General features: G+C 45.4%; 3 protein-coding genes across 11 annotated transcripts; 1 reads left to right on the forward strand and 2 right to left on the reverse strand.

Annotated features, from left to right (window-relative positions):
* Positions 1-527: 527 nt before the first annotated feature.
* On the reverse strand, positions 528-80,707 carry GLB1 (galactosidase beta 1). Of its 3 annotated transcripts, none has more exons than XM_059162189.1 (16): positions 80,573-80,707; positions 60,278-60,447; positions 58,896-59,046; positions 58,279-58,339; positions 56,403-56,497; positions 50,235-50,415; positions 46,679-46,737; positions 45,849-45,970; positions 45,723-45,763; positions 41,132-41,244; positions 27,050-27,124; positions 24,614-24,703; positions 21,260-21,373; positions 19,679-19,810; positions 17,733-17,987; positions 528-1,119 (listed from the first exon to the last, which is right to left on the reverse strand). In XM_059162189.1, exons 1-16 carry the CDS (start codon positions 80,648-80,650, stop codon positions 874-876), a joined length of 1,983 nt encoding a protein of 660 aa, XP_059018172.1. In that variant the 5' UTR covers positions 80,651-80,707; the 3' UTR covers positions 528-873. The 3 variants fall into 3 exon arrangements, with proteins under 3 accessions (XP_059018172.1, XP_059018173.1, XP_059018174.1); XM_059162190.1 differs by lacking the exon at positions 80,573-80,707 and adding an exon at positions 80,277-80,294; XM_059162191.1 differs by lacking the exon at positions 17,733-17,987.
* TMPPE (transmembrane protein with metallophosphoesterase domain) lies at positions 73,541-80,689 on the reverse strand. Of its 4 annotated transcripts, none has more exons than XM_059162193.1 (2): positions 79,914-80,266; positions 73,541-77,911 (listed from the first exon to the last, which is right to left on the reverse strand). In XM_059162193.1, exon 2 carries the CDS (start codon positions 77,800-77,802, stop codon positions 76,459-76,461), a length of 1,344 nt encoding a protein of 447 aa, XP_059018176.1. In that variant the 5' UTR covers positions 77,803-77,911; positions 79,914-80,266; the 3' UTR covers positions 73,541-76,458. The 4 variants fall into 4 exon arrangements, with proteins under 4 accessions (XP_059018176.1, XP_059018178.1, XP_059018175.1 ...); XM_059162195.1 differs by having other exon boundaries at positions 79,910-80,266; XM_059162192.1 differs by lacking the exon at positions 79,914-80,266 and adding an exon at positions 80,573-80,689 and having other exon boundaries at positions 73,554-77,911.
* A 10,756-nt stretch (positions 80,708-91,463) lies between the features above and the next one.
* On the forward strand, positions 91,464-115,915 carry CRTAP (cartilage associated protein). 4 transcript variants are annotated; one of them, XM_059162199.1, is made up of 8 exons: positions 91,473-92,064; positions 94,706-94,855; positions 98,023-98,194; positions 103,159-103,287; positions 106,633-106,778; positions 108,013-108,096; positions 110,906-110,958; positions 114,988-115,915. In XM_059162199.1, exons 1-8 carry the CDS (start codon positions 91,594-91,596, stop codon positions 115,106-115,108), a joined length of 1,326 nt encoding a protein of 441 aa, XP_059018182.1. In that variant the 5' UTR covers positions 91,473-91,593; the 3' UTR covers positions 115,109-115,915. The 4 variants fall into 4 exon arrangements, with proteins under 4 accessions (XP_059018184.1, XP_059018185.1, XP_059018182.1 ...); XM_059162201.1 differs by lacking the exon at positions 103,159-103,287 and having other exon boundaries at positions 91,464-92,064; XM_059162200.1 differs by lacking the exon at positions 110,906-110,958 and having other exon boundaries at positions 91,484-92,064.
* Positions 115,916-120,798: the final 4,883 nt, after the last annotated feature.

Consider the following 120,798-nt stretch of genomic DNA (forward strand, 5'->3'; position numbering starts at 1 on the left):
CGGGGCAGGATGCACATACTCTGAGATGCCACATCCCCCCATGTCTGTGTATGCACATGTGTGTGCGTGTCTGTGTCTGCTGACATGAGTTCGGGCCCGAGTTGTGCAGGTATGTACCGTTCTCATGTCTAAACACACTAAATGCAACTATTTTTAAGGTAATCAGCTTTTTGAACACAGCAGGTCATGAAAGGGTTCGCACTTACAGATCTACGTCAGCATTTTTGGGGCTCCCTGGCATCCCAGCGAGCAGACGCCACATTACATACACTCTCCGTGGCTGACCATTTCAGTGGTTCACAGGATGGTTTTGAGTTGTATGATGGGCCCCCTCGTAGACATCACAGAAACAAAAAAGGAAGTCAGATGAGGATCAGAGAAGCAGCAGTCCACTAGATCAAACCAAGACGATTTTCCATTCCTTTGAACCACAAGTTAGTGAAGTGGCTTATTCAACCTACTCAAGTCTAGTTATGATTTAAATCAGAACTTATAATTTAATAGCCGTTCAACATGAGAAACAGTAACAGCATTTGAATACAAATTTTATTTCATAAAAAGACAACATGATTCCTTCAAGATAAAAATCAGGAACATCTTTAAAGCTTTCATTCCGACTGGGCAGACGCATCACGCCTTCCTGTGCCGCCCAGCTCCTCCTGCATTCGTGGTGCACCCCCCAACTCCGGTGGAGGCTTGGGCACCACGGGGCTGCCTGGAAACCTCTGGAGAAAATGCACATGCTGACCCTACTTTCTAATCGCACTTTCCAGTGAGTGCTGGCGTTGCATGGGAAAATAGGTGAGGTATGTGCAAGCCCAAACTCCAAAGGGTCACAGTGCTTAGCCTTCAGATGTAGTCCAGTCCCGAGGGTTAGTCAGGCAGGCCTGAAGGGTGAGGACCGGAGGTCGAGGTGGCACTGATAACCGGCCTGTCCACAAACTCCACGGTGCACAGCTTTGGGCCATTGTCACCGCAGGGTGCGCGCTCTAGTTCCAGCACCACGATGGTGTTGGGGGCCGATGTTACCAGGATGTGCCGTGGCACAAACAGAGTCACCTGGGGTCCCCGCGCAGGCCAGTATCGCCCGAGGTTAAAGCCATTAATCCACACCTGACCCTGGAGAAAGAGAGAGAGAGAGAGAGAACCGTCAGGCCCACCTGTACCCTCAGCCCTGGGGAGTCTGGCTCAAGGGGCCAGCAGCGGCAGAGGCAGGAAGCGCCCTCACAAAGGTGCTCTCCAGCCACAGAGACCCAGGCTGAGACCCAGGCCCACACCAGCCTTGGCTCCCGCACCCTGCTAAGATGACCAGCCAAGTGGCAGGGGCTGGAGGGCAGAAAAAAACAAAACGTTGCCCCAAACACCTGTTCCTGCCTCAGGACGGCATACATTTGGTTCCTCTGCCTGGGCAGTATTGGATGGTACTGGACAGCACCGTGGCAGTTTCACTGGGTTTTGGAATGTTGTCCTGGGTCCCGGGGGACCGCTGCCTCCATAGGTCAAGCCTTCCCTAACTTCTCTGTCCGCAGAGGAGAACTGCTGAGCTGTCCCCCAAGGAGACGCGCTCTAGTTGTTCGCTCCCCCTCCCAGAGGCAGGGCTCGGCCACGCTGTCTCTGTGCATGGGATGAGCATGGTCTGCAGCAGCTCAGGAATCCGGGTCACCAAAGAGCTACCCTCAAACACGAGGAAGGCCACACCTGCTCCCAGCTTGCTCTGTATGCTACAAAGACCATTTCTGTGAGTAGAAGCTCCCTCCCCTATAAAACTGAGAGAACAAAAATGCCTGAAGAATGGGGACCACGTTTGGGTGTATCTACACAGCCCTTGGACACCTGCATGGGCTCGGGTTTGCTCACAGGGGAGGACTTAACAGACGGCTGAATAAGTGGAACATTCTATTACAGAGAAAGGGGGGGAGGGGAGATCACACAGACACAGACACACACAGAACGAATATATGGGAGAGGAAGGAAGGAAGGAAGGAATAGAGAAGGGAAGGAGAAAGAAGTGAAGAAATTTCTATCCACAGTGGTGCAAATATACTGGGGCCTCGGAGAAGGCTCAGCCACGCTGTCACCCGCTGAGCCCCGGTCCCTGCAGGCTTCACGACCCAGCTGCAGCCTCTCCCCTAGAGCAACTCAGCTGCTCACTTTAGGTATTTTTCAGTCTCCAGGTGTTCCCTTTAGCCTCACTCCCTCTGTATTTCCTCCCCTGGTTCCAGTCTTAGTCCTGCTGCTTCCCGGCTGCCGGGCAGTAGGGCAGGTGACTGGGGACAGAGGGAGGAAGCATCGCTGTCCGGGGGCTGGCACCAGGGGCAGAGCCCAGGGAGCAACAGAGCTCCTCAAACTACCATAAAACAGATCACATGCCTACATAGGAGGCCAGTGATTGAAAACCATCTGTCTGTTGAATTAAGTCATTTAGAGAAAGGATGACAGTGTCACAGTTCTCAGAACTGTTTTACCCTTGTTTTTACCGCGGGATATGCTATCTCTAGCCTTCCTACCAGGCATGGGCCATGACAGCCTTACCAGCTTCTTATCAGATGAGGATCTGCTGGTGCCTTGTTTTTGCAGTGCAGAGGAGAGCAGCACTTGACTTTCGAGGCTGAGGGGGAGACAGGTTCAGACGGAGAGCAGCAGGTGGGCTATGAGCAGCATGTGGGCTTCACAGTGTCCTAACGAAAGCCAAGCCCACCCCTAACCCAGTGATGAGGTAGACAATGAGGAGGTCTGATGCCTCCTCTCACCTGAAATTCCCTTTTGTAAGGATCCAAGGGACTGTCTCTCACATCCCTTGTGCTAAATCGGGCAGGTCCATCTGGAAAGCTGAAAAGCATTTTCCTGAATCCCCTTTGCCAGAGGGTTTTGGGTTAAAGTTGGTCAAAAGAGGACCCTGTTTGAGACTGGCCCCGTGGAAGGCAAGCTGAGGCCATTGCTTTTGTGGGAGGTGGTCATCTCAGACACAGGGCTGACAGAACCAGGGACATCCACAGGTTCAGCCTGTCCTCGGTCCTCTGCTGCATGTCTGGCTCATCTCCCTAAATGCTGCTCTGCCGACCAACTGTGCACTAGCCTCACAGGGCAACAGTCCCAAAGACCTCCATATGAGCTCCTCAAAGTACTACTCTGGCAGCTAGACTTGCTTTGGAAAGCCCCTGGGGCCGGCCTGACAGCCTGGCAGGGATCTTAGTACATCTGCCTTTGATTCCTGGCCCCTCTCCAGCTTTCACTCTTCTGGCTCATTCCACATTTGTGTGAGGTCTTACTCCTACTAGGGAATACTCATACTCATACTCATACTCACTGTGACAGACAAACAAGTTCCCAAACTGTGGCTCCTAGTTGCTGATCACAGTTGATACAATTTTTCTCCAACTGATTCCTTAATTCTGGACATAGCCACCCAGCTGCCCCCATTTTCTCCCCCAAATGATCACCTGAGGCCCACTGTGGGCCATCCACTCTCATATGAACTCTACCTCCTGGCCCACCCAGATGACGCCCCAGTATGTAGAGATCGTGCCTTGCACATCCCCTCTAACATTTCCCGAACTCAGGGTTATACCTTCCATGGCCTTGGTTAATTCTGGAAAGCTACGAATTTCTTCAGGACAAAATGACCCTCCACTCTGCTCCTAACAGAATGGGCATTAAATGAAGTTTAGGGTGGCCTGGTTGCCCTGCTAGGACAGGAATAAAGCATTTGGAAAGAACAAACAAGGAATCTGGGAAGAACGGGTCACCGGCCCATAGCTCTGAAGCACCGGGTTGAACAGAACCATCTGCAATGACGGAATGTTCCGCACCGCCCCACACAGCAGCCACACGCACTCGGCATGGCTACTGAGGGCTCAAAATGTGGCTACTGTGAGGAGCCGAATTTTCACTTTTCATTAATTCACATTTAAACCTAAACAGCCACATGTGGCCAGCACGGTGGAGGAACGGTGAGGTGCCTGGCATTACACTGTCAGACCACAACGTCTGCACTTCTCTCCGCCCTCACGTCCGTCTTCTAGAGAAAGTCGTATTCGATGTTGTCTCAGACTCCTGCAGCCTCCTCACAGGTCCCCTGACTGCTTCATTAGCAGCAGCATAATGAACATCAGATGATTTTTGCTCATTCTCGCTTCTGACCTCCTCCCAAGGGCCCCAGAAGACCCAGTGCCTGCTTCCTCCCCGCCATTCTTCCCACACCTGCCCACTCAGAACCCCACTGGACTTTCCCCCCACCGTCACCTGGACACACCAAGCTCCTTCCCCTGTGCAGTAACTGTTCCCGCCACCCGGAGGGCTATTCTCCTAGCTCTTAAGCCTTCCGAGGGCGCAGAGATCTCATCCGCACCAGCGCCTCAGGGCGGGAGCTGCGGTCATCCTCAACTCCCGGCCTTCCAGTCCAGGTCACACACTACCCCCTCAGGCTCTTCTTTTTCTTCTAGTTATTGTCATGGTTTCCTATCTGTATCATTTGTTTGATTATTGGCTTATCTGCTATTTCCAGCACAGATTCTACGAAGGAATAATCTTGGTTCACTTGCTCACAGTGAGACTCTCAGTGCTCAGCAAAGTGGGAGACAGTCTATACCTGGCAGCCCCTGTTAAAGAAGACTGGCTGATGATTCTGTCTGAGAACAGATTCTGGGAACGGGTGACATGATGTCCTACTGAAAGAATATTCCAGGTTCCTCTGCTCCCAGCTTAACAGTTTTAGAGAATCCTGTTCACTGGAAGAAAAGTAAAATATTTGCATTGCTCCTTGATTAGCACTGTGATTTTTAGTTGTAAAAAATTACTTTAAAAGACTCAAATTTGGGGGGGCAACTGGGTGGCTCAGGTCATGATCCCAGGGTCCTGGGATTAAAGCCCGTGTTGGGTTCCCTGCTCAGTGGGGTGCTTACTTCTCCTTCAGCCTCTGCAGCTCCCCTTGCTTGTGCTCTCTTTGTCAAATAATTAAAATCTTAAAAAAAAAAGTCAAATTAAAAAAAATTCAATTTAAAAATATACATACTCTAATTATTTTTCTCTTTAAAAAGTTATGCTGAAATTTGGGGCGCCTGGGTGGCTCAGTGGGTTAAGCCTCTGCCTTCAGCTCGGGTCATGATCTCAGGGTCCTGGGATTGATCTCTGCAGTGGGCTCTCTGCTCAGCAGGGAGCCTGCATCCCCCAGCGCACTGCCTGCCTCTCTGCCTACTTGTGATCTCTGTCTGTCAAAAAAAAAAAAAAAAAAAAAGTTATGCTGAAATTATTGGCGGCAGGCGGAGAGTATGCTCATGTTAGTAAAAGTAGACTGTTAATGACAGAGAGCCCCACTGGGGCCAAGCATTCCTAGAGTGAATACCAATGACTTCTGGGGCTTCGTGGGGGCTGTCCCAGCTAAAATAGTTCCTGACAAAGTCTGACTTTCTCTGACCATGACTTGACCCCTGGCAGACTCCCCACTCTGCTATTATCACCAAGGTGATAATAGTTCAATAAATGTTAGCTTCCCAGAAATGTGTGACCTGCTTCTTTGTTAATCAGACAAATTGTGTGTCTGTTTTAGATTCTCCAGATAAACACAATTGTCTTCTAAGAACTTAAAAGCAAAAATTTCGATGCTGTTTTAAGTCACAATTGAAAAATTTCAAATGTGTTCTGGTGTTCCTTCAAAAACAAGAAACTGGTTGAATGCTGACTCTGTCAAACTGAAAGAAGTCACGGAGACAGCTGGAGGACTTACAGTGGAACAGACCAAGGTCCATTTCTCAAGGTGAAAAGGCTCTCACCACACACAATTAATGAGTAATTGTGATGTTAATTTGGGAAAACAAAAGAAAAAGAATTTTTTTTTAAAAAAGGTAAAATAGTGAGGGGGTTGCTTAGATAAGATGGTAAAGAGATCTCACTGTGCAGATCTCAGTGCCAGGGAGAAAATGAATTTTCCGCAGCTGATGCAGCCCACATTCCTTGCTTCCTCCTTGGTCTTGGAGCAATAAATAAACCTATGATCTCCCTGGATTTTATGACAGACGCAACTAGAATTAAAGCCATGAAAACATAAAATGTTACATAAAAGATAAATCATTTCTTCCTTTTTTTCAAACCCCACACATAAATTCCTTTCTTCTCAGTCCCCAAAGTTCCAGAACTGCTTGACCTTTTTAAGAGCACCTCACCTAACAGTGGGCAACATGATGCCTCGAGTTTCTGGAACAAAGCTACAACCACTGAGTGAAAACTGCTGTGTATTTGCTACAAAATAACACATATTCAAAATTGCAGGAGACCCCCCCACACACACACCTCGCTTCAACTCAGAGCCTCTTTGCTCCTGTTTACGCATAATTCTTACAAGGTTGTTACTAAATTTTTAAAACATTTTTACATTGTATTGATTTTTTAAAAGTAAGCTCTATGCCCAATGTGGGGCTTGAACTCATGACCCCGAGATCAAGAGTTGTATGTTCTATGGAGTGAGCCAGCCAGCACCCAGTTTTGGTCCCAAATTAATATATATCATTGAAAAGAGATTTGATTGTCTAATTTCCTAGCTTATAGGGCTTGTGACTAGGAAACAATGAGTTAGATGTAAATAGTAGACTTTGTCAGGGGTAAAAATAACCATAAATCAGGACCCAAAAGTTTAAAAAGCATCTCAGATTCAGAATGAAAGTAGAGTCAACAGGGCTAAGACTCGTGGGGCAGGCTACAGAAATGGCCTCAGTTCTCGGCAGCTGTCCCCCATCAAGGGACAGAATCTGTTCCTCCCTCCTGTGAATCTGGCTGGTCTAGTGCCTTGCTCTGGCCAAAGGATATGGAAGAAGCGACTTGTGATTTCTGACTTTGGCCTTAAGAAGTCTTCCAAGTTGGCAGTCTTCCCCTGAACATGGCCGGTCACCACACGAACGAGTCTGGGACAGCTAGCTGAATGATGAGAGAGACATGGCCCAATCTCCTCGGTCACCTCAGTGGACAGACAGCTAACTTCCGTGAGAACAGCCTCCTTGCTGACTAGAAAGGCATGCCCAGCTGAGACCAGCAGAAGAGCAGCCCAGTTTGCCAACACCCCAAATGAATGAATTATTGTTTCTTTAAACCAGGAAGGTCTGATGGTTTGTTATACGGCAAAAGCTAACCAATATACCTCAAGACACATTAGCGTGCCACTTTTCAGTAAAGGAAATTAGGTTTATAAACCCGATTTAAAAACAGTAGAGGCGCCTGGGTGGCTCAGTGGGTTAAGCCACTGCCTTTGGCTCAGGTCATGATCTCAGAGTCCTGGGATCGAGTCCCGCATTGGGCTCTCTGCTCAGCTGGGAGCCTACTTCCTCCTCTCTCCTGTCTGCCTCTCTGCCTACTTGTGATCTCCATCTGTCAAATAAATAAATAAAATATTTTTAAAAAACCAGTAGAGTAATTTTCTAGTATTCAGTTCCTCTTTTCCTAAACAGTCACCAGATCCTGTCAGGGCTGCCTGGTGGCACGTGTGCCCTTCTTGGGGTTGTTGTAAATGACTAAGTGGGAGGACACACATGAGCATGCAGCCTGGCGACATGCAGCGAGCATCCTACTCAATGCAGCTGCTGGCGTAATTTCCCATGGTAGGACCCTCGCCCCCACTCCGGAGTTCTACTGATTGAGTCCTTTCCCAGCAGCTCCAAACTGGGACAGTTACCCCACTTCTGCATTCCCATTACAAGCACTGAATATATGAATAGATACTTTTTTTTTTTTTCGAGATTGTATTTATTTCGAGCATGAGCTGGGAGGGAGGAAAGAGGAGGGGTAGAGGGAGAGAGAGAATCTCAAGCAGACTCTGTGCTGAGTACAGGGCTCAATCTCATGACTCTGGATCACGACCTGAGCCAAAATCAAGATGCTTAACCGAATGAGTTTCCCAGGTGCCCCTGAATATATACCTTTAACTTGCATTGCAGCCCATCTCCTGATTTGTAGAGCCATCTCTCTATAGACCCAAGACTCCCAGGTCTTCTATAGGCTATCAGGCCTCGCAACATAGAGAACATTATGTCATTGTATTGAATGTAGCTTTACTTACTTATTCTTGCTATGTTCCAGACTTGCTGGCTACTTCCTCTTGGAGATTAGATGATTAGTAAGTACTTGAGGCTGAACATATTTAAAACAGAGCTTCTGATCGCCGCCAGCACCCCACCTGCCCTCCTCCAGCCTTCGCCCCTCAGAAACTAACCACACCCTCCCCTCCCATTACCCGGGCCCCAAACTCCTTGACTACTTTCTCTTGAACACCATACAGGATCCCTCAGCAAACCCTGCCTTTTCTTTTCAGTACGAATCTTGCACTTGTCTTCCCCAGCACCCAAGCCCACAGTTCCTTGTAGGATTGCCATACTAGCTTCCCATCAGGAATTCGTGCATCAAGCCTCGCTCTCCTATAATCCATTCCCACTGAGATTCGAGCTTTAATAGCCAGTCAGCTCTTTGACTCTCTACTTAATGCTACCACCAGAATGAGGAGAAGCCAAAATCTCCACCTCCTGAGCCAATCCCTCGTATCCCACACTCTCCCCCTTGCTCACAGGATCTTTCTCTCTGGGCCTCTGCACGCACGGCTTCCTGGCTCTGGAACGTTCCTCCTCTGGCTCCTCATGTGGATGATTTGGTCTCATCCTTCAGGCCTCAACGGCCACCTTCTCCGAGAGGCGCCCCTGACCACTCCTTATGCAGTGGCTTCAAAAGAAATCCATACATTCTTAACACTTCTCCCTTCAAAAGGCAGAACCCAATTTCTATCCCAAGAACAGGGACTGGACTCAATGCTCTCTTTTGACTAACTGGATGTGATAAAGGCTACATGACTTCCTAGGCTAGTTTCGGCCTGTCTCTCTCCTTCCTAGATCACTCCCTCTGGGGAAAGCCAGTTGTCATGTCAGGAGGACACTCAAGCAACCTATGGTGAGGCCTGCTGGGGAAGAAGTGAAACCCCTGCCAACAGCCAGCCCCAGCCAGGCAGCGGCTATAACTTCATGACAGACCCTGATCCAAAACCACTAGGCCAAGCTGGTCCCAAGTTCCAGACCCAGAGAAACTGTGAGCTTAATAAATGCTTATCATAGTTTTAAGCCACTAAATTTAAGGGTAAAATTTGTTACACAGCAATAGGTAACTATTATGCCACATAAGATAGCAACAGCTTAACCCCATTCCTAACTTTAGGTCACACTGTCACATTTAATTTCTTCCTAATTGTCACCACTATGTGAGATCATAACATTTACTTATGATGTCTTCCCCAGTAGCAGTGTCCTGCCTAGCCTGCTCACATGCTGAATACCAGTCCCCAAGTACTTCATAGTTTCTGGTACTTTCTACACACTGTTGCCATATTTGATCATATCACTTTGATGCTTAAAATTGCCCCGAGTTCTACAAAGGTCTCAAGGTAATACCAAATTCCTTGATACATGAGGCCATAAAGCCACCTTTCCCACTGCACTTGCTACCACTCCCTTCCTGGCTCCTTCTAGGGTGTTTTCTGTGACATTGACCGATTCTCCAATTCTCTGGACACCAGCTGCATGTCCAACAATTCAACGATGACATCATCTATCTGGAGCTGGGGTCAGATCCCACAGTTTAAAAGGGCTCTGACCCACACTTCTGAACTACCAGCTACAAATTGGGGGTTCCCATAACCTCCTCCTCAGGTTCAATAATTTGCTAGAATGGTGCACAGAATGCAAGAAAACATTTTACTTACATTTGCCCTCTCCAGGTGTACCTGCCAGCACCTGGATGTGTTCACCCACCCAGAAGTTCTAGAGTTTTTACAGAACTCCATCTCCAGCCCCCAATCCCTACCCCAAGAAGTCAGAGGTTGAGGAGTAGAGCCAAAAGTTCCAATCCTTTGATCACTTGGTGTTTCTGGTGATCAGGCCCCACTGGCACCAGAAAGTCAAATGATGAGGGTATTGGAACTTTTAAAAGCAAGATGCAGAAATAATTTAAATAGATGAAGGGATCTTTGTCAGTGCTTTTTTATTTTTATTTTTTAAATTTATTTGACAGCGAGCGAGCGAGCGAGCGACCAAGCATATGCAGGGTGAGTGGCAGTGGGAGGAGGAGACCAGGCTCCCCACTAAGCAGGGACGTGGACCTGGGGCTTGATCCCTGGGCTCCAGATCATGACCTGAGCTGAAGGTAGATGTTTAACTGACTGAGCCACCCAGGGGCCCTGTCAGCCCTTTGTTAGAAATTCTTTTATCTTGTGACTTTTTACATCTTGAGAGAGGGAATACTTGCCTTTAAATAACAAAATTACTTTTAGTCAGTATTCTATTTGCAACTTTAGCTTTCAAAGTATAATAATTCGGGTTGAGGAAAGGAGGGTGTGACTCCACGCTCTCGTCTCCACCGGAACCCACCCTGAGAGGCTAATAAATGCAAGAAGCCTGCGGCAGATGCTGCTCTGGGACCACGCACATCACATGGAGGAGACAGAAAGTGTGGACGCATGGCGTTGGCGGAACACCTCGCTTGAGCGATAGATAGCACACGTGACACAGCGAGCACACCACCCATCTCAGGGAACTTGTGGTCAGATAAGAGTTCTGTGCAGGGGGCGCCTGGGTGGCTCAGTGGGTTAAGCCGCTGCCTTCAGCTCAGGTCATGATCTCAGGGTCCTGGGATCGAGTCCCACATCGGGCTCTCTGCTTAGCGGGGAGCCTGCTTCCTCCTCTCTCTCTCTCTGCCTGCCTCTCTGCCTACTTGTGATCTCTCTCTGTCAAATAAATAAAATCTTTTAAAAAAAAAAAAAAGAGTTCTGTGCAGACCAGACGCAGGCCTGTGTCTCCTGGAAAGGGCAAAACATGCCTGACCACTTCCCGCTGTAATCCCAGTTTGATGGTTGGGCATTTAACCAGAAAGCCACATCCAAATCAGAAGGGATTTTTTAAAAAAATCTTGTGAATCACCCTTATCAGTGACTTTGTTCACTAAATCAAGGCAGTCTCTTTGTATCAACTGAACAGCACAAGCCCAGAGGCTGGGACAGGACCTCCCTGATGGAGGGTGGAGGAGGGTTGGTGTGTCCAGAGGCAGGGTCCAAGGAATGGCTCTGGCTTCAAGTGTCATTTGGTCCCCCCGACCCCACATCTGCTGAAGTGTTCATGCTCTCAAAAGTCAGAACTCAGTGGTCTGTGGAGGGGTGGGTTCTGTTCTCCATCTGCTAATCTTTCAAAACCTCAGGAGCTGGCCTGGGACTTTCCTCAGTAAGAGGGACCACAGAGGGGCACCTGGGTGTCTCAGTTGGTAAGCGGCTGCCTTCGGCTCAGGCCATGATCCTAGGGTCCTGGGATGGAGCCCGGTGTGATGTTTCTCTCTCTCCCTATGCCCTCCCTCCCCCTCTGGCTCGTGTCCTCTCTCTCTCTCAAATAAATAAATAAAATCATAAAAAAAAAAAAAAAAGAACAGAAAACAGTATGCATTGTCTTACGTGTAAGTCCTCTGACCTTTGGACTCCCCTAACCCAGGTCCACGAATCCCACAGATGGGCCTTCCCATCTGCTTTACTGAGATGTACGTCACACTCCATGTAATTCACTCATCTCAAGTGTACAATTCAGTTAGCTGTGAGAACACTACAGAGCTATGCGGTCGATTTTAGAATATGTACATCACTCCAAGTGGAAACTCTGCACCTGTTAGTATTCACTCTCCATCCTCCCTCCCAATACCCCTCTTTCCCTGCTCCAGGTAACCACTGATATTTCTGTGTCTGTAGATTTGCCTATTCTGACATTTCTTATTTATTTATTTATTTATTTATTTGTTTATTTATTTGGCAGAGAGAGATGACAAGCAGGCAGAGAGAGGGGAGGAAGCAGGCTCCCTGCTGAGCAGAGAGCCCGATGCGGGGCTCGATCCCAGGACCCTGGGATCATGACCTGAGCCAAAGGCAGCGGCTTAACTCACTGAGCCACCCAGGTGCCCCCTGACATTTCATATAAATGGAACTTTCACATATATGGCTTGTGATTGGTTCCCTTCACCTAACATGCTTTCAAGGTTCATCCATCCATGTTGTAACATATAGGATTACTTCATTTTATGGCAAATTTATTTTCCATTACTACACATCTAATAGACTGTTTATTCACTCATCAGTAGGTGGATATTTGAGCTTTTTCACCTGTTGGCTGATTCTGGATAATGCTACTGTGACCATTTGTGTCCTAGATTTTGAGGAGACATACACATTTGGTGGGCTTCTAGGGTTCCAAACTTTCTGACACATTTGTAAATATCACATGTCCATGTGCCTTCCAAACAGGAAGTGAAAAAGCCATGGGACTGACAAGATGAGCGCGGAGCCCTGGTCTACGCACTTAGCCCAGCTCCTCATTGGCCTTTCAGGCTCTGTACATTGCTTCCTGCCTTTCCATGTGGGCCTGCAGGTCGGACGGACCTGGGGCTCAGGGAGCTGTGTTACCACCTACTTCTGCTCCTCATGCAAGTTCCCTGGCTCTCTCGAGCTGCTCCTCTGCAAACTGGAGGTAACAACAGGGCATCATACTACGCCTGCTCTCTTGGCCATGATGCAGCTCATGTCTCCAAAGTGTGGAACACAATGTCTGGGTCAGGCACTCTCAGGTGGGATGCCTTTAGGACCTGATGAGGCCCCTCTGACTTCCAGAGATGTTCATGCTTTTCCATGTCTGCACCTTGGCCTTTACCGTTCTTCCACTTAAAATGCCCTCCCTTACAAAACTCCCTCTGACTCTGGTGAGGGGTGGTCCGCCTGTCAGGTCTGCTTCCACCCGAGCCACCTTGCTCTTCTCATGGGTCCTGTAGTGCACAGTTTCTCTCTGCTTCACATCTCCTCAAAGTTCTCTCTCTTAAAGCACAAAACTGGCACCACCTGGGGAGCAGTGTTCGTCTTCTCGTCTGCCTTGGCCCTGCAAAGCCCCTCATCACCAACAGGGCTGCCTGAGGGCCTCCACTCCTCCCACCTGCTTTCTTCTCCCGGGGGAGAAGGGGGTAGCCAGGGATGGGGGAGCTCAGCAGCACAGCCACCTGGGCTCCCTCCACCTAGAGCATTTACAGAGCAGCCAGGCCCCAGGAGGCGAGCAGGATGATGAAGAAGCCGAGCACTTTGAAAAAATGCCCCTTGTGAAGCTTATGGCCTAGTGGGTGAAACTGAGGGGCTCGCCAAAGTATGGAGTCTGGGTAGGGCACAGACGGGGTGGTGGGCCTGTCCTTTCCCGGACTAAGGGTCTAGGAAGGTTTCTTAGAGGAGTTAAGGCTGGTGGTGACAGATAAATAGAGACGGCAGGGTGGGCAGGGTGAGGGAGTGAACAAGCATGAACAAAGGAGATCTATGACACAGCAGGCCACCAAGAGGGAAAAGGGGACAAGGAAGGAGGGGAGGAGAGCAAGGAGCAGGGGAAGAAGAACAAGCCTGCGGCTGAAATGGGAAGATCCAGTGAGGGTTTTAGTTTGTTTTGGGGTCTTAGAGATCCTAGGTGTCACTTCTTGGCTGCAGCCTGGAAGCTGACAGAGACGGAAAGGCTGACAAAATGCAGGACAGGAGGCATGAGAGCAGGATCCTGGCCTGGAGGAGGAAGGTGGGGAGGAGATTCAGAGCTTAGACTTCCTCCTAGGGCCACCAGGCAGGAAGTGAGGGTAGAGGCAGAGATAAGTCTGACAGGAAGCTGAGGGAACAAAGGAGTTACACTTGATAGCAGTCAAGGAGGGTGAGGGGGTGGGGGAGAAGTACGGTGGCTTCGGGGAGAGGTGAAGGTTAGAAAGACCAGCTGGGGAAGGGGGAAGACACCAAAGGCTGCTGGCAACTTGGGGGCCTCCAGAGGCTGGAGAGAGTGAGGGGATTGGAGCCCTGATGAACACGCTGGAGAGGCCCCCAGCAGTGCTCAGTCACTTGTGGAGGAGTAAAGGCCAATGGTGGATCCACTCAAAAATGGAGGATGAACAAGGAGACAGACTGGAAGACTGGAAGGTCAAGGGGACCAGCGGACTGATGGCTTTTCACAAAGAATAGTGGTGGTATCTAGACTGGATAGGGAAGAACTATGGCCTTAATGGTGGAGATTTTCAGATCATCAGTAAGATCTAAGAGCAGGCTGGGGAGACAGCGTTTGGGGGATAGAGACATGTAGCAAGAGAGGGGATATCACAGCTTCAAACTCTGGAGGTGTGTTCACCAAGATACAGCATATGCTCAGTCATGAAACAAGTTTCAATAAATTTAAGATCGTGGAACAATCACCATGATTCAATTTTGGGACATTTCCATCACTCCAAAAACAACCTCGTATCAACCTGCAGGCCCCCTCCATTCCCACCATCAGCCCCAGACAACCATCAGTCTCCTTTTGGTTCTCTACAGATTTGCCTTTTCTGAACACTCCATATAAATGCAATCCTGCAGCAAATGGTCTTTTATCTGGCTTCTTTTACTTAGCATGTTTTTCAGATTCATCAACTTGTAGCTTGTACCAGTAGTCTGTTCCGTTTTACTCAGGACACTATCCCTTTGTACGAATATGCCACATTTTATTGACCCATTCATCAATTGCTGGACATCTGAATTATATCCAGTTTGGGGTTGTTATGAATTATGCTGCTCTGAATATTTGCATATACATCTTTGGGTAGACATAGGTTTTCATTTCTTTTGGGTATACACCCAGAAATGGAACTCCTCAGTCCTATGGTAATTCTGTGTTTAAGCTTTGAAGAAACCTCCAAACTGCGTTCCAAAGTGTTTGTACCATTTTATGTTCCCACAAGAGACACAGGAAAGTTCTCATTTCTCTATATCCTCACCAACATTTGTTATTGTCCATCTTTTATTGGTATAGCCATTCCAGTGGGTGTCAAGTCACCCACTGTGGTTTTGATTCGTACTTTTCTAATGATTAATGCCATTGAGAGCATTACACATGTATGTATCAGCCATTTGTAATCTCCTTTGATGAAATTTGCACATTTTTTTGGACTGGGTTGTGCATCTTCCTATTATTGAGTTGTAAGAATTCTTGATGTATTCTAAAAACAAATCCTTTGCTAGATATATGATTTGAAAATACTTTCTCCCAGGTCTGTGGCTTGGATTTCCATTTTCTTAATGATTTCCTTTGAAGAGCAAACATTTTTAATTTTGGTGAAATTCAATTTATCACTTTTTTCTTTAAGGATCATGCTTTGGGTGTGCAATGTAAAAAGTCTTTACCTAGCGATGCCTGGATGGCTCAGTTGTTAGGTGTCATTTAAGTTTAAATGATAGAATGGGGGGGCACCTGGGAGGCTCATTCATTAAGCATCTGCCTTCCACTCAGGTCATGATCCCAGGGTCCTGGGATCAAACCCCGTATCAGGCTCCCTGCTCAGCAGGAAGCTTGCTTCTCCCTCTCTCACTCCCCCTGTTTGTGTTCCCTCTCTCACTGTCTCTCTCTCTGTCAAATAAATAAATAAACAACTAAAAAAAAAAAAAGTCTTTGCCTAATTGAAGGTCATAAAGACTTTCTTCCTTCTCTTAGAAGAGTTTTATAGAGGAATTAAATTAGAAATCAATAAAAATAAGATACGCTAAAAAAACAAACTCATAAATAAATGGGAACTATATAACACATTTCTAAATAATCTATGAGCTTATTTTTTTGGAGAGAGAGAGAGAGGATGGGGAAAGGGGAGGGAGAGGTGGGGAGGGAGAGAATCTTAGACAGGCTCCATGCCCAGTGCAGACCCTGAGATATGACCTGAGCCAAAATCAAGAGCTGATGCTTAACTGACTGAACTCCCCAAAAGCCCCCCAAAGGCATTCCTGAAACAAAGGTGCATATCTTTTACCCTCTTCTCTTCTAGCGATTTACTTATTTTTTTCCTCTTCTCCTTCAGAGTCAAAATTCTCACAAAGAATGTTTATACTCAAGTCTCACATTTATGTTCACATGGTTGTCTCTTTACCTGACATTCCTCAGCAGCAGGTAATGCAGCCTGTGGATGCTTTGCTTCCTGAGGGGCCTTGTTACTAAATCCAAAAGAAGGGCTTTGGTCTTCCTCTTACACATCCCCTCAGCAGCACAGATGCCAGTTTTCTTCCTCACTCTCTGCCCACCACATATGTGCCTCTTTTCTTCCTTCTGCATCCTTTCTCCTTAGAGGATCTCCTCTGTCCCATGCCTTCAATGACCATCCACACACAGATGACCTGATACATATATTCCCAGCCCAGAGCTCTCCTCCGACTTCTCCATCCACAGAACCCAGAGCCCTCCTCCAGTATCTTCTCTCCACTGTTCTCAAAGGCCTCTCAAACTCAATCTGTCCAAATCCAACTCACAATATCCCCTCTCCTAGTCCATGTTTTCTTCTGAAATTTCTTTCAGTAAATGGTACCATCTCCTTAGTCACCACCCTGGGACCTAAGAGTCATCCAGGATATGTCCTTCTCTTTAAACTCCAATATCCTGTCCATCATTACATCTCATTGATTAAACTTCACACGTCTCTTAGATAGTTTACGTCATCCCCATCTTGGCTCCACCATCCTAGTCTCTCACTGAGACTATGGTCCAGCCACCTAGATAGCCTCCCCAGATCCATAGGTACCCTCACCCAACCCTCTCTGCACCCTGGGATCAGAGAGGTTTGCCCATCATAATCATGTCACGGCACCGTTGCACCCTCCTGCTTCAAAGGCTCTCAACGTAGACAAAACTTTAATGTGGTTTAATTGGCCTATTCCAATCTCATCTCTACCCACTTTCTAGTCTCTTCTCTGAAATACACTCCACACCCAAACCCTATATCTGGGTCCTTTACCAGTTCTTCATGTTCCTCATTTCCCCTCTAACCACACGGCCTTTGCACATGCTATCTCCTCTGCCTAGAACATGTTTCCCTCCCCCTTTTGCCACATTAACTTTTTCTTATCCTTCATATCTCTGTCAAGCTTCACTCCCACAGGGAAGCCTTCATGGACCTCCCCGACAAGGTCAAATGCCCCAGTTATTATCAACTCCCATATTCCTTTTTAGCAATCATTACAGGCGTAGTCTTCCCATTTAATCTGGGTGATCATGTGATTTGGGTCTGTCTCCCCAACCAGTGTGTAAGTTCCATGAGGGCAAAACTCATAGTTGGTTTTGTTCATCATTGTCTCCTTAGTGCCTGGCACAAAGCTTGGACCCATAGTGGCCACTGGAAAATACTTGCTGAATGAATAACTAAGGCATGGTAATGTCACCCAGCATGAAAATAGGACGGAAGGAAGTCATGTGAACATTTTCAGAGAATAAAATGAGGGAGGGTGACCAGGAAGTAAAATGGCCAAGGAAGAGCTGAGGATCATGGAGATGCCCCCAGGGTGGATGCCCCCAAGGGGCAGGGCTGTATGAAGGTGGGGTGTTGCGGGGGTACAGAAGCAGACATGGACAAAAGAAAAAACAAGTTCTTCCAATGATCCACCCCTTTGCCTGGACCAACTTTTCTTCAAGAGAAAGAGAAAGTGTCCCTCATAAGCAGTATCCCAAGGAGCTACAGCTTTTCTTAGAGGAAGCAGGGAAGCCATCATTTGCTCAAGGAAGTTGTCAGTCAGTGAGAATGGGGCACATTCAAGCTGGCCATTGAGTCTCTGAAGATTGGCCAACGTCCCCCTACTGAGGAATCGGTAAACACAGAAATCTGTGACACAGCATCTCATTAGCAGCTCTTTTGGACTCTTTATTGCTTTCCACGAAGACACGTACCTTGGTCCATCCAGGAAACTGGATAAAGGTGTCCTGGGGCAAGTCTGGGATTCCACTGGGAATGGAAAAGTTCCCCATATAAAAGGCCGGCAGACTGTAGTTAGATGAGGTGTGGGCCAAGGCTTTCTTATGGTGGCGCTTGTTATAGCCATTCCAGTCTTGCAGGGGTCTGTGCACCGCATTCTCGGTGTCTAGTGGGAAGATCATCCAGTCCGTGAGGATTTTGGCACCGAGGGTCAGGTTAGAAACAAGACCCTGTAAAGCAGAGACAGAGCAAGGAGCTGGGGTGGGAAGCAAAAGGCTTCAAGTGTTTCTGTGTCCCTGCCCTGAATCCTTGGGGAGAGCACACTGGGATATGAAACACCAACAGTAAGTGAGACTCAAACCATGTGTACATCAAAGTGATGCTGGGCTGGAGGCCAGAGCTCCTGACCCCACACCCCCAGTCTTCAGAGTCACTGCTGAATGGACAGGATGGTGGAATCTGAGGCATGGGAGAATGAACGCAGTTGGGAATGAAGAAGAACATTTAGTCGCCGTAACGGGGGTTGGAGGGACAGACACTGTCCCTTCATATAACCAGGAGCAAGTCCTGGCATTGAGCCCCTCAGCAGCCCTCATGGGATGATCATACCTGAGTCCATGTACCCACTGCAGGACTCAGGGAGGTGACATAAACGAGGACACTGATATCTGTGAAAGAGTAGAAAGGGAGTGATGATGATGGCGAACAGCTGTGCCACTCGTCCAGTGGGGTCAGCAGGCCAGGTGTCCACGGAACCAGCCACCTCATCGAAGCCTATGCTCATGGCTCAGCTAGCTTCCTCTTCCCCCCGTCTCATGTGGCAAACTTCTCCACTCCCCGTAGGATCCCAAATCTGTCCCAGGACAACTCTCAGTACCGAGCCTCAATTGCCCACTTAGTAACTCAATAAACGTGAACCAGGCAGACGTGTGCCGGGCTCTTTGCTGGGCACTGGGGACCCAGCGACTACACAAGAATGCCTGTCACAGCATGTGTCAACATGGGCTGTGACAGCCAAGCAGGAAGGCCACTAATTACAGCCCGAGCACAAGGACTTTAATAGGGACATCTCTCTTGGAGGTAAAGGTTGCCCTGCGTGGCCATTCTCTAAGAGAGTAACTGCCTTGCTACTGTGCTGCCAACAAGAGGGTCAGGAAAAAGCCCCATACACTGATTCTGTCCTAGAGCGGGTGGTACCATCAGTCCTCGGATGCTGGCCTTCTCTCTTCTAGCAGACGGAGAGCCACCTGCCGGGAAGCCTGCATCTCGACATCTCCGCAGCACCCCCGCCCTGAGCACCTTGTGGAGCCTCTTACAGAGTACGAGCTTAACAAATGTCGGCTGAACGACGCTCCTGAAGATGTTGTCCAAGGAACAACATCTGGGCTACACACCTGGACATAGGGTAACCAGCAGGGGTGAGAGGCCATGCACTGAGGAAAAAGGCTTTCTACGATTCAAGGCTTTGTCATGGATCATCCACACCCAGAACACAGAGCAGACCAAATGCTGGGCTGGCTTTGTCAGCGCCCGAGTGCCTTTCGAAAGCGAGCTGGGTTTGTTCAGCAAAGGAGCAGCGAGGTGGAGTAGCTTCCTCCGTCTGTTTCCCTTTACCGGGTGACTGAACCTGAACACCAGGGAAGGGTTCTCTCTGCAGAGCACAACGTTCTCATCACCTGCAGAGGAAAACAGGTCTTCAAACTAACCCAATTCTGAAGCTGCAAAAGAAATCACAGTAGGTTCACTCGCCGAACTTGGCCGAGAGTGCAAGCTTTCAAAAACCGCCTCTATGTGAAGGGGGCTAGAGGAAAAGAATGCATATGTGAGAGTTTTTAAATGGCCTTCCGGAACCTTCTTGGGTAGCACAGGCACGGTCCTGTCAACCTCTGAACATCACTCCCGACAGTGAGGCCGGTCCTACCTTAAAATCATTGATATATCTGCCATAGTTCACACGCCCCATGTTTTCCACCAGAAGGTCCAGAGTCGCTCCAGCTTTCCCGGTGATGTTCAGAGAGGTCACAGAACTTCGCTCCAGGACTCCCTGTGGCACCTGCAGGGTCAGAGTCCAGTGGGAATTAACTGGAGTGAGAAGGTCAGCAGAGAACAGCTCACTCAGTTGTCACACTCATTTTCCTGTCTTGAAGGGTCACTGGACTCGAGAGGCCATGCTCTGCTGGCCCCTTTGCCCAAGTCACCGGCTGGGAGGTCAAGTTCCCCCAAACACTGCTTCCTAACCAGGCAACTCTCCAGATGTGGCTCAGGGCAAGGGGAGGTAGAGGCTGGCTTCCTTGGCTCTGGGATGTTTTGCTGCATGTCTATTTTTAATAGGAAGGGATTCCTGCCACAGGAGCTGCTTTGTGTTTCACAGCACAAAAGGCAGTCATAAAAAGTGGCTTCTAAACAACGTGGAGAAATGAGGCAAAATCAGATAAATGAGATAAAATCAGAGTTAGGTGGAGCAGTCTCACCTCAAGATACCTGATGGGGAGCATTAACCACGTAAATTATGTAACAGAGTGAGGAAAAACAACAGACACTTAAGCAGCAACATACTCCTAACTTTTTAAAAGGGGAGGTTTTTTAAAAATTGAAGTTACACTAACTATAATTCGCTAAAACAACCCCTAAGACGGAATTCAAGAGACTGCCATCAAGGTACATGTGGGCAATATACACGTATGTCCTAGAAACTTCTCCCACTGAAATGAAAGTCCTCGATCACAACAGAACGGAAACTTTTTAATTTTAATTTATGTTTTTTTGAGAGAGAGCAGGAGTGGAGAGAGGGGCACAGGGAGAGAAAGACAGAGAAGCAGGCCCCCCGCTGAGCAGGGAGCCCAGTGAGGGGCTCAATCCCAGGACCCTGAGATCATGATCTGAGCCCAAGGCAGAGGCTTAAAAGACTGAGCTACCCAGGTGCCCCCAGAATGGAAACACTTTAATTTAAAATTTTCTGAGCAAATTTCCACCGTTAGAAAAAAAAATCTCTTCACATGTTCTTTTACATGATTATTTCAGTGGAAGGAGTGGAAACCCTCCAGTGTTTCTCTGCTGTGTTATGAGACAAAGGTCTGTGTGGACTGTAGCTACCGTTACCAGGAACAGTCCTTTAAAACAGGCTTTCTCACGTGGGATGAAGGCACAGGGTTAAATGAATCACTGCTCTGGCATGTACAACTCGGACCCCGTCCTCAAGGAGCAAAGGAGACATGAGTGACATTCTGCCGCTGGCAGAGAGGATGGCATGGACTGGGGAGAGCAGCCTGGAGAGAGCACTCCCCTCCAGGTTCAGATGGGTGAGGGGGTGTACTCCAGGCAGAGAGGGAGCATGGGGGAGACCACATCAGCAAGCAAGGGGAAACAGCCAAGGGACATCAATAGGAGACGCACCGCCTGAGTCTGGAAAGGTGGGCAATGGCCCTGAACGCCGTGCTACCAAGTGCAGACCACAGGTGGTCTGTCGGGGCAGACAGGCACACAGCTCAGAGGTGGTTCTTACCCCATCCACGGCAACATAGGCCCGGTCATGGACTCCGCTGAGGGGCGACGACAGGGGAGTGGGGTCACTGCAGTCTTGAGGAAGTGTCGTTCGGTACAGCACAAACCCAAAATACTGGTTAGTAAAAGATGCAAGAAAAACACATCAGTCTTTGAAAGATAACGAGGTCACCTCGACCTGTGTGAAGCCATGTCTAAAATCATACGGAGTAAGAGGTTTCCCCAGCCTCCCACCAAAGTTCAGTCTGGATGAAGGGAACTGGCTGGCATCTTTAGATCACACACTAGCAGAGCAGTAACAGCAAGGAACCCACATTTTATCGGAGAGCCCTTTCCCACACGAGGAGACTGGACTCTGGGACATGTTCAGTGATGTGCCCAGAACCACGCAGGGGATCCTATCATACACATCGAGAGGTCATCGATGTTATCTCAAAAACATGACACAACACATTACAACAACAAAAAAGACAATGGGGGCGCCTGGCTGGCTCGGCGGGTAGAGCATGTGACTCTTGATCTCGGGGTGGTGAGGTCGGGTATAGAGATTGTTTAAAAATAAAATCTTAAAACAATAACAACAACAAAGCCAAGAATGTTCAGTAAAACATTTTCCAGGTTCTTGGGTTACATGTGCTCTAACATACAAAACAAGAGTCAATCAGAAACCGTTTAAAGTGCAGGGCCGGGGGTGGTGGGGACAGAGATAGTGAGAGGTGGGGGTGTAGCCTGTCGCTAAGTCAGAAAACAGTGGTAGAGAGGCTGGTGTCCCTGGTCCGAAAGGAAGAGGCCAGACTACCAGCCCCGCCCGCAACAGCACCTCGGCCTCAGCTGGCGCCCTTCTTGCTGTGGACACTGGCCAGGGTGAGCCAGGTCGAACCCCGCCACAGAAGAGCATCCAATGGATGTCCAAGATGTGGCAGAGGAAAAGTTCCTCCCGTCTCGGGCCCAGAAAGCAAGGGAGTGAATCTCGGCAAATGGAAAGGTGATTTGGAGGAGCTGGGAAAAAAAAAAAAAAAAAACAACCCACATTAACCCACGTTCCTGTGTTGCAGGAAAGGGTCGAACTCAAGAAATGTCACTGGGGCCACCACTCAAGGCTTCAGGCACAAGGACACCTCCCCGCCAGACCCCAAATCTCCATCTCTTGGCTTTTTTTCCTTTTCAAAGTAACCAGAGTGGGAAGTCCTAACTCAGAGGCTGAGGAACACTTCGTGATGGGGTTCGACAAGGCGGGCGGAAGCCACAGTCCTCCCGGAGAAGGTGACTAAAGTCACCGGAGTGGGGGGCGGGGGCGGGGGGAGCAGGGCTACACCTCCTCCCTGCACCTGTGCCCTCCATGGGTTTCACTGGAAATGAACATTCAGCAGGCTTGCCCCAGACCTGAAACAGCCAGGGCCCAGGGAGCCCCCAGTCAGAGAGCACTGCCTCGGCCAGAGATCACAAAGCACAAGGGGCTGCCAAGAACAACGAATGCAGTGTCTATACATTGACCTGGAACTCACTTCCCAGGTTTCAGCTGCTCTAGTGACCACATCTGGCCTGAGGTGCTCCCCCGCTAGGTGAAGGTGGGTTGCATTTTCTAGACAAAGATAAGGACACATGGCTGGCGCCGGCCAGAGCTAGAGCAAGAATTCTACCCAGTGTTAATGAGAGGGGGTTCGCTACTCCTTTCACTGATCACAGAGTTGTTGGAATTGAAATCACAAGTGTAAAAAGAGTCACCAGGGCAAAATACACCAAACTAAGATCAGATATGCCATTGTTTTGTCATCTTATTGTTCAGATGCCTTCCAGAAGGAGATCTCCACAGTCAGTGAAGGGGGACCCAGATAAGTTTCCATTATTTCAAAAAATGGGGCTGAATTCCTAACTAAGTGTTCAAACTTAGTATCATAACAAAGGGACAAACGGAACCTCTCAGGCATCCTGACATGGCACTCCGAGGGGGACACGTCGCCTTTGTCATGCTCGTGCCAAAAATGTGTTACTGAGTCTAGTCCGCGAGGGGCAGGCTACAAAACAACGGGCCCAAACTCTTCAGAAATGTCCATGTTGCAAGAAAGGGAGCGAGGAAAGACAGGACTTAGGAACAGCTACGGATGAAGGAAGACTAGAGGGATATTGTAACTAAATGCAATGCGTGATCATAGACTACAAACTGGATTCGAAAACAATTAACCATGAAGTACATTACTGGATACATAACCACAGAATGCGTATTAAATAATAGGATTATATGAACGTCAAATGTTTTAGGTGTGATCGTTATATTGTGATTATATAGAAGAATGTCCTTTTTCTTAAAAATATAGGCTCTATTATTTAGGGGTGAAGCGTCAGGATATGGACCACAAATTCAAGTGGTTCAAAGGCGGCAGGTGACTGCCTACGTGGGCTCTGAGGCAACCGCTAGTGCTTAGTGAATCCAAGTGAAAGTGATATGCGTGTGATACTTTCCTTGCAACGTATTTAGCTTTGAAAATTTCTAAAATAAGAAATCGAGGAAACACTTTTAAATACATATGAGGGGCGCTTGGCTGGCTCAGTCGGTAGAACATGCGACCTTGATCTCAGGTCAGGAGTCTGAGCCCCATGATGGGCATGGAGCCTACGTAAAGAAAATAAAAATTAAAAAAATCTGAGGCAGCGCCTGGCTTAACCACATACATGCATGCACACACACTCAGACACGTACACACACACACACATACACGCTCTGCTCTGTTCTCTTTAAAAGCAGGAAAGAGATTCTCCGAGAAACTAATATATTAAGAGCACAGTCCTGGGGCACCTGGGTGGCTCAGTGGGTTAAGCCTCTGCCTTCGGCTCAGGTCATGATCTCAGGTCCTGGGATGGAGCCCTGCATCAGGCTCTCTGCTCAGTGGGGAGCCTGCTTCCCCCACTCTCTCTGCCTGCCTCTCTGCCTACTTGTGATCTCTCTCTGTCAAATAAATAAATCTAAAAAAAAAAAAAAAGAACACAGTCCCATACCTTTGAGCTAACAAGGACAAATAATTAAACTGTCTTGTGTATTACAGTGTGGTTTTCCTTTAGTAATAAAGATTAATTAGATCAGAAATGTGCTCAGTTTATAGCTTGCACTACAGAACCACGCTGAATCAGGCTGAGTTATGAGCTTATTGGAGTGATGATAAGCAACAGCGAGGTAGGCTGATAGGAAAGGTCAGCCCAGCATGCAGTACTTAACGCTGAAGAGAGCCTGGAAATCAGTGGTGAATTTACCTGGGATGTGATTTATCTGCCTACAGTTCTGGTCCCTGGGCTCAGGACAGGCCCTGCAAGGCAGGGCAGGAAGCACATTTCTGTAAGGAGAGGAACTCTGGAGGCCTACCTGTTTCACCTGGATGAACGTCAGGGGATAAAGGCTTTTTACGGGCCCGGGCGGACACAGAATGGTCAGCGCGTCCTCCACCGTCTTTAACTGAAAAGAAACAAAAGCAGCACTCACTCCCTGTCACCCCTCCCTGGTACTCAGGGTGGAGGACAATGCCATTGGCAAATTCTCAAAGAGATGAAGGGATTTGCCCAAATCCCTAAGTGGATCTAAGTGGTTCAAATTCCGCTCAATGCTGCCCAGTCACCTTTAGTCACGTCCATCCATGAGTTAGGGGCTCTGGATGAAAAACAACCGAGGGTATTCGTGAAGTTTCAAACATATCTATTCACAAATGCAACCTCCTTTTATAGAAGGCCCTTAAAATGAAGAGCAAGGCTCTGAGGCCACCTCCTCTGTAAAGCCTTCCCCAGCACCTTTGTGGGAAGTCGCCACGGCTGTGCCTTCCTCTGAACTTGTCTGGGGCATATTTTCCACGCCTGCATCACCGACTAGTTGCTTACCTTTGCTGTCCTTGCCAGACGGCCAGCTCCATAAAGGCAAGGTCTGTATGGCATGGTATCCCCCAATACCCAGCACATAGTATACACTCAATAAATACTTATTATATTCAGTCCAAATGGCTGTGTATTCTTGCACCCCAAGAAGCTTATTCTGACATAGTAATAAGGACGATAACAGCTACTGAGCGCTGAGTGCCCACTAAACTCCAGGCGACAGCACCCTATGCGCACACCTCACGGAGTGCTCATGCCACCCAGGGAGGCTGCCCTGGCCGTCCCCACATTAGTGATGAGGAAACATGTTCTCAGAGACACTCACTGTTAGGTTTGGCTTCAAACCCCAGACTTCCTGCAGCGTGATACTGGTTGTGAATTTCATAAACACTTTCAGGGTCACTTTACCTTGCTGATGTGTGGGATCAAGGAACATAAAATCTGAAGTACAATTCCATCAATTCAGCTACTCAGGTGGATGTTTTTCTATTTGGACAGCTAAAGAAATTCAACTCACAGTAAAAGGTTTTATCCTATACGACCATGTCCAGCATTAATTTAATTCAGTTGTATGCTAACTTGCTACCTGAAATTGTACATGTTTCCTTAATAATGAAAATCAATTTCTGCTTACACAATTTTCCTTCATGGTAAACAGAATGCATTTTTGGTATTAAGGCTGGCTTTGCGGGGATGCCTGGGTGGCTCAGTGGGTTAAGGCCTCTGCCTTTGGCTTAGGTCATGATCCCGGGGTCCTGGGATCGGGCCCCTGCATTGGGCTCTCTGCTCGGCGGGGAGCCTGCTTCCTCCTCTCTCTCTGCCTGCCTCTCTGCCTACTTGAGATCTCTCCGTCGAAGAAATAAATAAAATCTTATTAAAAAAAAGAGATTGGTTTTCCTTTGTTTTGCCATGTTGCTGTATTAAATATTTGCAGTTATTTTCTGTTGCATAAAAATAAATTTCTCACAGCTCCAAAACAAATCAACTTTTTCCTTAAGTAGCAGCAGCACTTAAAAAGTAGAAGGTGCTCCCTTTACAAGTGTGATTAATGTCTGATTAAACTAAATAAAGATTCCTATCAGGTAGACAGACCACAGTCTTTGTAGAATGTAACACTTGTATCTGACACTAGGTGGAAAATGTTACGAGAGCTCAACCAACCATAATATCAAAGGGCTTTAGGAACGGAAAAATTATACAATCATGTTTGGCATTTTGGTTAAAGATAAAAACTTACACTATTTTAGAATCAAGATTCTTAAGAAATATGTAACTGCTCATTTTTTTTTTCTTGTGAGTTAACAGATGTAGGAGTTAGGGATTATAAAAGGGGAAATCCTAAAAACAAAGATGGTCAAAACAAATTGATTTTGGTTTATGTCACTCCTGAGAAGGAAATGAAATCTCCCCTCTTTTTCTTTCCTAGAATAAAATGTCTCTTATTTATGATTAATTTTTAGCTTTTCCCCTTGATGTCTCATTTACCATATAAACCACAGGGCACAAAAATTAGGACATGATTTTGAGATGAAGGGGAGTGTACTGAATTGTGCAGAGATCTATGAAAATGCCTGTGACTTTTGAGAACCCCTGAAAAAAAGTAAATTATGGCCTCACCAGCCATAACAAGGTGCCATGTTATTCCCACAAAGGCTCCTGAAGCTCCTTTGGATGACTAATCATTGAACCAAAATGACCTGCATGGTCTAAGAATGCCCATCTCCCCCTGCTCATGCCCCGTGCGCTCACCTTGTCAACGGGCACACATACCCTCTCACGTCTCATGTCCCCATTTTCCCAGAAACATCACCCACCCCAGCAGTCTCACAGAAAACTCACAGAAAAATAGAACCAATGCCCCAGAGTAACACTTTCACTCACAACTGCCGATTTCCACTTCCCCACTCTCAACAGCTCTGTTTATGTGCCCTCTTACCTTCTTCAGAGCAACTTTTCCATATGCAAACTTGGGTGTAGATGGAGGGATAACACCTTCTGGTACTTTTTCAAACTATAAACCGGAGTGGAAAAAGGAGAAGATAAAAAGCTGTTAAACCCTCAGAAACACAGCGATACAATTCATTTTTCAAAAGGAGGCTCAAAGACTCAAACAATAGTGCCAGCAATTCTTGGAAAGGCAAAGGAACAAAAGACTTTCTCCATGACAGGGCCGGGTAAAGGTTTTACTTCTAAGTGTGTGCCTGTGTATTTTGCCTGCATTTTAAGCTCCAGGAATCATTCAAATAATTACAGAACAAAAGACTTCGAAACAACAAAAACAAGGCGGAGAAGATGAGATGGGGTTGGGGGAGAAAAGGAAGAAGGCCTACAGCAAGACAGAAGCTGAAAGAAGGTAGCCCTAGTAGGGAGAAGTGTTCTTTGTAGGTTAAATCTTACTGGTAGATTAAAGTTTTGTATCAGTGTTAAATCTCCTGTGGTTTATATATGAGCATATTCCTACCTATTATGAAACACACACTGAAGTATTTAGGGATAAAGGATCATGACATATGCAACCCTCTAGTGGTTTAGAAAACCCAAGGAGGTGGTGAGGGGCAAATAATGAAGCAACAGAGTGTAATGCTGACATGGGTAAATCTGGGTGTGAGATACTCGAGTGCTCTTTGTACTACTTTTATTCTTAAAACTCTTTGGTTTTAACTCTGAAATTATTCTTAAATAAAAAGTAAAATTAAAATAAAAATTAAATATTAAATACACACACACACACATTTACATTAGAGTTAGAAGAGGTAAGTACCAGGTCTTAAAAGTTTGTGTCCAGGGATGCCTGGGTGGCTCAGTTGGTTAAGCGTCTGCCTTTGACTCAGGTCATGATCCCAGGGTCCTGGGGTTGAGTCCTGAATGGGGCTCCTTGCTCAGCAGGGAGCCTGCTTCTCCTTCTGCCTGCTTCTCCCTCTGCCTGCTACTCCCTCTGCTTGTGTTCTCTCTCTCACTGACAAATAAATAAAATCTTAAGAAAAAAGAAAGTCTGTGTCCATCTCCACGTAGGTTGCATTATGATCTTTCAGGCTCCTTACATTTCTTTCCGCTTCCCTTCTTCTCTTCCTCCCTTTCTTCCTTTCAGTTTCCCTTTTTTTTTTTTTTTTTTTTTAGATTTTATTTATTTATTTGACAGAGAGAAATCACAAGTAGACGGAGAGGCAGGCAGAGAGAGAGAGAGAGGAAGAAGCAGGCTCCCTGCTGAGCAGAGAGCCCGATGCGGGACTCGATCCCAGGACCCTGAGATCATGACCCGAGCTGAAGGCAGTGGCTTAACCCACTGAGCCACCCAGGCGCCCCTCAGTTTCCCTTTTTAAAAGTAATTTAAGAAGGAAGATAAGAGACTGTTGTAATGAAAAGCAATAGTCTCCTTGACTCACTATTCTCTGAGCTCTAGTCTTCAGAGGAAACCATTTTAAATTCATTTAGTTGTTCCATTTTTCACAATTCTGGTCTCTAAATAATATACTTATCTGAGATTTCTTATTTGATCTATTAAAACATTATCATTGATTTAATACATGAGAACTTAGCTCCATTGTACTATTCTGGATATCTCTCTTTCTTGACAATTTGGTTATATCACCATTTTCAGTTTCTCTACTGGTTACCTTTGAAATAATATACCTTTATTTCTTTATTTCTTAGTTCCATCAGTTAAGATTATTTTTGTATCCATACCTTTAAAGTTAAGGCTATTTGCATCCTTCCCTGAGCTCTCTTCACTACTCCCACCCCACACCATCAGCTATACCTTTATATTGTCAAGGTTAAAACAGTCTATCCTGTACCCATACATCTTCCCTTCACCTCTATTTTGACTCTCTAACTTCAAAATCAATCAATAGTGCTCATGCTCACATGATTATAATTATAAAAACATGACTCTCTGCAAAATTAAGTATTATATACCATGATGGCATTTCCTATCTTGTTCAGCTTTTTGTGTTTTTTTTTTTCCTCACCTGGGGTTTCTTTTTTTTTTTTAAAGATTTTATTTATTTATTTGACAGAGAGAGATCACAGTAGGAGAGAGGAAGGGAAGAGATCACAGAGAGAGGAAGGGAAGCAGGCCCCCGCTGAGCAGAGAGCCCGACGTGAGACTCGATCCCAGGACCCTGAGATCATGACCTGAGCCGAAGGCAGCGGCTTAACCACCTGAGCCACCCAGGCGCCCACACCTGGGGTTTCTAATTGCATTTCTTTTTACCTGTCTGCCTTTAGGTTAACACCTCTATAGGTTGTTCCAAATTTCCAAAGATGGTATCAAGTTTTTTCAAACACTTCTTCCCCCCTAGGAAACTCCCTATTGGAACTCTCAAGTCTTCTTACTCCGAGGGACTGACTCTCCTTTAGGCTTGATATTCTGGGACTTCTCTTTATTGTTCTCCTGGTTTTAGCTTCTGTTTCTAGAATCTTATAACTACCTCATTTCACTGGAGCAATCTCAAGTACTTCCCAAGTACTGGTATGTGAAAGGAAAATTTTTTAAAACTTCGAATGTCTGAAAATGGCACATTTAGTTGATAATTTGGATGACTATAGAATTCTATGTTGAAAATCATCTTCCCTCAGACAGGAAGATGTGTCTTCCCTGTATCATCCAGTATGATTCATACCAAGCTTGTTGTTCTTTCAAAGGTGATTGGCTTTTTCCTCCCTAGAAGCTTATAAGTGTTTTATTCTCTCTGTTTTAAATTTTTCCAAGGATGTGTTTGGATATGTATTTTAAATTTATTATTCTGTGCAACTCAAATATCCTTTTCTGTTTTGGAAAAAAATTCTTTGGTATCTTCTTTTTCTCCATCTTTTTCCCTTAAAGGTAAATTAGACATTCTAGATTGTCCCTATCTCTCATCTTTGCACTTTTCCATCTCTGTCTTCCAGTTCTAATTTCTAGGAGGTTATTTTTTATTTGGGGGAACAAAAATATGCTTTTTCAAAGCATCACATTCTTATATTGTGGAAACATCTTTTCATGTCTCTGAAAGACATAAATTTGAGAGGGTCTGTTTTGTTTTGCTTAAGATCTTTCATTCCTGTCCCTGAGCCTTTTGTTGCCTTTATGTTATTTTTCTGTTTATTTCATTTTGGTCCTTCTCTTTCCCTTTACAGGTTTTATGGATGTCCTCAAACATTTGGCCACCCTTGGCCATCCCACCACATTTAATAGTAATGCAAATGAAGGCACCAGCACTTGCATAACCATCCTCTCTATGTCAGTCCTGCCCTATGTGCAGAAGCAAGGCTTGTCCAGTGGGGAAATCTGTTTTAGGATAATTTGGGAGTCAGACATAATATGTAGGGTCTTTGCTCTCAGGCTGCACTTTTATTTAAAATTCTGATTTTTTGACTGTTAAAAAGATACTTCCCTGATAGTCTCTTTGGAAGAGGGGTGGAAGAGTGGAGGACCTGATGGGAAATTAGCCTTCTTAGTTTTAGCTGTTTCATTCTGTCTCTTGACACACCTGCACTTCCAGGATCCTGGTTCTCTGGGGTTCTTTTTTTTTTTCTTTTTTAAAAGATTTAGGGGTGCCTGGGTGGCTCAGTGGGTTAAGTCATGATCTCAGGGTCCTGGGATCGAGTCCCACGTCGGGCTCTCTGCTTACCGGGGAGCCTGCTTCCTCCTCTCTCTCTCTCTCTCTCTGCCTGCCTCTCTGCCTACTTGTGGTCTCTCTCTGTCAAATAAATAAAATCTTTAAAAAAAAAAAAAGATTTTATTTATTTATTTGAGAGAGAGCAAGAGAGGGAACTAGGTCAGAGGGAGAAGCAGACTCCCGGTGAGGCTGGGAGCCTGATACAGAACTCAATTCCGGGACTCTGGGATCGTGACCTGAGCCAAAGGCAGTTGCTTAACCAACTGAGCCACCCAGGTGCCCTCTCCGGGGTTCTTTAAGGACAATCTACTTCATTACCTGTTTCTATAACCCTCTTTCACACTCACTGGGAACCTAGAGTTCCTCATGCTACTCCCTCAGCCCCCTTCACCTATTTTTGTTTCCAAAAAGTTTCTAAAATCTCTCATGCATAGATAGCTTCCTTCTTGTTGGCTTCACTTTAAAGATTTTTCTTATTTATTTGAGATATAGAGAGTGAGAGAGAGAGCATGAGCATGGGGGAAGGGTAGTGAGAGAAGCAGACTCCCCACTGAGCCGGGGCTCAATCCCAGAACCCTGAGATCATGACCTGAGCTGAAGGCAGACACTTAAGCCACCCAGGCACCCTTGTTGGTTTCATTAAAAAAAAAAAAAAAAAAAAGTTTTTTTTTTTTTTTAAATAATTTAATAACATTTGAAAGGCAGAAGAGATTAGTATGTGGTCAGTCAGCCATCTTGAACTAGAAGTCCTTTATATTTCTAATACTCTATGAATCAATACTTCTGTGGAATTTTTCAAAGAGTACATTACAATGATCTTCATGATTTGTATTAAAATGTATGCAAGGCCAAGGAGTTATTACTGTTGATCCCAGACAGACAAAAGCTCTCTTCCAGTCTTCCCTACAGTCCTAGAACACATTCATTCTCCTTTGGCCGTTTACCCATCTCTTCCTCCTCCACCTCACCTTCTGGTCAAGAAAAGCAGAAAACACAAATCCACAGAGGGGACCTGAGAGTACTCTGATTTGTTTTCCAAAGTTCCCTATTCACGTGCACAAAGCAGTGACCACGTCATATCTAACCTAGAAAGTCAAAGTAGAGTCCAGTCTAACAAGGACTACCATATTAGAAGAAAAACTCACTATACGGACATCCTTCTTTAACCTCCATTCACCTATTCACTTCCATTCACCATTAACCTCATTCACAGTGACGGAGTCCTTCTCTGGAGTTTTGTCATCTCATCTTCCACTCACAAAGGCCTTCATAGCCAGTATTGTATTTTGTTTTTAGAGGCTAGACTAAGGAACTTGCTCAAGATTATCAAGAGGGTAAAGGAGTGAGCTGGGTTCCTGACTCTAAGTTGTGTTTCTACAGTTCCATCTGACTTCCTTTATTGTACAATAATAGTACAACAGAAAGTATCTTCTATTAACTAAACATATTTCCAAAGACAAAAACAACCCACAGAACCTTTTCTCTTTCACTTTTCCTCCTGGCCCTCCCCTTATGCATATATACCACGTAAGGTTAGAGATAGTAGCAATTTGTTACTGCTACTTACCTAAAGTACTTCTGGCATGACCAAATATTGACAATAATTTTATTTATTGCATATTATATTCAAATGGATATGACCATCCTTTCAGTATTAAGAGTTAAATCATTTCCAATTTTTGATATTACAAATAACACTGCAATGAACAACTTTATGTTTACAGTATTATCTTGGTTTAAAAAAATCCTTTTGGGGCACCTAGGTGGCTCAGTTGGTTAAGTGTCTGCCTTCAGGTAGGGCCATGATCCCCCAGGTCTTGGGATTAAGTCTCTGCTCAGTGGGGAGTCTGCTTCTCTCTGTCCCTTTGCCGTTCCCCTTGCTTATGCTCTCACTCAAATCAATAAATAAATCTTTAAAAAAAAAGGAAATGTCAATAATCAAAAAATATACATCTTTTTAAAGATTTTATTTATTTATTTGACAAAGAGAGGGATCACAAGTAGGCAAAGAGGCAGGCAGAAAGAGAGGGGGAAGCAGGCTCCCTGCTGAGCAGAGAGCCCAATGCAGGGCTTGATCCCAGGACCCTGAGATCATGACCTGAGCGGAAGGCAGAGGCTTAACCCACTGAGCTTAACCCAGGTGCCCCCCCCAAATACTTTTTTTAAAAAAAGATTTTATTTAATGATTTTACAGAGAGAGAAAGAGAATACAAGCAGGGGAAGCAGCAGAGGGAGAGGGAGAAGCAGGCTCCCCACTGAGCCGGTAGCCCGATGTGGGGCTCAATCCCAGGACCAATGGATCATAACCCTAGCCAAAGACAGACGTTCAACTGACTGAGCCACCCTGGCACCCCTAAAAAAATCTTTTTAATAAAGGCCCAAGTGAGAAGTTACTAGGTTATATGACAGGAGCATTTTATATGAACCTTAATTTAGTGTATACCAAGGGGCACCTGGGTGGTTCAGTTGGTTAAGCATCTGCCTTTGGTTCAGGTCATTATCGTAGAGTCCTGGATCAAGCCCTTCGTTGGGATCCCTACTCAGTGGGGAGTCTGCTTGTACCTCTCCCTCTGCCCTTTCTCCTGGCTTGTGCATGCTCTCTTATTCTCTCTCAAATAAATAAATAAATAAAATCTCTAAAAAATATATAGTGTTCATCATCGTTAGCCATCAGGGAGATTCAAATCAAACCACACTGAAATGTCACTTTACACCAGTTGGAATAGCCAAAATTAACAAGACAGGAAACACGTGTTGCAGAGGATGTGGAGAAAGGGGAACCCTCTTTCACTGTTGGTGGGAATGTAAGTTGGTACAGCCACTTTGGAAAACAGTGTAGAGATTCCTTAAGAAATGAAAAATAGAGCTTCCCTATGACCCTGCAATTGCACTACTGGGTATATACCTCAAAGATACAGATGTAGTGAAAGGAAGAGCCATCGCTACCCCAATATTCATAGCAGAAATGGCCACAGTTGCCAAATTCTGGAAAGAACCAAGATGCCTTTCAAAAGATGAATGGATATGGTCCATATATACAATGGAGTATTATGCCTCCATCCGAAAGGTAGAAGAAGGGGAGAAGTGAAAAATGAAGCTTGAGGGTAATAGGGGGCCAAGCCATGGAAGGCATCCTGATCAGATCAGCATTTTAGAGAAATGACCAGAAGACAGACTAGAAAACCCAAGTCTGTAGGAAAGGAAAAGACTAGAGCCACAAGAGTGTAGGCAATGCTTTAAAAATCTACGATTTGTTATGTAATGTTCATTTTGTCATCCTTAATTGTCAGTCATAAAATACCATGTTTCTACCAGCACCATGGATCAATAAGAGATAGCTTGTGTCTACTCACTGAGCTAATGTCATTCCATCCATGAAACAAGAAGGACAATCAATCAGCCAGTGTAGACTGGTCCTTGGTCAAGTTTCAAACTTCATTAAGTTTCCTTTTTTTGGAAGATTGATTGATTGTGTGAGCGGTGGGTAGGGATAGAGGGAGAGGGAGAGAATCTCAAGCAGACTCAACACTAAGCACGGAGCTTGATGTGGGGCTCAATCTCACAGCCCTGAGATTATGGACCTGAACTGAGATCAAGAGGTAAATGCTTATCCAAGTGGGTCACCCAGGCTACCCTTCATTTAGCTTTGAAATACTAAAAGTCACTGTGGTCATTTTAGCATTCTGAATCCTCACCCAGCCCCAATGCCCACCTCAAGGAGTCCTAAGATTTGCTCCAATTTCAAGGTCCTCAACATACAACTTGATTAATTTCTGTAAAATGACCCATCTCCAAAGAGCCATCTGGATTTTTATCTTTCATAGAATCCCTATGAAGAAGTGTAACAAAACTCCTCAAAAATGGGTCTTAAATTCATTCAAAAGCATTACAAAAATAAACTCACCCCTGAGTAAGGCCCCTCTCAGGGATTGGTAGGGAGGAGGAGGTTGCTGCCCTACATCTTATGGTTCATCCTCGAGGTCAAAGTGTTAACCATGTCTGGTTGAGTTTTACCCACACCAAAGAGAATACCTTAGAAAATGCAAATGTCATGAGCTTTGTCATACCTTAAAGAATCGTTTGCAGAGAGCCACCTGGAGCCTTTTATCACTGAGCACAGGTCTGCGCAGCCTGATGGGAAATTATCCCTGGGCGTCCATGTTAGTGGAAGATATTGTCCACTGACACCCAATTTGCTCTTTAAATAGATATAAAAAAGAGACCCATTCTACTTGTTAAGTCTCTGCTGAAGGAAGAGACAGGAAGAGCTACATATAGGGGTATTTATGATCCTATTCTTTTCCTCAATGCAAGCAAATATTTTGAGTATCATTTAACAAAACACCCAATTGAACATCTACAAAGTCTCCTAAGAAAGAGCCCACTTTTAAAGTAGTTAATTTCTCTCTTCCAAACCTAAAAGAAGAGAAGAGGGAAAGCTTTCTGAAGACTGTCTCCTTCAAGGGTTCATCTTACTATGCTCTCTGGGGTTAAATGCTTGTGATCCCCTGGGTTTGCCTTTGCTTGCCCTGTCCTTCTTACTGAGCTCTCCATGGGCAATCCCAACCTCTCCTGGACATCAGCCTCTACTTCCACTGAGGACCCTGTCCTAATGACTTCTTCCAGAGTTTCTCCCTCTTAAGTTAAGAGAGGGACTTGCTGGATAGACACCTCCACCTGGATGTCCCCAGAAGCATCTGGAGCTGCATAAGCCCAGAACAGAAGTTGCTTCCTCCTCCCCCTTCCCAGCCTGTGTTTTGTCTGCAATTCTCTATAGTGGTTGCTGCCCATAATACCCATCCAGTTATCCAACCAAAGCTGTAACCTGGACAAATCAATGATTTCTCATACTTTCTCATACCTGCAGGTGTTCAGTTGCTAAATCTCATCAATTTTACCTCCTTAACACTGTTCAAATCTAGAGACTTCCTCTCCAATCCCTGCTGCCCCTGCCACCATGTCATTCCTAGGTTATGGCAACAGCCTTGTAGCTCATCTTCTGCCTCCAGAAATGTCTGCAGGGAGGATCCTGGCAGTGCGCTGACATGGTCATAGGTGTTTATAAAATTTGCAGAAGTAATATAATTTAACCACAACAGGCCAAGACCTTGTCTCCTTTTGTTCCAGCTTCTCTGTGTCGCATAACCCTTTTACTGACGTAAGAGACCCTGCTAAAGCATTTCTGGAATTCAAAGGAGAGCTGAGGTGGAGATTTATTTAATTTGGGTGTAAAATATATCTACATAGTTCACTGTCACTTCCATGGATAGGTAAATTACAAGTAACAGATTATTCCTAATACCCAATATGCTGACTCACTTGTGTATCACTTGATGGTGCCCTGAGGCACCCAGCCTCAGAAGTATGGAGGTTCTGGAGGAGACACGGGGTTTCAAATGTATAGGGCCAGAGCCTGTCTGCAGCAATTTCCTCCAAATACTGCAGCTCATGTAGGAAGGAACTGGAGATTCCCCCAATTTTGTTAATGATCCTAAACATTATCAGTAACAAAATGTGAAATTTTCTGTTTTCTAAACTTTCAGTACAGATTAAAAGACAAAGTTCAATCAGCCACGCCGAAGAGAAAGATTTCCATTCTCTCTAGAGGAAAAGATTACAAACATAACAGAGACAAAAAATAGCATGCAGCCAAAAGAATGTAAGGAAAGAAGGATAGCAGTTATATTTTAAATAGTTAATAAGTCCAAAATGTGTGTTTTTTTAAGTTTTGTGATGTTTGTGATTATTTTAAACTTCAAAGTTTTAAATTTGTAATGATTTTTCTTACTCATTTAAATACACATTTGGGGTGCCTGGCTGGCTCGATTAAGGGAGCATAAGACTCTTCATCTTGGGACTGTGAGTTTGAGCCCTCTGTTGGGTATAGAGATTACTAAAAACAATAAATGCACATTCATTTTTGTTGCCTTATCCAACACCCTTTCTGAAATGCATATCTGAATACATCACTTTCTTCATGTTCCTCAACAGAGTGTATGCAACAGCATTAATGTTCTTGGTGATAAAGTCACCTATCTATTAAGAAGAAAATATAGTGGTGATGGTTTACAGTGGAAAGAGATTGGGGAGCAAAACAGACCTGGAGACAGTTAAAGGTCTCTGATAATCTAAGAGAAGAATAAAGTTAAATCCCTACCTCACTCCCAACAGCAAAAACAGCAATTCCATATACACCAATATTTCCACATAAAATATGAAATCACAAAAATTTTAAGTGCTCCACAGGAATTTATTTACACTACTAGACTAGGGAAGCAGCCATGAAAGAGAGAAGGGTAAATTTCACTATGTAAAAATTCAGGATTGCTTTTTACAGGAAAAAAAAGATGAAGAAACCCCCAAACTGTTAAAAATACCACAATAATAGAACTCTTGTAAATCACACAGAAAACAAACAGGCAAACAGAGAAATTGTGAAAGAATTGACATAAGTAGTTCACAGAAAAAGAAACGTGGATGGACAATTTATGCATGAAAGGGTGTACAACTCTAGTACTCATCACTAAAGAAATTCCAGTGTTTTCTTTTAAAATGATCTTTTATACCTATCAAATGGCAAGGTCAAAAAGCCTGATAATTCACAGTATTGGTAAAAGTATGGGAGTACAATTTCATTGAAGGGCCGTTTAGTAGTATCAATCAGAATGTCAGAGGCAAGAAACATTGACCCATTCCATTTCGAGAAAGTTTTCTACAGCTATCTTTAAACTCGTCCAATCCCGTCTCACCTAAATGGCTGCAAAAACCTTTGATTTTCCTGTTCTATCCTTTTCTTGCCTCCCAGAGTCTAGTCTCCACATAGCAGCCTGAGCAATCCTTTAACGACTCTGTTCAGCTCTACAGTGTCTCTTCATTTCACGCAGAGTCAAAGCCAAAATCCTCCAAAAGTCAATAAGGCCCTAGGGGATCAGTTCCCTGCTATGTCTCTGACCATCTCCTACCTCTCTCCCCTTGGCTCACTAGGCTCCAGCCACACTGGCCTCCTTGCTCGTTCTTTAAAATGCCAGATGCATGCCCACCCTCTTACTGGTGACATTCTGTTTGAACTCTCACCCTGGATGTCCCACATGGCTGTCCTACCACCTTAAAGTCTTTACTCCTGCTTCACCCACAAGGAGGTGTCATATATAATGAGTGGCTAAAACCATGCCTGGGATATAGAGGGAACTTGCTAAATAATTGTGGAATTACTTCTGAATAAATAGACAATGTGGGTCAGGTCAATTAGTGTCTGAAATAATTATAATAATGCCTTCCAGGGTTTTTTCAAGAAAGAATTGAAATATATGAACTCTAAACCCAAGAGAATTAAACTGCATGACATTAATAACATATAAGTCAAGAGAGATGTAACTGGGGTTAATATGAGACAAAGTTTTGGTTGGATGGTTGTACTGATTAGTTTTTTAAATTATTATAAGCTAAAACGGAATGTTAAAGTGTTTTGAGTCAGACATAAAGGCGGGCATACTGTATGAACCCATTTTAGTCCAAAAAACAGGCAAAACTAACCTATGGTGACAGAGGTCAGGGTAGTGATTGGCTCTGGGGATGGAAGGTTCATGACTAGAGAGGAGCATGAGCATGGCCTCTGGGGCGCTATGTGTTGGTTACAGGGGTGTGTCCACCTTGTATAAATTCACTGAGTGGGATATTTATGAGTTGTGCTTTTTGGAGGTGGGGGTACATATTTTACACTTTAGCAGGTAACCACTAAAAGAACAGAAATATAGTGAATAACTTCCAAACTGGGAGGAAGATGCTGGGCATGGATGAGGGATAAAATAAGGGAAAAAAAAAAAAAAAGACTCAGAAAGTAATCAAGAGAAGACAAAATGGAAAAGGTAGAAAAATCGATTATTATAAAATAAGACAGTTGAAAATAATCAATGTGTATCAAGAATCATAATGAATGAGAATGAATAGATGCACCAGTTAGAAAACAAAAATGCTCAAACTAAATTTTTCAAAATTATCTCTTGTTAATGAGGGACATGTTAAAAAAAAAAAAAAGATACTGAAAGACTGAAATTCAGGACACTTGGTGTCTCAGTTGATTAAACATCGGCCTTTAGCTCAGGTCATGATCCTGGGGTCCTGGGATCGAGTCCCATATCAGGCTCCCTGCTCAGCAGGGAGCCTGCTTCTCCCTCTGCCTGCTGCTCCTCCAACCCAGACAAATAAATAAATAAAATCTTAAAAAAAAAAAAAGATTGAAATTAAAGTCTTGTGAAAGATACACCAAATATTAACCAAAAGAATGCAGGTAAACTTTATTAGTATCAGACAAAAAAGACTTAAAGATAAAAGGCGTTATCAGAGATACAGGGTTACCACATAATGATACTAAATAAATGATACTGAAGAATTTAATTCTCAGTTTTCATACCTCATAACATGGCTTCAAAGCTGACACAACTAGGGGCTCCTGGGTGGCTCAGTCGGCTAAGTGTTTGCCTTTGGTTCAGGTCATGATCTCAGGGCCCTGGGATCGAGCCCCATGTTGGACTCCCTCTCCCTTTGCCCCCCAACCTGCTTGTGCTCGCTCAAATAAATAAATAAAACCTTAAAAAAAAAACTGACACAAGTATAAAGAGACATATGTAACACAATTCTTTCAATAAATCAGACTAAATGGACAAAAAGCCAGGAAGGACATTAAAGATATCAACAGCACTATGAATAAACTCAATCTAAGGAACACAGACATAGATTCTATCCAACAATTATAAAACATACAGTCTTTGCAAGAAAGCATGGAACATTGATTCAGTTTGACACGCGCCAGGCTCTAGGACTGGGTTCAACACCTTTCAAGGGATTGGTATCATACAGACCACATTCTCTATCAAGAATGCATGTATGTTAGAAACCAGTGAACCAGAAAAAATACTTATATTTAATAATTGCTACTTTTGAACTACTTCTGAACATTTCCAGGTCCAAAGAGTAATCCAAATAGGCATTTTTAGAAGCAAATTATAATAAATATACTACATATCAACACAGGAATTGGAGCTACAGAGGTACTTGAAAGAAATACATAACGTTAAATATTTACAGGAGGGAAGAAGAAAGGCTGGGTTACAAAGTTTCAGATAAAGGAAGGAAACACCAAAGATAGGAACAGTGAGGCTTGAAACAGAATAAACATACAAGAGAGAATTTGGGAGTCAACGCTCTAAATTGTGCAGAGACGAAAGCCATGGTAAAAATTAGCGTGCACAACATTTCAACCGCAAATCTGAAAATCCAGATGAAATGGACAAATTCTATGAGTAGTTACATATTGATATTTTTCAATATGCTTAAAATATTTCATCATATAATTTTTTTATGATTATGATGTTAGTCCCCATACAGTATATCTTCAGTTTTTGATGTAGTGTTCCGTGATTCACTATTTGCGTATAACACATGGATTGCTCCCTACAATTCATGCCCTCCTTAATATAATTTTTAACACTTAGTCTTAAATTGAGACTAAGGCATACTTAAAACAAAAGTCCACACCATTTATAGGCAGAAAACCTTTGTTTTTTAACTTCAAAACTCAGGTGACTGAGCAGAAAAATTGTGGGTTTTTTTCTCTTTTTTTTTTTCACCCACAGCAGAGACAGGAAACCCCACCTGGGTGCTTTGGATGCCTCAAAAGGTCACAACGTTAGTGGGACTGAGCAGTTGAGCTTGCAGGCTGAAAGGAAGCAGCAAATGACTTACCTCAAATGAAAAAAGTGAAGTATTGCTGATAGCTCCCCTTTGCACGGCGCCTCACAAAAGCCCGGATTTGCTCTCCGGCATGCTTCAGCTCTGTGTGTGGACACACACCTTCCCACCTTCAGTACAGGTAACTGCAATGGCTACTGCCTGGTGCACAACAGACATGCTGGGTCCATCCTGGATGCCCAACAGCCATTTTTTTTTTTTTTTAAGATTTTATTTATTTGACAGACAGAGATCACAAGTAGGCAGAGAGGCAGGCAGAGAAAGAGAGGAGGAAGCAGGCCCCCGCGGAGCAGACAGTCTGATGTGGTGCTCGATCCCAGAAACCTGGGATCATGACCTGAGACAAAGGCAGAGGCTTTAACTCACTGAGCCACTCAGGTGCCCCGCCAACGGCCGTTCTTTTAATCCTGATAACTAACCAAGGCGCTATTGTTCCGGTTTTAGGATGAACAGACTAGTGGAGGAACGCACTCACAGACTCACTCTGAATCAGATAGAGGCCAAGACTCAAGGCCAAATCCATCTGAGGCCTCCCTTCATAGGCCCTTTTAAACACCAGCCTTTATTAAGTTCTGCTAAGAACTCTGGCTGAGAGAATGGCAGTCACCAGGCAGTCACCAGCCTGGTCCAAAGCAGGCTTGGTCCCAGACCAGCCCACAGCAAGCACCCACCTTACGAATGACGTCTCGCAGAGCAAAATACTTCTCAGTGAGGTCCCCTGCCTCGCTCAGTGGGGCATCATAGTCGTAGCTGGTGGGCTGTGCTTTGTAGGGCATGTTGGCTCCTAGAAGGCAAAAATATGCCGCTAGTTACCAGCTAATTACTAGGCTTTCCCCCGGGACAAGTTCTTTGGGATTTACGGGCTCAGGGCCATGGAGAGAGAAAATAAAGGACACATTAAAAACCAACTGTCAAGCAATAGAGAGGGGCCTGAGGAGTCAGGATTTAGAGAAATGCATTTCTTCCTGCAAGTGGCCCTCACCAAGCACCTGAGAGTCTACAAGGCCCTGTACCCACCCATTCTCTCAGCCAGAGTTCTTAGCAGAGATCTCAGCGGATGTCACCACCCTTGAACCAGCAGGAAAGCTGAAGCTCTCCCTGAACCCAGCTCCATGTCTCACAACCAGGAGTGGCAGGGCTTTCAGCATGACCCACACCTCTCACTAATAACCCTGAAGTCTGGGATCTTTTCCATGCCCTTGGACCAAGGATCAGCTGAACACAACCGAGGGGTTATCAGAACACACAAAGTGGAAGATGACGGAAACACACATCGGTCCCCAGATTCAAGTGGAACCCTAAGGTCTTTGTAACATCTGCAGTCAGAGGTGCTGCGGTGTCCTCTCATATCCCCTTCAGGAGCAAGTCAAGCCCTCACGGCCCCAGCTGCCAGGAGGGTTAGCTGCTGCTGGCTCTCAGATGTGTCCCTCTGCTCACAGGCTCTGCTGTGTGGCCTTGCCTAGGTTATGGCCCTCCGGGGAGAGCCCATACCCGGTGACTGACCAAGGGGGTGCTGCAAAGCCCAGGTCCTGTCTGTCCAAGCTGCAGACCTCCCTCTAGAACCAGCTGAGCCACCTTCAGAGCTCAACATCTTCCTTTGCCCACGTCTGCCACCCACACTCTTGAAAGGTGAATGCGCCCCAATAAAACCTCCTGCTGGGCACCCTCAGTCTGTCTCCCAGGAGATGAAACCCACAACAGAGCCTGAGAAATAATGCCGAAAAAGACGAGAAAAGTAGATGGCTTGGCAATTATCGTTCCAGCGACAGAGCCTCGAGCAGATGCTCCTCCCCTTGTCACAGACGTTCACAGGTAGGAGATTGGGTCCAACAGTGGGCAGTGATCCTCTGCTCCTATTAGAATACTCACCCATGCCACACAGAGAGCTCGTCCAGATTCCTGAGCCCCACCCCACCTTAGATTCTGAGTTGGTAAGTCTGTGGTGGGACCTGGGACTCTGCATTCCTAACAGACTCCCAGGTGATGCTGATGCTGCCCTCCGCGAACCACCAAGGCTCTGGGCCAGCCCTTTCTCTTCTACTCCAGAGAGCATTTGACAACACAAGGGTATGAGAATAAAGCTGATTTTGGATCATCTTAGAGCCAAGTTAATTTTTAAGCAAATGAGGCACAAAATCTGATCATTCATTTAGTAGTATGTTCCTTTGACCAATCCTCCAGCCCACAAATGATGGAGCTGCCTTGGGTGAGCCTACTGGTGGGGAAGGTGACAGATGAGCTAGGCTGACGATCAGCTCATGGTTTCATCAGTTCTCTGCACAAAATCCACCCTTCTGGAGGACCTGGACCACTCAGGCAACTGAACTGACTCAGTCCTATGACCTTTCCCATCTTTTGTATTATCAGAGGCAGCAGCCTGCCAACAGGTCCACCGGCCTGTGGGGATACATACATTAAAGCACATCCTTTGCTGTGAGATGCAAAGGAAAATAAAACCACATCCCTTGTTGTGAGGAGCTCACCCCTTTGGCGGCCCCTCCTCTAGCTCTAATGTGGCAGTCACCTTGCCCCCCTACCCCGGGCTCCCAGTTCCTATGCACATATTCATGGCACCACACTAGCCTCCTGAACATTGGAGGTAGGTGTGGCCTCACTGACCTGTGCTGAGCTCATTCAGTGGTTACCAAGTTGAATTGAACGGTGTAACTCACAGATGGGGACGCACACTGGCAGAGTGTGGTGCATGTGCCTGTGTGAGCAGGAGGAGCAACTGTGGGCAGAATGGGCAGGGAGCTTCCCACCAGGGGTTTTGCTCTCATTGCTCTCTGTGGGGATCTGGCCTGAAGAGCAGCTGCTAAGAAGCACAGACTGGCCCTCCTCCTTGTCCCCAAAGAGGCCAAGCACTGGGGCAGGTGAGAGAGACCCACAAACACAGGTGGGGCTGGTGTGGGGTTTCAGGATGCAGGAGGTGATACGAGCCCACGACCAGCTTTCAAGGCCCAGGTCAGCCAGCCCTAGCCTCTGCCAGCCGAAGGCAAAACATGTGGGCTTTTTTTGGTACCCTGCTTTTCTAATCTGTAAAATGGGTCTATAATCTCCTGCACAGATGAGACTGCTATGAGGCCTAAATGGGAAAACAGAGGCAGAAAAGAGAATTTTATGGTTTCTGGCAGGGTTGGGAGCAATGCAACGGACTTTTTCTGGAAGGACAACTTCCATTTTCTGAGTGGTTGTTCTTATCTTACTTTTTTAAAAAGAAGAATATATCATTTTAAGTAAAATAACACAAAATTTAAAAAAATAGTACCATGGACTGTAAAGTTTCCCAAAAATATCAGTCCTTATTCCTGGACTGGATGCTTGGCACAATTCCATGAATGGAAGGTAGGTGGAATCCTTAGCTACTGAATGAAAAAGGCATGGACACACAGACATGATCTAAGACTTCAATGAGCAAGCCTGGTGTACTATGATCTTTTAAGAAGTGACATTTTTTTTTTTTAAAGATTTTATTTATTTATTTGACAGACAGAGATCACAAGTAGGCAGAGAGGCAGGCAGAGAGAGAGAGGAGGAAGCAGGCTCCCTGCTAAGCAGAGAGCCCGATGTGGGGCTTGATCCCAGGACCCTGGGATCATGACCTGAGCCGAAGGCAGAGGCTTTAACCCACTGAGCCACCCAGGCGCCCCTAAGAAGTGACATTTGAGTTTTGCAGTATCTCCATTTCTTGGCTCTGGTAATAGGAGTAACATCAGTAACACCTGTAAGCAAAGTCTTCTCCTAGCCCATCCTACCCTGCACGAAAGAGAGCAGTTCACAGGAGCTGTACCACCCAATTACAGATCCTCGGAGACTCAGCATTGAGGGGCATCTTCAATGATTCAGAGAGAAAAATGCAGGTGTGGAGAGGGGTGAGCAATGAGCTGGAGCGGGAAAAGAAAACGAACATAGCGTGGTGTGTCTGCAAAAATCAAGGGCAATGAAGAGAATTTTGTCATTATTTTTCCTACTAAAGAAAATAAAAAGAGGGTGCCTAAGTGACTCAGCCATTAAGCATCTGCCTTTGGCTCAGGTCATGATCCCGGGGTCCTGGGATCGAGCCCCACATTGGGTTCCCTGCTTGGCAGGGGGCTTGCTTCTCCCTCTCCCACTCCTCCTACTTGTGTTCCCTCTCTGTGTCTCTCTCTGTTAAATAAATAAATCTTTAAAAAATAATAATGTTAAACATACAAATAAATAAAAAGAGACCATATAGGAATTAAAAATGGTATGGTACAGTCATTTCAGAAAATACCATAGCAGTTCCTCAAACACGAAGCAGAGTTAGTTATATCACATGACCCAGCAATTGCACTGAGGTATACACCCAGAAGAAGTCAAACGAAGATTCAAATGAATACTTCCGTGCTAGCATTCATAGCAACATTATTTATAATGCTCAAAAAGTGGAAACAACTCAAATGCCCATCAACTGACAAACGGATACACAAAACACTGTGCATTGATACAATAGAATATTATTTGTCAGTAAAAAAAATAAAGTGCTGACCTACGCTACAAAACGGATGGCCCTAGAAAAGATTACGCTAAATGAAAGAAGCCAGATACAAAACACCACATACTGTATAATTCTCTTTATGAGAAATGTCCAGAATAGGCAAATCCATAAAGACAGACAGTACAGATGAGTTTTGCTAAGGACTAGGAGGATGGGGAGTAGGGAGTTTCTCGGGTAAGGGGTTTCTTTTTAGGGTAGTGAAAACGTTTTGGAATTGCATGGTGGTAATGGTTGCAGAGCTTTGTGATATACTAAATGCTACTAAATGGTACACTTTAAAATTGTGATTTTTATGGTGTGTGAATTCTATGTCAACAAAACATTAAAAAAAAAAAGAAGAAGAAGAAAAAGATCATAGCAGAATACATGGGCAAGTAAGCTATTGCCCAGCTACTTGTTTTATAACAATAAGGTTGCTGGGGCACCTGGCTGGCTCAGTTGGAAGAGCACATGACTCTTGATCTCGAGGTTGATGAGTTTGAGCCCCACACCAGGTGTAGAGAGTACTTAAAAAAAAAAAAAAAAGTAAAGTTTAAAAAATTAGAAAAAAAAAAAAACCAGTAAGTTTTCTAAGTGCACATGTTCCTTAAAAATTTTTTTAATGACTTAAAAAATTATATAGGCAGTTTTTATAATATCAGGAAATTTGGGAATAAACAAAAATAGAAAATAAAAATTGTCTGTAGGTACTCCCTACCCTCAAATCTAGCATAAGCTTCCACAACCTGTAGGATTGTTCTTACCATTCCAATAGGCAAAATTGGTCCCACCTATAAACATGTACCTACAAGGAAACAAGAGAATAGACATACTTCACTGTGAGCCCACAGCTGTGGAGGGGGCCCTGCCCTCCAGAAATGGACACTCACAGGTTCACATTCGCCCCATGGGCAAGTATATCATGGAGGGAGGAAGCCACCACTTCAGTCTTCACTGTTGAGTGAGGTTGGCCCCAGTGGTCTAACCAGCCGGTATAGAATTCAGAATTCACCTAGAAGGACAAGAGGACATGGAGCTTAGGATGGACTTAGGACCTTCGGAGCCTGGCACCTCCCAGTACCCTTCACCCTCTCTACTCCACCAAAGGACGGGTGGAAAACCGTGTTACAGGTCCTGCTTAGCCCAGAGCTGAGAGACCAGGGGTGGGGGGCTCCAATGACAGCACTGCCCAAATACAGTTTTTAGGTGCCGACAATACAGATATTCCCGAAAAGTTGTCCTGCAACAAAATTTTGTCAGCCAACCCTGAGTTTAAATGAGGCAGGAAAGTTTGTTGGGCAAAAGAATTGGGTGGCAAAATATTTTAATGAAATTATCCAATCTAAGTTGGCCTTTTAAGTCAGTCCAGATTTTTAAGTCCCAGGTTGACTTAAGGTGAGGGGAACTCATCCAAGTATTCTGCCAGGTGGGCCCCACTCACTTCATGTTTCTCTTGAGCAATTACCCTGCCACGCCCTTTGTCTCAAGAAGGAGAAAGAAGTCTGGATGTCTTCTGGGGCCTCCTTGTCTCAGGGTCTAGGAAATCCCCCCCACCACACCCCGAGTCTATGAATGCAGGTTCTCCATGGCTCACTGAGCAGCAGAGGCTCTGTGCACAGGTGGGGAAGCCTGACCCCACGGCCAGAGAAAGCAAGGACTCACCCCTCTAGTTAGTAGCAAGCCACCTCACCTCAACCCACACCTCACCTCCAGTTCTTACCAATGGTCCTTTGGGCTCACTCTTTCTCTGGACTTCGAAAGCAGCAGTGATGTTGGCACCTGAAAATCATGAGAGAGAGAAGAAAGGTCAGTCATTGGAATGATAAGAAGTTAAGTAAAAATAGCCCTTCACAGACCTTCAGCCTGAGGCCTCGCCCTTCGCCACACACTGTGGGCCTGGAACACCTCCCAGCCAGCTGTAGGCTGGCTTCGGACCATCCACCCACTAGACATGTGGGGACCACGGAATGCTGCTTCCTCTCTGAGAGGTCCCCTTAGCCTCTCCTGACTGCACCGCCTCAGGAGATCATGTCACAGGCTTGTCTGAGTTTCCCCAAGGCCTGGACACATGTTTTGTGTTCTCTCTTCAAATAGACATCTGACCTAGATGTTTCCTATAGGATGTGCTTGCTTTGTTTCGTTTAAAGATTTTATTCATTCATTTGAGAGAACGAGCACAGGCAGAGAGAGAGGGAGAAGCAGACTCCCCCGTTGAGCAGAGAGCCTGATGTGGGGCTTGAACCCAGGACCCTGAGATCACGATCTGAGCCGAAGATCACGATCTAACCCACTGAGCCATCCAGGTGCCCCGATGGGCTTGCTTTGAGGTTATTTCCTTGCAACCTCCACAGCATCACACAAATAATAGTAACATGGGTATCTGCCCAGTAATTAACAAATCAAAGGGTTGGATGTGGTCTTTCTGCCAGAATCATGGCATATACGCTGATTTTGAATTTGTACATCATCAGACATCCCAGGCTACGTGCTCCTAAGTTTTCCTTCTAAAATATCCCATTAAGATGCCTGCATGTGAGCTTGCCCCTGGGGTCTTCTTTGTCCCTCCCCCTCTAAACGGAATGAAGCTCTACCCACAGAGGGGCAGGTGGCCCTTCTTCAGTGACCGAGCAACCACAAAGGGTGTCTCTCTAGCCAAAACCGTGGACACCCTGGCCCCAGACTTCACAATCCACTTCCCACAGCAAGTACTCAGAGTGGAGACTACAGCAGACAAGATCTCCAAATAACCTCTTGCTTTCTGTAAGGCCAGGTTTCAGAGGGGAGAATGTGCCCATCCAGAGTGGAATCCTCTTTACTTTATGGCTGTGAATGTCCCACTATTAAGCGTCGGGCGGCATCCGGATCTCTCCGTTCTGATCTCATGCACTTCCTCCTGTGACCTGACCCTGGCACTGCCCCCGTCCCACACACATGAATGAGGCCCCCATAAGCCCCACCTGCCCCAAGTCCACGGGCCCTCCAGGGGGCCACCCTTCATCCCAGAGCCGCAGCCACTGCGCCATCACCCCACACACGTACTGCTTTGAACAAACCCAGAATAACCTTCCCATTGTTTCTCCCAACAGAAAGATACTGCACGTCTTCACTACTGTGGTGGGAAAAGTGCCGAAGCGGGAGGAAACCAGCCACTCTTTGTAGATGTGTTATTTCACCACCAAATGCCCGCTGCCATGCATCCTGTGTCTAGAAACACTAGATTCACTTAAAGCTAGTAGTCCTTTTCTTTTTTGCTAATGTAGAGGAATGCCTTTAAAACTACTGTTGGTAGGAATGCAAGCTGGTGCAGCCACTTTGGAAAACAGTGTGGAGATTCCTTAAGAAATGAAAAATAGAGCTTCCCTATGACCCTGCAATTGCACTATTGGGTATTTACCTCAAAGATACAGATGAAGTGAAAAGAAGGGCCATTTGTACCCCACTGTTCATAGCAGCAATGGCCACGGTCGCCAAACTGTGGAAAGAGCTAAGATGCCCTTCAACAGATGAATGGATAAGGAAGATGTGGTCCATATACACTATAGAGTATTATGCCTCCATCAGAAAGGATGAATACTCAACTTTTGTAGCAACATGGACAGGACTGTAAGAGATTATGCTGAGTGAGATAAGTCAAGCAGAGAGAGTCAACTATCATATAGTTTCCCTTACTTGTGGAGCATAAGGAATAACACGGAGGACATGGGGAGATGGAGAGGAGAAGGGAGTTCAGGGAAATTGAAGGGGGAGATGAACCATGAGAGTCTATGGACTCTGAGAAGTATCTGAGGGTTTTGAAGGGGCGGGGGGGTAGGAGGTTGGGGGAGCCAGGTGGTGGGTATTATGGAGGGCACGCATTTTTTTTTTAAGATTTTATTTATTATTTACTTATTTGTCAGAGAGAGAGAGAAAGTGAGCGAGCACAAGCAGGCAGAGGTAGAGGAAGAAGCAGTCTTTCTGCCGAGCAAAGAGCCCCATGCGGGACTCCATCCCAGAATCATGACCTGAGCCAAAGGCAGCGGTTTAACCGAGCCACCCAGGCATCCCTGGAGGGAGCACTGGGTGTGGTGCATAAACAATGAAGTCTGGAACACTGAAAAGAAATTTTAAAAAAATAAGTAAAAATTTAAAAAAATAAAAAATCAAAGTTCAACTTCAGTCTTCTGTACACCTGTCTTGAGAGAGAGACCCAGCGCTGCATGTGGAATGTGAGTGGGCTGTCGTACCTCTCAGCCAACAAGGCAGTGGGGTCATCAGGGTACTTGAAGAGTAGGCTTTTTTTTTAGGGTAGACGGGAAGGGAGTTAACACTTATTTTGAAATCATCTCAAACTTAAAGAGTTGTGAGAATAAAGAACTCATAATCCCAAAGAACCAAGATTCCCCAATTGTTAATATTTTGCCACGCTTGCTTTATCAGTGTCTCTGTCTCTCTCTCTCTCAACACACTTATTTTTTTCTGAGTCGTTTGTCAGTAAGTTGCACACAGGAGGGCCCTTTACCCCTAAATATTTCAGTGCACGTTCCCTAAGAGCAAGAGCATCCTTTACATAAATAAACACAATAAAATTATAAAAAACAGGAAATTAACATGGAGACAATCCTATTATCTAATCTACAGAATTGATTCAAAAAAATTAGGTTGTCCCAATAACGTCCTTCACAGCATAGCAAGGTAAAAGCAAGTCCAATCTGGGAGCCTTTTCAGGAGTACACGCTACCTTGTCGGTGGCAGGTCCTACATGAAAGCTGCTTTCTTAACATTAAATGTCTTAACATTTACAACAGCCAGGAGCCCCCCACCAGCCTTGCTCCCAGAGCCTCCAGAGCCAGAGGAGACAATCTGTGTGGCATCTACTGACCACCTGTGGGCCCTCACTGTTTATAGCACTGAGTTCAGAACAGGAGGGCAGGGAAGTTCCCAGCACTCTGGGCGGACAGGCCCAAAGGGACAGCCCTGAAAGGTGACTGCTTCGGGGCAGAGCTCCCGGCAGCAGTCCCTAAGACAACAGAGCCCCGGGCTCTGGGCTCCAGGTGTGCTCACCAGTGCTAAAAACAGAGCTCTTGCCCCTAAAGTGCCAATCAGCTTAAATGAAATCACCTGTACACTGGAGGCTGCTTTATTCATTCTTCCATTTCACCTGTTCCTTGGTAACAGAAAATCTGAGAGATCTCATTCAATGTACCCACTTAAAACACAGCTGCCCTGAGCGACTGGTGGGTTTCACTGCCCAGCCTGCACGGCCTGAGCTGGGTTTGACTGTGATTACAAACACCGACCTGGTCCGAAGTCCACTGTGGCATAGAGTCCCTGCAGGGCCCCGCACTGCAGGAACGGCTCAAGTGCCCCATCCGTGGTGAACAGGAGCACGTCCTTGCCCAGGTGGTAGTGGAAGAGCTTCTGCAGGAAGCGCAGGTAGTCGTAATCACAGGTGAAGTAGCTGCCGTATTCGTTTTCAACCTACAAGTCACAGAATAAGCGGGGGAATCAGGAGAGCCCAATATGCTCATTCTAGTGCCAGCAGACCGTACCTGGGCATCTGTGAGATGACAAGGACCAACGATTGCCAAAAATACTTACTAATCTCGATCCTCCGAGTTCATTTTCCAAAGAGCAGCTCAGCATAAAAACTTACCTTTTACTACTTCCCACTCCACCAAAGAAAGAAAAACAAAAACCACCAGGTCGGTTTCGGATTGGAGTGACTTTCTAGCCTATACTACATAATAGATACTTTAAATGTTACACGAATAAGATCTCCCCATGGAAGAATATTAGAAAATGCGGGGAAATGCAAAGAAAATAGAAAAATCATGTGTTAGTTCCTTTAGCTAGAGATAAGTGCTACAACCATTCCGACTTAGTCTTCCAGATTGAAACATGTACACGCACCCTAAATATACACGATACAGTCAGTGTTCTCTGTTCTCAGAACTGGTATCCTATTACTTGCACCACTTGTAACCTTAGTTCCGCACTATAACACACTATGCAAAATGTCCATGGCAGTCAAGAGGGCAAATGCTGGATAAGGATGTACCATCATTTCCCTGATCTACTGCCAAACATTTGGGCGGTCCTCCCTTCCGTACTCCATCACCAATGCTCAGTCTGTGTTCAGTAGCATCCGTGGTTTTCCACCAGGAATTATTCCCCCCGCCCCCGCCCCCTCAGGGAACACATGACAATGTCTGCAGCTCTTCTGGGTTGTTACAAGCGGCAGGGGGTGAGAGAGTGCGCTGCTGGCTTCCCCAGTGGGTAGAGGCCAAGGGAGGCTCCCAAACCTCCCGCCTGCCAGTCTCCACAACAAAGGATTATCAGGTGCAGGAGGGCAACAGTGCTGGGGGGGGGGGGGAGACTCTGCCCCACGCCACGCATTTTCACTTTTTCGAGTTCTCGATGGGGGTGGACAGCACCCCGAAAGAGGTGAACGTGGATTCTTATAGGAGAAAAGAACACCTTACTCTTTTTTATCTGTAAAGCACCGATATACATACACTTATACAGGAGATGGAAAGCATTACAATTCTTCGGGGTGGGGGGGAATTAGACAAAAGTGTCTAAAGAGACTCTTTAGGGGCCACAGTGAAAACAAGGTGAAGAAACATTGCTGTAAAGCAATAAAATGAATGGCCTTCAGCTCCACCCAATACATGAAAGAGTCTTAGAGCTGCAACGTTGAGTGAGGGAAACAATACAGACGGCATGTCCCCCACCGAAACTTCAAACGGTCCCAACCAAACTGTAACTCTGGGTTGGGTACATACACAGGTGTTAAAAATAGAAACATCAAGAAACGAACGGCCATGAAAAAGACACCAGGGAAACTTCTCGGGTGCTGACCACATGCTAGTTCCCATACTGGGTGGTGATTCCCATCCTAATACTTGATTACACCACACACGGGTGTCCGAGTTCACAATTTTACAAAAATGAGAAAAATACCTGGCCATCCAATTTCAACCTGCACTTAAGGCAAAATAAATCGTGATCCTTGGGATCCAGAGTCATTAAACATAAGCACAAGAAACTGGGAACCCCCAGAAGAGAGGTGGCTGGCAGAGACCAGTAAGGAAGCTTCCCCACAGTGGCTGCCCAGGGCAGCTGTAGGGGCAGAGGCACTGTTCCAGGAAGAAGACAGGTAGCGAGTACTCCCTGTCTCGCTTTGTGTGGCCAGTAGCTTTGTGTGGCCCGTGGACAGTCAGGGAGGAGGCACAGGACTGTGAAGGGCGGAGATGAACTGAATGCCACCCCCCCTCTGCACAGGGCTACTTTCCGAACAGTTCGATGAATGACTCTCTCCCCAGAGGGGATCCCTCTGATAATACTTTCATGTTGCAGATTCAGACTGTAGTGAGTATGCCCAGCGCCAAGAGCTTCACTGGTCCTGAAACCACCCTGGAAAATGAGGACTTTGCTCCTCACACGAGCAGGAAACCCCTCCTTGGGGCTCCGGACACTTTGATTGATCCTACAGGTGTGCCTTTGGAAATAATTGAGAGCCACTTGAAGAAAAGCTTTGCAAATACTGGCAAGATACTTTCCTCATTTTCTTTTTCTCCCCTCTTTTAACATGATCTCTTTAAATGGGTATGTGCTCCTTTGTCCTCTGGCCATCCACAAGTTCAGAGCTAGCTCCAGGGTCAGCTCGAGCAACTAAGTGGGCCAGAGCTTTTGCGTTTCGTCTTCCTCTCTGCCCACCACCGCAGCCCAGCCCAAAGCTCACTTAAGGTCACTTTAAAAAAAAAAAAAAAGATTATTTATTTATTTGACAGGTAGAGATCACAAGTAGGCAGAGAGAGAGGAGGAAGCAGGCTCCCCAATGAGCAGAGAGCCCAATGTGGGGCTCGATCCCAGGACCCTGAGATCATGACCTGAGCTAAAGGCAGAGGCTTAACCCACTGAGCCACCCAGGCGCCCCTAAGGTCACTTATTTTTTCAAGCCTTGACTATGCAGGATCATGATGACTATTATCAGGAGTGTATGTTAAAATAAACAGGCTTATAATAAATGCATGAATACAGTTTGGCTAGATTAGAAAAAAAGGTCCATGTTTGCAAGGCAGCTCAGAGCTGCAGGCATGGGCGTCAGAGGCCCAGCTGTCCATGCCCAAGTGTCAGCTGTGCTATCTCTTGCCCACGGGGCTCTGCTTGTGAAACAGCGTCATCGGTTAAGAGGCCGAGTCCCCTTCGTGGGGCTGTCATGAGGATTAGCCAAGTCACCTCATGAATACTTGGCACCCAGTCAGGGCTCCCAGAGCTCCTCAGAGGACACTCATATTCGACATTAGAGTCAACCAGAAAGAGACAGGGGTGGTGTGCAGACAGGGAAGGTGAGAGGAAAAAAAGACAGACAAGTCATGGTGAGATTCAGAGGAACACTTGATTTTTCTAGAGCAAGGGGTCAGTCAACCTTTTCAGTCAAGGGCTACAGGGTAAGTATTTTAGCGTCTGTGGCCACAGGTCTCTGTGTACCGCTGAACTCTGCTACTGATGTGCAAAAGCAGCCACAGACCACACAAGAACAACTGGGCGGGGCCGGGTGCCAACATACCTTTGTTTACAAAAACAGCCACGGCGGTCCTTGTTCGATCAAGAGTAACGGGCTCATCCTGTGAGCTCCTTAATGAAGCCACAAGGCACTGGGGACCTTTACTGTCACTGATCTTCCACAACATCAGGTAGAAGTAGGGCGATGAATACCCCATATACCAGAGGAAGCAAAGTTGTGAGTGAAAGGGCCCCACTCCTGATCATTTTCGTCTTGGGTATTATTAATAGGCATCAGTGGCTTCACTTACCTTAGGTGTGGTCTTGGTACAAACTGTGATGAACATCCTCACAGGCCACCCAGCTTAGATGGCACTGGACTAGCTAATCCCTCCAGAACAGAATATTTGCTACATGGCTGGGTCATTAGGATGAATAAAGGACCAGGCTGGCTCGCTGCACCTCAAGACAAGAGCCTCATTTTTGCCCTGCCTGCAGACAAACAGGGATCTTTTTGTACTCTCCAGGCACCCAGACAAGAGCACAAACACGGTCAAGCCATCATTTTGCCCCATGACCTGAATGTAGACAAGATGGAAATCAGCTTGTTTTTTTTAAAATAAGATTTTATTTATTTACTTGACAGAGAGAGAAAGCGAAGAGAGCACAAGCAGGGGGAGCAGCAGAGGAGAGGGAGGAACAGGGTCCCACTGGGCAGGGAGCCCAAAGTGGGTCTCAATCCCAGGACCCTTGGATCATGACCTGAGCCGAAGACAGATGCTTAACTGACTGAGCTACCCAGGCGTCCCCAGAAATCAGCTTTTACAGAATCTTTTGCGTACCAAAATTTTGCAAAGCAATTTCAATTTTCTGACCCATTGGCTTTCTATTCCATTCTAGAGCCAGCTGGTGGGCATGTGAGGAATAGTGACCTGTGGCGTGACATCACAGCTCCAAGTCACATACACGGGGCACAGAAGAGAATGGAGACGCCCTTGGTCAGGGATGAACACAGACAGACTGCAACAAGTACGTCATAAACAGAGGCACTAACCAAGGTTCTGAGAGTCACATGGACACCAACTAAGCCAACTGGGTAGGTGTCCAGACAGAGTGCCTACTGGGACTGACCTCAAATGACAAGAGGCCACCATGAATTTGGTGTGCAGCAGGAAGAATTTTTTTTTTTTAGATTTTCTTTGTGAGAGAAAGAGGGGGAGAGAGAGAGAACATGAGAAAGGCGAGAAGGAGAGAGAGAAGCAGACTCCCCGCTGAGCAGGGAGCCCAACGTGGGATTTGATCCCAGGACCCTGGGATCATGACATTGAACCAAAGTCAGACGCTCAATCAACGGAGCCACCCAGGCATACCAAAGAATTTTTAATAATGTAAAAAAATGCTTATGAAATAAGACTAAAATAGGAAAATCAGGTAAGAAACTGGTCACACAGTTTAAACTGACTCTGTAAAAAGAAATTTTTTAAAGGCATGGGAAAAAAATTCAAGGAAATCTCCTTGAAATACGAAGAGCTCTGCTTCTGGCTCCTGCCATTTAGGTGACAATTTGGATTTTTCTGTTTTCTCATACTCTTCTATAATTTCCTCACTGACTCCTTAGTTAGTGGTCAAGGGGCAAACGGACTAGGTGGCAGTCAAGCAGGTGGAAGTGTGACAGGCAAAGGAGGAGGAGGCTGGGGAGGACCCAAAGTCAAGTTCAGCCCGTCCAAGGCTGCGAGCAATGCCCCCAGTGTAGCCAACATCGTTCTCCTCTGCCAGGGTTCATAACCGATTATGCTTTTTGTGGCATTTCGATAACCAAAAGGTACAGAAAAGTTGTGAGCAAAAATTCAAAGTGACTTGGAAAGAAGCAGAAACTAGAAAACGAGAAAGACTACAGAAAACCTGAGATTAAGAGAAAGAAGACCCAGCCACGCAAAGACAACTCAAGTTGCAGCCTTGAAGTCCTCATACAGAAAAATGGGCTCCTATATCTTAACCAGTGCAGACTCAAGACAGGTGGGGGGCATTCGGAGCTCCCCGGTCACCCCTCTGGGAGCAGCAACCTGGCCTCTCTTTACTGTGCAGTGCCGGCATGGTCCCTCTGGCCAGGTCCACCTTCTCACTGCCTCATTCGACCTCCACCTGCAGGCAAAGAGAGCGGCCATGCTCCCTTCCCACAGTATATGTCCCTACCACTGTCCCTGGAATTGGCCCTAAGCGGGAAATCTTGGCCACACTTCTGTCATCAAGCACCCCACTGTTTCAGGATGCAGCCAGCATCACATCTATTCCTTGGCAAATGACCAATGGACACACTTTAATGTTTTAGCCTAGGGAATTCTGCAAACATCACAAAGTATCATAGGTCAAGGTCCCAGTTTTTCACAAGGAAAATACTTGGCACATGATCTACTCCATAATACCACAGTCTTTACAGAGCAAAGAAGAGATGGAAGAAGGGGAGTGAGGGAAGGAAGTGGGGGGGAAAAATGAGCGGCCCACCAATTCACTGCATCCTCTTCCTGTGCCAGCATGAACTGAGAGCCGAACCAGGACAGACACCAGAGCATTCAGTCTATCCTGCATCCCTGCAGCCAGAGACACTAGAGAAAGGGGCCACAGGATCAGTGGACCAAGGGACCTAGGCTGCCATCCGGATTCAGCCACCTACCGGCTGGGTGACCTTGGCTAAGTCCCTCAACCTCTCTAAAGTTCTTCTACTAAAAGAGACGGTGGCTGGAATAACTGAATAGCATCTATAGCACAGTCAGCCTGGTATATGGCAGCATTTAAAATGATAATGCTTCCCCACAATGCAACTTCAATAAAATCACCAGCTGTGGCATTGCCTCGCAAAGAAACAGATCTGTGTGGCTCAGAGACATATCACTTCTGCATATACTGTAGATGGATGAAAGCCAGCCCCACCGCCCGCTGTTGCTCATCTCCGAGGTTACCTGCACCGTTATGATTGGCCCTCCATTCTGATAGAGGAGAGGCTTCATCCTGGGTAGGAGGACTCCCAGCCACTTGTCCACGGCTGCAAGGTAGTCTGAAAAACAAGACAGGTTTAACTCCGCTCCATACCTATTCCTGCAAACAGACACGAGTCTGCCTCATTACCCTGGAGCTGGCAGCTGAGACCAGGATATGCTGGTTTCAATGATGATGTGAAACGGGGTGGCTGTGTGCTCTGGAAGTCTCACGGAAGTTCTCTTGCAAGGAGCCACCTCCTCAATGAGCTCTCAGTGGACAAGGAACAATAGACATGGTATCTGTCCTCGCCACTACACACCAAGCCTGGAGCCCAGGGGGCATCCAACCCATGTTTGTTGAATGAAGAAAAGAATGCCTGAATGGTGTGTCTTTCCCTCTGTCAGAGTAGGGCAGGTTGTTTCTTCCTTTTTATTTATTTTATTATTTTCAAGTTTATAAATTTGAATTTGATTTATATAATAACAGATAGTGTATTGTCAGCTTCAGAGGTAGAGGTCAGTGATTCATCAGTTGCACGAAGACCCAGTGCTCATTCCATCACATGCTGTCCTTGATGCCCATCACCCAGTTACTCCATCCCCCACCCACCTCCCCTCCAGGAACCCTCAGTTTCTTCCCCATAGTTAAGAGTCTCTTATGGTTTGCCTCTCCTGTTTTTGTCTTTATTTTTCCTTCCCTTCCCCTGTACACGTCTGTTTTGTTTCTTAAATTCCACATATGAGTGAGATCATATGGCATTTGTCTTCCTCTGATGGACTTAGTTCACTTGGCATTATATTCTCTTATTCCATCCAACTCATTGTAAATGGCAAGATTTCATTCTTTTTGATGGCTAAGTAATATTCCATGTAGATATGAACCACATCCTCTTTATCCATTTATCTGTCAGTGGACATCTGGGCTCTTTCCATAGTTTGGCTATGGTGGACATTGTTGCTATCAATGTTGGGGTGCATGTGCCCCTTCAGATCACCATTTCACCAAAGAAGACATCAAAATGGCCAACAGACACATGAAAAAATGCTCAACATCACTTAGCATCAGGGAAATACAGGTCAAAACCACAGTGAGGTACCACCTCACAGCAGTCAGAATGGCTAAAGTTAACAAGTCAGGAAACAACAGATGTTGTCGAGGATGCAGAGAAAGGGGAACCCTCCTACACCGTTGGTGGGAATGCAAGCTGGTGTAGCCTCTCTGGAAAACAGTAGAGAGGTTCCTCAAAAAGTTGGAAATAGAGCTATCTTATGGCCCAGCAAGTGCGCTACTGGCTGTTTTTCCCTTTTATTTTATTTTATTTTAATTTAATCAAAGTTAGCTGCTCTTATCACCATCTCCAACACTAACATCACAAGGAAAAACTGAAGTCTTCAGAAGACAGAAATGCAGCCAAATGGGAGCTTCTCACCGATCAGGGTGATTATTTACAGCTAAAATATTTTCTGGTTGTTTAAAAAGATAAGCAAAAGACTTCATTTACAAATCACTCTGTAAAGGCAGACAAATGAATTGCCATTTTGATTAGCTAGATGCTATCACTGGCCATGTAATTTATTGAGAAAGTAGGCAGAGAAAGCATTGAAGTGAATCGGTAAACCACAAACATGGCCCAATGCCAGTTCAAAGCTACCAGTTTATCAGCAAGATCTGGTCAAATAGTTCAAATGAGCCCTATTTCCCACACATGCAATGCCTGCAGTGGACAGTGATTAACCTTCACACTTCCAGTAAGCTTTCAGAGGGACAGAAGTACCCCAGCTTCCAAATACCTGGTACTTTAGATATAAAATGTCCAAAGACATCATAAGTAATCTCAAGACATCTGTAACAACTTACCTGGGTCTGAAGAACGGAGAATAATAGATTCTTTTAATAAGAGCCAAGCAGGTAATCCTCCCTAGGATGGGGGTGGGGGATGGGGGAGAAAAGAGGAAGAGAAAAGCCATTATAAAGTCTGGGGATGGGGGAGGGGATAGGAATGATTTTAACAGTGAAGAAAAAAAGTTTCATGAAGAAGGGGTATTAACTGGGCTTTCTCGTTTGCAACTTTCAAGGAAATTGGAAACACAAGAGTTAAAGTCAGATGACTTTACACACCTGCCGTGTTTGGAGAATCAAAGCCTTTGTATAGATTATCCACTTGGCTTCATGACTACCTTGGGTGGGAGACAGAGCCCATACCACGACCCATTTTTTTTTACAATGGGGAAACTGAGCCATGTGAGTGAGCACCAAGAGGGGGATGCCTGCCTTCTGACCCTTACCAGCCCTTCTCTGCTGAGACACCTCCAAGGTAAAGGACACACCTAATCCAGCTACAGGGACAGGCTCAGTGCACTCTGGAATTAGAGACTTATTGAAACTGCTCTCACTCACTGTCCCCCAGATCTCCAGCCGCCAGCCCAGCTGGTCGTGCACGCCAGCCAGGCAGAACCCAGCCCAGCTGTACTCACCATATCCCACTCTGCACAGATGTAGGGTCCAGGCCTCAGGATGACCAGCAGTCCCAGCTCATGGGCCAGCTTAATAAAATATTCCACATCCTGTTCCCCGGAAAACTTGTACTGTCCTGGCTGTGGCTCGTGAAAGTTCCAGGGCACATACCTGCCGAGACACACACAGCCCCTTCCTGGAAACAGCTCAGAAATCTGGGCATTTCTGAACCATCAGTATAAGTGTAAGCCCTCAGACGCTCACACAGCTCCCTCCAGCAGCCTCCCAATGGAACCACACTTGGTGGCAAGGACATGTTTAAGTTTATGACCCACAAGGAAGCCCTGTTCCTGTGTAATGACTTAAAAAAAAAAAAACCAGAATTACATGAACATGAAGTACTACTATATAAAAATTATTTATGCCTGTGTAAGGCCTAGGGAAAATGAAAATATCCATGCTAAGATAATAAGAGGTATATTTATTTTCTTGAAAATACTTTTTAAGGAAAAACAACAAAAACCCCAAACCTCTGACCCTGTATCCTCCTGCAAAAGATTTTGTAAGGAACAGCACACAGGAAGCCATGACAAAAACTTCCACCCGTTCCCCTGGCGGCCTTCAGCCTAGGCCACAAACGCCATCACAGAGGTCTCTCGGATGACCCCTGGCTCGTGGCCTTTTCCCACAATCCCATGGCCTTAGTCCCCCAGAGCTAAGTGTTAAACTGCAGGTAGGTCCCCGGCCCCAGGGATCTGCCTCTGCATTTTTCTCACCCCTTATCTTGAAGAGGCTATCTGCAATCCTCATCAGTAGTGTAAAAACCAGAGTGGCCAGCCGCCCCAACTTTCTCCCCAGTTAGTCACCATGCAACAGCAGAAGACATGACGAGAGATCATTATTGGGGTAATTCTGTAACTCGAGGCTCTAGAATTACCCCGCAGAACCACAAAGGGAAACTGGGTTCAGGAATCTACCTACCATGGCCTATGCCCCCAAGAGCTCAGAGAAGCTGTGGCTGCCTACAAACACAGTTATCTCTAAATGCTAGGGAGACCTCTGGCCAAAAAGACGCACTTGGGTAAATCCTAGTTTCACCAGCTGTAGATGGGACTGAAGAAATGGAGTCCTTCATGGAAAGTGCCCTACACACGACAAATGCTCAATCACTATTACTCCCCTTTGCCTTCACCAGCTGAGATTCATTTTGTGATTTCCAGTGGGTGGTTAAGTATCCAAAGAAGGGCTAGTTGAGCTCATGCCAAGCCCCTCTCAGAACACCAGATTACACCATGTCCCATTCCAAGAAACGAAAGTGCTAGCTGCACTGGGAATGGGGCTGTACCTCTGTCCAGGTGTGGGTGTCTTGGCCCTGGGGAGAGCCTGGTGCCCTCCTACTTACGTTTGGATGGCGTTCAGCCCAGCCATCTTCATCTTCAGCAGCCGGTCCTTCCAGTAGAAGCGGGGCACGCGGGAGTAGTGAATGCTTCCCGAGATGTAGCGGAAGGGCTGGCCATCCTTCAGGAAGCGGTTGTGATGGTAGTCAATCTTGAATGTCCTCTGGGAAGCATTCTACAGAGCAAGGAGGGGATCACGTGAGAACCTCCACCTTCAGCCTTTTGGAAGCAGACACTCTGACCGTGGCAAGTGGCCCCCTGCCTCTTTCATCTGCGGAATTTGCTGATGGAGCTAAGGCCTGGGTTCTGGGCTGTAAAACAGAGCACTGCTAAGCCAGTGGCTAATGCACCCAGGCAACAGAAATCATCAGGGAGGACCCATGGGCAGGACTCCAAAGAGTTTACCTGTCCAGCACCAGCGTGACAATCGACGGCTGAGACACAGAAATTATATTACCAAAGAGAAAACCCTGCTGACGGTGAGTCTCTTCTTGGTATAGCAAAGCCCAGTGTGCTGGGAACAGAACACATATATAGACACCCTCTTTCGCTGTGGCTGTGATCGGCTGGAGCACTGGATGGACCGTGACAGTCATGTCACTGGGCTGAGAGCAAGAGATGAGAAGTCAGCCATCCCAGCTGGGGCTCCAAGTCCTGCAGTGATGAGGCAAACACCCTTCCTAACCCCACATCTCTATTTCCACAAACACGCAGGATGTTAGACTAAGTGAACTTGAAGGCAGTCTGTTTCAAATTATGGGCTGCAATCCAATTTGTGAATCATGAACCTAATTTAGGTGATGACTGACACTTAAAAAAACTTTTTTTTGATCGGCACTTGTTTAAATGAAAGAGAACAGAAAATATCCAGTGTACAGCACCTGGTAAAGACAAGTATTATTTTACGAAGATTCTGTTGTACATACATATATAGAGTTGCACCTGATGTAGGTCTCCACTGGACTGCAATGAAAGGTGTATGTCTAGCAAAATAAAAAAATCTAGGCAAATTAAATTTCGAGAAACACTGGGGACTGGTTCAGAAGCTAAAATGCTAGGATGTGAAAGGGAAGCCAACAGTTAGGTAGAATAGAACACTGCCCTCTGGTGGACGGAAAAAGGCAGTGAGGGGTCACAGGTGCCAACAAGACCAGCGCCCTAAGAAACCAGTTAATTGCTTTCCTTCATTGTTGCTAAGATTCCTTGTGCAGCTTTAGGCTTTTTTTTTTTTTTTTGTAAGTTTTTTTTTTTTTTTCATAGCAGCACCACAGTCCATGACAGCTTTGAAGGCTTCCCTTGAAGTCATATCTGGAAACAACTGTAAGACCCCTAGTCCTAGACATTCGGCCTGAAATCTAACCACGGAATTAAAGCACTCTGATGAAAAGTTAAACAACTTGGAGTAAATCTCTCGAGGCAAATGGAAAGCTGTACTATATGTGAGTTCATCTCAGTAAAGCTAACCAAAAAAAAAAAACAACAACCCGCTAATTTAAGAATCATTCCTCGGGCGCCTGGGTGGCTCAGTCTGTTAAGCATCTGCCTTCGGCTCAGGTCATGATCCCAGGGTCCTGGGATGGAGCCCCATGTCAGGCTCTCTACTCCATGGGAGCCTGCTTCTCGCTCTCTCCCTGCCGCTCCCCGCTCTTGTCCTCTCTTCTCTGTCAAATAAATAAACAAATTCTTTTTTTTTTTTTAAAGATTTTATTTATTTATTTGACAGAGAGAAATCACAAGTAGATGGAGAGGCAGGCAGAGAGAGAGAGAGGGAAGCAGGCTCCCTGCTGAGCAGAGAGCCCGATGCGGGCCTCGATCCCAGGACCCTGAGATCATGACCTGAGCCGAAGGCAGCGGCTTAACCCACTGAGCCACCCAGGCGCCCATAAATAAACAAATTCTTAAAAAAAAAAATCATTTCTAAAGAAAGGGCCAGAGCGTCAATCGCTTATCACTTTGTTCTAGTAAAGGCAAGAAACTCCTGGAGAAACTCATGAATAATATAAATTACTTCTTAGACCAGGTGCCCCGATGGATGATTTTAAAAACATCTTCACAGCATGTATGTAATTAGGTGCCAAAAAAGGGTTTTCTACCATTCTGTGAGTACAGAGGTGGCACATGAGGTGGGGAAATTCTTTAGACAGGTAGAAAGGGGGTAAGCCACTGGTAAATGCAGGGGCTCTTTGCAGCCTGCTTGTCTAGGGGAAAGGGCTCAGAGGAGCACATGAAGTTGCCAAGATGTGATCTTAGCAGACAATGGACTCTGGCCTTTGTCCCACTCAGCGGAGCACCTTCCCTGCATTCAAACTACCCCAGAATCCAGCCCAAATATCTCCCTACTGTCCATTTATAAAAAGTATCAGAAAGAGCCACCCAGATGTGGCCACAATCTACAAGAAGCTTCTTTCTAGACCAGGTATCAACATCGTGAGGCCTAGATGCTAACGGATAAATTGTTCATGCTGCACACCTTAACTTACACAGTATTAGTATCAATTATACCTCAATAAAGCTGGGGTCAGGGCTGGAGTGGAATGCTGCAGTGGTAATAAATGGCATGTAACCCGGGAGTGAGGCGTGAGGACAAATTTCTCAGAGGGAGGAACTCTGTTTCTCAACCTTGGCCACGCATCAGAATTGGCTATGCAAACTTCTAAAAATAGCAAAGTCAGGACTCACCCCCGGACATTCTGATTTTAAATGATCTTGGGTGGAGGCATTGGCATTTCTTAAAACTGCCCAGATGATGATGTCATGTGCAGACAGTGTTGGGAACTACCAGCTTAAGCTAAGCCTCAGGATAAGGAAGATGTGGGCAAGGGGAAGGACACAGGAAGAGGAGACAGTGTGTGGGATGCTGAGAAGGGGCCCCAGTACCTCAATACAGACAGTGCATGGCAGGGAACTGAAGGCGGACAGGAACCAGACTAAACGCACCTGACATGCACATTTGTGGGCCTGGGCTTCACACCAAGAGCTGTGGAGAGCAACTTACATGGAAGGTCATGTGAAAGTGTGTGTTTTCAAATGTCGTACACTCTGGCCTTTTCCTGGAGCAGCAAAAGGAAGCAGAGTCATGGACCGTGGTGGCGGCAGTGAAGTGGGCAGGGGACAGGAGGAACCCCCAGGACCAAGGGGTGGTGGTTAGATGTAGGACACAGGGGCTAACCTGAAGAGGCTCCTGCTGGTCTCAGGTGGAAAAACTGGGGGCATTTAAAAAAGGAGAGAGACTTGGGACGCCTGGGTGGCTCAGTTGGTTAAGCAGCTGCCTTCGGCTCAGGTCATGATCCCAGCGTCCTGGGATCGAGTCCCACATCGGGCTCCTTGCTCGGCAGGGAGCCTGCTTCTCCCTCTGTCTCTGCCTGCCATTCTGTCTGCTTGTGCTCGCTCTCTCCCTCTCTCTCTCTCTGACAAATAAATAAAATCTAAAAAAAAAATAAAAATAAAAATTTAAAAAAAAAAAAAAAAAAAAAAGGAGAGAGACTTAAAAGAGGAAATTGAAGGGGAAATTAAAGACAGCACAGATATTAACCCCTGTGAGTTACAGGTACGTGATTCCTTGGCTCATGTCAGCCTCTTAAAAATGGAACAAGCAGACATTATGTCCCTCATGCTGTGATTCAACAGGAAGTACAGCCCCACCTAGAAGCAGTCCTTGTTACTGAACTTGAACCTCAACTGAACCTCAGTCTACCAATAGCTCAAGGAAGTAAAATATGCCAAATCCAAAATGTGGGACGCTCTAGAAGTCCAATGATAGAGTTGCTTCAATAGACAGATGGCATTAAAATCAGACAAAATAAAGAGAATATTGTTAGAAAATAAAAGAGAACTTGAGAGGCATAATGACCTAATGCAACATGGGAATCTGGTTTGGATCCTGATTCTAATGAACTGCAAAAAAAATCCAATGTTGAGACACGGAAAGTCTGAACAGAGACCAGGCATGTGGTGGAATTAAAAGAATTACTGTTCATTCTGTTGGCTAAAACAAAAGCATGCTGATTACACAAAAGAAAAACTTCTCATCAGACATACATACAGAAGTTTTTCTGGGTGGAAGGACACAATCTCTGAGGTTACTACAGATGAAAAAGAAAAAGAGCAAATTAAAGAGCACACGGAGCCAAGCTGATCACTGTGGAACCTGATATGGACACAAGATATTCTCTGTTCATTTGTGTGTTTGTTTTAATTGCCACACTGTTAAAAAACCAAATCGCACCTCAAAATAAAGCCTTTTTCTTGGTTCTAAGAAAAACAAAAGCATATGTTCATGAAAAGATGTGTAACACATGTTCACAGCAGCTTCATTCATAACTGCCTAAAACCAGAAGTAAGCAAATATCCATCAGAAGGAGGGAGGAACACAGCTTGGTGTGCTCAGCAATAAAGCAGAATGATGGGTACGGCCAATAATACAGATAAATCTCAAAACTGTCATGCTGAGTTTGAGCCCTACACAAAAGGTTCATACTGTATGAGCCCACTTATATGAAGTTCTAGAACAGGCAAATCTAATCTATGCTGGGAAAAAAATCAGGGGTAGTTGCTGGCTTTGGGCAGGAGAGGCACGGACTGCTTGGTAAGGAACATGAGGGAACTTCCTGGGGTAATGGTAAGCTAGCTGAATATGGATTTCAGATTACACAGGGTGTGCATTTCTCAATACTCATCAAAGGGTACCCTTAGATTTGTATATTTCATTGTCTGTAAAGTTCACCTTAAAGGGAGAAAAAGAGCTATAAACAATATTCACCTCTAATTAATGATACACGACACGCTTGGAGTGGAAAGTACACTGATGCCTGCCACTTATTTTGGAACGCATCTAAAAAATAAGATGGATTGATGGGTGGATGAATGGAGGGATAGATTGACAGTAATATGTTAATGGTAGAATCCGGATGGTAAGCATAAAATTCCTTCAACTCTATGTGTGACAATTTTCCTAATAAAATGTTGACAAAATTTTAAAAAGAGGGGGTTGGAGAAAGGAGTTCAAAAGATACAAACTTCCAGCTAAAAGATAAATAAACACTAGAAATAAAATGTACAACATTGGTGACTACAGTTGACATTGCTGTGTGATATACAGGAAAGCTGTTAAGAGGGTAAATCCTAGGGGTGCCTGGGTGGCTCAGCTGGTTGAATGTCCAACTCTTGATTTTGGCTCAGGCCGTAGTATTGGGGTCCTGGTATTGAGCTCCATAAGGCTCGGCACTAAGCACGGAATCTGCTTGTCCCTCTCCTCTCCCTATCCCCCCAAAATAAATAAATTTTTAAAAATATTTTATTTATTTGAGAGCAAGTGAGCATGTGCATGAGTGGGGGAGAGGGGGAAGCAGGCTCCCCACTGAGCAAGGAGCCCGATGTGGGGCTCGATCCCAGGACCCTGGCGCGCACACGTGCATGATAGAGCACGACGCAGCTTCTGAGACTGACGAGATGCTCCTGCCCTTGCAGAAAGATCTTCCATACATCAAGAGTAAAAAGAGAAGGCTGAGAAGGGCTTTTTTTTTTTTTTTTTAAGATTTTATTTATTTATGTGACAGAGATCACAAGTAGGCAGAGAGGCAGGCAGAGAGAGAGGGGGGAAGCAGGCTCCCCACTGAGCAGAGAACCCAACATGGGGCTCTATCCAGGGCCCTGAGATCATGACCTGAGCTGAAGGCAGAGGCTTTAACCCACTGAGCCACCCAGGCACCCCAAGAAGGGCTCTTTTAAAGCATACCTATGTCAGCTGCAGCCCGTGGCCAGTCGTGTGTGAGCTCAGTATGCTCTGTGCTGACAGTGTCTCAGCTCAGACCCACACCCTGGCGCTTTGTGCCTTCCTGCCCTGAAACAGAAACCTGCTCGTCCAGGGATGCAGGAGTGGTGGGGCGCCCATGCTCCTAGGGCCAACCCTCAGCCAATGGGGTGGACAGCTGCATCTTGTAGGTGGACAATGCTGGAGATGTTCTGTGTACCTTCCAGGAGATGCTGACAGAACCCTGGCCCTACTGCCCACAGCGAGAACCACAACACATCCTTATACAGACCTGTTTCTTCCCACCTGTGCTTCACGTCTGCATTCTCAGATCACTTCTCAGATCACCTGCACTCAAGCCCTTGCTTCACGTTTTGTTTCTAAAGAACCCAAATTAAGGCAATGGTACCAGGATTGGCCTCAAGAGCAGATCCTCAGGCTGTGAACCTAGACCTGGATCTCTTACATCTGTGAGATAGCCATAAGAACCCTACCGGCTGGTGTTAAGTGGGTGGGGACACCCCACATTATGCAAATACGAATTCTAGGTCCTCACCTGTGCTGGATTGAGAGAAGCCACAGGCGGAGCAGGAGGAGTTGGCATCTGCATTAGCTCTACCCCTGGAATGGCGCGGGGTGGTGGGAGGTACTGGTAATTAAAGGATTGTGAGGTTGGCTGATTTTTATTCACAGTTGGGGGCTTTGAAGAAAGATTGCCAGATGGGATCAACATCCACAGCAGGCATTCTGTGATGCCAGAGGCTTCTGTGGCCATTGTTAAAGAGACTATTGTCTCCAGCTAGAAGGGTAAGGCTCACTTAGCCATGTGGGCACACTGGGAGAGGACCTTAAGGGACAGACCGTAAGGCCGGCTAGAGGGAAGTTTACTCTCAGAGTGCACTGTTCCATGACTTGTGAGTTACCATCTAGATAAAGGTAACCTAGTTGCGACGCTGTTGGAATCTGGATCCTTGGAACCTGGGTATGATGCTGGCCTACGGGAAATGAAGTGGACATGCCAGGATGGGCTTGGCATCCTGAGGAACTGTGAGATGCCTCAAAGAGATGAGAATGTGGCTGACCAGACAACCCACCATCTGACTATATCCCCAAGGACAGGCTAGAATACACTCCCATCAGGAAGGAACGCCATGCTGAGGAGGGCCCTGGTACCTCTGAGAAACCCAGTAAGGGACCACATAAGCACCACAATGACCAGCTAGGCGAGAGTGCAACAGACCACAGCACTTCCAGTGGGTGGGATGATTGTGCTAGGGTGCTGCCTGACGTGTCTAACAAGGAAAAAAAAAAAATCAAGAGGGGTGCCTGGGTGGCTTAGTGGGTTAAAGCCTCTGCCTTCAGCTCAAGTCATGATCCCAGGGTCCTGGGATCGAGTCCTGCATCTGGCTCTCTGCTCAGCGGGGAGCCTGCTTCTACCTCTCTCTCTGCCTGACTCTGTGCCTACTTGTGATCTCTGTCAAATAAATAAATAAAATCTTAAAAAAAAAAAATCAAGAACTCCTGAGCAAAAGGCTGACATCAGCCACTGCAAAGGAAAGTTGTGATTCCTTCCTCCAGTTCCCAGCTCTGGGGCAGCCTCTCCAACAAATGCCAATTGACTGAAGGGAGGGTTGCATGGATCTCTCAAGGAAGAACCCTGTGATGCCTTCCCCATTAGGACTGGGGTACCTGGGGAAAATGGCCTTCTGGGGATAGCTGGATACACCTAAGCGGACATACCAGGTGTCCCGAAATGTGATGGCAGTTACCGCTCTTTAGGAGACTGGGGAGAAAGGGAGCCACGGCCCACCCAGACCCTTCTACATGGGTCCAACAAGGAGCGCCTATCCTACAGTGATTTCCCTGGTCCTGAGTGCAAACTGGGATGACTTTACTTAACAGACCCTGAACCCCCACCACAAGTCAGAGGCATTATGCAGGGAAGAGCCAAGTGGAAAACCCAGGGTTTGAGTTTGTGGCTAATGCTCTACTCTTTTCAAAACTCTCAGTAGAAAGGATCAAGAGTGGTTTGTTTGTAAATGGGCAGGATAGCATTACACATTCTCTCTCTAGTCCCAGCCCCCCCCCCCCCACTGCCCCACTCTCTCCCACGAGAGACCCCGGTCATCAGCACACCTCATGGGATGTCACGCTGGTCTGACAGATAAACATGAGACCCAAGGAACTGTGACAAGTCCCTGAAACTGAGGCTTGGAAGAGTAGCCCACAGTGGAGTGATGGGGACAGCCACAGAAGCCACATCACCTAAGAGACAGCTTCCAAATGGTGGCTGTCATGGCCAAGGTAAATAGGGAAAATCCGCTTCAAAGCTCCAAAGTGACTCCTCTCAACATTGAAGGACCTGAGGGGATCTAGTCTAAAAGGGCCGGCCTCCTTAACATCTTTGGGCTGTGGTACCTCTGACAGAAGTAAAGCAATTGAGAAATGGCGGGGGAGAAGGAAAGGGGAAAACTGCCTTCAGAGCTTAGTCCCCCCCAAATACAAAAGAACAAAAAATATGACCTGTGGTCAGATTCCACGCCTTCTAAATTAATTGGCACGGGAACGGAATACTGAAGAGCTATCATTTTATTTCACACGTGCAGGGGTGTTGCAGCATCAGTGTTTACAATGCATGAGGTCACAGAAACTTAGAAAAGAAAAAGCAATTGCAAGCAAGGCAAACGACACACCTTCCCAAGATCCCTGTGTATAATGCGTATAATACTGGAGAAAAAAGACAGCAGTACAGACAAAATACCCTTGAACCATTTATACAGCAGAGACCTAATACTGTCTGACATAACATTTTGAAAGTTATTCGGTTTAGATTATTTCAGTGGTAAATAAGCATCTCTTTAAGAAAACTCAACACAATACCAATATTTATGTCACCAGGAAAGGTGAACATCGCCCAGGTTTTCTAATACTCAGGACTAAAAACCATTATATTAGCATTACATTATGCACATTCCTCAACACAAAGAAAAACAAGGTGCTCAGTGACGTCACAAGTTAGGGGTCATGTTGACCATTCGGAAACACTACATCTTCCAGCCCTTCAGTATGACCCTAGTAAAGCACCTGTTCAATGAATCTGTAACCCCAGCACCCTGTATGGCCTTTCACTCACCCCCGGGGCCCAAGAGCCTGGAGAATTCCTGACAGGAGGTGCTCAGCTCTGGAGTGGCACAGACCCAACGTTCCTAGGCTGCTAATGCCCTAGGGTTGAGGGACAAGGGATGAAGGGGAGTGGAGAAGATGGTGATAGAAGGGTATAGATACACATGGGCTTCCCAGACCCCTCAGCTCACAAAACAGGAAGACAGAGGGGTATTTCCGATGATTATACAACAAACTTTGATTGTGCCAGAGCTAACAGCCTTTCAAACAGCCAGGTGTCAGGGAAGCAGCAGACATGAGACAGGCTGAAGAAGCAAACAGCCACAGGGAAGAGTGACAATCAATGCAGATCCGAAGGAAGTTGTGGATGACCCACTCTGGCTTATGCGTCCTATTTTTATCAGTGTTGTTATGTATGTTTGCCTCTCTGGTTCCGCAAAGATTTTTGTTCAGTGTTCCAAGAGATAGCAGATGAAGAGCGTCAATGACAATGGAACACAAATTACAACGGGAGAGGAAGGAAAATGGCAGAATGGAGGAGAAATGAACACAGCTTGGGACCAGCTCCCCAAATCCTCCAGGACTCACAGGCAGTTACAGATTTAATTCTGCCTCCTCAGCTCAGAGAAAAGGTAAGTACATAGTCTTAAAAATAATAATAATAAAAATGAGTCTTAAAATTATAAAACAGTTCTTCAAAGTTAATATCAGACCTAAGTTTCTTTCCACAAGGGAAGAATCATTTCAGATGAATTTGAAAGACTATTTTGATGATATTTAGCCTAAGGATAAAAATGTATCTTTTAGCCTAAGGATAAAAATGTATCTTAAGCTGCATTCAGGTCAAACAAATGAACAAACAAAACTGTATCCAGTAAATTTCATCCTAGTAATAATAGTTTATTGCTATTTTGAATCCATTAATATATGTAGGTAGAATAAAGTAAATAAATAATTACATTGGTTGTTAGGAACCAAAATTTTCAGTGTAAAATGGAAACAAACATAAAATCAAAGAAAGTTAAGTAAAAACCCTGTAACCAGGGTTCTGTGAGAAATCTCTGTACCTTCCATTCAAGTCTGCTGTGTTCTAAAAAATAAAGTTTATTTTTCAAAAAAACTCTTAACTTGACATTTAAATTGGAAATTCTAATATAGTTTTTTTCTTTCTAAAAAAATATTTATTTCCTAGCAATAAACACTGAAACGACTTAGAAATGACACTAGCTCCTCTAGCACTTAAATTATGGTCTCTAAGTATTTCCCACTAAAAGGAACCAGAGCTCCTTCAGGAAATTACTTAGTCCAAGTCTAGGCCAGAATATGTACAAAATAACCCTAAAACTATCAAAAACCATTACGGTCACAACAAAATGATAGAGAAGCAGGGCCCCAACTGCTCAAAGGTGGGAGATTTTGAGCATCAAAAGATTTATCACGCAGGGGTGTGTGCCTGGGGGGCTCAGTCAGTTAGCCATCTGCCTTCAGCTCAGATCATGATCTCAGAGTCCTGGTATCAAGCCTGGCACAGGGCTCTCTGCTTGCTGGGGTGTCTGCTTCTCCCTCTCACGTCCTCTGTTTGATCTCTCTCTCTCTCAAATAAATAAATAAATCTAAAAAAAAAATTATCACTTCAGTAGACTGAAGCACATCAGATATAAGAAAAGAGCCAAATTCATGTTACTTCCTCCCACCCCAAAAAGCTTACTGGACATCCTTGGGGTATGCTGGTGCATCAACTCTTTATTCTGACAATTGATGAATAAAAGGGAAGTCCAGCATCCGTCTTGCCTTTCTTATACCCTTTTTCACAGTAACCAATTGATGAGGAGAGTTCTTTGTAAAAGAACCATAGTTAGTAAATACAGAAGAAATTATGCAATTAAAAAATCACTATTTTGGGAGCTGATGGCAGGATTATATTTCTGAGTACTCCAAAAACTCCTTCAGAATTCAGAACAGAGATAAAAGAAGATACACCATCATTTCTTGAATATATAAAAGGTAATTAACTATTCCTGGAAAGCCTTTTTAGTACTCCGGCTCCCTAAATTCTATAATAAATGTAGCAAACTTTAAAAAAAAAGGCATAATCATCAATGACTGCTGAAACATTAGATGAAAGGATGATGAGGGGGCGCCTGGGTGGTTCAGTGGATTAAAACCTCTGCCTTGGGTTCAGGTCATGATCCCAGGGTCCTGGGATTGAGCCCGGCATTGGGCTCTGCTCAGCAGGGAGCCTGCTTCCCCCCACCCCCAACCTACCTCTCTGCCTACTTGTGATCTCTGTCAAATAAACAAATAAAATCTTAAAAAAAAAAAAAAGATGATGAGGAACTTTCCAGTGGACAGATCAAGTTGACAACACTAGACCCGTGGGTCAGTGTTAGCATCACTGAAAGCAATGAAGTCTTCCTGCCCAAAAAAGAAAAATGGTAAACCTGAAACTATCCAGCCTCTAGCTATAACTTTTACAGATCTCTATCTCTACTAGCTCACTGACAACATGAGGGATAATATAACACATTAACCACCACAATTCCGAAATGTAGGAAATACTAAGATAACTTGAACAAATAGGTGACATAAAGAGGAAAGATGTTTTCTAGACTTAGATTTAAGAAATATATCATATAGAGTATATGGGTTTTATTTTTAGGTCCTGATTCAAACAAAGGAACTATAAGAGACATAATTCCTCAAGAAACCAAAGAACAAACTAAACCCAAAGCTAGCAGAAAGAAGGAAATAATAAAAATCAGAGCAGAGATAAATGAAAGAACAACAACAACAACAAATAATAGGAAAGAAAAAAAATCAATGAAACTGAGAATTGGGTTTTTCTTTAAAGATCAACAAAACTGACAAAGCTTTAGCTAGATGAACTAATTAAGAGAGAAGACTCAATAAAATCAGAAATGAAAAAGGAGATATTACAACTGATGCCACAGAAATAAACAAGATTACAAGATACTACTATGAACAATTGTATGCCAATAAACTGGGTAATCTAGAACAAATGAAAAAATTCCTAGAAACATAAAACTACCAAGACTAAATCATGAAGGAACAGAAAATCTGAGAAGACCGATAACTGGAAAGAAAATAATCAGTAACTGAAAATCACAGAAAAACCTAGGACCAGAAGACTTCACTAAGGAATTCTACCAAACATTTAAAGAAGAATTAACACCAGTTTTCCCGAAACTTTGCCAAAAAGATGGAAGAGGAGAAATGCTTCTAAACTCATTCTATGAGGCTAACATTACCTTAATACCTAAGCAAGACAAGACATAACAAGAAAACTACAGGCCAATTATGTCTGATGAATATTGACACAACTATCCTCAACAAAGTACCAGCAAACTGAATTCAACAACACATTAAAGGGATAGTACTCCATGACCAAGTGAGATTTATTCCTGTAATGCAAGGATAGTTCAACATATAAAATCAGTAATTATAATACACCATGTTAACAGAATAAAGGACAAAAACCACATGCCCATCTTAATTGAGGCAGAAAACAGATTTGACAAGGTTCAACACTCAACAAACTAGGACTAGAAGAAATCACCTCAACATAATAAAGACCATATATGAAAGTCCACAGTTAACATCATACTCAATGATGAAAGACCACGAGCTTTTCCTCTATGATCAGAAATATGGCAAGAATGCCCGCTCTTACCACCTCTATTCAGCGTAATTTTGGAAGTCTTAGCCAGAGCAACAAAGCAAGAAAAAGAAATAAAAGATACCAAATACCAAAAATTGCTATGACTAATAAACAAATTCAGCAAAACTGCAGAACACAAAATCAACATATAAAAATCAGCTGCATTTCTATACACTGACAATAAATAATCTAAAAAGGAAAGTAAGAAAACAGTTTCATTTACAATAGCATCAAAAAGAATAAAAATACTTACTAAACCTAACCAAGGAGATGAGAATCATACACTGAAAATGACAAAACACTTCTGAAAGAAATAAATAAATAGAAAGATATCCTGTGTTCACACATTAGAAGACTGAATATTAAGATGTCCATTCTACCCAATGCGATCTTAGATTCAAAACAATCTCTATCAAAATTCCACTGCATTGGGGCACCTGGGTGGCTCAGTGGGTTAAAGCCTCTGCCTTCGGATCTGGTCATGGTCTCAGGGTCCTGGAATCGAGCCCCGTATGGGGCTCTTTGCTCAGTGGGGAACCTGCTTCCTCCTCTCTCTCTGCCTGCTTCTCTGACTACTTGTAATCTCTATCAAATAAATAAATAAAATCTTTAAAAAAATTCCACTGCATTTTTTTGAGGAAATAGAAAAATTCATATGGAATTTCAAGGAACCCCAAGTACCCAAGATGATCTTGAAAAAGAACAAAGTTGGAAGACTCACAATTCCTGATTCCAAAAAAATCACAAGGCTACAGTAACCAATACAGTGCAGTATTGGCATAAAAACAGACATATGTGAAATATACTGTCATATATTTCAGCATTAACTTATTAAGATTTTATAACAAGTTTCTCACGAAACCTAGACCCAAAGTACAGCTGCTGTTAATTTTTAAAAAGCATTATGCTTCATTTTGAGTTTAACAAATTAAAAGAAAAACTGAAAGGAAACTGAAAGACTTCCCAAGCTTCCAGTGTATGTTCCTCACCACCTCCCCCAGCCACACACGAACAAAACAAAGAAGGTGAGTGATCGAGGAAGAGGGAACAGGAGCAAAGGGTGCCGCGGAGAGTGGCCCACCAGGGCCACATCTGCACAGTAAGGGAGCAGCTTCTGCTGGGAACAATTCCACCTCACCACGGGATCTAAACCATGCAGGAAAAGGTGCTGCTCAGTCTTACCAGGACACACAGGATGGACCTGTCTTACTTCTGGGAGTTGAAAACAATCAGGCAAGCAAGGACTTCAGAACAAGAGTGAGGGTACACAAGACCGCAAAATGACAGTACTTTGGAGAAAGAGGAGACAAAGATGCAAGATAAACAGTAAAGAAGGAAGCTAATCTCAGGCAGCTCAGAACACAGATGAAGAATATCCAGAAAGGTCAACCGCCACCAGCGGCACCTAAGGCTGGAAGATAAATGGCAGCAAAGAGTCTGGTGAAATCTAAGCAACAGAGAGCTGGAAAGTCAACTGGAATGATCCAGAAAACGGGATCAGGTCACAAGGGAGGGAGGAGAGGGTTCGGAAACTTACTCCTGGCTGCAGGACGATTAAGCACAAGGGGATACAAACAAAGAAACCGCTGAAATCCCAACGCAAAGACTGATTTTAAATTTGCCTGGAAGGCTCACTGTTAGTACCTCGTCTGCCTGCCAACGAGAAAGGGGGTCTCCAGGAGCGCCTAGGATTCTGTTACACACCAGGAAGACAGGGGAAAATATAAGGAACTCCCTGAGGCCACAGTGTGTGCAAGGATACTGTAGCACAGGCCAAGAAAAACAGACCCCCAGCAGGTGCTGCCTTGACACCTCACCGGACCCTAGCCATAGGCAGCATTCCCCAGGCTTGGCCACTCCATTCGTTCCCTGGGCACCCCCTGCCCAGCACAGCTGGCCCCCATGACGGTTAAATATTAACGCCACCAAGCGCTTCCGGTGCGCCTGGGCCACAGGTACCTCACTCCACATCTTAATACCAACCTGGTGGAACAATACTGAGGTAGACAGAATTATCCTCATTTTAGGGTGAGGGAAACTGAGGCTTGGTGAGGTCAAGTCATTCCCCTAATGCTACCTGACCGAAGAGCAGCAGGATGAGCTTCTCCAGGCCAAGTGGGGTTTTTGTTCCCTGTTGGAAAGACTCTTGGTTACAAAAAGTCAGTGCTAAGCCGAGGTACCTGGGCTTCTCAGTGAGGCCTTTTCCAACAGGAGAGCTTACTGACTGCTACCTCAGGGCTGAAGGGTCTCTTGCCTCTGGCACAAGAGGCTTGGCCAGCAGGGAGCAGGTCACTCCAGGGTCCAGAGCCCAGCAGCATGGCGCTATGGTTCTATGTCCAGGCCCTAGGACAACGCTGATGGGGTCAGAACAGGGTGAGAGATGGACAGGAGGGTGTTGGCGTGGAAGCCACCCAGCAGGGAAGACAGTCCCAGCAGTCCACAGCCAGGGCCCAGGGGGAGGGAAGGTCTCCCAGCCCTGCAAGAGTACAAAACTGTGCCCCTTCCCCCAGCAAACTCAACTTCCCCTGGTAGAGAGCATGCCTCAGCATCTCACAAAACGCAGACTCAAATCTGGGAGGTGGGGGGGGTCTACTTTCTCTACTCTTCTGCCAATGTCAAAGCCAGCCTACGCGGAACCAAGCCAAACCCCTTCCAGGCCGAGAGACCTTCAGGTTCTTGAGCCCTGTTCATTCTCTTGGCACAGCAGCATGTGTTTGAGCTCTGCACTCACTGGTCTCAGATGCCACTCCTTAAGCACCAGACCGTGGACAGGGAGGCAGAAGGCCTGGCTTTCAGCCAAGGGTCCCCTCCATACCCTGTCATGTTGCCAGCGCCCTGCTTCTCTCTGCCTCATTTTTCTCACCTTCGAGGAGGGAAAGGTAGCCTATCCCTAATTACCTCGCCCAAGTACTGGATTAAAGGAGCCCAGGGAGGCAAACCCCCTCTGAATCCCTAAGCAGCAGTGCATTACCAATGCCTACAACTGTGCTTCTGTTTCTTTCCAGCCCAAGGCCCAGAAGCACAGGCGATAAAAGAGCAGCACACGAGCCCGGAACAGCCAGAGCCCTGCGTCCCCAAGGGTTTGGCTGATGCCCTCAATAAAGGGGACTCTGACAGAACCAAGAGGGAAAAGGAAACATTCTTCCCCAGCAGCCAGACGGGGCCTCCCTCCTGCCTGCTCTCCCAGATCTGCTCTGCCCTTTCCCCAGAAAGCTCTGGATCACTGATCCTGAAAACTGCCTAAGTCCTAAAGGGGTTTTAAAAACGCCAGTGTTCCTCTCTGTTCTGCTTTCTAGAGGTATCCCTTTCAAGCAGCCCCACGTTTCCATTCAGCCTTCTGAGCTCTGCAGAGGAGGTTTACTTCCCATCATCTGGAAAATAGATGCTTGTCCTTACATGTGACTTGAGTAGTCTCACAGATACATATAAAGAAGCCACTGGCCACCTACAGAGTAAGCCAGCCTGGACTTGACAGGCAGCCCCAGCACAAACCACTGTTCAAGCCAGGCTTGTGACTGAGCATGTATTGGCAGGGCTGGGCAGGAGAGGCTGGAGGGGGAAAGCAGGCAACCCACTCTAAGGAGGGATGGATGGTGAAGGGCAAGGGCACCGAAAAGCCGTGAGGCCGGACAGATTCAGGGAGCCCGCCTCAGGATAAGCTCTGTAATCTCCGCCCGGCTACCCAGTCTCATGGGTATCCCATAGTAGGCCGTGCCTGGGCTGACATATACAAATGTAGTCTGGGCCACTTGGTAGAGGCCAGCAAAGAAGGGGTTCAAAAGATAGGCAGCCACGTTCAAGGGGAAGATCTGCCCAGCATGCGTGTGCCCAGAGAGAATCAGGTTAATATCTGGCCGAGCCTGCAGGGCTCTCTTGGCAGCCAGCGGCTGGTGAGCTAGCAAGATGGTGGTGTGGTCTGGGCTGCAGCCCCCCAGGGCCTTGACGAGATCCATGCCATGGCCGGAGTAGTGCAGGATGTCTGCTTCGATATCGTCCACCCCAGCCAAGCAGATCCAGTCCTCCCCCTCACCACCCCCATGCTGGGCCCCTGTGGCGGAGATCTTCACATTCTCGTTGTGAAGGGGCTTGACGTTCAGGGATTCCAGCAGCGCAAACCAGTTGCTGACGTCTGACGTGTAGTACTCGTGATTCCCCGTGACGAAGTAGGTGCCGAGGCGGGAGTGGAGCTGACCCAAAGGAGCCACGGCTGTGCGGAGGACGGAGGCTTCTGAATCACAGAGGTCACCCACGATCACTGTGACGTCTGGTTCCAGCATGTTCACCATGCTCACAAACATCTCCATCTTGGTCCTGCCCACTGTGGGGCCCAAGTGAATGTCTGAGAGGAGCACGATCTTGAGGCTGTCCATCGAGGGAGGCAGCTGATGGATGGGCACCTCCACGGTTTTCACAGCTGGAGGCTGAGCGGCATTCAGGAGCCCAGCCACGCTGAGCACGGCAGTCACTGCCACGGCCAGGGCCGGCCTGACCGCCAGCTTCCTTGTCTTGTCAAGGCTGCCCACAACCCTACCACTGCGCCACGCCAAGAGCTGGCAGGCCTGCTCCATGCCACTGAGGGTACAGAGAAAGAAGACCATGATGATGTAGGCCCCGAGGCAGGAGTAGGCTGCCAAGGAAAAGAGATAGGGCTCCTCTGCCACTAAAAAGAGCATGGTGAAGAAACTGGAATGGGCCAGGGCGAGAAATGCCCCAACAGCCATCTTCCAAAGCTGAAAACAGGTGGACTCTGCGGCAGGGGAGTGGCTGAGGTTGCTGACTGCGCTACGCCAGATGTAGAGGGAGCCAATGAGCATGAGCGAGTTGGCAAACAGGGCCAGCTGCAGGCGGAACAGCCAACGCCAGGCCCTGAGCTCAAGGCTCCCCGCCAGATAGGAGCGGGACACAATCATGGACACGAAGACCGTGCCTGCAGCCAAGGCAGCCTTTGTACCCAGGGACAGCTGCCTGAAGATCGCCATTGTCTCTGCTCCTAAGAGGGTCCCCTGCCAGTTCTGTGTGGGCGGGCTCTGGAAGGTGAGTTCCTTAGAAAGGACAGTGGCCAAGCAGAAGTTTCCAGGTCGGCTCCGCCTGCAACCAGGAACTGGCGTCAGCTTTGTGGGATATTAGAGCTTCCTTGTCCCCATTCAAAACCTGAAGGCCACTCACATCTACCCAGCCTGCCTCGAATCCAAGCCACTCAAATACCAGTTGGTTGCTACGCTTTATTATTAAAATACAAACACAGTGGATTGTAACGTGGTGGGCAGTTCTCATGTTCTTACTTACAGTTTTCTGAATATTTAAAAGTTTTTCCACAAAGCATGTCAACTTTTTTTTTAATGATTAAAAAAAGTGTTATTTTAAATTAGCGGTTCTCAAAGTGTGGTCCAGGGAGACTCTTTCAGGAGGTACATTTACTCAGAATTATATTCCTAATACTACTAAGCTATAACTGCCTTTTGCATTCTCATTCTCTCATGAGTGTATGGTGGAGTTTTCCAGGGGCTCTATGACATGTGATATGGCAAAACTGAACATACCCAGGGCGCCTGGGTGGCTGAGTGGGTTGGGCCACTGCCTTCAGCTCAGGCCGTGATCTCAGGGGCCTGGGATCAAGTCCCGCATTGGGCTCTCTGCTCAGCGGGGAGCCTGCTTCCCTCTCTCTCTCTCTGCCTGCCTCTCCATCTACTTGTGATTTCTCTCTGTCAAATAAATAAATAAAATCTTAAAAAAAAAAAAAAAACTGAACATACCCAGCTATCATCTATTACGACAGGCGCGAAAGAGGTGTGCAAAAATGTAAAACTGTGCCACTCCTTCGGCTCAAGTTTGGGGAGAAATACTGTTATTTTTCAAGAGATATAGTTCGTTGACATGTAATGATTTATTATTTCTTAGATAAGTTAATAAATATTTTTTTAAAGTTTCTATTTTAATTTCTAGGACAGTTAAAGTCTGAGAACCGCAGTTCTACATACAAGTAAACAAGGAAACCCTGGAAAGCTAGTTTGCTGGTATCTTTCTGAAGCTCCAGGCCAGAAAGGCCACCTAGACACCTGTCATAAAAATTCCTGGGGATCGGGACGCCTGGGTGGCTCAGTTGGTTAAGCAGCTGCCTTCGGCTCAGGTCATGATCCCGGCGTCCTGGGATCGAGTCCCACATCGGGCTCCTTGCTCAGCAGGGAGCCTGCTTCTCCCTCTGCCTCTGCCTGCCATTCTGTCTGCCTGTGCTCGCTCTCTCCCCCTCTCTCTCTCTGATAAATAAATAAAATCTTTTAAACAAAAAAAAAAAAAAATAAAAAAAAAAAAAAAAAAAAAAAAATAAAAATTCCTGGGGTGAAGCTGGACTCCCTGTGTAGGCTCTGGGCACCCCCCTGCAGGACGATGGGGCACAACGTTCCCCAGTGGGCTGCCCTTTCCACCAGCTCCTCAACCCTAAACCCTGATCTCTCTCCTCCCACAGTGCCACTCCCCCATTTTCTCTGCCACTGTTCCCTGCCATGGTTCCCCAACTCCACCCTGGCTCCACCCTGGCCAGTGGTTCTCAGAGCTGGGTAGCTCTCACCTAGGGCTCCTACACACACACACACACACACACACACACACAAAAGCAGGGAAACCAGAGATGTAGGCAGACAGAAGTTAGCACTCAATTTAAGGTGACCTTTCTCTAGAACCCCAAATTAAGCTATGTTCAGCAACTGTTTTTCAACAACTTAAGATTTCCAACCTTGATTTTAAATTAATATATGACTTCTCTGCCTAAGCACTTACCGAAAGCTTTTCATCAAGAGATGAAATTTACAAGTAAATGGGCCCAAATTTCCTCTTCTATTGAAAACACGCCCTAGCATCAAGCAGCCCACCTAAACTTTGGGGGGAGCCACATTTGGTTCGCTAAACGTACGGAGGGCCAGGTGCCCATTTCAATTATCTGTCCGCCCCCCCCCCCCAATCTTTCCGCGGCTGTGATGTTGACCTCCCCAGGCAGCGGTATGGAGGCCCCTCCGGCCCATGCTTTAGCTCTATTTGAGGCTATCCTCCCGCCAATCCTGCACTGCCCCCCCCCCCCGGCCCCCACCTCACCTACTTGTTCGGCCGGACCTCCAGCAACGCTGGCTGCCACCTGCAGCCTATCTCTTGCCCACCCCTGGCCTGCACCGCCAAACACTGAAGATCGGGAAAATTCAAGCCAAAAACAGTAGGCAGCAGCAGGGAGTGGCGGGAAAGGGACGAAATGTTTGAAAGGAGAACCCCTCGAAGGAAATCAATCCAACATTCCCATCGCCGGGGCCTCTCCTGACCCCATTTTTCTCCTTCCGGAGCGCTCCGCAGCACCCGAACTGGGCAAGGGAGGGCGCCTCAAGCCACAGCCCATTGCGCCCTGCATTGCCATGCGCTCCTTGCAATCTCCCTCCCGGAAAACTGCAAAGCTAGAAAGGTTTGGGCGCACCTTCTCTCACCCCGTCTTGCACCAACGGGGAAGTGGGTCCAAGCGGAAGGGGCGACCGGGGCTGAACACGCGAGCGACACAGCTTACCGGGAAGGACGCGCGCCCCGCCCGGCCCGCCCCCGACGGGAGGGCCGGTCCACTGCCTGCGCTCCTCCAGCTGCCCGCCTGCCCCGGCACAGTCCGGGGTCCCAGGCCCACGCCCTGCAGCACCCCGGAGGGCGGCCGCAGCCCCAGCCCGGTCCCTCGCCAGCCTGCCCCCTCTCAATGAACCCCCGCGCGGGGTCCCGTGGACTTACGCGCAGGCCGCACGCGGTACCCGGCAGCAGCGGCACCAGCAGTAGAGAGAGAATGCGAAACACCCCCCACAAGCCCATCCTCCGGCCTCTCCGCTCCGCAGTCGGCGCGCGGGCCAGCTGCTCCGCGTCACTTGACTGAGGACCCGTGCCCTGGCGCCGCCCCTTACCCGCCCTGCCGCCAGCCGCACAGCAGATCCGCCCCTCGCTCCGCCCCGCGACCGCAGGGCCGCGGGTGGGGGCGGGGAGGGGCCTGGGCGAGCCGGGGGGCCGCCGGCGGTCGCGTGACTCCCGGATAACGTTATCTGGAATTTGCTTGCAGCTGCCTCGCGGCGCGACCCTTTGGACAGGCAGTCAGAAGGCCTGACTGTCAGCAGCTTGATAACGCGCCCCGGGGTTGGACTTTAACAAGGGTCGTCTTGGCTCCCCTGCTTCCTTGAGGGCACAGAAGGGGAAGTTGAGACCAGGTACACCTAAGTGGAGGAGATAGAATGCTAGCCCTGCGTTCCCGGCTCCGCAGTGTGGCCCCTGGGACCAACTGTATACCCGGTACTTGTCAGAAATGAAAGTTCCAGGGCATCACCCAGAAAGTCTCAATCAGAAACTCTCGGAATGGGATCCAGAAATCTGCATTTTTATAAATGTTCCGGGTTATCCCAGTGCGTGCTAAAATGTGAGAACCATTGTGCTAGGTTACTGATAGTTTTAGAGGTATGGTTCAGCTGTGACAAAATCAATTTTGAATACCAACCCGCAAAGCACCCGAGTTTGCAGAATTTCTGCTTCGTGGTTGGGTTTTGAGAGGTAAAAGAAGCAACACCTCCAGCATCCTTGAAATGCAGGGAATCTGTCAAATGAGTATGAAATAGTATTATATCTTTTTACACTTGGAAAGAAAAAGGTCTCTGCAGCCTCAGTTAAGAGAATCCTTTTCTGGCTGGTTCCCCAGGAGCTCTAAAAATCCCACTTCCCTTCACTGACACTTGTAAGGGTCTCAGGTCTAATGGAAACTGAGTTTCAGAGGGAAATCACTTCTGGTTGTTGTTGTTGTTGTTGTTTTCTCCAGTTTATTTACTTATTTAAAGTTTTCACTTAAATTCCAGTTAGTTAGCATAGTGTTATATTAGTTTGGGTGTGTAGTATAGTGATTCAGCACTTCATACATCACCCTGTGCTCATCCCTACAAGTGAGCTCCTAATCCCCACCTTCTCCCCTCTGGTAAGCATCAGATTGTTCTCTATAGTTAAGAGTCTGTTTCTTGCTTTGTCTCTCTTGGGTTTTTTCCCCCTTTGCTTGTTTTGTTTAATAAATTCCACATGAGTGAAATTATATATTTGTCTTTTCTCTGACTTATTTTGCTTACCATTATACTTTCTAGCTTCATCCATGTCTTTGCAAATGGCAAGATTTCATTCTTTACTATGGCTGAATAGTATTCATAAATATATATATATATATATATATATATATATTTATAAATACGACCTCTTCTTTATGAATTGATGGACATTGGGCTGTTTCCACATCTTGGATTGTAAATAATGCTGTGCAAACATAAGGGTGCATGTATCCCTTTGAATCAGTGTTCTTGTATTCTTGAGTACATTCGTACATACCCAGGAATGCAGTTGCTGGATCATAAGTTAGTTCTATTTTGCTTTCTATATACATGTATATATATAAAACTTTTAAATATATATATATATTTAATTTTTCCAGCTTTATTAGTTATAACTGAGAGCACAAAATTCATTTCTTTTAAATATTTTATTTTGTTAATTCCTTATTTTGAAAAATAAAATGTAAGGTTAAATTATGCTATTAACAGATTCTCTCCTGAGCTAAACTTTAGTTAGGCTCCTCCTGTCCTTGCCTGGCCTGCATTGTCTGGTCTTAGCAAAGAATCCTGCTAAGTCAGTTTAGGGAAAATTCCCCGACTCTTGATACTGGATCAAGTTCCTCATCCCCTAACTTTGACTTCTAAGTCCTTGACCTGCCCTTAGCAAGAATTTTCTGTTGTAATTTTCTACCCACAACCCCCTTACTCTGCTGACCAGCTATAAATCCCCAGCTGTCCTTATCTTTGCTCTACTTAAAATTGAAACCTTAAAAAAAAAAAAAAAAAAGGAAACCTATCTCTCTCCCCTATTACAGCATCTTTTTTTTTTTTTAAAGGTTTTATTTATTTATGAGAGAGAAAGCACGCATGTTCGAGGGGCAGAGGGAGAAGCAGATTCCCGGCTGAGCAGGGAGCCTGACTCGTGGCTCCATCCCAGATCTCATTACCCTGAGATCATGACCTGAGCCAAACCCAGACGCTTCACACTGAACCACCCAGCTGCTCCTTCCATTACAACATCCTGAAAGAAGTCTTCCTTACATTTTAACAAGTGTCAGAATAATTTTTCCTTTAACACTATTTTGTACAACGTGTGGATCCTTAAAAAAAAAACAAACTCAATTTGGTCTTTAAATGCTGGGAGAAATGACTATAAAAGTCAAAAATAGTGGTTACTTATGGGTGGTGAGATGAGATTGGGATTCAGCCCATGCAGGGCAGCTTCAGGGGGTTGGGAGGCAAGAGAGTTTTGTTTCTCCAACTGGTGGTTACAAGGGTTTTCTCCATAATATAACTCATTAAGTCATGTATTTTGTGTCACTTTCTGTATTTTTAAAATAAATTAAAAAGTTATATTTTACTTTAAAAAGTGTCAAAAACCTTTTCTACTATGCAACAAAATAGCTGAAGTTCCATTTGTTCATACCTTTTTCTTTTCCCACTGGGCATTTCCTTGAGAAACTGAGAAATAGTCGCTGGCCCTCCCTTCTCAGGTTCTTCTCAGCCTAAAACACCAACTGCTTCCCCTTGTATGGTGAAGTCCTTTTCAAACTCTGCAACCCTCATCCGGTACGGAAAAGCAAGGGCTTTGGAAGCTGACACACCTGAATTAAAATTCCAGCTATGCCACTTAATATCTGTGTGACTGTGAGTACCTTAGTTAACTTCTCCAAGCCTTTAGTTCCTTCAATGGTAAATTGGTAAATCATTTTACTTCATTTGTAAAACAATATCAAACTCACTGGATAGTTGGGGAAGTTAGCAGAGTGATGACTGGAAGACATTTGGCACATACAGAATGTTAGTGGGACAGTTGATGGAGTCAGAATTAGGCCTGTAAGTTAATTTCTTGAGTTTGATAAGGGTACAAAGTCTGAAGATTAAATAATACTTTTGTATTAATTTATTGATTTGGTTACTCGCCCTATGGTTACATAAGAGGGTGTCTTTGTTTTTAGGAAACAAAAGGGCATCACCTTTACAACTCTCAAACAGTTCAGGAAAAAAATGAGTAATTAGGTACATGCAAAACAATAAAACAAATACAGTAAAATGTTGACATTTGGGGACTCAGCAGGAATTCTTTGGACTGCTTTTTTTTTTTTTTTTCAACTTTTTTCTAAGTCTGAGTTATTGCAAAATGAAGTTAAAGATTTTTTAAAATCTTTATCACATGGCAGATCCAGTTTTTCCCACTTTCCCAGCTAATAGATCCAAAGTGATAATGTACAGCAGGCATTCTTAACTGAATTGAGGCACGGGGTTGACAAAGACCAGCCACCCAGATCTGGCCTGCTGCCTATTTTTGTATGGCCTGTTTGTTCAGAATTAAGTTTATATTTTTAAATGGTTGGAGGAAAAAATCAAAAGAAGAATGGTATTTTGTGACCTTCAAAAACAACATGAGATTCTAATGTCAGTGTCCACAAATAAAATTGTATTCGAACACAGCCACTTCCCATCCTCCGCGCTTTGTGTGTAACTGCTTTTGTGTACTGGCAGAGAGGAGTCATTGATACACAGACCTCAAGGCCCACAAAACCTAAAATATTTTTTATCTGGCACTTTACAATAAAAACTTGCTCAAAGAGTATGGATTGTAGTTTGTCTCTGAGATTTGAGAACTTGCCTTTGTGTTGTAGTGGAGCTGAATGCTTTGTCATCAGCGTTTCACTTCTGCCTCATAATCCAAGTTGCATACTATTATCCACATTTCACGGAAGAGAAAACTGAGGCACAGACGAGTTAAATGACTCACCACAGAGCTAGAAGGAAATGGAGGCTCTAAAAAGTCATACTGGCTGACGTTAGAGCATGACTTATTTTTACAAAGACAGGCTTCTGCCTATACTTTATTTTTCAGTTCCTGTCCAAGTGTGCACATAGAGTTTGCTGGGGTATTGATCCCAGGACCCGGGGATCATGACCTGAGCCGAAGGCAGAGGCTTTAACCCACAAAGCCACCCAGATGCCCCTACTTTTCTAATATTTAGAAAATTCTATTAAAATTCTTGTAATTTGGGGGGCACTTGTGTAGCTCAGTCAATTAAGTGTCTGCCTTTGGCTCAGGTCATGATCTCAGGATCCTGGGATCCAGCCCTGCATCAGACCCCCTGCTTAGCAGGGAGCCTGCTTCTCCCTCTGTCTGCAGCTCCCCCTGCTTGTGCTCTTTCTGTCTTTGTCAAATAAATAAATAAAATCTTTAAAAAAATAATAAATATAATACTTATAATTTGGAATAGCTTTTAGGAGTATTAAACGATATGTGCTAAAGGCAAGGAAAAAACAAAGCCTCCACTGAAAAGACATGACACCTAAGTACAATGCATGGTCTCGGTGGAGAAGCACTAAACAAGACATTATTGACACAATTAACCAAAGTTGAATATAGACTATGGATTAAAATAATAATATTATATAAATATTTAAAATTCCTAATTTTGATAATGGCTATGTTCTTAGGAAATACACTGAAACGTTTAGGGGTAAAGATACATAACTTAGTCTCAAATGGTAATAATAATGTGTATCTATTTATATATATAATTATATGTTATACATAATGTATACTTTACATGTCCATGATGAGAGAGCAAATAGCAAATTATGGAACAAATAAGGCAAAATGTTAACTATTGATGAATTAGGGATAGGGATTCTATGTCAAATGAATGAATTAGGTATAGGAATTCTATGTCAAAATACAAAGTTATTTAAATTCTATGTCAAAATACAAAGTTATTTAAAAAATAAAAAAATAAAGTTTCCAGCCTACAGATGTAAATATTTCTAATTTGCAGCAAATCCTTATCTTTCCCATGTCTTTAAGTTTTCTGACATAGAAAGTCCTGAGACTTGTATCCTGGGGCTGGATTGTGCAACCAGCTGGTGGGTATGGTTATGAAACAATAAAAAGATAAAATTGTGAAATAATTGGCCAACAGTTTGTCCACGGTTCCAATAAAAGTCAGCAACTGTGTATCAGGAACTGGATCATGCTATATGGCAGTCATAAGTGTTAGGATATCCTTGTCCCCATCTCCCCCTCTCCCATGTCCCCATGTCCCTTATCCTCCTTTTGGGAGTTAGAGATGTCTAGAAACAAAATGTCCCAAGTGAGACCTGACTTCAGGGGGAAAATTGATGACTTTTAAAATTTAATTTAATTTATTTATTTTGATGACTTTGTTTTAGACACTCCATTCTCCTATCCTCTTTCTGTCGCCTTACTGTCAACAGCATCTGCTTCTCCATGATGTCTCAGCTGCACTTTTTGGGGTGTTTCTTTCCCTCTCCTGTATGCTCTAAGCCTGTTGTTTCTTCTCCAGGGGCCTGAGGAGTCAACCCACTGTCTCTGATCTGTGGCTGTGTTTCATTTCTCTGAAAGATCAGAGTCATTTGCTAGCTCAGTTAAAGGTTGCAACCAGCAATGGCCAGAATGGCTGGTCTATAAAGTGTCTTACATTTTGTATTATTGCTAGAGCTGTCAACCTTTAATCAGGAGAATTTGTGTAATCTGGATTTCCAGTTTCTCTTCAAAGATCAGAAGGTCTCATGGCACCAGATCCTTGGGCCCCTTCAGGGTAACAGTAGTCAGAGATATGCATTGGGACTTTTTTTTTTTTTTTAGATTTTATTTATTTATTTGACAGAGAGAGAGAGAGCACAAGTAGGAAGAGTGGCACGCAGAAGAAGAGAGAGAAGCAGGCTCTCCACTGAGCAGGGAGCCTGATGCGGGGCTCAATCCCAGGACTCTGGGATCACGACCCAAGCCAAAGACAGACGCTTAACCGACTGAGTCACGCAGGTGCCCAGCATTGGGACATTCTTTAGGCAGGGCTGGCCCCTCTAGTAGGCAACAATCTCCATATATCTGGTGCACTTCACTTTTGATATAACTGAACATCCCCATGAGGTATTTCATTTGTAATTCCTAGGTCAGAGAATATCAGTGGTTATGTGATCATGATCTATTATAACTGCTGTATCAAACCCATCTAAGTGACACCAGAGATTCACCAACCACCCGTCTCCTGAGCCCTAGGCTGCCTGCTATAGACTAGATTAGTGCCATAGACTGAACGTCGATGTTCCCACCCACCAAAGTCCTGTGTTGGAAGATATTCCATCATGTGATGGTATTGGCAGATGGAGACTCTCGGGTCATTTGCATGATTAGATCACGAGAACAGAGCCCTTACAGAAGAGACTTCAGAGAGCTCCCTGGCTCCTTGCACCATGTGAGGACGCAGTGAGCTGATGGCCATCCACAAACCAGAAAGTGGGCTCTCACCAGAACCGAATCTGCTAGCACCTTAATGTTGAACTACTCAACACCCAGAATTGTGAGAAATAAATTCCCGTGTTTATAAGCCACCCATTCTATGGCATTTATTGTTATAGCAGCCAGAACAGTTTGAGATGGTTACCGGGCCCTCTTCAGGGCCCACACAGCACTCTGTCCATATCTCCACTCCAGCTCTAACGGGAGGGTCATTGAAGGCTTACTTCTCTGTCTTCTCCAGCCTTTGAGTTCTCTGAGGGAAAAGTTGCTAATCGTTTCTCTAATAGGTACCTGGCATGCAATAGTTCACTACAGGTTTGTGTAACAAATAAAAAACAATAGATGTCTTATCTCTACTCAACTTGAAGTTCTTCATGGTCAAGGATGTATCTATGATTCAACTTTGCATTCCAGCACCAAGGGCAGGACCTGCTATAGAGTAGATGCTGAACGGTGCTTTGAAAGAATGAATAAATTCATGATACAAAAGAGAATTTGTCACTTAAAGCCACATTGGGGAACATTGGCTCTTAATGAGGAGACACTGTGAGACATAGGTCTGTTGAGGCTGAACAGGCCCATAAGCTGTGGTCAGCCACACAAAACTGTCCAGTTTCATTTACCTTCTACAAGTTGTGTTGAATTATTATGGGAAGCAACTGTTCCCTCCACCTCCACCTGCCCACACACAATCTCACTCCTCAAGGGCAGTGCACTGAACCTTTACTGTTCCACACTCCCTTCCCCCAACTCTTCATACTCAAGCCCCAGGTGGCCTTTTTTCAGTCTTTCATACCCTTCGTGGCTCCTCCCCTAGAGTTATCTTCTTTGGGGCTGGTGGGTTGGCTTGCAATATGTGGGAGTAGCCTGGGATCCAAGTGGCTCCCAAAGACTTCCCAAACCCCACTGTCAAAGCAGAGTGGTCTGGCATAGAGCTGCCGGACTTGGAGGGGATTAGGCAAGCGTAACAAGAAATGACTCCTCGATGGTGACCAACCAGGACCAAACAATGTTTCAGTAGACGTCACAGCATCCATTGGACTTAATGGGAGGCAGCCCCCAAGGGACCCGGCAAACTCCACTCCCAGCTCAGCTTTCTCCACAGCCTCCTTCTCTCCACTCAGAAGGGATAGTTCACAATTTTTTTTCAAATAACAAGTAACTGTAAAATAATATCTTAAAAAGTATATGGCATAAAAAAACAATACAGTGGGCATCCTCATAGTCATTCCCATCCCCTCATCCCCATGGGACTCTCTCCCAATTCCATGCCCTTCCTTCCACCTTACGGGAAACCACTTTCCAAAGGTTTGGTTTACGGTTCCTTTCTCTGTGTGTCTGTATGAACCAGACTATATTCTTTGCATTCCTAAAGAATATTTTGTGTACGTCAGCATATTTTTAAATTCTAGACAAATGGAATCACTTTGCGTTTGTTTGTCAGAGATTGTTTAAATTGAATGGTGTAACTCTGATTCCTTCATATTCTCCTGCTATAAAATATTCTTCTATGGGCACATACTTGAAAAAAAATCTACTCTTCTGTTTATTGGATAGGTTATTTCTGTTTTCTGCTAGCTGCTGTATCTTACCAAAAACACTTATTACTTATAAAAAAAAAATGAAGTGGAAAAATGGACGCAACCCCAGCAAAGTAATCAAAATTCACATCGCTGATAAAGGCAGACATTGTGTTCCTTCCATGTGACAATATTGCTTCTGTGGTGTTCAAGTCAAAAGCACTTAGGATGTATCTAATCCTGAGGAAACATCAGAGAAACACCAGTGAAAGACCTTTTATAAAATAACTGGCCTGTATTCTTTTTAAAAATAGACTTTATTTTTAGAGCAGTTTTCGATCTGCAGCAAGATGGAGTAGAAGGTATGGAGATTTTCCATATGCTGCCCAATCCCCCCTTGGTTCACAACCCTCTGGGGATCTTCTTGAGTGAAATCTGACACTGAATGCAAGGGGATGGGGCAGGGAGAGATGGAAGAAAGAAGCAGGCCTCTCCACTAGTGGGCAGCAGTTTTAAAGGCAAAGGGAACTTACATACAAGGGCTTGTCTTGGGCAGCCTCGTTGGATCTCCACACTTGCCTGCCATGTCTTAAGTTTATAAAGAGGTCTAACATGGGCTTAGTCAAGTATACTGTAGAGGTATTCTCAACACCAACCACCTCACTATCTCAAGGCTGTGTCCTTGGAGTCTCTTCCAGGAGCAGAAGAGGCAAGACAAGGGAGTGAGTGAGTCACCTTCTGTGTTCAACTCACAGGCTAACAGGCAGTCACGTTTTTTGAGGACCTCCCCCAACACCCCTGCCACCGCATATGCACAGCCTTCCCCAATATCAAAATTCTGCACCAGAACAGCACATTTGTCACAATCAGCGAAGCTGCATTAACACATCATCACCCAAAGTCCACAGCTTACATTAGGGCTCACTCCTGGTGGTGTACTTTGCATGAGTTTTGACAAATGTATGATAACACACATCCACCATTATAGTTTCTCTACCCTAAAAGTCATCTGTGCTGTGCCTATTAATCCAATCCATACAGTTGGAATCATAGAGTATGTAGCCTTTTCATATTGGCTTCTTTCACTTAGTAAAATGCGTTTACGTTTCCTCGATGTCTGTTTATGGTAGGATAGCTAATTTCTTGTTAGTGCTGAATAATGTTCCATTTCTGGATAAATTATACAGTTTCTTTATCCATTCACTTACTGAAGGACATCTTGTTTGCTTCCAAGTCTTTTTTTTTTTTAATTAAGATTTTATTTATTTATTTATTTGACAGAGAGAGATCACAAGTAGGCAGAGAGGCAGGCAGAGAGAAAGAGGACGAAGCAGGCTCCCCGCTGAGCAGAGAGCCCGATGCGGGACTCGATCCCAGGATCCTGAGATCATGACCTGAGCCGAGGGCAGCGGCTTAACCCACTGAGCCACCCAGGTGCCCATAAGTCTTGGTGGTTATGAATAAAGCTCCTTCAACATTTCTGTGCAGGTCTTTGTGTGGACATAAATTTTGCACTCATTTCAATAGATACTAACAAGTGCAATTGATTGTTGGATGGTATGGAAAGAGTATGTTGAGTTTGGTAAGACTGTCAAACTGTCTTTCAGAGTGGCTGCACCATTTTGCATTCTCACTAGCAGTGAATAAGAGTTCATCTTGCTCCACATCCTTGTCAGCATTTGGCGTTTTCAGTATTTTGGATTTTGGCCATTCTACTAGTTGTATAGTGGCTCGCATTGTTTTGAACTGTATTCTTGAAAAATGTCAATGGCATAATGAGAAAACCTGAAGAACAGAAACGCTAAAAGATTAGAGGCCACTACATTGAGGAGACAAATTGATACAATATATGACCCTGGACAGCATCCTGTCCAGAGGGGTGGAAAATGTACATAGAAGACATTATTAGGATAGTTGACAAAACTGGAATAGGGAATTTAGATTAAATTCTTCTATTAACATGAAATTTCCTGGATTTGATCATTGTCTAGTTTTGTTTTTAGGACCTACAAATTGAAAGATTAAGGGTCACATGGGCTTAATATACGCAACCTCCTCGCAAATGATTCAGAAAAAAATATAAAGAAAGGAACTGGCATAATATTAGCTATTTGTGAATGTGGATCGTGGATACATAGGAGTTGTTGTACTATCCTTGCAACTTTTCTGCAAATTATTTGGAAATAAAAGTATAAAGAACTAGGAAAATAACAGCTCTGTTTTAACACTCCATCTGTATCTTTTGAGGCACACATACAAGTTTCTTGATCATATTCTGAAGGGTAAAATCGCAGACTCATCTTCAACTTGATCAGCTAAACAACTTACAAAGTGCCACTGACATCCTTATTAATTCTATTTTTTCTTCCTCTCTCACTGAAATGTAAGGTCGTTGGCAGTGTTATCAAAGTGCAGGCCTTGGACCCTCAGCAGCAGCCTCACCAGGGTGCCGGTTAGAAATGCAAATCCTCAGACCCTCACCTCAGACTTGCTGAGTCAAAAACTCCGAGAGCACCGCCTAGAAATCTGTGCTTTCACGAGTCTTCAAAGTGATGAGAAAGTTTAAGCTGTGCTGTGATCGTTAGCGCCGCGCCTCGCTTGCAGACTGCCAGCTCCAAACAAATGAACAGTGGAGCCCGGGAGCTCGGGCTAGACCGTGCAGAACCAGAGGGCAGCGCAGCACCCCCTCGGCACCCTCCCGGAGCCGGGAGCTTCTCCCGGACCCCCCGCTGGGTGGGGACGGCCGGCAGGACGGGGCGGGCCGGAGGCTGGTATCCCCGCCTCCCAAGCCTGGGGCTCGCCGCGTAGCGCAGTCCTCCGCCTTCCTTGCCTTCTCGTCCCCTTCCTTCCTTCCCTCCTTCCTTCCTTCCGCCGGGCGCGATGGAGTGGGGGAGCCGGGCGGCCGCCTCGCTGCTGGCGCTGCTGTGCGCGGGCTGTGTGCTGCGCTGCGGGCGCGCCCAGTACGAGCGCTACAGCTTCCGCAGCTTCCCGCGGGACGAGCTGATGCCGCTGGAGTCGGCCTATCGGCACGCGCTGGATCAATACAGCGGCGAGCACTGGGCGGAGAGCGTGGGCTACTTGGAGATCAGCCTGCGGCTGCACCGCCTGCTCCGCGACAGCGAGGCCTTCTGCCACCGCAACTGCAGCGCGGTGCCCCAGCCCGAGCCCGCCGCCGGCCTCGCCCACTACCCCGAGCTGCGCCTATTCGGGGGCCTGCTGCGCCGCGCGCACTGCCTCAAGCGCTGCAAGCAGGGCCTGCCAGCCTTCCGCCAGTCCCAGCCCAGCCGCGAAGTGCTGGCCGACTTCCAGCGCCGTGAACCCTACAAGTTCCTGCAGTTCGCCTACTTCAAGGCAAGTCTGCCCGTCCGGCCCCGCCCCCAGGCCCAGGCCCGGCCCCTGCCCCGCCCCCAGGCCTGGCCCCGCCCCTCCGCCTGGGGTGGCCTCGCACCGCCTTCCCCCGTGCAGCCTGCTCCCACCCAGCGTTCAAAGGACGCCTCCAGATCCTGTCCCCCCTTCTTCATCTTAGATAGAGATGAAAATGCTTATCTAGAAGGGTTATTCTGGGGGCAGAGAATACGTACACAGAGCGTCAACCACCCAGCAGTGCCTGATAAATGTTACCTGTTATTTGAAAGACAGACTCCTCTTTTCTGTGCATACCGTTAAAACCCCCTTTTCTCAAATAAGTGGCGACTTTCAGTAACAGAGGGGAAGAGGACCTGAGGTGCCGACTAGTTCCTTTTAAAGAAAAGGAAGTTGAGGCCTGGCCAGGGCCAGGGTTTGTCGGGAGCACACACCGGCCTGGAGGAGCAGAACAGTGCGCTGTGACTCATCAAGGTTGGCGCTCTCGGCCGTTTGATCTGGAATTTAACACAGTTGTCATACTCCTCTGTGGCTACTTAAACTCTGTGATTGCTGGCTAAAAATAGCCACAAATGGCAGTTCTTGATCCTTGGAGTCCTTTCTCTGCGGACCCTCAAGTTTTAAGAATGGGCTGAATGCCCTAACTGGATAAAGCGACTTTAACTTCGCGGGTCGTTACCAGTTTTTGCCAAGAAAGCCCTCTCAAAGTCCAGTTTCTACTTTAGCTAATTGAAAATGATTTTTAAGGGAATATATTGTAGTCATTTTCATGACTACAAAAATAGATTCAGGGCGCATTCCAGACTCTGGAGGTAGAAGTTGTTTTGTTTTGTTTGAAACTTTGCTTTGAGTCTTTGTTTCTTTTTTTTTCTTTTTTTCTTTTTTTCTTTTTTGCTTTTTGCTTTGAGTCTTTGGATTGCAAGATCTGTTTTTCATATTTCTGAAACAGAGCCACCTTAGGTTGCATTCATAAGAACAGTACAATAGCACAAAACCCCAAGTAGGTGAAAAGCTGAGTTATTTCTGTGTTCATATCTTTATATAAAGTATCACTTTTGTTAATGTTTGTCCTGGCAATAAAAAAATAGTTTAAAATAAAACCGGGGGATAAGATTAATAAAGCTCCAGGACATTGAAAAATGATGGCTGGCTCTTAAAGGACTATGTTTTAACAAAAATAACTCCTTTAATTCTCTTTTTTTTGCCTAGTTTTTGCCAGATACAGTCTGAACCAAATTTGAGTCATATAATCAAGGGGGAAATGTTTTATTTTTAAAAGTGGAGACTAGTAGAAGCTGATTCATCTACAGATGAATTTGAAACAAGTGATATAGGGAGGAGGGGAAGAGTATTTTACTTAATGTGACCGGAAGGCAAAGGTTTTCTCCTTCATGATGGTGGCCTCAAACATCAGGATGGTCACAGCTATTCTTTAAAACCTTTAACAGAACTTGATATAATCACTTACTTAGAAGTCAGTGAAATACCATCTGTCTTGGTATTTTGAGATCTCCCAAAAGACAGGAAAGGTTCGAGATTTTATTAGGAAGCCAGGATCTTAGCTGCTTCAACAGAAAGTCACTGAAGAAGTGATTTGAGGTGGTGTCACTGTTGCCTTAACGATGTTTTTCTTGTCAATCTCGGTGTATGGGGTGGAGGAGGACATGATTGGAGGTATGCATATACACCCCCCCACCCACCCCAGGCACCTACAGTCTGTAGGCTGGTGTGGGAGACAAAGCTGTCTGCTCCTGCTACACACTGAGGCCGATTTAGGAGTGGCTCATTTGATAGGTGGCTGGGGTCCTCTCATGTAGGTGGCTTGTCTCTCTAGAGCACCTGGGAGGGTAGTCCCTTTCTCCAAAACTTGTCTGGGTTTCTGTCGGAGGCTTAGCTGCCAAGATGTAGCTCCATGTTCCAGAGGGCAGGGCCCAAGTTGAAGTGAATAAATAATTTATATATAAATATATAAATGTAAATTTGTATATTTATATATTATATATGATACATTTATACATATTTATATATATTTGATTATATATTTATATATTTTCTATATACTTATATTTATATACTTTTATATATTTATATATTATATATATTTATATATTATATATATTTCCAATATATTTATATGTTGGAAAATATTAGTATATTTTTTCCAGCAGAAAAGTTGTGATGTAGTCCCACTGGGTAATTGGAGGAATGTTGAAAAGTGGTTATTTACAAAGGCTAGTAATGGTGGGAGGTGACCCCCCACCCCGGGGCCAAAAAAGGCTCAGGAGAGGACGGTTCCAGGAAGCAGGAAGGAGGGAGAGGGCCACCTCGAGAAGAGCTGTGACCTTCAGATAAGGGCCAGTAGTGGCCCAAGATGACTGAAGGGAGGGAGCGAGGAGATAAGTAACGCAACTTTACCCTCTTGCCTTCCTTCAGGCTTCCACTGGGGCTCCTCACTGGTGAACCCCACTGGAAGCTAGAGGGCAAGAGAATGCAAGTCTTGATGGGCCATGGAAGTCACGGAACCCTCATCTGGAAGCATCGTGTTGAAACACAGAGTTACTTGAAGGTTTTGCAAAAATCACTGCCCATCCTCCATTGAGCAGATCTCCCCTTTCTTTGTTGTACTCAGGCGAATAATCTTCCAAAAGCCATTGCTGCCGCTCACACCTTTCTACTGAAGCACCCTGATGACGAAATGATGAAGAGAAATATGGCATATTACAAGAGCTTGCCCGATGCCGAGGACTACATTAAGGACTTGGAAACGAAGTCATACGAGGTATATTTGGGTTTTTATACTGCCAGCCAGTTGCAGTGTGAGTGGCTGCAGAAGCGGGTCTTGATGAATAGCTATTGACATCCCAGGACCTCTAATGATTTTTGGTGGCGTTGTTGAGTTTTATGACAATGGAAATGATTGACTTTTTAGCACAGTTGACCCATTTGAGAATGAGATTTTACATTCTATGAGGCACTTAAAGACACATTTCCTTTAAATGCTGTATTTTAGAAATAAGGTAATTTGGGGGCACCTAGGTGGCTCAGTTAAGTGTCTGACTCTTGATTTCTGCTTAGGTCATGATCTCAAGGTTATGCGATTGAGCCCCAGGTCAGACTTCTCTCTCAATGGGGAGTCTGGTTGGGATTCTCCCTCTCCCTTTATGCACCCTTCCACTCCTACTCTATCTCCCTTTGTAAGGAGGGAGGGTTTTTTGTTTGTTTGTTTTTGTTTGTTTGTTTGTTTTTTAAGAAGGTCATTGGATCATTTAGTTTTAAGATAGAGGAATATACACATATCTTGGATATCATCCAAAAATGACCAGAAACACAAGAAACAGGAGCGTAAGTCTCCATTTCTGATGAAACTAGAAGACACATCTTTTAACACACACACACACACACACACACACACACACACACATATGTACTGAGGTGGAAAGGGAATCGAGGGTCTTGGAGGACTGACTTGACAGATTAGAGGGTACTGAAATCTATGCATCTGTGAAGGGGAGTCTGATGGGAATGAATGAGGAAGCATCTAACTCCTTTGAGCACTTACTGTTCAGACCTACTGAGTTTGGTAGCCAGGGGCATGGGTACCTGGGAAGGCTTAGGGCATGGTTAAAAAACAGAGGGATATGCGGGGTGCCTGGGTGGCTCAGTGGGTTAAAGCCTCTGCCTTCAGCTCGGGTCATGATCCCAGAGTCCTGGGATTGAGCCCCACATCGGGCTCTCTGCTCAGCAGGGAGCCTGCTTCCTCCTCTCTCTCTCTGCCTGCCTCTCTGCCTACTTGTGATCTCTGTCGGTCAAATAAATAAATAAAATCTTAAAAAAAAAACAAAACCAGAGGGATATGTTGGAAGTATCCATGAGGAGCTGATAGATCCCAGCCAAGGACTAACTTTAGGGTCACCTGTCATGCAGCCAGACTGCAAGCTCACATTGTCATTGGTGGTGACCCTCACATACAGAGTACAGAGTCTTTTTTTTAAAATTTTTTACTTATTTATTTGACATAGAGAGAGAGAGAGATCACAAGCAGGCAGAGAGGCAGGCAGAGAGAGAGGGGGAAGCAAGCTCCCTGCCGAGCAGAGAGCCCGATGCGGGGCTCGACCCCAGGACCCTGAAACCATGACCTGAGCTGAAGGCAGAGGCTTAACCCATTGAGCCACCCAGGCGCCCCCAGAGTACAGAGTCTTGATCAGTTTTCCAGGGAAGCATTCTCCAAGCTCTTGTAGGACTCGTGAAATACCATGCTTGTCTACCCATGTCTGAGAGCCAGTCTGGGGAGAGCGGTGGGGGCCTCACAGCTGAGTCAGAGACTATCTGCTTCTTGGTTCTTAGCCTCATGCCTCAACCCCCACTCTGCTATGCCTGATCCCTGACCCTCCAGCCCTTATAGATGGAGTCTCTAGAATAAATCTCCATTCTCTGGTGAGGAGTGCCTTTGGGAGGTATGATCCCTTGGGTGGACAGGTGGGTGTTCAAGGAAACCTGGGGCTCTAACAATGCTGTTCAGACTTTTGGCCCTGCTTTCTCTTCTGTGCCTAGCACCAGTCTCTGTGGTCGCTAGTGCCTGCAAATGCCGACAGGTGTATGACGTAGTGTAGTGCATGGTGGGGGCGGGTGGGGGGATCACTTCTCCCCCAGACCCTCCTCTGTGATAATTTGGCTTTCGGTCCTTGCAAAAGTTGTTGAAATGTCCTGTCTATTGCTGGCCCCTTTTTCATTCTCAGTGAAAAGGATTTCTGCCTTTGAACCTTTTTCACTGTGGTCTTCACTGGGCTTGGGGAGCAGAGCTGAGAGCTCGTGGTCAGTGCACTGTGTCTAACTGCAGGTGGGCTAGACCATTCTCTCCCTCTTCGGAGTCCTGCCGGGTGGGCTGGGGCTGCCCGACCGTGTGCCCAGGGCTTCCGTCTCCAGGTGTGGTTTGCTTCTTGCTGCCGCCCAGCGGTTCCTGCAGAGCCAGCTGCCTGGACTTGCTGCTTGTTTTCCCAGCCTCTGGGCATGCGGTTCGGTTCTCTGCCTGCCTTATTTCCAGGGGATGCTGCATGCTCAGGAGGTTAGGGAGATCAGCCTCTCTATCTGACACGTGATGCTTGGGGTTCAGGTCCGAGGGGTGGTCCTTAGACACCTCCATCCTGGAGCAGCTGAACAAGAACTCCAGGTGGAGCATGCGTGCTTATTTCCACAGGACCCCCCAGGTGAGCCGGGTCGTGCATGTACCTGAGATCTTTACTCATTTCTTGTGAGACCCAGCGGCTTCCTCAGCCCAGTTATTCATCTTTTATCTGGTCCAGTCAGCAATTAGCAGAAGTGTCTTGACATTCCACCATCTGGCACATGCCTGCCCTCCCCAGGAATTAGTACTAAGGCTTGGCATTCCTATTTTATACTTAACTGTTGGGGGAAGGGTGTCTGCCGCCCGCTGTCAAGTGTATATATCTCTTCTGTGTTTCAATTGTAAAAACCAGCTTTATTGACGTAGAACTTATTTAAAATTTATTGACTAATTTTAAGTGTATAATTCAATGAGTTTTGGTAAAGGTATGCGAGTGTGTGACTACCATCACAGTCACATCACAGAATATTTTCATCTCCCCTAAAATGTTCCCTCAGGCCCCTTTCCTATCACACCTTTGTCCCAACCCCTGACCTTTGGCAGCCAGTGCCCTAATTTCTGTCACTATAGTTTTTCTTGACTTGAATTTGATTTTATTATCAAGCACCTCCTACTTTTTGAATCAAATAAGAAGCGTACCATTGCACATAGGGTAGAAAAGCTAGATATAAGTCAGTTCCTGGGCGGCTTCCTATTCAATTTAGGGTCAGCGTGGTTTTTTGGGGACTAATGAGAGTGGAGCTCCACGATGGTCTGACTGCTCTCGGTTGGACGGCCCAGCACCTTCATGTTTGGGAGCTTCACCTCCTCTCCTTGCTTTCCAGAGCCTGTTCATCCGGGCTGTGCGGGCCTACAATGGCGAGAACTGGAGGACGTCCGTCACAGACATGGAGCTGGCCCTTCCCGATTTCTTCAAAGCCTTTTACGAGTGTCTCGCTGCCTGCGAGGGCTCCAGGGAGATCAAGGACTTCAAGGATTTCTATCTTTCCATCGCAGGTTGGTGGCAGGCCATATTCCACATGTAAATAGGACAGCTGTCTTGTGGCATCTGCGTGCCTTCCTGGCACACAGGAGGGACTCCGAGGACACCCCCCCCCTTTTTTTAAAAAGATTTTTATCTATTTATCTGAAAGAGAGAGAGAGAGCACAAGTAGGCTGAGTGGTAGACAGAGGCAGAGGGAGAAGCAGGCTCTCCGTTGAGCAAGGAGCCCAATGTGGGACTTGATCCTGGCACCCCGGGATCATGACCTGAGCTGAAGGCAGACCCTTAACTGACTGAGCCAACCAGGTGTCCCTCTGAGGAGCTGTTGAACTTCAGTATGAATGGTGGCTGGGGAAGTAATATGTAACCCACATGTCCAGCCTTTGATTTAGCAGGGGTTTCTGAAAAAAAATCCCTGAGTACAATGTTCAGTCAAGCACAGGCTTGGAAAGGGGGTCCCGCAGATCAGCCCTGCCCGGTTACAGATCCCCTGCAGGCTTTTGAAAAAATAAAAATCGGTCTGAGAGCAATTCATGACTCACATTATATAAAACGTTACTAGTTTAGACACCCTTAAGGGTGCATTCCAGTGGTGTATAATACATGCGCGCTGACGTGCCCCTACCACCGCTGTCCATCTTAGCCTCCCATCATTTCATCTTCCCAAATGGATGTCCCGTATCCATTCCACAGCAGCTCCCCTCCTTCCCTGACAGCCACCACTCCGCTTTCTGTCTCTGTGAATGAGACTACTCCGGGTACCCTGGAGAAGTAGAATCCTATAGCATTTGCCCTTTTGCGACTGGCTTATTTCACTTAGCATAATGTCCTCCAGCCTCAAAAATATTGTAGCAAATTGGTTGCCTTTTAAATCATCAGTAGGTTTTTCCTCCACATCTATTTTCTCCCCTTGGTTATTGAAAAACGAGATCATTGGCCCCTGAGAGATTCCCACAGTCTGGATTTTGCTGACTATACCCCCTTGGTTCTCTATTCCCTGTATTTCTTATAACTTGGAAGCTGGATGGTGAGGCTTGATCAGGCTCAGGGTTGATTTTCTTTTTTTGTGGAGGTGGGGGCAGAAGACGGCTTCCTAGTTGGTGCTCAGTTCTCGTGTTCCTTCCCGCATCCCTTCATGCCTATAATGTCAGGAAGTATTCCCTACACTCAGACTGAAGGAGAGGTACGGAAAGAGTGCTTCCTTGAAGTTACCATGTTTTGACTATAGACAATTGCTAGAAAAAGTGACTTTATGTTCTAACTAGATGCCAGACCCTGTTCTATGCTCTTTATGGGTATTATTTTGAGTTTGCAACCCTATGAGAAAGGTACTAGCATTCTCCCCATTTTATAGCTGGGAAAGCTGAGGCCTAGAGAGGTTAAGTACTGTGCTTATTGTTCTCTGGGGAAGGGCTGGGATTTGAACCCAGGCAGTCTTGACTAGAGTCTTACCTCAGTGAAATCCTCTCACCTCACCTAAATTATACTTAATCTGGGACCTTATTATATTTTTAGAATAGGTAACATATATGCACATAGTATAAACTGTGAAAAACCACAGAAGGATACACTGTAAAAAATAAGTCTCCTTCTGTATAGTCAGGGTCCTGACTGGAGATAGATGGCGGACATACATAAGGATACCTCAATATGGATTTGTTCATAGAAATGTGGGTGAAAGTGAACCCCAAAGGGGGAAAATGGTACCCTCGGGCTACTAGTAGTGGAGTTATTATTTCCTAGGCTGAAGGGGAGGAAGGAGTTACAGACAGTTATTAGGAAGTCTTGCTTCTATCCACATCTCTTCTACCCATTCCACTCACCTCAAAGGTAACCATTTTTATTACCTTCCAGCTTATACCCCTATAAGATTTTTTTTTTCCTACAAAAATAAGCAAAGATCAGTTTATCTTTGATCTACCAAAGATATATCTCTATATCTTTATATGTAGATAGATGGATAATTGAGAATATTTTTGTTTAAAATTTTTGTATTTTATTTTAAAATAATTTTTTTATTTTCAGTTTTATTTTGATTTTTTATTTTTAAGTAATCTAAACCTATAAAGAAGTAGCAAGAGTAGTACAAAGAACTCTCATAAGCTATTTATCCAGATTCACCAATTTTTCACACTGTGCTACATTTACTTCATCATTCTCTCTGGATTTGTGTAAGTAATTATTTTTATTACAGAACCACTTGAGAATATGTTGCATACATCATGACCCTTTCCCCCATAATACTTCAGTAAATTTCCTAAGAATAACAATATTCTGTATAAATCCACAATGCAGTTATTAAATTCAGGCAACTTAATATTGAGACAATACTTTTATCTGATCCATAGTTTATATTCCAGTTTTGCCCCTTATTCCATAAATGCCCTCTAGCAACTTTTTCTTTCCTGGTACAGTCCAATCCAATATCATGTTTCCTATTTATTTGTCATTTTTCTTTAGTGTTCTTTAATCTGGAACAGTTCCTTGGCCTTTGTTTTTATGCCATTCATATTTTTTTATGCCATTCATATTTTTTTAAGAATATAGGCTAGGAGTGGCTGGGTGGCTCAGTCGGTTAAGCATCTGCCCTCGGCTCAGGTCCTTCTCCTGGGGTTCTGGGATTGAGCCCCACACTGGACTCCCTACTCTGCAGTGAGCCTGCTTCTCCCTCTCACTCTACTGCCACTCCCCTTGTTTGTGCTCTCTCTGTCAAATAAATAAGTCAAATCTTTAAAAAAATGGCTAAGAACATGGGCCAGTCACTTTATAGAATATTCCTCAGTATGAGTTCCTGTTATATTCAGGTTGTACACATTGGGCTGGAACATTACAGAAGTATGCTTCTCGGGGTATCCCATTCAGATGTGCATGGTACCTGTTTGCCCCTTACTGGTGACGTTGATTTTTAAGCATTTGGTTAAAATGTTTCCAGTACCCAGCTTCTCAGCAATACTATATTTCCTTTTGATACTAATCAATAATTTGGGAAAAAAATACTTCATGATGAGGACAATTTGCTGTTCATCAAATTGTATTCATCCCCTCCCTTATGACCATACACATAGCAAATGAGCAGATATTGAGGATTCTTGCCTGATTTCTTTTTTCTCTATAAAGTTTGTATATATGTACATCTATTTCTCTGTATTTTTTGGTTTGCTTTTCTCACACTGAATAGGTACTATACTTTATACACTGTTCTGTTCTTTGTTTTTTTCACTTAGCAATATATCCTGGCTAGCACATAGAGAGAGTCATTCTTTTTGTTGTTGCTGACTACTCCACTGAGGGGTGGGAGGAATGAGGCACCACAGTTTATTCAACTCTCTGATGGACATTTGGTTTGTGCCAATCTTCTACTATTACATGTAATACTTCAGTGGAGAACTTTAGGCCTTTTTTTTTTTTTTTTGGCTAAGTGTGGAGGTGTGTTTTCAGAGTCAACATAAGTTGGATTGGTAGTTCAAAGAGAAAATGTCTTTGTAAATTATTTAGTATTTTATAGTTACCATGTTGTTTCCTAGCAAAAATGTATGAGAGTACCTGTCATCTACAGTCTGGCCAACAAAATGTGTACCATCATCCTGGATCTTTTGCCGGTAGCTGCACAAACGGAGGAAAGGGAGGGGCCGTGGTTCATGTGGGAGGATTTTAGTGATCAGTCCTGAAAGCAGTGGAAGTAGTTTTCATTAGTTGTTGCGATCCACATTTTATTGGCACAACTAATCATAGGGCGCCAACCCAACTGCAGGGGAGGTTGGGAAATGTAGTCTTTGATGTCTTTCTCTATTATTATATTTAGGTCTACCTATTCTCTTTTAATGGCTTCTTAGATTCCTACTATTTGTATGTACCATATTTGATTAATCACCTGTTGATTGGCAGTCAGGTTATTTCCAGGTCTGCTTGTTGCAACAGTGCTTTTATGTGGCTGTGTCTAAAGAAACTTTCCTAGAAGTAGACTGCTGGGCAAGGATGAATACCCAACTTTTGTAGCAACATGGACGGGACTGGAAGAGATTAGGCTGAGTGAAATCAGTCAAGCAGAGAGAGTCAATTATCATATGGTTTCACTTATTTGTGGAGCATAACAAATAGCATGGAGGACAAGGGGAGTTAGAGAGGAGAAGGGAGTTGGGGGAAATTGGAAGGGGAGGTGAACCATGAGAGACTATGGACTCTGAAAAACAATCTGAGGGTTTTGAAGGGGTTGGGGATGGGAGGTTGGGGGAGCCAGGTGGTGGGTATTATGGAAGGCATGTATTGCATGGAGCACTGGGTGTGGTGCATAAACAATGAATTCTGTTACGCTGAAAAGAAATTAAAAAAAAAAAAAAAGAAGAAGTAGACTGCTGGGCCAACGGATATGTGCATTTTAACCTTTGATGCATTTTGCCAAATGGCTCTCCAAAAAATGTGTTCATATTTTGCTTCTACCGACAGAATAGGAGAGTATAAATTTCACCATCTTCTCCCTAACACTGGGTGTTACCAAATTTTTAAAAGTTTGCCCATTTAAATGACAGGCAGTAGCTACACTTATGGGGAACACAACAAAATACATAGATTTGTTGAATCACTATGTTGTATACCTGAAACTAACGTAACATGTGTGTCAACCCTACTTCAACAAAACGGGATTTTTGTTGTTGTTTGCAAATTTAGCAATTTAAAATATTTTAGGTGGGATTGTGTTTCTTCATGACAAATGAGGTTTATCTTTTCACAATGTGTCTTTGCCATTTTTATGATTTCTTTTCTGTGAACATCCTTTGGCCATTTTATATTGGGTGTTTGTCCTTTTTCTTACTGTTTTAGGGAAGTTTATGTATTGAGGATTTTAGCCCTTTCATCATAAGTGTTGCAAGTATTTTCCCCGTATCATCTTTACCTTTTACCTGGATCACCGAGTGGGGCAGCGGGAATACTGAGAGGCTGATGAATGTGCTGCTCTGAGAATTTGTGTGGCTTCTTTCAGATCATTACGTAGAGGTCCTGGAATGCAAACTACAGTGTGAAAAGAACCTCACGCCCGTTATAGGAGGCTACCCAGTGGAGAAATTTGTGGCCACCATGTATCATTACTTGCAGTTTGCTTATTATAAATGTAAGTAATTATCTTCTACCAGCTCTTAGGCAAGGTCCTTAATTCTCCTGAGACTCAGCTTCCCCATCTGTAAAAAACGGGGGTAACAACACTTACCACTGGTTGTTGAGAGAATTCGTCAAGGTTGTGTTGACAGCCCTGGTGCCGTGCTTTGCACAGAAAGCCAGCCAGCAAGACCTGGTGATTCAGGGCACAGTCCCTGGGGCCAGACCACCTCGGTTTATGTTTCCGCTTCATCACTTCCTAGCTTCTCCGTGCCTCAGTTTCCTCATCTGTAAATTGGAGATAATTGTTCTAACCTTGTGAGCTGATATGTGTAGAATTCTTAGGGTATTTGTACACTAGCACATGACCTTATCTCCTCCCTATCATCAGCCTTCCCTTCCAGACTGAGTTTTATTCCATTCTGTCCTTCTTGGGCCTGAAATTCGAGTTAATCTATCAGAACATTCCAAGGAGTCGAAGGGAGACAAATATAAGAGAAAGTTCGTCAGAGTTGAGACTTCAGAGTCTTTCTTTTTGCCCCTTCCTCCTCTCCCCATAACTGATGTTGTCTGAGTGGTAGGAACCTTGCGGTGGCAAGCACAGGAGGATCCTTCCCGTTCAGGGATAGGTATCCTCGGGGACTCAGGGATATGCTGTCAAGGGACCAATGACCTTGGCTTCCACAGCCCTCTTTCCCCACTGTGGCTATTATGTTCTTTGTTGAGTTTCCTCTTCTTGCAATAGCCACCTGCCTTTTTATCTCCCTTCCTATCCTCTTCAGGACTGAAAGATGTGCCTCCTGCTGAAGGTTAGAAAAGGGACAAAAAAAAGAAAAGAAAGAAAAAAATTTTCTTCTATATGTGTGTGTGTTTGTATTTAACTTTGCTCATCAGGATTATTCCTGAGAAGACCCTGTAGCTGTCATTTACAGCAGAGCTTTGTGAGTAGGGGAACTTGCCCCTTTCAGTAGTGAACCTGCTAGTATGACAGCCTGAACCTCATCTAAGGATGCGATGAGATATCCTGAAATGTCCCTTGGTTGGGACGTTCCTTAGATCAACAGGAGGGTGAGGTGTGTCTTCAGCAGGTGTCCTTTCCCGTGCAGAGGCAGGGATATTTTATTTGCCACTGTAATCCTGGTACTAGGTAAAGGATTATTGAGCATAGAGAAGAGTAGTCTTATTCTTTTTGGTGAGGGGTGGGGTGGGGTGTAGAGAGTGAGCTGGGGTGGGGAGTGAGGCAGAGGGAGAGAGAATCCTAAGCAGACTCCATGGTCAGCACAGAGCCTGATATGGGGTCTATCCTACCACCCCAAGATCATGACCTGAGCCGAAATCAAGAGTCAGATGCCCAAACGACCAAGCCACCCACACACCCCAAGTCTTATTTTATATAATCTAGGAACATGCTTTCACATGAGACACACCAAGCTCACGATGGGTCCCCAGCAACTATTTATTTGGCTGCGTTCTAATGACAAGGGGACAGTTTTCTCCTAGACAGTGTTTTGCTTATGAAGAGCACTCTTTTTCAGTCTAAGTGATCAATTAGCACTTTCTTATGAAAAGACTTATAGGCTTGTTACAGCAAAGTGAGCATCTCAGAGATGTGCAGAGAAACACCCAAAGCAGAGCACCCATTCCCATCTCCCCCACTTATCCCCACTTAGTATTAACTCTGTGTTTATATTCATCCATGCTTGGAAGAGCCCTATTTTAATGAGAATTATAGAAAGTCGTGTATATTTTAAAAACTTATTCTGGAAAATGTAAAGTGTACATTAGAGATGATGGTATAATGAACTGTATAGTATGCCCATCATCCAACTTGATCTTTTGTCAACACTTTGCCAGTCTGGGATTTATAGTTTAAAAGTTTTCTGTTGGGACGCCTGGGTGGCACAGTTAGTTAAGCAGCTGCCTTTGACTCAGGTCATGATCCCGGGTCCTGGTATTGAACCCTGTGTTGGGCTCCCTGCTCAGCGGGGAGTCAGCTTCTCCCTCTCCCTCTATCTCTCCCCCTGCTCATTCTCTCTTTCTCTCTCAGATAAATAAGATCTTTTAAAAAAAGAAATAAAAGTTTTCTGTGGATGAAAACACAAGCTACTGTTGTTTGATAAGCTGGTGTTTTTATTTAATTTTCCTGAAAACCTGTTTTGGCACCTTCCTGAGCAAGACACCATGTTGGACTCTGAAAGGGAAAGAATCCAGCAGGTGTTCTAATCCTCTGAGCAGGGCGTGGCTCTGCCTGTGCAAAGCCAGAGCACTAGGCCTTTAGAAGTGTTCCAGATATATCCAGGCTCTGGCAGCACACTTTTCCTTGGAATCCTCACACGCTCTGCCCTGCCTATCAGAGATGGTGGCTGTGACCTGTAGATACCTATGGACCCAAACCTCTAGCTCTACCCGCTGCTCCATGGGAGATCTTTGCTTTCTGGGTTTATAAGTGAACAGTATGAGTAAGATACACTTCTTGAAACTAGCTTCTTGAAAGTCAGCCCTGTTGCGAACTCTTTTGAGATTATCTACCACACTCAATTTTTTGAGCACAGGTGTTATTTATGCTTGAAGCCCAGCCCGGGAGGCCGTGAAATAAGTACCTTTCTCCACCTTGCAGACTTTGTGAATAACCCGCGCCCTGAAGTCGTGGGTTTTTAGGGTCGTTGTTACAGGAGACAGCCACTGGGTGGCACAATTTATTCATACCCACGTTTTGGTTACTCGGGCTAACTAGAGCTTTAAAATTGGAGGGTCATGTGCCAGGATAAATACCCAAGGGCTTGCGGCTAATCACCTCTTTCCCCTTGCCCCCCACCTCCAAAACAAATCCCAACGCCTGCAGATCCCCTATGCTCAAGGTGCTGTCATAGGTGGGGCAAGTCTAAGGAGACGTCGATACCGGGTGACTTCACCTCGCTTCCAGCCCAGAAGGCCCACCATCCTTTGCGTCTTCTAGGTTTAGGCTAGCTGTAGGAGGGCTGCGTGGATCTGGGGATTATGGTGCCATCCAGGTGGGACCCAGGCATCTCCTCCCTACATCCCTCAGCCCCAGGACAGTCCAGGGGACTCAGCCTTCCCCGCTCAGGTCAGTGGAGCCTGAAGTAGAACATAGTAGACATTTCGGCAAAGGCATCTACCTAATGAGAAATCCCATGTTTCAGAACCACTCCCGGCTGCTGTGGAGACCCAGTCTGTGCCTGGCCCACCCAGGGATGGCTCTGGCCGGTCACAGGCTTTCCCAAGGAGGGGCTGTGGAGAAGGGGCTTGCCCGTGGATGTTTTTTTAGGAAGCCAGTGCGGCTGAGGGGAACTTCAGGGCACGGTTTGCTGATTTCCTGCGCCTCTTTTTTCCCCGGCCTCAGTGAACGACCTGAAGAACGCGGCCCCCTGCGCGGTCAGCTACCTGCTCTTTGACCACGACGACAAGGTCATGCGGCAGAACCTGGTGTATTACCAGTACCACAGGGACAAGTGGGGCCTCGCAGATGAGCATTTCCAGCCCAGACCAGTAGGTGGCGGGGCGCGGGGCACCACGTTTGCGGGCCTCTTCCTTCTCCCGTTAGGCGACTGCTTTGCCTCTTAGGGGAAAGCATTATTATAGAAATGAAGGGGAACCCCTTTTTTCTGGGTGGGTTTTTGTGGTCTTTTAACATTTTACTGCTCTATTCTGATTCCTAAATCAGTAAAAACTACAAATGTCAAACATTACAAAATAGTTTTACTTAGAAAATGTAATTCCTTCAAAATCCCACACTTTTTCTTTACCGTCTGCCTTATAGCTATGCATTTGCTCGTGTATACAGCTTGTATATACAGCTCTACCCGCTGCTCCACGGGAGATCTTTGCTTTCTGGGTTTATAAGTGAACAGTATGAGTAAGATACACTTCTTGAAACTAGCTTCTTGAAAGTCAGCCCTGTTGCGAACTCTTTTGAGATTATCTACCACACTCAATTTTTTGAGCACAGGTGTTATTTATGCTTGAAGCCCAGCCCGGGAGGCCGTGAAATAAGTACCTTTCTCCACCTTGCAGACTTTGTGAATAACCCGCGCCCTGAAGTCGTGGGTTTTTAGGGTTGTTGTATTTATTTATTTTTGTATTTATTTATTTTTACAGAAGCAGGGTCACACTTTACCTGCTGTTGTGCAACTTGCTTTGTCTTTCCAAGAATTCATCAGAAACGTTTTCCATATCACACTTACATACCTACTTATTTTTTAACACCTCCAAGATAGATTCCTTTATGGATGGACCATCATTTAATTCATTTGATGGACAAGCTCAGCTTTCCATGTGTTTGTTTTCAGGGAACTCCACAGATTATATATTACTTTTAAAAGATCTTTTCTAGTTGGTCTTTGCCCTAAACTTGTATTTCCCTTGGGATTTTTATATGCTGTCCCAGTTTGCCATACACACTTCATGCCCTGGCCAACATAGACACACACACACACACACACACACACACTCGCTCTCTCTTTCTGTCTCACTTTCTCACTAACTTGGGGTTGGCCTTTCTTTTTCAATTGAGATATGGTTTACATACAGTAAAATTCATGCTTTTGAAATGTACAGTTTAGTGGTTTCTAGTAGAGTCACAGAGTTTTACAGGCATGACCATTGTCCAATTTTAAACATTTTCATCACCCCCCAAAAAAGTTCATACCCTGTCTCCCCCTTCCTCCAGTTCTGACATCAAAGGGTTGGTCATAGAAACTATTCTGTGTTTGTGTCTGAACAGGAAGCCGTTCAGTTCTTTAATGTGACTACACTCCAGAAAGAGCTGTATGACTTTGCGAAGGAAAATATAATGGATGATGATGAGGTAAGTTTTCATGTTGAGCGCATGTCTGGCTAAGAGAAAATATTACTCACATCTTTGCAGAAATCACTGGAAGGCCAAGCCATCCCTGAAAGAGAAGGGAACCTTGAGAAATACAATTTCTGTGGGCGTTTTAATGAAAGAGCATTGGAGGGGGGATCACAGCTTTCTAGGAAACCCAGGTCATACATAGCACCACATTTCCTGAAGGTGAATATGGAGGAACCTATCATTGAAGTCATCCAGTGATAATTTTTTAACTTTATAAAAATGCAGTGGATTTTCAATGACTCAGTGCTCCAAACACACTTGGAAAGCCTCATCCCAGTTTTTCTGGGTTATGATTATTATCTTTTTCTTTTTTTTTTTCTTTTTGTAAATTTAGTACTTGCTGTGAGTCATTTTCTCATTCTCTGAGATTGCTTGAAATTCCTGATTCTCATTCAGCTGCCTCCTTTTTTCTTTTTTTTAAAGTTTTTATTTAAGTAATCTCTATTCCCAGTGTGGGGTTTGAACTCATGACCCCGAGATCAAGAGTCACATGCTCTCTGACTGAGCCAGCTGAGTGCCCCTCAGCTGACTCCTTTTTTGACAAAGACTCCACTGCTGATGGAGTATTGGGGGTATTTAGAGAGATGTGTTTGAAACAAACCAGAGCATGCTTCCTAAGGCAGTGAGGGACTTGCTGGCCTGACCCTCACTTCATAGACAAAGAGCTGGGGGAGAGGAAAGTTCTGTGAACTCAGGGCCTCTGGGTCTTCTCTTTCCACTGCCCTGGTTTTTGGTGGAGCACTTTGAAATAAGTTATGATCACGGAATTTGCTTTCCATGCACAAATTTGCGTGGGGTGGACCCATCACTGGCAGGCACTAAATTCCCCAGAGCTCTGGTTTTCCATCTATAAAATGGGACTAACAATGTTGACCTCACAGGGTTGGGAAAATGAAGTATCACACTGCATGTGGAAAGGCTTTATAGACTAGGAAGTGATCACTGTGTCCTGAGTCCTAGGTTGGGTTAAGAAGCAGAGCCTGACATAAGGTCCCAAGGACGCTGCAAAGGAAGGAGTGCTGGCTACACACAAGCAAGGCTGGATGCTCTAGTTTGGAGAGTGGAGAAAAATATATTTATAAAAAGGAAGAGCTGAGTTCCTAATGGTCCAGAGCAAACCACTCTTGATACTTTGAGATATATACTTCCAATGTTTTCTATATATTTTCTGATATCTATTTATAATGAACCCAACTGTAATAGATATCATGGATTTTCCATTTGAAATTGTAATATGAGAAGTTTCCCTTGTGATGTTTTTCTAGAACACCTTTATTGGGATACTATTCACACACCATAAAGTACAAAATATAGTGGTTTTAGTATATATGCAAAGTTGTGTATCCATCACTGAGAATTTTAAGGCATTTTCATTATCCCCAAAAGAAATCCCAAACCTGTTAGTAGTCATTCCCATTCCTTCTCCTCTATCTATCCCTTTCCCATCTCTGTCCCCAGCCTCTGGCTCTATGGATTTACCTGTTCTGGACATTTCATATAAATAGAATCTTATGGTAGGTGGTCTTTTGCAATTGGCTTCTTTCCCTGAGCATAATGTTTTCAAGGTTCAACCATCTTGTAATATATATTGTGTTACATGTAAAATTCCTTTTTATTGCTGAATAATATACCACTTTGTGGATATACCACATTTTGTTTACATGTTCCTCTGTTGATGGACAGTTGCACTGGGTTGTTTCCACTTCCTGACTATTTCGAATAATGATGCTATGAACATTTGTGCACATGTTTTTGTTTGGACAAAAGTTTTAAATTCTCTTATGTATGTGGAAGTGGAATTGCTGGGTCAGATAGTGCTCTGTAGTTAGTTAAATTGTTGAGGAATTCCCAGACTGTTTTCCAAAGTGGGTGCACAATTTTACATTCCCACCAGCAGTGTATGACATTTCCAACTTGCCACATCTTTGTCAGCACTTCTTGGTGTTTGTCTTTTTTATTATAGCCATTCTAGTGGGTGTGAAATAGTACTTCATGGCGGTTTTGATTTTAATTTCCCTAATGACTAATGATGTTGAGCATTTTTTCATAAGCTTATTAGTCATTTGTATATCTTCTTTAGAGAGATGTCTAGTCTATTCAGATTCTTTGTCCATTTTTTAATTGGGATACTTGTCTTTTTATTGTTCAGTTGTAAGTGTTCTTTATATATTCTGGTTATAAGTCTTTCATCAGATATATGAATTGCAAATATTTTCTTGCAGTCTGTGGGTTGTCTTTTTCATTTTCTTAATGGTGTCTTGAAGCATAAATGTTTTAAATTTTAATGAGATCCAATGTATCTGGTTGAAACTGCATCTTGAAATTGAAAGTGTAAGTCTTCCAACTTCATTCTTCTTCTAGGTTGATTTGACTATTATGGGTCCCTTGCATTTCCATATGAATTACAGTATCAGCTTGCCAATTTCTTTTTTCTTTTTTGCTTGTGTTTTTGGTGTCAATATCTAAGAAACTCTCACTTAATCCAAGATCATGAAAATTTACTCCTCTTTTTTAAAGATTTTTATAAAAAAAGTTCTACAATCTATTTGACTTCATTTTACATATCATGAGAGGTAGGAGTGCAATTTCATTCTTTTACATATTGATATCCAGTTGTCCCGGCACCATTTGTTGAAAAGATTTTCTTTTCTATTTAATTGTCTTGGTACCCTTGTAGGAAATCAACTGACCATAAATGTAAGGGTTTATATCTGGACTCTCAATTCTAATCCATTGATCCATATTTCTATCCCTATGCCAGTACCAGACTGTCTTGAATACTGTAGCTTTGAACTGCATCCTGAAATTGAAAATGTGAGTCTTCCAACTTCATTCTTCTTCTAGGTTGTTTTGGCTATTCTGGGTCCTTGCATTTCCATAGGAATTATAGCATCAGCTTGCTAATTTCTTTCTTTCTTTTCTTTTTAAAGATTTTATTTATTTATTTGATACAGAGAGAGAGAGAAAAAAAAAAAAAACCACAAGCAGAAGGAGTGGCAGGCAGATGGAGAAGCAGGCTCCCCACTGAACAGGGAGCCAGATGTGGGATTTTATCCCATGACCTTGGGATCATGACCTGAGCCGAAGGCAGATGCTTAACCTACTGAGCCACTCAGGCACCCCTGCTTGCCAGTTTCTGCAAAAGGCTGCCGGGATTTTTTGGTAGGAATTGTGCTAAATCTGAAGATCCTTTATTTATTTATTTTTTTATCCTTTAGATAGTATTGACATCTAAACAGTAATAAGTCTTCTGATCCATTAACATGGGATGTCTTTCCACTACTGGAGGTTTTCTCTGATTTTCTTCAGTAATGTTTTCTTAATTTTCATTATTCTTGATTCTGTTGCAAATGGAATTTTTTCTAATTTTTCTTTTCAGTTGTTCATTGCTAGTATGTAGAAATACAATTGATTTTTGTGTATCGATATTGCAATTCTGCAAATTTGTTGAATTGTTTACTCTAATAGTTGTGTGTGTGTGTGTGCATGCACATGCAGGTGTGTGTGTGTGTGTGACTGTGTTGCTTAGGAGTTTCTACATGAAACATGGGTTTCATGTTACCTATGAATAGAGGTGATTTTACTTCTTCTCTTCCAATCTGGATGACTTTTGTTTATTTTTCTTTGCTAATTTCCCTAACTAAAACCTCCACTAATATGTCAAATAGAAGTGGGGAGAGTGGACATCCTTGTTTTGTTCCCAGTCTTAGAAGAAAAACATTCTGTGTTAGCATTAAGAATGTTGCTAGCTGTGTGTTTTTTTGGTAGGTGCCCTTTGTCAGGTTGAGAAAGTTCCCCTTCTCTTCCTAGTTTGTCAAGTATTTTTAACATGAAGTGGTGTTGAATTTTGTCATTTGCTGTCTTCTGCGCCTACTGAGCGGATTGTGTGTTTTTTGTAACTTTATTAATGTTTATTATAAACATGACTTTTTAATGACTAATATTCCCAGGTATCATTTTTTTTTTAAAGTAAAGCTTTTTGTTTTTGCAGGCTTTTAGGTTGCTTCCAACTTTTTTCTCTCACAAATAACATAGCTATGACTAAATTGGTTACTTCTTTTCTGGTCATTTCCTTAGGATAAATTCCCATGGGTGGAATTCCTGGGTCTAGGGCTATGAACATTTTGAATGCTTTTGATGTACAAAGACAATATATTTAGAAAAAATCATAGATATTAGAACAAGAGAATTTTTATGATATTCAGAAATGCTCTGTCATGTCACAGATGAGGTGATAAATTTAGAAAGGTGGAGTGACTTGCTCAGAGTTACACAGCTAGTTGGTAATCACCTGTTGAACACCAGGCTTATTCTGGACTTTAAAACTCCTAGTATTCTTGGATTTGACACAGTCAAGATAAAAAAAAGAATCTGTCAGAGGTCCAGGAAGAAATTAACTTATTAATCAAAGCTTTAGAATTGTGAAAGAATTAATCCATCTCTAAAGAACAAGCTATTTTCTTTTCTAGATATCAAATTATGGCAAGTAATTATTTAAAACAAAGTATCATCAATATAATAAAATTCCTAATTTAATTTTTAAAATTTCCAAAGGACAAAATACAACATTGAAACAAAACATCAATACGATTTAGCTAGGGCTAAAGTTAGGGCATTCTCCTTTATTATTATCTTCCTGGGGTTGAAATGTGTTGTAAGAGCTCCTGAAAGTTCGCACAACACTGGTTAAAAATTTTGCAGACGCTTATTACGGTTTCAGAAACTTTGTAAAGCAGGCTGAAATAGGTGCTTCAAGTTTCAGGTTCTGATGGTTGTTTGATTTGGGAATGTCTAAGAGAAATAGATGATCATTTACAAGAGTGATTTGTTGAGGGAGTGCTCTCAGGTAGGAGAGAAGTGAGGGGTAAGGGAAGGAGCCACGGAGATGTATGGTCTCAGCTGGAGTCAAGCTTAGCCTGATCCCACAGGAGTTCTGGAGCATGGATTGTACCACAGAGCTCTTCCTGCATTTTACAGGCAGTTTATCCTTCTGTCCTTGGTTGTTGGCAGCCCAGAGGGGTTGGTGTCTAAGCTTCCAGGTGGGGCTGCTCCTTTTATTCAAGATCAGTTGTCCAGAAAAGGGGCAGCTATCAGCCATCAGTAATCGACATTTCCAACAGCTGGGGAATGGGTGCATTCCCCAAGCAGATCTGAGCTAGGCTCTTGGTGCCTCCATTCTAACAAGGCACAGAGGGGGTTGTGTTTCTTTCATCTGTATTGTCTTGGGTACTTATTAGTGAGCTAAGAGCAGACAATACCATCATCCCCATGTCACAGCAGCCACACAGCAGGAAACAGTAACTCTGGAGACAGCTGTCAGGGCCATACATACAATCCTTCTACTGTGTTTTCCTTTTGGGATCCAGAAAGCAACCAAAGAGCATCATTTTTTCTTTTTTTTCTTTTTTAAAAGATTTCATTTATTTATTTGAGAGAGAGTAAAGCGAGCGAGCGAGAGAGAAAGAGAGCCAGGTGGAAGGAGAAGCAGGCTCCTCGCTGAGCAGGGAACCTCACACGGGGCTCGATTCTAGGACTCTATCCCAGGACTCTGCAATCATGACCTGAGCCGAAGGCAGACGCTTAGCCACTGAGCCTCCAGACACCCCAGAACATCGTTTTTTTCAATCAGTAGTCTTCCACTTCCATAACTTCAGTTTCTAATCTCAGGCATGACAAGGTAGATGTATTTGGTAAAAATAATAAGATTCCCTTTAGTGTCTTGTGTACTTGGGAGATTTCCTAACTATCCTCAGATGCTGAGATTTTTCTAATGGGAAGTGTGTTAAAATATCAGATAGAGCAAATAGGCTGGGATGGTGACTTGGCCCGAGATGGTGACTTCTGTGAAGGAGGCCAAGCTTTTGCAGGGGTGGTTGGTATGATTGGGGCTGACCCTCATGGGAGCAGGACTTGGCCTGTTTGGTGGTTCACTCATTCTTGGCAGTTAAGAGAATGGGTGGCATCAGCTGGGCCCAGATGTGTTGTGGGAGAGAAATCAATGCGGAGAAGGAGATCAGAAAGTATGCTGGGCTATTCCAGGTTGAGGCTTAAGGCTGATTGCTGAAGGAGGGAGCAGGTGGGCTCCTAGTCCTGACAGTGGGCAAGTGGGTCCCACCGTACCCAGGAGACTGTCTTGTAAAGGGAGTGACTGCTTGAGCACACCAGCACTGCTCACGAATTCTCTCCATCATTCTTCCGTTAGCAGGTTTCCCACCTTCAGCATGCCACATTCCGGGGGAGAAAAGCAACCCAGGTGCTGGTCCTGAAGAAGCTCAGGTCTGCTGATCAAGGCAGAAGGGGAACAGATAGAGAGTATTCCTGTGGAATAACTGCTAAGGGTTTGGGGGTGCCCAGAAGAGGGGGCACTGAGCAAGTCTTTAAGTGGGTGGCTGGATTGCCCGCTTCCCACGGGCCATCCGTGGGGGTTCCAGAGCTCGTGACTCCACGTTCACATGGAGGGGAAGCCACATCCCTCCCAGGGGGACGTCAGGTCCTCTGGGCGCAAGGGTAGTGGAGAAGGGCTGCTCCAGCCCACACAGGCAGCCAGCAGGGGCATCTTAGAGACAGTCTCTGCTTACCAGCACTTTTATTTTTATTTTTTAAGATGTTTATTTATTTATTTGACACAGAGAGAGAGAGTAGAGGAAGCAGCAAGCAGAGGGAGAAGGAGAAGCAGGTTTCCTACAGAGCAGGGAGCCCAAGGCGGGGCTCGATCCCAGGATGCTGGGATCATGTCCTGAGCGAAAGCAGATGCTTAATGCCTGAGCCACCCAGGCACGTCATTACTGGCATTTTTAAAGTCAGGTAGGTCACCTAACACTAGTGTCCTATTGTCTCTTACAGGGAGAGGTTCTGGAATATGTGGATGACCTCTTGGAGCTGGAGGAGACTGGCTAGTCCACAGCGGAGAGATGCCTCTCGATGTTCAGGAGACCCAGATTCTTTGTCTTCTTTACCCCAGTAGCCCATGTTGTTGATACCTCAAAGCCTTCTCTTTGCTCTGTGAAGTGAAAGGGAAGCCTCAACTCTCACTACATACAATAAGGGGTGAGCCTGCCTTCCCTATGACTGCCTCCCCATGGTCTGCCTCCCCACGGCCGGACCACATCCACACCTATCTCCCTCCCTATCTTCAAACCTGCCTTGCTCATGTTCACGCCCACCTTTCTCACCATTTTCGTTGGAAGGACAGTCTTCCATTTTTTTCCCCCCAGAAAAATCACTATTATTTTTTAAATAAGACAAATACTCCTAAAATTAAGTGATTGTGAAGACCTGCTTAGGGTTTTTGCTTTTCCAAATTTTGTACTCCTTTATCCCCACGCCCTGATCCAGAAAAGAGAAGCGGACGACAAGGGCCAAATTCCTCCACGCCCCCTGACAACCTACACATGGTCTGACCTGCACCATTTCCGGCCCTCACTGAAAGACAGTTTGGGTAGATAGTGCAGGCTACAGAAATAGGGCTTTTGCTCAACACTTCTGCCTCTCCGAAGTCTTATAATGGTTGGTTGGTCCCCACTGGGGAAAATAGTCAGTTACAAGTCTCAAAGTTCCAAATGGAAGAAAGCAGAGGGAGTCTAGTTTCATTCATTCTTTCAATAAATATTTATTGAGCACCTGCCTACATGCTAGAGATTGACCTGGGCACTGGAAATGCTGTACAGAATGACAGAAAAAAAAAATCCAAAACCAAACCCTGCCCTCTGGAGTCTACATTCTATAAGGAGAGACAAACAACAAATAAATAAGAATAAATATATACAACCTATCAACAGTGTTAATTGCTATGGAGAAAAATAAAGCAGGGAAATGGGTACGGAAGCCTGGAGATGAGGGTACAGTTTTAAATAGCATGGTCAGGGAAAACTTCACTGGGAAGGCGACATTAGAGCAGAGACTTTAAGGAAGCAGTTCTCAGGGAAAAGCATTCCAGACAGAGGGAACAGCATATGCGTGAGAACATGCTCACTGGAGTGGGGGAATAGCAAAGAGACCAAGGAGAGGAATGGGCAAGGGGAAGAATGGAAGGAGATTAGGTAACGGAGGCGGGAGGGAGGACAGGTGGCTTAGGCCAGTGTAAGGCCTCTGGCTCCTACTCTGAGTGAGATGGGAACCACTGGAAGGTTTGGGGAGAGGAGTGCCTTGGCTGCCATATTGTGACCAATGGCAGATGCAGGGACATCAGGCAAAGGGAGTGCTGGCTTGAACCTGAGCCGTTGCAATGGAGATGGTGAGAAGTGGCCAGACTTGGACTTATTTTGAAAGCTGGGCCTGTAGGATTTGGTGACAGATTGGATATGGAGCATAAGAGAAGGAGGGGTTAACAGTGACCTCAAAGGGTTTTGGCCCAAGTGACGGGAAGGATGGAGTTGCTATTATTGAGTATAGGGAAGTTGGTTGCGCGTGTTAAGTAAGGAATTTGGTGCAAAGTAGGCTCTCTGAGGCTGGGATGGAAGGTTCAGGCTGCAAATAAAAACCTGAGCATCCTCAGATCAGGTCTTTGACAGAGCCTGGTCCAGACACATGGGTTTCTTTTGGGGGTACATTCAGAGGAAATGTGTGAAGGCCTCCATCAAGCATAGTTACTGACTGTCTTCTAGGGGGCAAGGGGTACCTTTGAAGGCAAGAAGCTCGGTCAGCTGAGGGCAGTTCTCTGGAAGGACGGTGACCACTGGCAGTGGATGGGCATGGTGAGGGGCTGGGAGCGGGGATGTGGGTCCTGGCTCTGTGAAGGGGGGTTGGGAGGAATGCCAAGCCCCCGCTGAATCGTCAGCATGTACATGGTATGGAAAACCATAAGCCTGGATGGGTACCCCAGGCTGCATGTATGTCTTGAGAAGCAAGAGAAAAGGGCCAAGGACAGAGCTCTGGTGCTCTCTGGGAAATGAGAAACCCACCAAAGACACTGAAAAGGAGCCACATTTGAGGTTGGAGAAACCCAGGAAAGTGGCGTTTTAGAATCTGAGTTTCTTTTTTCAACCTTATTCCCTCCTCCAGCAAGCTGCCCAGTTGAGTTGAGACTCTAGGGATGAAGGCTGGAGGAGGCTGGCTCAGCACTGGGGAGACAGGACTTTTTTTACAGTGGTGTGGAGTGAAGGGAGATAGAGTTTGGGGTCTTTAAAGAATAATTGGGGGTGCAAAACTCCTGTCTTTCCCCTCACCCCCATCTCACTGCTCCAAGCTCTGGGAACGCAGTTGGGCCCTCCTGTTAGTCCTTCAGTGCCATTCTGCTCGCCTTATCCCAAGACCACGTCCTCCTTTACCTGCACAAGAATCCTTCTGCCGGGTCCTCTTTCTGGGGCACTCAACTCAACACAATTGGCTGCTACTTACTCTCTTTGGCTGCACCTGCACTCTTACGGAGCCAACACCCCCAGGGGCTGTGTGGCCAAGGAGCCTGTGTGATTGGCACTGTGGTGGCCACACTGGTGTCCCCAGCAGCCCCTAGTCAGGGCACCCTGCAGCCCAGTGACAGGTCAGATCCTACCAGCTTCCACCCTTAGAACACTGGGTTCTCCTTCTCTCCCCCTGCCCTCCACTCCACCAGAGAAACTTCCTTTTGAAGTCAGTGGGGAGGAGAGTCATAGGGAAGAACTCTAAAGTGGAGGGGCCCCAGTGAGTGGACGCCCTGCCCCGGGATGCCTGAGTCAGTGGAGACGGTGCACCTGGCAGCTGGTTAGCTTCCTGGGGAGGAAGCTTGGCTGCAGCTGTCCTTCCCAGCTGTGTGAGAACAGCCAAGGACACCACCACGGGGACCAGGCTGGGGGGGTGTCTGACGCACTCCACCCCTGGGTGCCCTGCAGAGTTTCCATTTTGTCCTCTTCCTTGAGCCTAGACTACGCCCTTGGTGGGTGATGTGGTTCCACACAGGGTTGAGTGATGGTGGTGGTGGTGGTGGGAGGGGTCCTCATCCACTCTCCGATCTTGGCCTTTATTTATGGGGGTGCTGAAAAGTACCTCCACCCCCGTCCTAGCAATACCCCTGGAAGAAGCCCTGGGAACAGGATGGCCGACATGGTCAGCCCTTTGCTTTGATGGAAGACTGTTGGAACCCAGATACCGATCTTTTTTATTCCAAAGGAATAAAAGATTTTTATTCCAAACCAATCTTAAAAAAAAAAAAAAAGTGGGCTGATTCCTCCACACCTACCATGAAACCCAGTACGCAGGCTGCACTCAACGACCTCAACCCAGCACCTCCCTGAGCGTGTTTCTTGGAAGAGCCTAGAAGATTCCTGGATTGAGACTTCATGGGTTCAGCATGAATTGGGCCTGTCTTTTGAAAAAACAAACACATTTATAAGCTTTGTGGGAGTTTCCAGACCCGGCCTTGCTTGTCCTCTGACCCATCAGCATGGAGCCCGGCAGGGAGGCAGGCCACTGTGGGGACGGAGTGATCTGTCCAGCCATCTTGTCCCTTGGGCAGCCAGGGATGGAGCACCCACCAGGAAGGGTGCAGAGGCCACCCACTGTGGCCCCATTAATGTTCAGTCTATGCTAGCTAGCAGTGGAGCGCCAAGGGGAGGCTTGTGTGGCGCGGATGTAAAAGGGACTAACTGAAATGTCGCACACACCACCATGTTCAGTGTGCTGGGACTTCTGGGTTCTGAGCCTTTCTGATGACTGCCACTAACCCATTGTGCACACCTCTGGGACCACAGAGAGCCATGCGGTCCATTGGCCACGAAGGCTGCCTTGGGAAATGCTGCTTTTAGAGTCCTGACTAAGGGAGTTTTAAGAGCACAGACGTTTTATTGAATCAAACTCAGTGGCGAACAGAAAATGATCTGTTAGATTGTCAATGGGGAAGGGTTTATTATGACTGCTGGTGGGATAAACAGCGGCCCGTTCCTGCCAGCATTTATGGAAATAATGTTTTTAAGTTTTAAATGTGAGCTATAAACCTAAGCTACTTCAGTTTTTTTTTTTTTTTTTTTTTTAATTCAATACTAAAACTGTGGGGGAAAGGTGGGCCAGTGCCAGAGAAAACATTCTCATTTAATAGTGTTTGCACATGGAACTGCAACCCAGTTTGCAGCGAGGCCGGAGAAGAACCCACAACTAATCCTTCATCACAGCTGTCTGCACGCTTGATCGGCTGCCATCGCCCGAACAGTGACTCCTTTTTTCTGGTGACTGCAGGCCTGAATGACCTAGTGTGAAGAGTTTAAACTATATACAAGGGGCGGAGGAAAGGGAAAGGGAACCTCAAATAGGTCTCAGCCAAAGGTTTTGTGCACAGGACTTCCTGTGCCTGCAGCCAGGGTCAGGGCTGTTCCCCCACCCATCCCGTCCCCGTAGCGTGTCCCCAACAGGGAAGACACTGGGACAGCCCAGCTTCACCTTGACTGATCCACCCCTGTTCCTGAAGCCAGCGAGGAGCGCTGTGGTTTGTGCCCCACAGTGGGGCTCTTCCCTCGCTGGGGCCGGTGTGGGAGCAACCAGACCCCCACGTCCCTCTCACTACCCCCACATATCTGGCTTTGGTGGCTTGTTGCTTGAACGAGCAGGTTGGCTCACTATTCTCTCGGAGCTGACAGGTAAGAGTATGGTGCCTCATTTTATAAGAAAAGAGTGAGAAAGAATAAACAATTAGGCCAACAGATACAAGATGGATCTGTTGAAGGCCTAGTTGAGGTGGCAATCAGGAGGCCAGACTACAAACACTGTCACCAGCATCCCTCTCCCCTTCCTGCCCTTGGCTAGGGCCGCATGTACAATCCCATTCTTACCGGAAATGAGAACTTGGAAAGTCATTGAAAACAAATACTTTTTTAAAAAATAAAATCACATTAAATGTTTTATTTTTCTTATTTTCCACTGTTTATCTACTAGGTGGGACCGAGCCACACCCCGTCATTCGAGGATGTATGTTGTAAGGAGCCCTGTTTTCTCAGGTCCCTGAGATTTCTGGCAGTTGTCTGACAAAACAGAACACTTGCCACAGGGACACTGGGATCTTATTCAGTGGAGGGGATCCTTGCTAGTCTTGTGGGCTGAGGGCTTTTCCAGGAGACAAGGGCTCATTCCTCTTCCCAGCAAGGTTCTCTGTTAGAGATCGGCATCCCACTTGGGAAAACATTTGGGATCCAGGGATTGGCTTCTGATCTGCAGAGCTGGTCCCTTGCTGCCAACACCAGAGAAGGATAAAATATGTACTGTTTTAAACAAGGACCAAAACACCTTCAGGTACAATGGCTAACAGCTTCCATACTCTCTGCATGTCAGTAAAGGGCAAGAAAGGAGACAAAGAGCAGAGGAAGCAGGTGCAAAGAGTGAGGGACCAGCCAGGACAGCAGCGGAGGCCTGGCCTCGAGCGTTCCAACAGCGGCCTGTCAAGAGAGGTGGGGGACACGGGCGTTTTGTTCGAGTTGGCCCAAGAATCTGCGGGATACAGTGGAGAGGTATGGATTGAGGAGGAGCGGAAATGCAGGGAACGAGAGCTTGGGAAGCCTTGTGTGGGATGGAATGCTTTCAGGTGGGGTGTGAGGGAAACCAGTCTCAGCCTGATTCCACGGGAGCTTAGGAGCACGAGTGATACCAAGGGTTGTCCCCGCTGCGGGCAGGGAGGCAGGCCTCAGGTACGCCGGTGCCAGTCAGAGCTGCATGCTTCCCTGGGGATGGCAGGGTGGGTCTGACTCCTGGGGGAGG

The sequence above is a fragment of the Mustela lutreola genome, chromosome 2 (assembly GCF_030435805.1).
Source record: "Mustela lutreola isolate mMusLut2 chromosome 2, mMusLut2.pri, whole genome shotgun sequence".
Classification (NCBI taxonomy): domain Eukaryota; kingdom Metazoa; phylum Chordata; class Mammalia; order Carnivora; family Mustelidae; genus Mustela; species Mustela lutreola.

Coding starts and splice junctions, on each gene's coding strand:
- TMPPE (XM_059162193.1), bottom strand. CDS start 77,802: ATGGCGATCTTCAGGCAGCTGTCCCTGGGTACAAAGGCTGCCTTGGCT.
- GLB1 (XM_059162189.1), bottom strand. CDS start 80,650: ATGGGCTTGTGGGGGGTGTTTCGCATTCTCTCTCTACTGCTGGTGCCG. Junction 59,047..60,277: donor GGGCTGAACGCCATCCAAAC/GTAAGTAGGAGG, acceptor GTGTCTCGGCAG/GTATGTGCCCTGGAACTTTC. Junction 27,125..41,131: donor TGCGAGACGTCATTCGTAAG/GTGGGTGCTTGC, acceptor TCCGGTTTATAG/TTTGAAAAAGTACCAGAAGG.
- CRTAP (XM_059162199.1), top strand. CDS start 91,594: ATGGAGTGGGGGAGCCGGGCGGCCGCCTCGCTGCTGGCGCTGCTGTGC. Junction 98,195..103,158: donor TTTCTATCTTTCCATCGCAG/GTTGGTGGCAGG, acceptor GGCTTCTTTCAG/ATCATTACGTAGAGGTCCTG. Junction 110,959..114,987: donor TGCATCCTGAAATTGAAAAT/GTGAGTCTTCCA, acceptor TGTCTCTTACAG/GGAGAGGTTCTGGAATATGT.